The sequence below is a fragment of the Chiloscyllium plagiosum genome, unplaced genomic scaffold (genome assembly GCF_037043375.1).
Source record: "Chiloscyllium plagiosum isolate Xiang-an unplaced genomic scaffold, Cpla_swu_hap1 HiC_scaffold_46, whole genome shotgun sequence".
In the NCBI taxonomy this organism is placed as follows: Eukaryota; Metazoa; Chordata; class Chondrichthyes; order Orectolobiformes; family Hemiscylliidae; genus Chiloscyllium; species Chiloscyllium plagiosum.
In genome coordinates, this window is record NW_028270184.1 from 44,481,759 (window position 1) to 44,625,937 (window position 144,179).

Consider the following 144,179-nt stretch of genomic DNA (forward strand, 5'->3'; position numbering starts at 1 on the left):
GCGAGAAACAGATGGAGAATCAGTCAAAGAGAGAAAGGAAACAAAACAAGGAAACAAAATAAGGAAACAAACAGTCACGTGAACAGCGAGAAGGGGAGAGAGTAAATTCAGTGAAAGAAACTGAAGACAAAGAAAAGGATAACACATGGAAACAGAGTGAGAGAAACAGTGAGACACAAAGGACACAGGGAGCTGGGAGTGGAGTCACAGGGAGCTGGGGGTGAGCAATGAGAGGTGCTGGGGATGAGGACCGGAGAGAGCTGGGAATGAGTACTGGAGGGAACTAGAGGGACGCAGATGAGGATTTATTGTCACCTGTCCGAAGGTGTACAGGCAGATCATAGTAAGCAAGGATTTACAGAACAATGGCTGTAAAACATGTCTGAGAGGCATGTAGGTTACGCTGCACAAGGCGTGCGCTAGGCGAGATCAACTTGAACAAGATCAGCATTATTTGAAATTAGAGAGCCCATCCATCAGTCTCATAACAGACTGGAAGAACCTGTTCCTGAGCCGGCTGCTCCGTGTTTTCAATCATCTGTATCTTCTAGGCTGATGGAAGAGGTTGTAAGAGATCGATACTGGGTTGTGATGTGTCTTTGATAATGTTAGGACAAAGAACAAAGAGCGTTCCAACACAGCAGCAGCCTTTCGGCGTTTCAACCCTGCACTGATCCATTTCCTCTACCTAAACCAGTCGCCTCTTCTCTAAGGGTCTGTATCCCTTTGTTCTCTGCCCATTAATATATCTTTCCAGAAACAGCTTAAATGGATCATCACTGGTCACAGTTCTCCATTTTGAGATACTCACTTCCCCTAGTACTCTCTTCCTCCTCTTGCCTAGCCAGTTCTTTATATATGTAGCGAGCACACCTTGGACCCCATGCGACTTCACTTTCTCCATAAACCGGCCATGGCAAAGGTTATCGAATGCATTCCTGAAGTCCATTTACATGACACCAACAGTTCTTCCCTCATCAATCAACTTTGTCACTACCTCAAAGCATTCTACTCAGTTGGTAAGACATAACCTTCCCTGCACAAAACCATGTTGTCTATCACCGATAAGACCATTTTCATCCAAATGAGAATGGATCCTATTCCTCACTATCTTCTCCAGCAGCTTTTCTACCACTGACGTCAGGCTCACTGGTCTATATTTAACTGGATTATTCCTGCTACCCTTCTTGAACAGGGGGATTAACAATTCTCCAGTCCTCGGGACCTCAGCCATGTTCAAGGATGCTAAAAAAGATATCTGTCAAGACACCAGCAACTTCCTCACTCCCTTCCCTCAGTAACCTGGGATAGATGTTAACAAACTTTCTGCCGCAACGAGCCGTGTAAATTGAGTCAATGGTTGAGAGGTTGGAGTCCATCATAGCCTGGGCTGTGCACTCAACCTACTGTAGTTTCTTACGGTCCTGAGTACTGCAGTTGCCACAACAGGCCGTTATGCACCCGGACACTACTCTCTCAATGGTGCATTTATAGAAGTAGTGCATGCTGAATTTCTTGAGCCACCTGAGGAAGGAGAGGCATTGTTGAAGCCTCTTGACTGTCATACCTATGTGGGAACTCCAGGGTAGGTTGTCAGTTATCATCATGCCGAGCAATCTGATGCTCTGCATTCCCCCAACTGTTGGTGTAGATGGGGGCGTGTTCCTCTCCTTTCTTTCTGAAGTCAATGATCAGTCCTTTACTTTTACGGAATTTGAGAGAGGTCATTATCTTTGCACCATGCCACCAAGCACGCTATCTCCTGCCCCCTATCTCCTTTCTGTATTCAGACTCACCGTTGTTTGGTATCCCTCCTGCTTTGGTGATGTCTTCAGCGAACTTGCAGCTGGCTTTGTTTGGAATTTGGCAACACAGCCGTTTGTGTACAGGGAGTACAGACAGGGGCTGAACACGCATCCTTGGGATATTCATTGTTGAGTGTTATTGTGGCGGAGGTGCAGATGCCAAGCTACACAGATTGTTGTCTATGTGTCTGAAACCGGCGGATCCAGTTGCAGAGGGTGGAGCGGTGACTAAGGTCACGGAATTTTGAGATCAGTCTGGAAGAGTTAATGATGTTTAAGGTGGATCTGTCGTCAATGAGCAGGAGTCTGGTGTAGGTGTCCTTGTTGTCCAGATGTCCCCGGGATGAGTGCAGGGATCATCATATGGCATCCGTTCTGAACCTGTTAAATCAGTCGGCAAATGATAAGGGATCAGATCAGGCTGGGAGATTGGAGGGGATGTGAGCCATAACCAGCCTTTCAAATCACTTCGTGTTTATTGAGGTTAGAGCCTCTGGGCGGTAGTCATGAAGGCATTTTACATGTGCTTTCTCACTTACGAGGATGATGGTGATCTTCTCGAAGCAGGTTGGGACTTCGGCTTGGAAGAGGGAGAAGCTGAAGTTGTATGTGAATACCTCTGCCAGTTGGTCCTCATAGGATCTGAGTACACATCCGGGAACATCGTCCAGGTCAGACGCTTCCCTTGCCTTGACTCTCAGGAAGACTGATCATGTCTGCAGCGGTGACAGCGGGCACAGATACATCCGAGGCTGTCGGGGCAGGTTTCAGCCTGGCAATCACACATTCATTCATTATAGATATTATCTCCCCCACCACCCTCCGTTTTCATCAGTACACAGTGACATTGTTTGGTGTGAGCACCACACCGTTAGTTTACAGACAGAGTGTCATCAATAGACTAGGATTGTGCGCCATAATGAAGTAAACTCACAACAAAACGGCGCAGGATGTGCTTCTACTGAGAGACAGTGGTGCAGGGAGTGAAGACTTTTTAGGTGTAATTCCTGTCAAGCCACTGCTTCAACCTGAATGGAATCAAGCACCTTGAGTGTTGTGCCTTGTAGATGGTGGACAGTCCTTAGGGAGGCAGGAAATGTATTATACATGGACAAACTGGACAATGGACCTGAGGGCATTTTTGCTATGTTTGCAAATGATGCAGTGATGGTTTGGTGGGCAGATAATATTGAGGAAGTGGGGAGGTTGCAGAAAGACTTGGGCAGTTTCGGACTGTGGGAAAACACGTCGCTGATGGAACACAATATGGAATCCTCTGAGATTATGCACTTTAGTCGGCGGAATAGAGACAGACACTATGTTCGAACAGGATCCATGAAATCTGAAGCACAAAAGGATTTTGAAGCACTCGTCCTCTCTTATGGTTAATGTGCCGGTTCAGTTGGCAGTGACGAAAGCAAATGCAATGTGAGCATTCAGTTCAAGGAAGCAAGAATGCAAGAGAGGAGACATGCTGCTGAGAATGTAATGGGCTATCGTCAGACGGCATTTGGCATATTGTAAACTGCTTTGGACACTGTCTCTAGGGAAATATCTGCTGGTGTTGGAGGTGATCCATCCTGAGGATGACGGCTTCTCATACGAGCGGCAGTGTGTGTACTTGATGGAACTTAGAAGAATGGTGGGGTGGCGGGAGCGGGGAGCGTCTGATTGAAACTGATCGATTACTGCAAATATTGATACAGTCAGTGTGTAGAAGATATTTCCACTAGTCAGAGAGACAATGACAAACAGTACAGTTTCAGATTGAAGGGGTGGACTGAATGGCCTAAATATATTGCTATATCCCATGCTCTTTAGGTCATAGGGTCTATTAATCAGTGCAGAATTGTAAGTCTCTGACCTGCTCTTGTAACCCTTGTGTTTGTATGCTTTTTTGACTTCACGTTCTGGTCAATGGTAACCCCTGTGATATGGACGGTGTGGGAATTCAGTGTCAGCCAGTAGTCCATTAATCTGTTGAATATAAGCGCCTATCTGTGAGTCTCACCTGGCGGAAGAACATTTTCTCTACGATGATTGTCATTTTCAGTCTGGTATTTTCGAAGGATTGATCCTGTTACGCCAGTATTATTGATTTTAACAAAACAGATGCAATGTATCAAAGCTCTCAGCAACAATAAGTCATCGAATACTAAACACTCTTCTAATAACGGAAAAGTCTAAAATGTTCAATATTAGAAATATTGTTTTCCTGTTAATGTTCAAATGAGAGAAACTGTCCCATCGAGATGATCAATTTGGAACTAATTTTAAAAACTCCGTTTTGGATATGGGAATTTCTGGATAGGCCCAGCATTTCATGCCCGTCCATAGTTGCCCCCTTGAGAAGGTGGTGCTGAGCTATCTTCTCAAACTGCTGCAATCCACCTGCTGTGCGTTGACCCACTTGTGATTAAGGAGGGAATTCCAGGGTTTTGACCGAGCAACAGTGAAGTAATGGCAATACATTTCCAACCAGTACGTTGACTGGTTTGGAAGGGAATTTGAAAGTGTGGTGTTCCCAAAAGTCTACTGCCCTTGTCATTCTAGATGGAAGTGTTTGCGAGATTGCAAGGAGTTATCTGAGAGTCTTTAGGGAATTTCTGCATTGTGTCTAAGAGATAGTGCACACTGCTGCTCCTGAGCGAAAGTGGAGAAGGGAGTGAATGCTTCTGGATGTGATGCAAATCAAATCGGCTTCTTTGTCCTGGATGGTGTCAAGCTTCTTTAGTGTTGTTGGGGATGCACTCATTCAGGCAAGTGAGGATTATTCCATCTCATTCCTGACTTGTGCCTTGTAGATGGTGGACAGGCTTTGGGTGGTCAGGAGGTGAGTTACTCGCACAGTATTCCTAGCCTCCGATCTGCTCTTATATTTACGTGGCGAGTCCAGTTGAGTTTCTGGTCAATGATAACCCCAGTATATTTAGTTATAATAATGCTGCTGAAATTGTTTCTTATTGGTGATGGTCATTGTCTGGATTTGCGAATGTTAATTTCCACTTGCCAGCCCAATCCTGGATATCGTCCAGATCTTGTTGCATTTGGGCATGAACTACTTATGTGTCTGAGCATTTGTGAATGGGGCTGAACATTGTGCAGTCATTGTCGAATACCCCCACTTCCGACCTTATGATGGAAGGAAGGCCATTGTTGGAGCAACTGAAGATGTTTGGACCTAGGGCATTATCTTAAGGGACTACTGCAGAGATGTTCTGGACCTGAGATGACTTACCTGCAACAACAATAACCATCTTCCTACCTGTCAGGTATGACTCCAACAATGAAGTGTTGGCCTGCGATCCAATTTTAACTTGGGTTCCTTGATGTCACATTTGGCAGAATGCAACCTTGATGTCAAGGGCTGGAATTCAGTTCATTTTTCGTTGCTTGAACCAAGGCTGTGATGAGTGCAGGAGCTGAGTGGCCCTGGCAAAACCCAAACTGGGCGTCACTGAGCAGATTATTGCTGAACAGGTGCTGCTTGATAACACTGTTGATGACACATTCCATTACTTTACTGATGATGGATAATAGACTGATGTGGCGGTATTTGGATGGGCTGACCTTGTCCTGCGTTTGATGTATAGAACATACTTGAGCCGTTTTTCCCATTGTCTGTTTGTAACCGTACTGGAACAGCTTGGCTAGGGGAGTAGGAAGTGCTGGAGTACAAGTGCTGGACATGGCTAGAACAGGGACAGGATTGGCTGTTGCAGGTTCCGGGATTTAAATGTTTTAGTAGGTTTAGAGGTGGGGGTAAAAGAGGGGGAGGTGTGGCATTGCTTGTCAAAGATAGTATTACAGCGGTGGAAAGGACGATGGATGAGGACTTGCCATCTGAGGTAGTTTGGGCTGAGGTTAGGAATAGGAAAGGCGAGGTCACCCTGTTAGGAGTCTTTTACAGGCCTCCTAATAGTCCTAGAATCATTGAAGAAAGGATTGGGAAGGTGATTCAGGAGATGAGTGACAGTCATAGGGTGGTTGTTATGGGGGACTTTAACTTTCCTGATATTGATTGGGAAAGCTATAGCTCAAGTTCGTTAGATGGGTCAGTGTTTGTTCAATGTGTGCAGGAGAGTTTCCTGACACAATATGTAGACAGGCCAACAAGAGGTGAGGCCATACTGGATTTGGTTCTGGGTAACGAACCAGGCCAGGTGTTAGAATTAGAGGTAGGTGAGCACTTTGGGGATAGTGACCATAATTCGGTGATTTTTACACTCGTGATGGAGAGGGATAAGTGTGTACTACAGGGCAAGAATTATAGCTGGGGTAAGGGAAATTATGATGCGGTGAGGCATGACTTAGGATGTGTGGCTTGGAAAAGTAGACTCCAAGGCAAGAGTGTAAATGATATGTGGAACTTGTTCAAGGGGCAACTATTGAGTGTCCTTGATAATTATGTACCGGTCAGGCAGGTAGGAAAGGGTCGTGCGAGGGAGCCGTGGTTTAATAAGGAATTGGAATCCCTTGTTAAATGGAAGAGGGCGGCCTATCTCAAGATGAGACGTGAAGGTTCAATTGGGGCGATTGAGAGTTATAGGGTAGCCAGGAAGGACCTGAAGAGAGAGCTAAAAGCAGCAAGGAGGGGACATGAAAGGTCCTTAGTAGATAGGATTAGGGAAAACCCTAAGGCTTTCTATAGGTATGTTAGGAATAAAAGAATGACTAGGGTAGGAATAGGTCCAGTCAAGGATAGTAGGGGGAAGTTGCGTGTGGAGGCGGAAGAGATTGGGGAGACACTGAATGAATACTTTTCTTCAGTATTCACTCAGGAACAGGGCATTGTTGTCGATGAGAATACTGAGGCACAAATAAGTAGAATGGATGGCTTTGAGGTATGTAGAGAAGAGGTGTTGGAAATCCTGGAAAAGGTGAAAATAGATAAGTCCCCTGGGCCTGATGGCATTTATCCTAGGATTCTCTGGGAAGCAAGGGAGGAGATTGCAGAGCCATTGGCCTTGATTTTTATGTCCTCTTTGTCTACAGGAGTAGTCCCAGAAGACTGGAGGATAGCAAATGTGGTTCCCTTGTTCAAAAAGGGGAGTAGGGATAGCCCTAGTAACTATAGGCCGGTGAGTCTCACTTCTGTTGTGGGCAAAGTCTTAGAGAGAATTGTAAGGGATAGGATTTATGCACATCTAGATAGGAATAATGTGATCAAGGATAGTCAGCATGGTTTTGTGAAGGGCAAGTCGTGCCTCACAAACCTTATTGAATTCTTTGAAAAGGTGACGAAGGAGGTTGATGAGGGGAAAGCGGTAGATGTGGTATATATGGATTTTAGTAAGGCGTTTGATAAGGTTCCCCATGGTAGGCTACTGCAGAAAATACGGAGATATGGCATTGAGGGTGAGTTGGAGGTTTGGATTAGGAATTGGCTGGATGGAAGAAGACAGAGGGTAGTAGTTGATGGCAAAGTTTCTTCATGGAGTGCCGTCACTAGCGGTGTTCCGCAAGGATCTGTTTTGGGACCATTGCTGTTTGTCATTTTTATAAATGACCTGGAAGAGGGGTTAGAAGGTTGGGTGAGCAAGTTTGCGGATGACACGAAAGTCGGAGGAGTTGTTGACAGTGAGGAAGCATGTGGCAGGTTACAGCAGGATATAGAGAAGCTGCAGAGCTGGGCAGAAAGGTGGCAGATGGAATTCAATGTAGCTAAGTGCGAGGTGATTCACTTTGGGAAGAATAACAAAAAGATGGGGTACTGGGCTAATGGTCGGATACTTGGTAGTGTGGATGAGCAGAGGGATCTTGGTGTCCATGTACACAGATCTCTGAAAGTTGCCACCCAGGTAAATAGTGCGGTGAGGAAGGCATATGGCGTACTGGCTTTTATTGGTAGAGGAATTGAGTTCCGGAGTCCTGAGGTCATGATGCAGTTGTATAAGACTCTGGTACGGCCGCATCTGGAATATTGTGTGCAGTTTTGGTCGCCATACTATAGGAAGGATGTGGAGGCATTGGAACGGGTGCAGAGGAGGTTTACCAGGATGTTGCCTGGTATGGAAGGAAAATCGTATGAGGAAAGACTGAGGCACTTGGGGCTGTTTTCACTAGAGAAAAGAAGGTTTAGGGGTGACTTGATTGAGGTGTACAAGATGATTAGGGGGTTAGATAGGGTCGACAGTATGAACCTTTTCCCGCGTATTGAGTCGGGTATTACAAGGGGGCATAGCTTTAAATTAAGGGGGAGTAGATATAGGACTGATGTTAGGGGTAGATTCTTCACTCAGCGAGTCGTTAGTTCATGGAATGCCCTGCCAGTAACAGTGGTGGACTCTCCCTCTTTATGGGCATTTAAGAGGGCATTGGATAGGTATATGGAGGATAGTGGGTTAGTGTAGTTTAGGTGGGCTTGGATCGGCGCAACATCGAGGGCCCAAGGGCCTGTACTGCGCTGTATTCTTCTATGTTCTATGTTCTATGTTCTAAGTCTTCAGCACTATTGTTATCATGTAATCAGGGTCCATAGCCTTTGCAGTATCCTGTACCTTCAATTGTTTCTGGATATCAGTTAATCGAATTTGCTGAAGACTGCTATCTGTAATGATGGGGACCACGGGAGGAGGCCGAAATGGATCATCCACTCAAAACTTCTGACTGAATATTTCTGCGAAAGCTTCAGTTTTATCATTTGCCCTGATGTGCTCGGCTCTTCCATCATGAGGATAGGGATATTTGTGGAAACATCTACTCCAGTGAGTTGTTTAACTGTCCACCACCATTCACGATCGGATTAGCAAGACTGCAGAGCTTACATCTGAAGCATTAGTTTTGGGATATCTTAGATCTGTCTGTCCCTTGCTGTTTCTGTTATTTGGCACCCAGGTATATGTGTTTGGAAACCTCAGCAGATTAACATTTTATCTTCATGTATTCCAGTTTCTGCTCCTAGCATGCCCTCCTACACTCTCCATTGAACCAGAGTTGATCTTCTGGCTTGATGGAAATGATTGATTGGGTGATATTCTGGGCCATGACGTTACAGATTGTGCTTGAGTGCAGTTCTGCTGCTATTGATGGTCCACAGTGTCTTATGGATGCTCACTCTTGAGTTGCTAGATCTGTTCGAAGTCTGTTGTATTTAGCATGGTGGTAATGCCACACAAAGCAATAAAGTTAATTCTCAGTGCGACCGTGAGACTTTGTATCCACAGAGACAGTGTGGTAGTCACTTTTGCCGATACTGTCATGATCAGGTGCATTTGTAGTTTGTAGATTGGTAAGGATGAGGTCAGGTATGGTTTTTCTCCTCTCTTTCGTTCCCTCACGACCTTCTGCAGACCCAATCAAGTAGCTTTGTTCGTTAGGACTCGAACAGCGTGATCAGTAATCTGCTGCCAAACTATTCTTGGTTGTCGACTTTGAAATCCCCAGCCAGAATACATTTTGTGCCCTTGCCACAGTCAGTGGTTTAACATGGAGAAGTGCTGATTCAGCTGAGGAAGGACATGACGTGGTAATCAGTAAGATACTTCTTTGTCCATTTTCAATCTGAAACCATGGGACTTCACTGGGTCCGGAATCAAATTTAGGAACTCCCAGAGCAACTACCTCTCGACTGTATCGCACTGAGCTGCTCCCTCTGCTGGATCGGTCCTGCCTTTGGGACAGGGATGGTGATGGTGGTGTCTGGGTTATATCTGTAAGGTATGATTCTGTGAGTATGACTATGTCAGGCTGCTGTTTGACTAATCTGTAAGGCAGTTGTCCCAATGCTGGTACTAGCCCTCAGATGTTACTAAGGAAGACTGTGCAGTTTCTACAGTGATGTTTCTAATGTTAACTTTTCTGGTGCCAGATGGTCCATCGGTTTCATTTCTTTGACACTTTGTAGCGATTGTTACAACTGAATGACATGCTAGACGAATTCAGAGGGCGATTGAGAGTCAATGATATTGCTTTGGGTCTGGAGTCGCATGTCGGCCAGTCCAGGTGAGGATGCAAGATTCCTTCATTGAAGGATATCAGTGGACCAGATGGATTTTTCTGTCAACCGGAAATGATTTCATTCTCATCAGTAGATTCTTAATTCCAGGGATTAAAAAAAAATTGAATTGAATTCCCATCATCTGCAGTGGTGGAATTCGAACTCGTGTCCACAGAACAGGAGCGGATTTTCTGGATTGATAATCTAGCGATAATACCATGAGGCCTGCTTGGAACCACATGTTGTACTCAGCTGCCATTTCTTGTGTTGCGCTGCTTTTTTATTCATTGCTTACTTTATTTTGGAATCTCATCTTTCATTAAATACTGATTGAGATATACGGTCATGTATGTCCTCCCGAAGCTCAAATTTCATTCAGTCTGTTTTGTTTAACCAGACACTTCAAGGCAGCTGCACATCAGAGAAGAACAGGAAGTGATAACAGGTGATTGTGCACCGTACCTTTCACCGGACTAGCATGTCTGCCCAGGCACATATTTATTGTGGGTCAGAGAACCACAGAATTATTAAATCACAGATGGAGACCATTCAGACCATTTTGGGATTACAAGCTCACCAACTGTACAATTGGAGATAGAGAGAGTATGTGGAGATAGATGTGTGAGAGAAATAAACAGAGAAAAATAAAGTGAAGGGGGATAAACTGAAAGAGGATGGAAAGGGGAGTGACTGACGGAGCGGGAGAGGGAGAGATGTTAGATGAAGGTGACGTTAGATAGATCAGAAGACCGCATTAGGATTGATAAGTATGAATAGACAGAAGTTAGAAGTTTTATCTAGAATTTCCTCTGGACTGCAAGCCTTTTGTCTAGACGCCATACCCTGTGAGCACTATGATGATACTGGCTATCATCCCAGATCATTTATTTCTAATAATGCCACAGAGTTGTTTATTGACAGCTAAACAGAACCCATTAGGCCAATAGATTGGTTCCATGGAGAAAGCAGAGTTTTTAAATAGACTGTGCCAAGCGCAGCAGGAAATGATAACCACCCGATGATACTGTGTGAGAAGCTGGGCCAGAGAATCTTAGTGAGGGGGATCACTGACAGAGGGGAAATCATCATCACAGCTGTGGGTCAAATAATGATTGATAAAGTTTACACATCACTTCCATAGTTTTGTAATCCACATTTCAATTTTTATAGCTCAGTTTCAGGAGTGCATTTTAACAACCTTATCTCTTTATACTTTACATATATTGGTATGTACAGAAAATTATTTGTTCCTGTATTTTATATTGCGTAAAAGCATTTCATTCATATTGTCTCTGCTGATTCCTCATTTTAGATGTATCATTGAATCTGTTCTTCATATGAGTTATAAAGAGTGGTGACTGGGGAACATCACTGTCCCTCCACCCAGCCGAAACAGCCACTGCCCCACTCCTCTCCATTTTCTGTCTTTTCCCCAATGCCACAATCACAATGCAATTGAAGTCCATTAAATGACACTTCATCGCAGTTCCTTAACATCGATAACATCAACAACATGATCCACACCTGCCCTCTCTGATCCTGGAATAATAATCTGATTTGTGTTTGTCACGTACAATTCTCTGTTAACATATCCATGTAATTTGTTTGTTATAACCTACGTTTTCTGAGACACATTTTGCTATCAGATAATGGGTGATAGATGTTTTCTCAATGTTTTACTGATTTTGCAATGACTGATCTGTAGTTATAGGACTTATTTCTCCATTTATGAGCAGAGAAGCATGATTATGTGCAGTTAAACCTGTGGCATTACTTCCACATTCAAGGCAGACTGAATGATTACTCACAATCAATATGCCATCTCCAACATTCCTTCCTTCAGTCACACCCACATATCACATCCAGAATGCATAAATGTTCAAAGTTATTTTAAATTTTAATAAAATAGCATTGAATCCGAAGAGAGTTTCTCTCTTCTATCAATAAGGGAATTTTCAGTGTTTTATCCCATAGTATGAGCGGGAGCATGACCAAAAGCAGTAGCAGGGATCCGCAGCTCCAGAGAGAGGTGGAGGAGAGATAAGAATCTGAGAACAATGTACTGGAATGTTCCAACAATGGACAGGAGTTTATCCGATGGTCTTTACTGGCTTTCCCAGCCTTGGATATCATTAACATATGGGATTGAAGATGTACTGATAGTTATTCAAGCTGGTTATTATCCTACTCTTGCTATCGTTGGTGTTCCTAGTAAGTCACTCTGTCTTTCTAGTGAAATGGTCTGAACTGAATTGATGCTCATGATATGTAGATTTTGGAAAGGTGCAAGTCAATGTTTCAGTTCCCATCAAAAATTCCATTCCTCAGAAATTATAACTAGCAAATTATTATTTACAAATTACTCACCAATATGCGAGGATGAAACACACTGTTCTCGACCTCTTTTATTCATTTTCTCCTGCAAAGTTTACATCTCCATGTCCTCCCCACATACCACTCCTGTCCAGAACCACCATTATGACGTCCCAGTCTCCTCCTCAGCCTCAGTGCAACTCCTGAATAAAACATCCTTTGTGCATTTGTTAATTCCAGGTACATCTGTTTCAAGTCCCTTCTAACCACGTGTCCATTGCAAAATAATTGCACTTGAGGTGTTTAACGTGTTCTCTGCACAGAATCTGAAAGGTGAGAAGACAGTGTATGGCAGTCACGTCATTGGCTCATAATCTAGAGCCTCAGAATAATAATCTGTTGATATCGGCTTGCCTGATGTCGTTTCGAAAAGGCAGTGGGTCATCCTTCCCTGGTCAGGTATCTGTGTAACTGCAAACCCACAGCAATGTGTTTTATTTTTTACTGTCCTGTGGAACAGCTGAACCATAAACTTCGTTCAAGATCGGCATAACATGCTGACCTGACCAGGGCTGCACACATCCCGTGAGGGAAGAACAAAAGTGAAGGCAGCTCCCTTCCTTTGCCTATTCCCATAATCCAACAGCTGATTTCCATTCAGGTAGGCAGCCATTCACTGTTTTAGGTGTATTATTTGTGATTGAGTCTCTCCCAAGAGTGATTTCCATCTCGATAGGCAACTCTGTTGTTTACTTTTTTGATGCTGACTTACAGATGTAAGGATGTTTTAAATTCCATTTCAGTGGCAGTACATTGTAAATGAATGGTTTGCTGTGTCACACGAAAGAAACGGAGCCATCTAAGTGAGGGAAAGAGGTTACTGGGATCAAACCTGAGAGTGTTGTTGAGGCAGTATTTGGGGTAATGTGGACAGATTTTCTCTCTTTTATACGGAGTGATCTCCTTACCACAGAGAGAGTGAAAAGGAGTTTCACCAGATTAATCACTGGTACCATGAGGAGTGAGTGTAGATTGTTCTCTAGAGATGTAAGATAATAAGAGGTGATTGCATTGAACCCTGAGAGGAATGGACAATCACTCCTTATATTCTAACCAGACAATCAGGAGGTGATGAATTCTATTAGTGCCGTTTCACTCAGGATGCATGATTTTGGATAGTTCAAGTGCCTGGGAGAGCGTTACGCTTACCCACCCCAGCCCCCCCCTCCCCACGGTGATTGAGAGAGACAGAGAGGTGAGGTTTTGAAAAAAAACACTTTCATCACATTAGTACAGTTTAGTTGGTGTGTGATCCTGCACTGAATGTCATATTATCCACCAGCCCAACAACAGCCACAATATCATCATTCTAAAACAGTTAACTGTACCAACGGCTTCTGACCTTCATGCAGAACATGATTCCATCTTCTCAGAAATGCAAGGTGCAGCCTTGAGATTTGGACCATAAGACGATAAGACATAGGAGCATAAATTAGGCCAGTTTGCCCACTGAGTCTCTTCGCCATTTAATCACAGTTGATAGGTTTCTCAAACCTATTCTCCGATCTTATCCCCGTAAGACTTGATCACCGGATAATCAAAAACCTATCTATCTCCGTCTCAAATATACTGAATAACCTTTCCTCACAGCCTTCTGTGGCAATAAATTTTAAATATTCACCATTCTCTGGTTAAAGACGTTTCTCCTTATCACTCTTCAAAAAGGTGCTCCCTTTCATCTAAGGCTGTGCCCTCGGATTCTAGTCCAGTGGAAATATCTTATCAACATCCACTCTGTCCAGGTCGTTCAGTATTCTGTATGTTTCCATTACATTCCCTCTCATCCTTCGAAACTTATCAAGTATAGACCCAGAGCCCTCAAACATTCCTCATACGATAAGCTTTCCATTACTTCGACCATTCTCGTGAAAATATTCTGCACATGCTCCAGGGCCGCTACATATCCTTCTTGAGATATGGGGCTCAAAATTTCGCAGAATACTCCAAATATGGTCTGACTAGAGCCGTATACAATCTGTTTTACACTCAGGTCCTCTCGTATTAAACGCCATCAATAATAAATGCAATTGCCCTACTGACTACTGCCTCAGCCTGTAAGCTTACCTGGAGAGAACCCTGCACTAGAACTCCCAAGTTCCTTTGGAGTTCAGATTTCTGATTTTTTCCCAATTTAGAAAGTAGAGCATGCTTCTATTCTTCGCACGAAAGTGCATGACCTCATACTTTCCAACGTTGGAATGCATCTGCCAATCTCTTTACCTGCCCAAATCCTTCGTCAGCCTTTCTGCCTCCTCAATACGACCTGTCCATCTGCCTGTATTTGTATCGTCTGCAAACTTAGCCAGAGTTCCCTCAGTTCCATCATCCAGAATGTGAACGTAACAAGTGAAAAGATACGCTTCCAACACTGAGCCATGTGGAACATCACTTGTCAGCGGCTGTCATCCTGACGACCATTTTATTCCCACTCTCTGCTTTCTGCCGGATAGACAAGCTTATATTCATGCCACGAACTTGCCTCTAACACCACGGACCCTTATTATACTCAGTAATCTCCTCTTTGACACCTTGTCAAAGTCCTTCATGAAATCCAGGTGGATAATATCCATTGGCTGTGCCTAGTCAAGCCTGTTCATTTACTCTTAAAATAATTCCAACCGATTTGTCAGGCATGACCTTCCCTTGATGAAAACAATAGTGATCTTGCCCTATTTTACCAAAAACTTCGTAATATTCCAAAATCTCATCCTTCAGTATGGATTGCGGGATCTTCCCCACGACCGAGGTTCAGCTAGTCATTTTGAATTTTTGTTTTTGTCTTTTTCCTTGCTCCCTTGTTAAAATGGGGTGTCACGTACGTGGGTTTTCATTGCCCTGGGACCGATCCTTATTCTAATGATTCCTCAAAGATCACCGTTATCGCCCTCACTCCCTCTTCAGATTTCTTCCTTATATCTCTGCGATGTAGTGCATCCGGTCCAGGTTATTTAACCACCTGCAGGCCATTCAGTTTTTTTCTAGCACGCTCTCAATGGTGGTGACCATCATACTCAGCCCTGGCCTCTCACTCTCTGGAATGTTAAAGTATTACTCGTATCTTCCACCGTGAACCTAACGCAAAATTCAGTTCGTCGGCCTTTTTCTTTTTCAGCACTACTACCTCTGCAGTATCATTCCCCAACAGTCTGATGCCCACTTTTGCTTCTCTCTTGTACTTTATATATTGAAAGGAACTTTTGCAGTCTTCATTTATATTAGTGGCGAGTTTACCCCCATATTTAATAATCTCCCTCCTTATTTTATTTTGTTTGCCCTCTGTTCTATCTTTGTCAGCTTCCCAATCCTCCGGTTTCCCACTGCCCTTCGCGAACATTATGTGCTTTTGCTTTTGCTTTAACGTTATAGCTGACTTTCCTCGTCAGCTATGGTTGCCTCATCCTCCCTGTACAAGACTCTTTTTCCTCAGGATAAATCTCTGCTGTATCCTGAATTACTCCAAAAATCTCCTGCCATTGCTGTTGCACTGTCTTTCCTGCTGGGCCCCGCTCCCAGTCAATTCTACACAGCCCCTTTCTCATGCCTCTGCAATTGCCTTTATTCAGCTGTAATTCTGTTACTTCTGATTTTAACTTCTCCATCTTGAGTAAATGCAATCATATTATGATCACTGCCTCCTATGATTTCCTTCACATTAAGCTCCCCTCATCTAGTCTGCCTGCAAAAGCTGCTCCGAAATGCCATCTCATAGCCATTCCACAAATTCCTTTCCTGCAAATCACTGAAAACCTGAATTCCCAGTCCACCTGCACAATGAAATCCGAAATGATCGCTGTAACGTTGCCTTCCCTACAGATCTTTCTCGTTCCTGGTATATCTTGCACCCCATCTCCTGAGTGCTGTTTGGCGGCATGTGCATAACTCCAACTGCATTTCTTTCACCTTTTTGATTCCTCAATTCTACCGACACAGATTCTACACCATCTGACCTAACTTCATTTGCTTTTATTGATACAACTTCATTTCTTACTAATGAGACTAATCTCGCTCACCGCCCACCTGCCTATCTTTTCGACAGGATGAATATCCTGAAATATTCAGCTCTCAATCCTGATCCTCTTGCAGCGATGTAACTGTGATGCCCATCATGTCGTACCTGCCAATTTGTGTATGAGTCACAAGCGTATTTACCTTTTCCTTATACTGCATGCATTCCGATATAACAGTTCAGTCCTGTTTAACCGTCCCTCTCCTCATTGTCATTTGTTTGTCCAGCGGTTGGTACCTACACAGACCCAAGTTCTGCAGCCCAGATGACATAGCCCAAACCCAAGCACCATGTTGACAACACAACCTCAGGACTCGCAATCCTGGTCATAGAGAACAGTATCTATGCCTCTAACTATACTATCCCCAATTATCCATCATGAGGCAGCACGGTGACCCTGCAATGCTGCCTCACAGTGCTTGGGACTCGGGTTCAATTCCAATCTCTGGATTCTGTCTGTGCGGAGTTTGTACATTCTTCCCATGTCTGCAATGGGGGCATTAACTCCTTTCTCTCTCCACAATACGTCTCTGTGTTTGCTTCGGATTTCCACTATATACAGTATTTTTGCTTTTGTTTGATGGAGAAATGCAGCAAATGTGACAGGAATTTGTAAAAGCAGCCGTGGTTCGCGGTTTCCTCTGGGTGTTTAGGCATCTTGCCCGGCCACTTGTCTGAGTACAGTATCCCTGGATGCCCATTCAATCTCTTTCAGTCCCTCAGTCCATCGTCAGTACATGCAGCCTTTCCTTGTGCCACCCCTGGGACTCCCCACACCCTATCGTCTGGCACTGGATACTCCCTTCGCAGGACTGTGCACACAACGACAATGGGCACTTTCTCACCCGCTGGGGATGCTGGGTAAAGACCCTGCCATTGAAAGGAACAGAATAACTACAATCCAATTTAATAACAAAGCAGAGTAAACAGGCTGAATGACATCATCTTTTCGGACATTGTGTAGTCTTCTGTTATCCTCGTCTATTTGCAAATAGATGGTTCATATGTATAACTTGTCAAACAGGTTTGGTGGAGGTGATAGATCTGAGATCCTTTGGTCTTTGGACTGAGTCAGTGAACTCCACTTTCCTGGTGAATGAGGTCACACTGAAGTTTTTATTATCAAGTTTATTCACTTTAAAGGAAAGACCTTGCTGGAGTTGTGCTGAAAGGATATTTGAAATTTGGAGACATTAGAATATGTCACGTGCGAGTGAGGTTAGGAATAGGAAGGTGGCACAAACAAAGCGCTGGGTGAGTGGCAATACTTCTGATACGTGGATCATTGGGATTCCCGACTCGGTAGGATATACACAAGAAGGACGGGATGGACCTGATCTGGCAGCAATCTCTGATATGTGAATCATTGGGATTTCCGGGTCGGGAGGATCTACACAAGAAGGACGGGATGGACCTGACCTACCAGCAATCTCTGATATGTGAATCATTGGGATTCCCGGGTCGGGAGGGTGTACACAAGAAGGATGGGATGGATCTGACCTACCAGCAATCTCCGAGACGTGGATCATTGGGATTTCTGGCTCAGTAGGATATACACAAGAAGGACGGGACAGACCTGAACTGGCAGCAATCTCCTGGCAGGCAGATTTGCTATTATCCCTCAGGGGGGTTTAAACTAGTGTGTATCGCCCGTGGGGGAGAGGGGGCGGGAGGGAAGGGGTGTGGAAAACCACAGCAGTAGGTCCACAGATGCAGTGACTGAGGAGGATTTTGAGACGAATACCAGTACAGTTAAGACCAACAACAAACAGGCAGAGGGCACTGAACACACAGTGCGCCTGGCAGTCTGAAGTGTGCTGATTTTAATGTGAGGAGTCTGTTTGTTTGAACAGATGTTTCGAGGCCGCTGACTGTCAGAGAACAGGACGAGGTAATGGATGATTGTGCTCAGTGTCCTTCACTGGACCAGCTTGTCTCTCCAGGGACCTAGAGGCTGTACTGTGGGTCAGAGAACTTCAGAATTAATACAGCACAGAAGGAGGCCATTCAGCCCACCATGCGTCTCCCAGCTCTCCATCTTCACAACTTGAAAATAGATAGAATTATCGGAGATAGACTGGGAGGGAGAGAGAGAGAGAAATAAACAGAGAGAAAGAAAGTGAAGTGAGATAAACACAATGAAGAGAAAACGGCGCGAAAGAATGAGAGAGAGCAAGGGGTGTCAGACAAGTGTGAAGTTATCAGGAAACAGCTTGAGGAGAAATACACAGAAACTTTATTTAGAAACTTCCAGAGACTGTCAGCCCTTTGTCTGGTGCCATACCCTGTGAGCACTGTGCTGATACTGGCTATCATCCAAGATCATATATCGCCAATGCTATCACAGAGCTGGGTTGCTGACAGTTAAGAAAAATCCAAAAGAAGTATAGATTGGCTCCAGGAAGAAGGAGGATTAATTTAAAAATTCTAGGCCAACATAAACTTGTAGCCCCTCTAGACATTGTGTGAGAGACAGGGCTAGAGAATCTCAGTGAGGGGGATTAATGACAGAGGGGAAATCAGGGTCTCAGCTGTGGGTCAAATAATGATTGATAAAATTTGCACATCACTTCCATGGTTTTGTAATTCACGTTTCAATTCATATAGCTCAATAACGTGAGTGTATTTTAACAACCTTGTGTCTTTGTAGTTTTCATACATTGGTATGAACAGAAGAGATTTTTTTGTCCCTGTATTTTGTGTTGAATAAACACATTTTATGACTGAGGAAGAAAGGACCTGTTCCGATGGGACAGTCTTCATCTGAACCGTGACGGGACCAGAGCCCGACTGAATCCTAACCAGGGTTGTAGACAGAGCTTTAAACTGATGAGGGTGTGTGTGTGTGTGTGTGTGTGTGTGTGTGTGTGTGTGTGTGTGTGTGTGTGTGTGTGTGTGTGTGTGTGTGTGTGTGTGTGTGTGTGTGTGTGTGTGTGTGTGTGTGTGTGTGTGTGTGTGTGTGTGTGTGTGTGTGTGTCTGTGTGTGTGTGTGTGTGTGTGTGTGTGTGTTGGTAGAGTTATAGGGTTTAATTTGAAAAGCAGAATTCAAAGGTAGGTAAAAGTACAGAACTCAAGAGAAATTATTAAAACCTCCAGCACAAACACAAATAGGATAGAGTATCTGGAAATGTTTAACTTATCAAACTTCAAGCACATTGGACAACCGAATGGCACTGAGAGGAGGAACGGTTAATCCAGGACTAAAGGTGTTATATCTTAATGCATGCATATAAGCAATATGGTAAATGAGCTTGTGACGCAGATTGAAATTGGCAGTTATGAGGTGATGGGCATCACGGAGATGTGGTTGCAAGGGGATCAGGATATTCAAGGACATATATCCTATCGAAAACAGTCAGGTGGGCAGAGTGAGTGGATTTGTATTATTAGTTAGAAATGAAACTAAATCAATAATAAGAAAGGAAGTAGGGTCAGATGGTATAAAATCTGCGTGGGTAGAATTGAGGAACCACAAATATAAGACAGCCACAGTTGGAGTTTTGTACAATCCATCAAAGAGTAGTCAGGAGTTGGGGAACAAGATACACCAGGAGATAGAAAAGATGTGTAGGAAAGGCAAAGTACAGTGATCATGGGAGATTTCAATATGCAGAGGGACTGGGAAAATCAGGTAGTGGTTCACAAGTAAAGGAATTTCAGGAATGTCTACGAGATGGCCATTTGGAGCAGCTTGTGGTGGAGCCCACTCGGGAAAAGATGATACTGGACTTAATGAGGCAGGCTAGATAAACGAGCATAAGATGAAGGATAAGTTCGGAGGCAGTGATCAGAACATGTTTGAAGTTATTCTGCAATTCGAGAGAGAGAAGGCAGAATCAGAGGTACCAGAATTTCAGCTGAATAAAGGCAACTACAGAGGCATAAGGTAGAAGCTGGGTAGGATTGGCCGGGAGAGGGGTCGAGCAGGAAGGTCCGGGGAACAGGAGATACCAAGATTAAAACAGGAGACACTGCAGAGATTAATGCTGAGGAATGGAGGATTGGTACAGCGAGGATGAGGCAACTAGGGCTGATGAGGGAAGTCAGGGATTGCATACAAGCAAAAGAGCAAGCATACACTGTGGTGAAGGGCAGTGGGAAACTAGAGAATTGCGAAATTTACAATGACCAACAGAGGGCAAGAAAAAATAAATAAGGAGGGAGAAGATTAAATATACGGGAAAGCTAACCAATAATAAAGAGGAAACTAAGAGATTTGTTAAATATATAAAGTACGAAAGAGAAGTAAAAGTGAATATGGACAACTCGAAAATGATGCTGGAGTGACAGTAGTGGGAAACAAAGAAATGAATGAGGAACTTTGCATCAGTCTTCACGGTGGAAGACACGAGTACTTTCCCAAAAATTGAAGAGAGTGAGAGTGCAGAACTGAGTATGGTGGCCATCATACAGAATAACAGGTTAGAAACCGGAATGGCCTGAATGTGGGTAAATTACTTGGACCAGATAGACTACACCCTAGCCTTGTAAGGGAGATAGCTGAAGAGATAGTTCAAGTGTAACTAGTAATCTTTCACGAATGACTAAAATCAGAAAAGGGCCAAGAGGCTGGAAAATTGCTAACGTGACACCCGTTTAATAAGGGATTTGGGCAGAAGGTGGAAAATTACAGACTGATTAGCCTAATCTTTTTTGTGGGTAACATCCTGCAATCCATCGTGAAGGATGGGATTTCGGATACTTGGAGGTCGTTGGTAAAATAGGACAGAGTCAGCATGGTTTCATCAAGGGGAGGTCAGGCCTGACAAACCTGCTAGAATACATTGAGGGAGGAATGAGCAGATTAGATCAAGGAGAACAATAGATGTTATCCACCTGCACCTTAAGAATCCTTTCACAAGGAGCCACGCCGGAGCCTGTTGAGAATGTGGAAAAGTGCTAGCATGGATAGAAGCTTAGCTGTCTGACAGAAAGCAGAGAGTGGGGATAAAAGGGTCCTTTGAAGAGGGAAGCCAGGGACAAGTTGTGTTCCACAAGACTCAGTTTTAGGACCACATCTTTTCACTTCGTGCATACATGAAGGAACTGAAGGCATTTTGGATAAGTTTTCAAACAGTTCAAACACAGATGGAGGGATAGATAGCATTGAAGAGGTGTTTCGGCTGCAGGATGGTGCTCGAGCGCATCTCATCAATTTCCCACAACTCCATCCTTGAACCTCACCCTTCCAAATACAAAAAGGATAGAACCCATCTGGTCGTTGCCTCCCATCCCACCAACCTCAGGATACCATGCATCATCCTCTGCCATTTCCGCCACTAACAGTCACACACAACCGCCATAGATATACTTCCCTCCCCACCCCTACCAGCATTCTGCAGAGACCATTCCCTTCACAAAGCCCTTATTAGGTCCACGCCCCCCTCCCCTACCAAGCTACTTTCCACTCCTGGCACCTTCTCTTGCCACTGCAAGAAGTATTAAACCTATGCGAACACCTCCCTCCTCACATCCATCCAAGGCCCCAAAGGATCCTTCTATATCCGGCAGTGAACATCCTGTGCATCCAAACAACTCATCTACTCAGTCCACTGCTCGTGCTCTCCTCAACTCTGGGGAGACAGGACGTCAACTTGCAGAACGGTTCAGGGAATACTCTCAGACAGACACATCCAACAACTCCACTGCACTGTGGCTGAATACTTTAACTCCCCCTCCCACTCCGCCAAGGACATGCAAGTTTTTAGCCTCCTCCACTGCCAAAATACTAGCCACTAGACGTCTGGAGAAGAACGCATCATCTTCCGCCTTGGGACCCTCCAACCACACTGTATCAAGGGCATTTTCACCAGATTCCTCATCTTCCCTCCATCCACCTTATCCCAGATCTAAACCTCCAACTCAGCACCACGCTCTGTAACTGTCCTACCGTCCATCTTCCTTCTCATCTATCCACTCCACCTTCCATTCTGACCTATCACTATCACCACCCACCTTCATCTAGCTACCGCCTTCCAAGCTCCCTTCCTCCAAGCCCCAGCCCCTCCCATTTATCTCTCAGCTCCCTTCCACCCACACCCCTTATTCCTGAAGAAGGCTTGATGCCTGACACGTCGACTCTCCTGCTCCTTGGATGCCGCCTGACAGGCTGTGCCTTTCTGGCACCACGCTTTTTGACTCCGATTGCCAGTGTCTGCTATCCTCACTTTCTCCTACTGAAAGATTTGCACAGTTTTGGGGATTAAGCAAAGATGTGGCAGATGGAGTATCACGTGTGAGGTCATGCACTTTGCCTGGAAGAATGCAGACATGGACTATTTTCCAAATAGCGAGCAAATTCATAAGTCTGAAGTGCAAAAGTCCAGGAGTCTCGAAAGGTAAATATAAAAGGTGAATATGAAAGCTGGGATGTACTTCTGAGGCACTATAAGCTTTGGTCAGGCCACATTTGGACTATTGTGCCCCGTTTTGGATCCCATATCTCAGGAAGGATGTACTGGACCTGGAGCGTTTTCAGAGGAGATTCACGAGAATGGTCCCATGAATGAGAAGTTTAACATATGAAGAATATTTGAGGGCTCTGGGTCTATATTTGATAGAGATCAGAAGGATGTTATGAGATCGAATTGAAACTTACAAAATACTGAATGACCTTGACAGAGTGGATATTGGGAAGATATTTCCAATGGTAGGAGGGACTAAGACTCGAAGAGACAGAGTGAAGAGGAGACCTTTAGAACAGAAGTAAGGAGGATCCTCTTCAGCCAGAGAGTGGTGAATCTATGGAATTCACTGCCACAGAAGGCTGTCAAATCCAGGTTATTGATTACATTTAAGAGTGAGACAGAAAGGTTCTTGATTGTAAAGGGGATCAAAGGTTACAGGTAGAAAGCCGGAGAATGGAATTGAGAAGCTTAACGGCCATCATTGAATGGCGCAGCAGGCTCAATGGGCTGAAAGGCCAAATTTCTGCTCCAATGTCTTCTGGTCGCCTGCTTACTATTGGATCTCCTCATTCTCCTTTGGAGATGTATCCTCGAATTTGATCTTCATATGATTTATAAAGAGTAACATTTCAATACTAATGACTGGGAAATATTATGTTCCCTCCATCCAGTCTTAGCAGCCATGTCCCCAATTCTCTGTGTTTTCTATCTCCTCCCCAACATCATAATCACACTGCAATTGTAGTCCAGTGAATGGTACTTCATGACAGTTGATTGACATCGATAGCAGAAACAGTATGACCCTCACCTGCCCACTCTGATCCTCGAATAACTATCTGAATTGTGTGTCACATCATATTCTCCGTGAACATATCCATGCCATTTGTCTGTTATAACTCATGCTGTCTTAGACACATTTTCCTGTCAGATTATGGACTAGAAATGTTCTCTCCATATCTTAGTGACATTATAATCACAGATCAGTAGTTACAGACAGTATGTTTCTATTTATATATGGAAAACCTTGTTTATATTCTGATAATCCTATGACGTTACTCCCATATCCAAAGCAGACTGAATGATTACACCCCATCAATCTACCATCTCCAATAATCTTTCCCTCAGTGAACCCTAAATATCCCATGCCAATGTGTACGTTTTAAACGTTCTCTTGAATTTTAATAAAGTCGGTATTGAATTGAAAGGGTTTAACTGGAGCTGTTTGTTCAGTGACTGTGATTAATGCCAATCCCTGTGGATTCGAAAGAACCCAGTGGAGAGTTTCCATTGTTCATTCATAAATGGGCTCTGTTCAATGTGTTACCCCATAGTATGAGTGGGAGCATCACCGACAGCACAAACAGGGATCAGCAGCTGCAGAGAGCGAAGGAGCAAAAATCAGAATCTGAGAACATTAGACTGGAACGTTACAATAATGGTTCAGAATCTGTGGACCATGGATTGGAATGTTCCAACGGTGGATCAGAATCTGAGAACAACAGGCTGGAATGTTCCAATAATAGATCAAAACTTGAGAACATTCGACTGGCATGTGCCAACAATGGACAGGAGTTTATCTTTGGGTCTTCACTGGTTTTCTCGGCCTGGGATATTATTACCATTGCGGATCAAGTGTGTCCTTTCGATTATACAAGGTGGTTACTATCCCATCCTCGCTATAGTTGGTGTCCCTAGTAAGTCATTCTATATGTCTATTAAACCGGGTTGAAGTGAATTGCTGCTTATGATATGTAAAGTTTGGAAAAGTGGAAGTCATTGTTATCAGTTCCAAACAAAAATTCCTTTCCTCATAAATTATAACGATCAAAATACCATTTAAAAATTGCTCACCAATATGCGAGAAGGAACCAGACTGATCTCAAACTCCATAATCCTTTCTGTCTTCACAAATTTACATCTCCACTCACCAATCCTGTCCAATACTCCACCATGATATCCCAGTCTCGTCCTCAGTCTCAGCGCAACTTTCTGAATAATCCATGATTTGTGCCTTTGTTCAAACAGTTTCAAGTCCCTTCCAACCACATGTCCATTACAAAGTAATTGTTTTTGAGAATGTTTTGCTTGTTCTCTGCACATACACGAAGACAATTTATGGTGGCCAAGTCATTGAATCATAATCTAGAGCCGCAGATTGTTACTCTGTTGATATCTCATGAATAATTGGAGGAATTTAAAAGCAACCATCATGATTTATTATAAAGAGCCCACCAGCTTGATGCAAGTCCTTTAGGGAAGTCAATGTGACATCCTTCCATAGTCAGGTTTCTGTGTGACTTCTGCGATGAACATATGGTTGTACTGTACCTTTAAGAGAATTAAACGCAAGCAATAACTACCTGACTGCACCAAGTGTTCTGAAAAAAAAAGATAAAGTGTGACATTTGTTCGAATAAATTGATTAGCTGATGCCTGGAGACAAAAAACAAATTCAGTCAAACAGTTTAAATTATACCCCAAAATACCCACCTCTAATCAAGTTTGAATATACTATACTGACAATCTTAAAAGCCAATGACACAATCCAATGCTTTGGGGGGTAAAAGACCGTGGACAATTGAACAGTTAAGAGGAGAACTGGCAAGCTACCAGCATGTAAAGGTTGCATGAAAAATAGCTCTCTTAATGGTACCTTTATTGATCAGTAACTGGTGAAGCAGAATCCCCAAGAAGAAAAGAAGACAGGAATACGCAGAAGAACTGAAAGCTTTCTGGTTTTGAGATAAGAAGTTTTGAGTTGTAAATCTTAATTAAGAGACTTTTCGGACTAGTATTGTGGAGGGGGAAGTTCAAAGATAGGTTAGAGGAAGAAGTTGTAAATAATTGTTCGTTAATAATTCTTTATACTTTGTGAAATGAAGTTACTAATTTTTACTTTAAATAGTTCTTGTACTCTAGAATTTTCAGGGATTACTGCACGGGGTAAATCTTTTCACTGTTGCTGGTTTTAAATCAAGCAGGAGAATTGATCCCGTGTCGTAACACTGCAAACCCACAGCAATGTGTTTAACTCTTTGCTGTCCTGTAGAGCAGCTGAACCGGCCACTCAGTTCAAGATCCGTATAGGATGCTGCTCTGACCAGGGCTGCACACATCCCCTTAGAAAAGAACCAAAGGAAAGGTAGCTCCCTTCCTCTGCCCGTTTACCGTATTCCTACAGCTCATTTCCATTCAAGTAGGTGATCATCCCCTATTTTAGTGTACTCAATCTCATTGAAATTCTCCCTGAGCGTGATGCTCATCTCCATAGGTATCTCTGGTGCTGGCTTTATTGATGCTGACATACAGATGTAAGGAGCATCTAAATTCCACATCAGTCGTAGTGCATAGAGAAGGAATGGCTTTTTCCGCCACAAGAAAGAAACGGACGCAGCTAAGTGAGGGAAAAGAATTATTGTGATCAACTCTGGAGTGTTATTGAGGTATTATTTGGGGTATTGTGAACAGGCATTCTCTCCTTTATAAGGAGTAATCTCCTTGCGACAGAAAGAGTGCAATGGGTTTCACCGGACTCAACCCTGGGCTTAATGTACAATGATGAGTGAGTGAAGATTAATCTGTAGCACTGTGAGAGAATTAGAGGTGTTTGCATTGAACCTTGATGGGGATGCACAATCACTCATTATGTTCTAAAAGACGCTGATACGGTGATAAATTCAAAGTCTTGCTTTTCTTTACTCGGGCTAAAGGATTCTGGATAGTTTAAGTGCCTCACCCACCCTCACACCCCATTTCGATTGAGAGAGAGAGGTCCAGGCTTTTGAATAAACTCTCCTCACATTAATACAGTTCGTTTGGTGTGTGATGCTGCACTAAACGTCTTGTTATCCACAATCCCGACAGCAGCCACAATACCTTCATTATAAAAGAGTTAACTATTGCCACCAGTTTCTGACGTCCTCTGTGAACATGGGTCTGTCTTTTCGGAGAAGGAAGATGACTCCTTCAGACTTGGCACAAAACATCAGGCTTCCCTCCTCACTGCCAGAACATCACGTCAAAGTAGCACGCGTTCCACAAACAATGGAGCCATGAATGACATCATGGAGCCCTCTATCAGTGCAGTCTCTGTTTCATTGGTTTGTCATTTTGGAGCATCAAGGACACCCCACTATTCCTGTATAAGCGTCTTGAGGAGCTGAATGGCCTTCTCCTGGTCCCATGGAATAAGTTTAAGTGGCTGATTTGGAACAGCGTGTTGCTGTTCAACAGCTCGATGTGCTGGCCAGGCTCCTTTGCTTCCTGTGTAACAGGCAGGAGGATTGAATGGGCTGTCCCTCTTCTTGTTCAGTTGTTTCAATGAGCTGAATGGCTTTCACATATCCGTGTGTAACCTGCTGGAGATGCTGAATGAGCTCCTCTTTTAACTGTGGAAATGTACAGTGTCTGGCTGTGCTGTTACATAAATTAACAGCACAAACCTAACAGCTATCCAGTTCTTGCTGCACATGGACGCAGAGACTAGTTCAAGGGGTGAGGGGGGACAACATTTTCTGAACATTGTGTGATCATCAGTGACCAGCCCCACTTCTGATCTTATGGTGGGTGGGGCCGGGGGGTAGGGGGAAGCGTAGACATTGATGAAGCGGCTGAACGTATTTGTTCCGAGGTAGCTACTCTGAGGATCTCCTGCAGAGATGTCTCAGGACGGAGAGGATTGTCGGCCACCGAACACAAACATCTTTCTTTGTGCTCTGAAAGACCTCGGCCAGTGGGGAGGGTACACCTGATTCACATTAAACTCAAATACGTAGCTGGTCCCGATAAGATCCTCAGTCAAATGCTACCTAGATATCAGAGCAATTCACTCTTTCCTGAGCCCCTGTGTTCAGCACTTGTTCATATCAATAGGTGCCAGTGTATTGTAGGGTGTGATTTCTTCTCACAGAGGGTAATGTACATCAGGATTTATCTGGGGTAGAGAGCTAGGACAGCTAGATCACTGAGAATATTTAAAGAGGAGGTCGATGTATATTTGACCTGTCAGAGAGCTAAGGGATGTCATAAATAGGGCATTAAAGAGACGTTTAGGTCAACAGTAGATCAGCCATGATCACATATAATGGCTGGATTGTCCGAATTACCTACTCCTGTTTCTTATGTTCTCATATTCTGTCATTGGAAAGTCAGTGGTAGTAATTTTCCTGGACATTCATTCTATTATTGAGCGTTACAGTCAGAGAGAGACAAGTATTTCGTGCGACATCTCTGGGTGAGGTATGGGGACTGTATTCACAATGAATCTGGGTCTAGACCATGACCAACAAATGAAGCACTCTATAAAGAGACTGGAAGCGTATTGCAAACACAGCCTGGATTTCCAAATAACATTTTCCTACCCACACCAAACCATGTGTGACAATTTTGAGGGACTGAATGATATTCTGTGTTACTGTGGACCAAGAGCTTGGAGCAAGCGGCCTCTATCTGCTCCTTGCAATCGGTTTGAGAAGCTGAATTTAACATAGGAATATCCGACTGAGGAGCAGGAGCTGGTCATTAGATACTTTGTTATTGCCCCACCAGGCACTAAGATCATAGCTGATCTGATTGTGAACTCAGCACCACTTTTCTATCTGTATCCTATTTTCCCACATTCACTTCACTGTCAAATGTTGAACAAACACAACTTTAAATAAATGCAAACGCCCAGGCACCACACACTTCAGGGGAAGGAAATTCCCACTTGAACAGCACTTTGAGAATCTCTTGTTTGTGTTCCAACCAATGTTGGAGGATTATCGATGCCTTTTCCAGCCCTACTCGTACACTGTTTAAAACAAAATTTAAATGTAACAAGTTTTGAGATGTGGCCAATAATATACGTCTCAGACTGAGTCATTTTCCAGAAAAAAGTGACACACAGAAAATTGAACTCATAACCGATGGTAAAATGATAGAGCGTCCCAAATGTTGTTTTTCTTCCTTTGAAATTATTCTACTTACACAAGCTGCGTTTAATGGGGGTCACTTCCTGGAACCGTTGGGTTAGGCTGAATTCCCTTTGCTTCAGGCAGTGGAGAGATTCCAACAAAATCTCATCGGGAATCTTTCTCGAGTGGTAAAGCTGATTCAATAATTTTATGGTCTCACATTTTATCGTCAGGAGAAACAAAGTAAGAGGAAGGGATCAATCGTCTGCTGTTTCTCAGGCAGGGAACATTTTTCTCCCTCGCTATTTTGAACCATCCAATAATGTCAACTGAACATCAAACTGGACCATGTGCAATCTCCTTGAATATTCTCTGGAATGTCTGATAATGCAGGTGCATCATGCTGTTGTTGTACACAGTGCCTTTCATGAGCAAAAAATAGTCCCCGCTTTGTAATTTGATGACATGTTTATCTGCATCTGCGCATTTTTTTAAATTGCTGATGTCTTCATAAGTGTGTTAATATCAATACACCTTGTCCTCAAATTTTATTCACTAGCTTTAGTCTCCCTGACAAGAGAAAACATGTATCCAGCTGATAAACCTTTCTGAAAATCATGTACGGTTCAATTAGATTGCTCATCTGAGGTTGAGAGTGATAATACTCTATACCAAAAGGCCTTCATTCCAGTAATGAGTAAAGAGAAACATCTTTGAAAATCTTCTAAAGAGATTGTTTTCTTTAGGGGATCAAAATTGCACACAGTGTATCAGATGTGGCCTCTAGAATACCCTGTACTGATGCAGTAGACATTCATGATTAAACCGGATACCCTTAGCCATAAACAGTATCATTCCGTTTATCTTCCAAATTACTTGCTGCATCTGCAGACTAACTTCACATGAATTATGTACCAAGCACACAAAAACCATCTGTATCACAAGAGTTCTGCAATCTCCATTCAATTAAATTGTTTCCTGCGGTTCTATCCTTCCTACCAAATTAGACAACTCACGTTATGCTGAAGGTTTACTCGCTTACCTTCCCTGAGCATATCACATTGCACACTCACTACTTCCATTCGACGATATATTGAATGGCCATCTTGGTTTACGAGCTAAATGAGCTTCAAGCCAATCAGTCCCCTTCTTCCAGATCCTTGATACAGATTATTGATCATTGATACCCCCACAGTGATCTCTGAGGCACTAATCTAGTTACAGATTTGCAGCCTGAAAATAAACATTTATCCGTATTTCTTACTAGTGACAGCTTCCCTATATAATGGCCTCCTGTTGGTCTCTGTAATGTACTCAACGAGCTGAATTACTTCATTCTCTATTTTTCTATAACTCTATAGAGGGGTAGAATGATCTTCGCGATCCTGCGTGGCTGAATGGGGTAGTCCCCTACTCTGTAACAGCCTCTAGGTTGGATTGAGAGACCAACACATGGGGTAGGGGCAGCAGTCTATCTCTGTAATCACATCGAGGGTGGATTGAGGGAAGAATACATGGGTTAGGGACAGCAGTATATCTCTGTAACAGCATCGAGGGTGGATTGAGGGAACAACAGATGGGGGTAGTGGCAGCAGTATATCTCTGTAACAGCCTCGAGGGTGGATTGAGGAAAGAACACATGGGGTAGGGGCAGCAGTATATTTCTGTAACAGCTTCGAGGGGTGGATTGAGGAAAGAACACATGGGTAGGGGCAGCACTATATCTCTGTAACAGCCTCGAGGGTGGATTGATGGCACAACACATGGGGTAGGTGCATCAGTTGTCCATTCAACGGCACAAATCAGAATGCTCAAGGCTGGTCTGAGTGTGTCTGACCATCCGTCTCCTGTCTATTCCCAATAAACATTGACTCTTCTGTCCAGCAAAGATCAGTCCAGCTCACTCTTGAATCTCTTCAATAACCAAGTCTTCATTGCTCCCTGAGGATGAGGATACCACTGATAGCACAACACTAAAGGGAAAGGGACATCCTTATTTCATTTCAGGACCCGTTATTTTAAAACTGTGTTAACCTAACATCAAATCGCCACCTCGTTTCAGACATAAGGACAAAATAATTAGAAATAGACATAAACCATACAGCTCTCCAGAAATGTCCCACAGACATAAGGACAAAATAATTAGAAATAGACATAAACCATACAGCTCTCCAGAAATGTCCCACATTACCACTGACTCTTTGTAATCAAATATGTATCAAACCCAGCATCTGTTGCTGTCTCTGGAAGAGAATACATGGTAGCAAAACACCACACGAGCATTAAAAAAGGAACAGAATTAGACCATTCGGCCCATCGAGAATGATATGCCGTTCAATAATTTCTTATATGTTCTGCAACCAAATTCTCAACCCTTCTCCCTAGAATCCTTGATCCCCTTCTAAATACAAAAACTATTGATTTATGTCTTAATGACACTAGTGTCTGTGTCTCTGTGTGCATGCATGTGTGTGTGTCCATGTGCTTGTTATCTGAGTATTTGTGTGTCTATGTCTGAGAGTCTGTGTATCAGTGTATGTGTTTCTATTTGTTTTCGCGTCTAGTTGTGCGTGACTGTATATGCCTATGCGTGCCTCTACGTGTGTGCATGCCTATTTGCTTGTACATATTGTGTGTGATAATATACTGGGGTGTTTACCAATATTTATATGTATTTCTATGCCTGCACCCCTGTGAAATGAGGTATGTGTTTTTTTGGGAGTGAGAGAGCTGGCGCTGGAACTGACAGGGAGTTTAAATTGAGAATTGCCCTTCCCTGGCCATTGATGCTTAGTTGATTGGTGGAACGTGGATGGCTCTGAATCTCCACATGAGGTGTCCCGGTACTCTCTGGCTTGGGCAGGATCCTTCTACATGGTGGGGGGAGGGGGGGAGGGAACGAATTTCGGGCACTCCACCTCCCAGCTTGGCCCTTTCTGTCCTATTCCAGGAGAAAGGGTGGGAGGGAATGAGGTTTAGTGTGGGTGACTCTGCTTTTAGTGCTAGTAGGTGGGGGAGTGAAATGTGAGGTGTCCTCAGGGAGTCTGTCCACAGTGTTGTGTCCATGCAGCATTATTAGTGTGGTGGCGGAGGGGGGAGTATTGCGTCGGTGACAGAAGGTGTTGAATTCTATAGTGAGAGCGGTAGTGCTTGAGCCGTGTTTGAAGATGGAGCTTAAGCCTTGTTTCGGGGTAGGTGCTATAACAGATATACAGTGAGTGTGAGGGAGCAGAAAGAGTACGGTGACTCTTATCCTGGCAGAGCGGGGAGGGTATTTATGCTTGTCCTGTATTGCTGGATATTTCTTCAGATCATCTCAGCGTCAAGGTGAGCCTCCCTGAACATCTTTACCAAGTCTATCACTAATAACGCCACAGACCCTTTCCCTCAGATTCCACATAGTCCATTTGGGTGGATCTTACAAATAGCAAGGAGAAGCAAACATTGATCTGTTATATATCTAAACCAAAACTGGTCTGCAAATAGTTTGCATCATATGCTCTGGAAATTAGATATACAAGTGAAGCAATGGTTTAGTGTTGTTATCTCTGGACCCTTAAACCAGAGACTCAGGGAATGTTCTGGTACCTGGGTTCGAAACCTGCCATGGCAAATGGTGGAATTTGAATTCAGTAAGTATCGGGAATCAATGGTCTATGATAACCATGAATCCGTTGCCGATTGTTGGAAAAACTCATCTGGTTCGCTAATACCCTTTCGGGAAGGTAACTGCTATCTTTATCAGGTCTGGCCTGCGTGTGACTCCAGATCCACAGCAATGTTGTTGAATCTTAACTGTCCTCTGACATGGGCAACAAATGCTGATTACCCAGGAACGCCCTCGTTCTGTGAATGAGTAACAAATAATCGTGGATGCTGCAGTGATAATGGATGGTGTCAAGTACAATCTAAACTGCATTAACTAAGTGACTTCTAATGTTGTGAAAAAAAATCCAAATGCGTATCAGGTAGGTTGAAGAGTATGTCGTGAACCAAACTGGAGACCATGTTTGTTTGCATTTGGTGTTGTGTGGGCAGGGGGACTAATGACTAACCTTGCTCTGAAGCAGCTTTTGAGGAATAATGACATTAATATGTTGCATTTTACACGGTGTCTGCATACAATGTAGAATGTGTGAACATTCTGGTCTGACACCATGGAAGCCTGGAGACTAGAGGGTCAAGTTCGCTCCAGTGAATTGGGAAAGTACAATATAACATTCAGTGGGAGACAAGCAACGGTTGTTAGAGTCAGAGATCTCTACAGCACAGACACAGGCCCATCTACGCTAATCCCACTTCCCTGCCATTTCCCCGTATCCTTCTAATCCTTTCCTATCCGTGTATTTGTCAAAATGCCTTTTAAATGTTGTTAAAGTGCACACCTCAACCACTTTTATTGGTACGTCATTCCATATGCGTACCATCCTGTGTGTAAACAAAATGCTGCTCAGGTTCGCTTTTATTCTTTCCCCTCTCACTTTAACCAGATACCCTCTAGTCCGTGAGTTCCCAACACTGGGAAAAGAGACTGAGTGATTCCATGATCAGATACATTTATATGAGATTCCCCCTCAGTGTCATATACTCTAAAGTAAACAGTCCTAGCTTGTCCAACATCTCTCTTTCACTTAGACCATTGAATCCTTGGCAACAAACTTGTTAATTTCTTGTGCACTCTTTCTTGTGCACATTAACAACATTTAAAAGGCATTTTGATAAATACACGGATAGGAAAGGATTAGAAGGATACGGGGCAATGGCAGGGAAGTGGGATTAGCGTAGATGCACTCTTTCCAGTTTAATAACATCCTTCCTTTAGCAAAGTGAACAAAACTGAACATAACGCTACAAGTATGAGCTGAGCAGAGTCCTGTATATCTGCAACATGACTCCCTAACTTTAATATTCAGTGCCCTGCCTGATGAAGGCCAGTGTGCCAAAAGCCTTCTTAACTACCCTGTATACCCCTGAATCAACTTGCAGAGACCCGTGCACCTGAATTCCAGGGTCCCTCTGTTCCACTATACCTCTTAAGGCCCAACCATTCACCATGACATTCCGACCCTGATTTGACTTTCGAAAATGCAAGATCTCACATTTATCTATAATAAACTACATTTGCCAGTTCTCGTCCCATGTCCTCAGCTGATCAAAAACCTACTGCAATTTGTGATAACCTTCCTCATCATCCGCAATACCACATATTTTAGTGTCATCTACAATCTTACTAATCATGCCTTATACATTCTAATCGAGACCATTATGCATATAGCAAACAGTAATGGTCCCATCATCGACCCCTGAGGCACTCCACTCGTGACAGGCCTCCAGTCTGACAAGCATCCTTCCACTATTATCCTCTGCATCCCAAACGCAAGACAAAAATTTTGAATCCAATTTGCAAGTTCCCCCTCAATTCCAGGCGATCTAACCTCCCGATACTTACAGCATACCATGTGGAACGTTATTGAAGGCCTCACTGAAATCCGCATAAACTTCCTAAACCACCCTGCCTTCGTCAACGTTGTTAGCCACGATCTCCCATGCACAAAGCCTTGCTGACTGCTCCAAATCAAACCCTGTCTTTCCAAATGCATGTATATCTTCTCTCTCAGAATCGTCTCAAGTGACTTACTTACCACTAGATTTTAGGTTTATAGCCATTCTTGAGTAACGGCACAGAATTTGCCCTGTCCTCCGCGACCTCACCTGTGGCCAGCAATGAGGCAAAAATATCAGTCAGGTCCCTCCCAATTTCTTCTCTGTCCTCCTGACATGTTCTTAGAGTTATCTGGTCAAGACCAGGAGATTTATAGAAACATTGAAAAATACGTCTATTTCTTGAAGGTAAAAACATCAAGGAGTGAGAACGTGGCTTAACGATGGTTAACATAATAAACTAAAGATTATATTAATCATAGGAAGTGACATCAGAAGAATTTCAGACATTTTGGAAACCAGAGAATTCTCAGAAATTGACGATCCCGAATAGGAAGGCCATAAAACTGATGAGGAAATCAAAAAAAGAACATACATGCTAACAAACATGACCACGAAGACTGCACAAATCTACGATCTATATTTCAAAGCAAACAAAATAAAAGCAAGGTTAAATGTGGAAATTTGACATGGGAAAGGAGAGTTTATTGTGGAGAATAGGGAAATGGCCAAGAGAAAAACCAACTCTTATAATGTCAATTCCTATGATTGCATCTGTCTTCATGGTGCAAGATCCAGAAAATCTCTAAGAATACGAAGTGATAATATAGGGCTTGTGGCACTAAAGATAAAGTCAATTTATATCAGTAACAGATAGCTTTAAAGGTAGCTGGATTCAGCATTGCTAAGTTATAGAGTCGTAGAGCTGTACAGCATGGAAACAGACCCTTCAGTCCAACCCGTCCATGCCGACCAGATATCCCAACCTAATCTAGTTCCACCTTCGAGCACCAGGCCCGTATTCCTTCAAATCCTTCCAATTCATATACCCATCAAAATGCCTTTTAAATGTCGCAATTGTATCAGCCTCCACCACTTACTCTGGCAATTTATTCCATACCCGTACCAGCCTCTGTGCGAAAACGTTGCCCCGTAGGTCTCTTTTATATCATTCCCCTTTGAACCTAAACCTATGCCCTCTCGTTCTGGATTCCCCAACCCCAGCTGTCCGTTGCAACTGTCCACATCGATCTGGACCCAATATACCGACCACTGCAACGGACAGTTGGAAATGACAACCGGAAGCGGCAGATTCAAACCACTACAAATGCCGGAGGAAAGATCACAGAAGTGCTTCACAAGAGGCTCCCAAGCACTGAGGATGTCCCCTAGACAGGGGACAAAATGTCTGCAACACAAATTCCCAGCTCGGCGAACAGAACCACAACAACTAGCACTCGGAGCTACAAATCTTCTCGCAAACTTTTATTTCCCAAGTGTAGGTCAAGTTTTGCACTTTCTCTGGAAGGTACATCCACATACTGAATAAGAAATTTGTCTTGTACACACTTAACAAATTCCTCTCCATCTAAACCCTTAACAGTATGGCAGTCCCAGTCTATGTTTGAAAAGTTAAAATCCCCTACCATAACCACCCTATTATTCTTACAGATAGCTGAGATCTATTTACAAAAATGTTTCTCAATTTCCCTATTAGGGGATAGAAAATACAATTCCATTAATTTTATCATCCCTTTCTTATTTCTCAGTTCCACCCAAATAACTTCATTGGATGTATGACGAATATAATGTAATTCATATCAAAATGTCAGAAATAAATTAGCAGTAGAAGTATTAATTGCACTTAGTTTTATATTCCTGCACATTTTGTAGAGCCTGGAAGCCATTGCAGATAGAGGGAAGTTAGTAAACATGATTAAAGCATGGTAGATGAATGGTATAGATCCATGCATCTACAAAGGGATGAAGAGATAGTGTGGAGAACTTCAGACCTATTAATTTGTCATCTGGAGGGAAACTATTGGAATCTACCACATAGGATGTGATACTGGATTTTTAGAAATTAACAGCCACATTGGAGAGACACAGTATTCACTTCTGAAAGGGAAATCATGCTTGATAAACTTCAGAATTATTTGAAAGATACTTGGAGGACCATATCCATGCCGACCATATCTTCCAAGTTCATCTATTCCCATTTGTCAGCACTTGGCCTAGATCCTTCCTACCCCTCCTATTTATATATCCATCCAGATATCTTTTAAAATTTGGAATGGGATCAGCGTCCATCAATTCCTCTCACAGCTGTTTCCATACACGTAACAAACACTGCATGAAAAACTTGCCTCTTTGAATCTTTCCCCTCTCACCCTAAACCAATGTTCTCTAGTTCTCCTCAACTCCAGGGAAAAGACTTTGTCTAATTATCCCATGCATGCCCCTCATGATTTCCTAAACCGCTACTGGGTCACCCCTCAGCCTCCGCCGCTCCTGGGAAAGCAGCCCCAGCCCATTCAGCTTCTCCCTGTAGCTCAAATAGTCCAATCCTGGTAATATCGTTATAAATCTTTTCTGAATCCTTTCACGTTTCACATCTTTCCGACAGCAAGGAGACCAGAATTCTTACGATTGATTTATTTTCATTCTTACTAATAAGGCAATCGCTTCCCCCAAACAGCCCCTCCCCCATCTATCATTGAGATAGGATGTACATCATTGAATATTCAGCTGTCAATCCTGTTCCCCTTGTCGTCACGTCTCTGTGATGCTTACCACGTCATAATTGCCAATTTCAATCTGTGCCACAAACCCATTCACTGTATTCCTTATACGGCATGCATTCCGATGTAACCCTTTCAGTCATGTATAATCCGTCCCTCCTCTCAGTGTCATTTATTTGTCCAGTGTGCTTGAAGTTTGATTACTTACACTTTCAATCCATTCTGTCCTATTTTTGTCTGTGCTGGAGTTTTTAATAAACTCTCCTGAGTTCTGCACTATTACCTCCTATTTTAATTCGAGGTTTGTAATTTTCCCTATGGATGAAACCCTACCCCAAACCTAAAAAGTTTTTGAAAAATCTGTCCACAGCCCTAGTTATGTGATTTGTAAGGACTCTGGTCCCAGCATTCTTCAAATGAAAATAGTCCCATCAGAACAGGTCCCTTATTCCCCAGTAATAAAATGTTTTATTAAATACAAAATACAGGGACAAAATCACTTTTTGCAAATTCCTAAATAAGTACAAACTGATAAGATTGTTAAAATACATTCAGACATGGAGCTATATAAATAGAAATGTGAATTATAAAACCATGGAAATGCGGTGCAAACTTTATTAATCATTATTTGACTCACAGCTGAGATCCTGATTTCCCCTCTGTCAGTGATCTCCCTCACTGAGATTCTCTGGCCCAGTCTCTCGCACAGTGTCTCGTGGGTTCACCAGTTCCTGCTGCTGATGATACAGTTTGTTTCCATTAATCCACCTTCTCCCTGGAACCAATCTATTGGTCTATTTAATTATGTTTAACTGTAAGCTAATCAGCTCTGTGATGTTATTGGAGATAAATGATCTGGGATATCAGCCAGTATCAGCACAGTGCTCACAGGGTAAGGAACGAGACAAAAGGCTTTCATTCCAGGGGAATTTCTAACTAAAATTCCCATCTTCTGTCTACTTTCCTCATGCTGACTCCTGATCTATCCAACTTCACTCTCGTCTAACACCCGCTCCTCTCATTCAGTCTGCCGCTCCACTTTCTATCCACTATCTATTAGCTCCCTTCACATTATTTCATTCTGTTTCGTTCTCTCTCTCACACACACACTCTATCTCCAGACACACTCTCCTTTCAGATAGTGCAATTGGAGGGCTTATGGATATACAATGGGCGGAATGGCCTACATCTGTGCTGTATTAAATATGAAGTTCTCTGACCCACAATAAAGACTTTAGGAGCCTGGAGAGAAAGGCTGCTCCTCCGAAGGACACAGTGCACAATCAACCATTATCTCTTCCTGTTATCTGATATGCAGTTTCCTCGAAATAGATTTAAATTCGAGCAGTTGCGAGGACATTCATCAGATGATCTTGCAATCGTGATTTAATAAACAGTTCCCCCATGCAAAATGTGGGTTTGCCTGACATCAGCTCTTCCGAGTTAACATTCCCTCACTTCAGCCGGATGCTGATGTAATTTGACTTCCACCAATTTGGTAACTTCCACAAGATCCTGACTTATTCCATGGTGGGAGTTATCTTAATACTGAAGGAGTTGTGACTATTGTGGGGAAAATGCTGTCCCACTGAAAGGTCAGTCACTTGGACAAGCTCAATACATAATTCAATGTCCAGTATGGCCCCTCCTGTAGATAGAACTATCCACATACCGCTGCAAGTTACTTTCTTGGATGAGCTTAAAAATTCTCCCCGGTCTAAGCCTCTTGCTCTAACGACTCCCAGTCAATACTGGGGATGTTAATGTCACTCACTGTGGCAACTCTGTTTTTAATACACGTTTCCATAATCGGTCTCCATATTTGTTCCTCAATCTCTCATCGCTGTTGGATGGACTACAGTATAATCCTAAAACAGTGCTTGCATCCATCTTAGTTTTGAGCTCTATTCATTTTGCCTCAGTGGATGAGCCCCCAGTACTCCCTGTCTAAGTGCAAATGTAATATTCTCCCTGATTAGTAATGCAACTTCTCTCTTCCTTTACCTTCCCCTCTATCTCATCGAAAACAGTAAAATCCTGGAAAGTTGAGCAACCAGTCCTGTCCCTCACTCAATCAAGTCCCTACAATATTTGCAACATCGTAGTCCCATGTACAGATTCAGGCTCTAAACTCATCTGTTTGCCCAAAAGAATACTTACATTGAAATAAACACACTTCAAACCAACGCATCAGATACTGACCTGGTATCTGGTTTGACTTTCCCTGATGTAAATTCTCTGCTTCTATTTTCTGGTGACAGGTGATTACAAAAGACTATCAGTAAAGCTGAAAATATTGTAAACAGACAATTCCAGTTTCATCCTTTGCCACTTTAATCTGTACATTGCATCACACACTTACCGATTTTGCTAAAGTGCTGGATAATTATTTTACTTGAAACAATTGTCTCAAGGCACTCACTGCATATTCGGCAACTCTCTCCAGACCCTCTGAATGGACTGCTCTCTTTTCTCTCTCTCAATGAAATCTCTGATTTATTTACATTGTAGTTATATGTACTCCCCCAAGTTACAATTTCTTACGTGCCTGATTCCTCACATTAAACTAATCACACTTCAGGTTGCCAGTCCCATTGTATTCACTCCCCTCTATGTGTTTGTTATTGGTCTTAGCTGCACTGGTATAAGTCTCCAATTCCTCCTCAGTTACTGTATTGTGGACGTACTGCTCTAGTTCCGACTCCAAATCCCCCCCCGCCTCCCCGCAACCACACCAGTTTAAACACTCCTGAGTGACAATAGCAAATCTGCCTGTCAAGAGATTGCTGCCAGTTCAGGTCCATTCCTTACTTCTTGTGTACGCTCTAGCGACCCGGGAATTCCAATGATCAACATATCGGAAATTGCTGCAAGTTCAGGTCCATCTTGTCCTTCTTGTGTATTACCTACCGAGCCGGAACTCCCAATGATCCACATTTCGGAAGGGCTGCCTCCTCTACCAGTCCTTTGGTCATGTAGTTAATTTACTACCCTCCTTTTTCTAACCTCACTTGCACGTAGCAGTTCCTAGTCTCTCCAAAATTCAAATATACTTCAGCACAACTCTGGCAAGTCCTTTTAAAATCGATAGACTTGATAATAAAAACTTAAGGGTGACCTCATTAACCAGGAAAGTGGAGTCCACTGAAAGAGTCCAATGACCACAGGATCTGATATCTATAACCGCCACCAAACCTGTTTGATACATATACATATGTACCATCTATTTGCAGATGGACAGGGATAAACATTAGTTAGTCCAAAAGACCAGAAAGTGTCAGAGCAGATGAATGCAATTCAGTCTCTTTACTCTGATTTGCTGTTCAATAGGATTTTAGCTTTTCTGTTCCCTTCAATAGCAGAATCTGTAAGCAGCATCCCTAATGGGTCTGAAAGTGCCCAATGTCTTTGTGTGCATAGTCCTGCATAGGGAGTATCCATTGCAAAACTTGGGGAGCTGGGGAGTCCCAGGGGTGGCACAAGCAAAAGCTACATGCAGTCACGGATAGACTGAGGGACTGAGAGAGATGTAATGGTATCCAGGGACACTACACTCACGCAAGTGGCCGGGCAAGATTTCTAAACAGAAAGGGGAGCCAGAGCACCACAGTCGCTTTTACAACAAACCAATCGCATTTGCAGCATTTCTCAATTGAACAAAAGCAAAAAATACTGTTGATGGCAAAATCCAGAAACCTACACAGAGAACAAAAATAGTTAATTCTTCCGATGCAAACACGGGAAGATTGCACAAACCCCACAGATTGGAATTGAACCCAGGTCCCTGGCGCTCTGAGGCAGCCATGCTGTGCCACTGTGCCACCCAAAGATGTACAACATGCTTATTACATTTACATGCTTACTTTCATCAGTCAATTGACTGGAATACTCTCACTCAGTCCGTGTAAGGTTGGGAAATCTTTATATAGCAGCAGAGGATAATTAAAATAAACAATAAAGTTGTGAACTGAAACATGTAAGCTAGCTCGCTCTAGAAAAGGAGACTGCGGGTGTTTTGTTAAGATATATAAAAGGACCAGAGGCAAAAGTGAACGTTCGAGAACTAGAAAATGAGGCTGGCTATAGAGAAATGGAGAACAAAGAAATGGAGGATGAACTGAACAGGTTCTTTGCATCAATTCTCACAATTATAGACATCAGAAACATTCCGAACTTTCAAGAGAGTCAAGGGCGAAAGTTGAGTGTAGTGGTCGACGCTGAGGAGAACGTGCTGGGGAAGCTGCAATGTTTGAAGATTGATAAATTAAACAGGCTGGCAGGATAACAACCCAACTTTCTGAAGGAAATAGCGTAGGAGGTTGTGGAGGCACTGGTGGTGAATTGTCAGAAATAACTGTCGTCAGGGAGAGTCCCAGAGAACTGGAAAATGCACAATATAAAATCTGTGTGCAAGAAAAGACGGAAGGCAAAAGACAATAAATCATAGGCCAGTTAGCCTGACATTGGACATTAGTAGAGTTTAGAGTTCATTATTAACAATGTGATTGCAGATTAGTTGGAGGTGTATGGTAAAATAAGGCTGAGTCAGCATGGTTTCATCAAGGTGCGGTCCTGCGTTACATTTCGGTCAGAAATCTTTCAGAAGATAATGAGCAGGTTTGACCAGGGAGGTAGGTGATTTGATTCGCTAATAAGGATTCTGCTAAAAATCAATCTGCATTAAATTGAATTTTGTTAAGCCATTTGGATGTGAGCATAAGAGGTATAGTTTGCTGATGACACCAAAAGTTAGTGTACAGGGAAGATGGTTACCTGAGATTACAACAGGATCTTGATCAAATGAACCAATGAGGTGAGAAGTGGTAGATGGAGTTTAACTTAGATAAATGTGAGATGCTGCATTTTGGGAAAGCAAATCTTAGCAGGACATATCTAGTTAATGGTAGGGTCCCAGGGAGTATTGCTGAACAAAGGGACCTTGGAGTGCAGGTTCATATCTCCTTGAAAATGGAGTCACAGGTAGATAGGATAGTAAAGAAGGTGTTTGGTGTGCTTTCCTTTATTTGTCAGAGCATTAAGCATAGGAGTTGGGAGGTCATGTTGTGGTTGTACAGGACATTGGTGAGGCCACTGTTGGAATATTGCATGCAATTCTGGACTCCTTCCTATGGAAAGATGTTGTGAAACTTGAAATGATTCAGAAAAGATTTACAAGGATGTTGCCAGGGTTGGAGGATTTGAGCTATAAGGAGAGGTTGAATAGGTTCGGGCTGTTTTCCCTGGGGTATCGGAGACTGGGGAGTGACCTTATCAAGGTTTATACAATTATGAGGGGGATGGATTTGATAAATAGATAAAATAATTTCCCTGAGATGGGGAGTCCAGAACTAGAGGGCGTAGGTTTAGTGTGCGAGGGGAAAGAGATAAAAGAGACCTAAGGGGCAAAGTTTTCACACAGAGGGTGGTACGTGTATGGAATGAGCAGCCAGAGGAAGTGATGGAGGCTGGTACAACTCCAACATTTAAAAGTTATCTGGAAGTGTGATGAGGGACATGGGCTGGGTGCTGGCAAGTGCGACAAGATTCGGTTGGGATATCTGGTCAGCATGGATGAGTTGGACCGAAGGGTATGTTTCCATGTTGTACATCTCGATGACTCTGTAACTCTATTGTTTACAACTTGCATAAACATAGATAGAAAAACAGTCATTTTAAAAAAAAAAAATCAGAACTAGCTAAATAAAGTAAGGATGGCGTGTCGGGTGATGTGCTGTGTCTGCATCATGTGGGAGCTGGTAAATGCCGTTGTAGATCCTTGTGATAATGTCTGGAGGAAATGTTGGTTGCTGGAATAACTCCAGGTCAGAGTTGAATGGTTGGAGTCTGAGCTTCAAACATTGTGAGACATCAGGGAGGGAGAGAGTTGCCTGGATACTGTTTCAGGAGACAGTCAGGAAGGGAGAGAAACCAAAGGAGAAAATGCTGTAATTTCTCAACAGGTCTGGCAGCATCAGTAAGGAGGGAAAAAAGCTGACGTTTCGAGTCTAACTGACCCTTTCTCAAAGCTTAAAAAAGGGAGAAATAGAGAGATATTTATGCAAGGCTAAGCGTCATGGCTCCAGAAGCAAAGGTAGCAATACAGAGGTGATAATGACAGTGCATAGAAAGATCATAGGGAGATTAGGAGCTGTGGATGACCAAGGCTGAAGCCAGTATAATGTGATAAAATATGTGGGGGATGGGGGGATGAGTGAAGCAGAGGCAAAATGGAAAACAAGGGAGAAGGGTAGCAAAGGGAGAAGAGGAGAGGACAAAGGTGATGAGAGAGTGGGGTGCGAGAGGAAGAGAGACAATCAAGAAATAAAAGGTACAGAACAGTGAAAAAATTTTTTTAGAAGATGAAATAAAATTACGGAGGAGAATGAAGACAGAGGGGTGCAGATTGGATAATCATCTGAAGTTGTTGAATTCAATGTTGAGACCAGCAGGCTGCAACGTGCCTCGTCGGAAGATGAAATGCTGTTCCTCCAGTTTGCGTTGAGCTTCACTGGAACATTGCAGCAGGCCAACGATACACATGTAGGCATGGGAGCAGGATTGTGTGTTGAAGTGCCAAGCCGCAGGAAGGTCCGGGGCATACAGACTGAAGGTGCTCAGCAAAGCGATCACCCAGTCGGCGTTTTGTCTCTCCTATATAGAGGAGACCACATGGGGAGCAACGAATGCAATAGACCAAATTGAAAGAGGTACAAGTGTAACGCTGCTTAATCTGAAATGAGTGTTTGGGGCCTTGGATGGTGGGCATGGAAGAGGCAAAGGGGCAGGTGTTGCAACTTCTGCGATTGCATGGAAGGTGCCGTGTGTGATGGGAGAGGTGTTAGTTGTGATGGAGGAGTGGGATAGGTTGTCTCGGAGGGAATGATCTCTGTGGAATGCAGACGGGAAGGGAAGGGAAGATGTGTTTATTGGTGACGTCGTGTTCGATTTGGCGAAAATGCTGGAGGATTATTCTTTGCATGTGAAGGCTGGTGGGGTGAAAGGTGAGAACAAGAGGGACCCTATCTTGTTCTGGGAGGGGAGGGAGGGGGTGAGGGTCCTGGCGTGGGAGATGGACTGTCGATAGCCCTGTCAACAACTATAGGTGGGAAACCATGGTTGGAGCAGAAGGAGCACATATTAAGAGCAAATGTGGCAGAAGTGAAGGCGCTGAGAGAAAGGGTGAGAAGAGCTGTAGTCCAGCTAGCTGTGGGAATCAGTGGGCTTGTAATGTATATTAGTGGATAGACTATTGCCGGAAATGCTGACAGGAAGGTCACTGAAAGTAAGGCAAGTGTCGGAGATGGACCAGGTGAATGTGATGGAGGGATGGAAACTGAAAGCGAAGTCTATGATTTTTTTACAGGTCAGGACCAGAGCATGAAGCGACACCGAAATAGTCAACCGATAAAGCAGTTGTGGGAGGAGACCTGGGTAGGCCTGGAACAAGAAATGTTCCACATACCCCATTAAATGGCAGGCATAGCTAAGACCCATGCGGGTACCCATTGCTACACCTTTGATATGGAGAAAATGCGATGAGTTGAAGGAGAAGTTGTTGAGAGAGAGAACAATTTCAGCCAGGCGGAGGAGAGTGGTGTTGGATGGAAATTGTTCAGGCCTCTTTTCGAGAAAGAAGCGAAGAGCTTTCAAGGCATCTTTGTGTGGGATGGTGGTGTAAAGAGATTCCACATCCATGGTGAATAGAAGGTGGCTCGGGCATGCAAATTGAAAGCTATCAATGTGTCGCAGGGCATCAGAGGAATCCTGGATGTAGGAAGAAATAAGTTCAGTGGGGTAGGAGCATGCTGGCACAATGGACCTGCCGGGATTGTCCTTGTTGTGGATCCATGTAATCTTATATTTCCCATGACTGACCCACACATCCCTTGACACTATGGGCAAACTAGGCTGCCCAATCCACCCTATGCTGCTCATCTTTGGATTTTGGGAGGAAACTGGAGCACGGGGAAGACATCCACACAGACACGGTGAGAATAGTCAACCTCCACACAAAGAGTTGTGTGAGATTGGAACTGAAGTCAACTTCTTGGTGATGTGAGGCAGCAATATGAACCACATGTACACCATACTCTTCCGTTAGTTCTATTAGTTACCTGTGGCTGACTAAATAAGTCTGCCTGACTTTTTCCTATCACTGAATCTGACTCAGTGTGAGACCTTTATTACCGACCTTTTCACCAACCTGGCTACGTTTAAAATTTGGTGTGAGCAGTGGAGGAGTGGGACGAGAAAAGGAAACAGTGACACCCTGCAAACTCAGTCAGAACAGGAATCATGAGAAATTCAAACAGCGGGATTTCATTCAAGTGGGAATTCTCTTCCCAGAGGTTTGTGATGGATGATTCTTTATATTTAGGCGAGGCTGACTTCGCCTGACTTCGTCCAGGTGAATCATGGATAATGGTGCATGGCGACAAAGTGCAGCTAGGACCACAATGAGATGAGCCACGATCTTATTTACTGGTGGAGTAGTGTCAAAGGGCCGAATGGCCACCTTGTGTCCCTCAGTCCTGTGTTCTGATGTTCCATTCAGCCCTTCGAACCTGTTACACAGGGGCAGATCGAGGCCACTCCAATGGTTAGGTGTAGTTTCAGAAATGTGCTTGGAAAATCCAGTCCGGACAGGAAGTGACCCCACCCCCAATCCCTCTTTCCAGTCTTTCCCTCTCTGTAACTTCTGATCCAGATGGGATTCATGTCACAGACTCAGATTCACTGTGAATAAAGCCCCCATATCCTATCCAGGGTTAACTCAGACAAATCCTCTGCTCTCTGCAATGAATACACATTGCACAACACAACATCCAGGAAAACAAACAGTTACTTTTCAAAGGAATAACATGGGAACGTAAGAAATAGGATCAGGAGCAGGCTATTAGGCCCCTCAAGTCTGTCCTGTCATTCAATAGGAACATGGCTGAACTACTCCACAGCTCAACTCCACTTTCCTGCTAACCCCTTGTATCCTCAACTCGCTGTTGTGTCAAAAACCTATCCACCCCGTCTATAAATACATTCAGTGACCCAGCTTCCATAACTCTCTGGGTTAGGGAATTCCAGCCATTCACTACTTTCTGAAAGAAGACTTGTTTTGCATCTCAGTTTGAAATCGATATCAATTATTATGTATCTAGGTGCCCAGGTTCGAGACTCTGCCCTGGTGTGGAACCATATTCTCAACATCTACCATGTCAAGCCTCCTCTGTATCTTGAACATTTCAATAATATCACCCTCATTCATTTCAACCACAATGGTAATCATCTCACCATTTTAAATGTTCTCAATAATTCAACCCTTTCATCCCAGCAACCCGCTGAATGTACCAAACTAGTTATTTGCTGCATCAGCAAACTGACTTTATCTTTCAGACACAGGAACACGCCAATCACTTCACACTGTTCCTTTTCTGGGAGTCCTTTTCATTTCCTTTTTACAGACAGCTCTCAGACACGGAAAGAACAATATTGGGCAAGGGACTCAACTGCAACCACAGGGACGCCAAGACAGCAGACTTCCTCGCAGCACTAGAATGCACACTCAGAAACAATGGACTGACAGGAAGAGACACAACAAGCAGTGAGACAAAGTATCGTACCCCGATAACAAGGAAAAGACAAACACATAACCTCAACACCAAGGAGAGGGAACCACTAGAAGCACTAAGCAACGATAAGGACATAATCATGCTACCAGCAGACAAAGGCAGAATGACGGTCATCCTGGACAAAGCAGAGTACATCCAAAACGCGCAACAACTACTTGCAGGTACCAACACCTACCAAAAGAGTGAGTTTGACCCCAACCCACAGCTCACTAATAGGATAAACAACACACTGAGGAACCTACAAAAAAAACGGACTGATAACCAGGTTTGACCTGCAGAGAATGAAATCTGAAAGCAACAACATCCCCTGATTCTATGGACTACCTAAAGTGTACAAACTAGACATCCCACTCAGACCCATAGTATCACTACCAGGAACACCATCACACAAACTGGCTAAAGAACTACAACAGAAACTGAAACACCTGATCAGCGGATCCAGACACTCTTTTCAGTCAACACAGGAATTCCTGGACATCATCAGAAATACACACATAGACAAGGTAGAAACTATGGTCTCATTCGATGTAATGGCACTGTTCACCTCTATCGATAAAACCCTAGTCAGAGAAACAATAGCCAACCTGCTGAACAAACAGAACAGACAAGACGGGGAACCTATCAACAAAGACAGCAGACTCAAACTACTGGACCTGTGCCTCACAACACACTTCACATTCAACAACCAAATATATGAACAAATCAACGGCACACTCATGGTCTCACCCATCTCTGGGCTCATAGCAGAAGCGGGAATGCAAAGGTAAGAACAAACAGTCTTACCGCAAATTCAACCCAAACTCTGGGTCAGATATGTGGATGACACCTTTGTAATCATTAAAAACACAGAAATAGAGAATACACACCGGATCATCAACGCCACACCCACAGGAATCCGATTCACGAGAGAGGAAGAAAAGGGCAACCAACTCCCATTCCTTGACGTGATGGTACCGAGGACACCGAACGGAGAATTCACCACAAAGGTATACAGGAAAGCCACACACAGACCAAGTCCTGAACTACGAAAGCAACCACCCCAACACACACAAAATAAGTTGCATCAAGACACTATTTAAAAGGGCCACAACACACTGCAGCACACCAGAACTCCAAAAAGAGGAAGAAGAACACCTATACAATGTATTCGCAGAAAAACAGATATCCCCGCAATTTCATCAACACATGCCTAAGGGAAAAACAGCGGAATGAGGACATGCCACAACCCAAAGGACTAGCCACACTACCATACATTAAAAACATTTCTGAACTGACAGCCAGATTACTGCGACCACTAGGATTCATAGCAGCACACAAACCAACAGCCACTCTCAGACAACAACGCACCAGAACGAAGGACCCGATACCCAGCATGAGCAAAACCAATATAGTGTACAAAATTTCCTGAACAAACAATTTCCTGATTTCCTGAAGAGGGGCTCATGCCCGAAACGTCGACTCTCCTCTCCTTGGATGCTGCCTGACCTGCTGCGCTTTTCCAGCAACACATTTTCAGCTCTAATCTCCAGCATCTGCAGTCCTCACTGCCTCCTAGTGTACAAAATCCCATGCAAGGACTGCACAAAACACTACATAGGACAAACAGGAAGACAGCTAACGATCCACATCCATGAACACCAACTAGCCACGAAACGACATGACCAGATATCCTCAGCAGCCACACACTCAGATGACAAGCAACATGAATTCGACTGGGACAACACTAATTTATAAGCCAAGCCAAACAGAGAACAGCCAGGGAATTCCTAGAGGCATGGCACTCATCCACAGGTTCAATCAATAAGCACATAGACCTGGACACAATATACCGGTGACTGCAGCGGACAGCTGGAACTGACAACCGGAAGCGGCAGATTCAAACCACTGTCAATGCCGGAGGAGACATCACAGAAGCGCTTCACAGGAGGCTCCCAAGCACTGAGGATGTCACCTAGACAGGGGACGAAACGTCTGCAACACGAATTCCCAGCTCGGTGAACAGAACCACAACAACGAGCACCCGAGCATCAAATCTTCTCCCAAACTTTGAACACCTACGGTTATTTATTTTTCTCCATGTTACAATACTAAGAAAGCATGAAACTCTTACGAGCGCCAATAAGAAGGCAAACGACTGAATTGCTTTGTCTGAAGGGAGTGATGATCTCCACAGTGAAAATGTATCACTTTCCAGAGCTATATAATACCACATGGTCAACATTCTCCTTCATGATCTCCCTATGACCTTCTATAGTTATGTCCTCGTTATCTTGCACTCAATAGAGAGATGCCCTTTCCCCCATTCACAGCTTAATTTCAACCCTTTTTGCGTCATCCTCTCGTTCAACACTGCAAAAAGCCCGTTTTCCTTTTGCCACACACTCTTTTCCCTGTCACCCATCCCCCACCCTCGCCCACCCTCTGACGACCCCTTCTCCCGCCTCCAACACACACCATCCACCTGGACAACTCGTGCTGGTCTCTTACCTGCCCTCGATCACTTCATAGTCAACTGCCGCCGCGACATTGATCGCCTCAACCTGTCTACCCCTCTCATCCACTCCAACCTCTCACTCTCGCAACGTGCAGCCCTCCACTCCCTCAGCTCCAAGCCCAACCTCACTATCAAACCGGCAGACAAGGGAGGTGCGGTAGTTGTTTGGCACACCGATCTTTACATTGCTGAAGTTAAACGCCAGCTCGGAGATCCCTCGTCCTACGGCCCCCTTGACCATGACCCCACCTCCCACCACCAAACCTTCATCTCCCAGACCATCCATAACCTCATCACCTCAGGGGATTTCCATCCACCGCGTCCAACCTCATAGTCCCACAACCCCGCACCGCCCATTTCTACCTCCTGCCCAAAATCCACAAACCTGACTGCCCCATCTGAACCATTGTCTCAGCCTGCTCCTGCCCCCCACTTATGTTCAGGACACCACCCACGCCCTCCACCTCCTCCATGATTTTCGCTTTCCCTGCCCCCAACGCCTTATATTCACAATGGACATCCAGTCCCTATACACCTCCGTCCCCCATCAAGAAGGCCTCAAAGCCCTCCACTTCTTCCTTTCCCGCCGTACCAACCAGTACCCTTCCACTGTCACCCTCCTTCGACTGACTGAACTCGTCCTCACTCTGAACAACTTCTCTTTCCAATCCTCCCACTTCCTCCAAACCAAAGGAGTAGCCATGGGCTCACGCATGGGCCCCAGCTATGCCTGCCTCTTGGTCGGATGTGTGGAACAGTCCATCTTCCGCAGCTACACTTGCACCACTGCCCCCCTCCACACCTTTTCCTCCGCTACATCGATGACTGTATCGGCGCTACCTCGTGCTCTCACGAGGAAGTTGAACAGTTCATCCACTTTACTAACACCTTCCACCCCGACCTCAAATTTACCTGGACCGTCTCAGACTCCTCCCTCCCCTTTCTAGTCCTCTCCATTTCTATCTCGGACGACTGACTCAAAACGGACGTTTACTATAAACCGACTGATTCCCACAGCTACTTAGATTACACCTCCTCCCACCCTGCCTCCTGTAAAAATTCCATGCCATATTCCTAATTCTTTCGCCTCCGCCGCATCTGCTCCCAGGCGGATCAATTTGATTACCAAACAACCCAGACGGCCTCCTTCTTCAAAGGCGACAATTTCCCCTCTGACGCGCTTGACGATGCTCTCCACCACATTTCCTTCACTTCCCGCTCCTCCGCCCTGGAATCCCGCACCTCCAATCGCCACCAGGACAGATCCCACTGGTCCTCACCCACCACCCCACCAACCTCCAGATACATAGTATCATCCTTCATCATTTCCGCCACCCCCAAAACGCCACAACGAAGGATATATTTCCCTCCCTTCCCCTATCAGCGTTCCGGAAAGACCACTCCCTCGTCAGGTCCAGAACCCCCACCAATCCAACCTCCACTCCCGACACCTTCCCCTGCAACCGCAAGAAATGCAAACTTGCGCCTAAACCTTCCCCCTCACTTCCTTCCGAGGCCCCAAGGGATCCTTCAATATCCATCACAAATTCACCTGCACCTCCACACACATCATTTACTGCATCCGCTGCACCCAATGTGGCCTCCTCTACATTGGGGAGACAGGCCGCCTACTTGCGGAGCGTTTCAGAGAACACCTCTGGGACACTCGCACCAACCAACCCAACCACCCCGTGGATGAACACTTTTACACCCCTCCCACTCCGCCAAGGACATGCAGGTCCTTGGCCTCCTCCATCGCTAGACCATAGCAACACGACGCCTGGAGGAAGAACGCCTCATCCTACGCCTAGGAACCCTCCAACCACAAGGGATGAATGCGGATTTCTCCAGCTTCCTCATTTCCCCTCCCCCCACCTTTTCTCCGTCCCAACCCTCGGACTCAGCACTGCCTTCTTGATCTGAAATCCTCTTCCCGACCTCTACGCCTCCACCCCCTCTCTTGCCTATCACCCTCACCTTAAATTCCTTACACCTATCGCATTCCCAACGCCCCTCCCCCAAGTCCCTCCTCCCTAAATTTTATCTTAGTCTGCTTGGCACATCCTCCTCATTCCTGAAGAATGGCTGATGCCCGAAACGTCCATTCTCCTGCTCCTTTGATGCTGCCTGACCTGCTGCGCTTTTCCAGCAGCACATTTTTCAGCTCTGATCTCCAGCATCTGCAGTCCTCACTTTCACCCATCCCCCAAATCTGTGAAGGGATTAAAAAGTCCAATTTCCAATCCTTTTCAGTTGTGAAGAAGTGTCACATTGGACTGGAAACGCTAACTCTGTTTCACTGTCTCTGCAGATGCTGTCAGACCTGCTGAGTTTCTCCAGAAATGAATAGGCACAGCACAAATTTTCAATTAAACAAATAACTGTGGATATTGGAAATAAAGATGCAAATATTTCTGGAGAATCTGGGAGCTTTGTAGAAGGACCTGAAAGATTAATTCTGTTTTCACTCCACAAGATGCTGTCAGACCTGCGAAGTTTCTTCAACAATTTCTGTTTTTGAACAAGTTCCAAAGGCGTGTGAATATGTTAAATTATTTGAGTAATGTAACAAATTGGAGGCGTGACACCAGGGAGAGACCCTCAGCAGAATGTGAATATGAAAATGGAAGTGTTATCTCATCATAAACCAGGTTAGGTCACTGAGTACAGGGCTGATGGGGTGAATGGGTCTCGGTGTGAACTGGGGCGCAGTCAGTAGAATTGAATTGAAGATTTTGCAGGTCAGACTGGGCTATCATCTGATGCTGCAGACCACAGCAGCAGCAGAAGCAGTGTTGTATTCAAACACAATCTGTAACTTATTTTCCCTGGAATAATCCATCAGTCCACCATTACCATCAAGCTGATGTATGGTTCAGTGAAGAGTGTGGGTGAATATGCCAGGGTCAGAACCATGTGCACCTCTCCCTGATGACAGCCCATTAACGCTATGGTACTTGCCCACTTACTTTCTAACCAGCAGAACCAACATTTGATCAAGAGAGAGAAGTTATAGTAAAACGAACAGATCAGATCTAAATTCTGAGGTCCTGCCACATTCAGGCATAAATGTCGGTGGACCAGTAAACAACTTAGTGGCGGAGAGAACTCCAAAAATATCCCCATCCTAAGTAACGGAATATCCCTGTACATCAGTGTAAAAGACAAGGTTGTGGTATCTGCACCATCCTCGGCCAGAAGTGTTGATTCGATGATCCACCTCACCCTCACCATGTTGCCCACAGAATCACAGATGGGCAGTCTTCAACCAATTCAATTGCCTGCACTTGACATGGAGGAACAGCTGGACACAGAAGATCCAACAAAGGCAATGGGCCCTGATACCATTCCTGCAATAGGACTAAAGACTTGTGCTGCACAAAAAGCCGTGTTCCTGGGGAAGCTGTTCCATTCCAGCTCTAACTCTGGCATCTCCCTGGCAATGTGGAAAATTACTCAAATCTGTGCAGTTCCCAAACAGGAGAATAATTACAATCTGACCATTTGCCACGCCCTCAGTGCCATCACGATAGTCAAATTGGCGGGAGTTCTATTTGACAGAGCTGTCAAGCAGCACAGAAATAATCTGCTCAGTGTGGTTTACGATAGGTCCCCATGTTTAGATGGTGCTGTTGTCGAAATTTCACTGGATTACTAATCCAGACCAGGCTAATACTCTGGCAGCTAGTGGAAGTTAAAAACAGTTAATAACACATCGAGATGTAAAATCTGGTGTCACAATAGTGACCTTGAAGCCAATGTCGATTGTAAACATCAATTTCCTTCCCCAATGTACTTTCAGGAAGTGAATCTCCCGTGCTTTCCTCGTCTGGCCTAAAAGTGGCTCTAGACGCACAGACATGTGATAAACACTTCAATGCTCTCTGAAATGTCGAAGCAAGGCACTCAATTATCTCAAATTGCTCAGAGGTTTTAAACGATAAAACCAGATAGAACAACTGGCATCAAGTTTGGTTTTGGGAAAGAGAACCGATAAACACAGTCCTCTCGCCAGTCAGATGCTGCCTTCCTAACATTTGAGAGCTTGTGACAACAGTTGCAGAGCTTTTCTACAGACAGCACAGAAACATCGGGAAAGGAGTAGGCTATTAGGCACATTGAGCCTTTCCCTTTCTGATTCATAGAGAAAATATCCTCAATGCAGTTTCCCCACACAGCGTTCATATTCTTTAGTACGTTTAAACACCGGGAAATATAAAATAAGAACTGCTGTAGTACCTTCAAGTAATTTTGCTCCTTCGTTCAATATACAGGCAGTTCTCTGATAAATCCATGTTTATTAAACACGATTTGACTGCAACACAATTCGTGAATTGTGCAGCTTTTTTCATAACGCAAGCTCCTGTTCACTGTGACGTGATTCCATCTCTGGCACCAGCTGAACAGCAAAACCCAGCCTCACGATCCTCTGTCTCCAAAATGCACACTCAGTATGTTCAGCTAAAACGGGAAAGTAATCAGCACTGCAAGCCTTGAACCTGAGCCTGAAACTTTGAACTGTAGTCTAAATTTAGAAGGAACTTTATTTTAAACCAGGGGAAGAATCTTGGGGAGAACTGGAATCACGTGTCGGCATCACGTGGTCAGTCAGCCCCGCGCACTTTCTGGTGAAGAGCGTGGTGAAAGGTACACTGCTGTAGTTAGTGACGGTCGTGTGAAAGTGTTACGTTTACTATACTATTTCATTAAAGCATATGATTTAAAGATTTAATTAGACTGTGCTGGTGTGCGTGTTAGACTATCTTTAATTTTTGATTTTTACTGATATTTCGTGGGGTTCGCCTCATACGCTCTTTTTCCCATAGACCCCATTATTAATATTGCACGATTTTCTACAAGACTGTGTTACACAGTAACACAGCTACCGCGTTATTGCAGAACAACCTGTAATGATATCTGATCCTCTATCATCACACCATTCTCCTGCTTTCTCCCTATCCCTTCAGTACGTAGAAATCCTGATTTATATTCAGTGCCTTGACTTCCACAGCCTGATCTGGAAGAGAATTTCCCAGGTTCACCAGTCTCTGTGTGCAGGCTTTTATTGTCATCATAATGCAGAGTGGCCTGCCTTGTAGCTAATACTGTGGCTCTTTGTTTTAGACGTTCCAGCCAGGGGAATTATCTTTCTGCTTCCAAACGTTCTCACCCTGTCAGTGTTTCATATATTTTACTGAGATCTCCACTCATTTCTCCACACCTCATGGAATGCAGACCCAGTCGATCCAAACTCTGCTCCCATAACAAGCCTGAATCCCAGAGATCAGTCTGGTCATCCTTCACTGCTCTGCCTCAATGTTAGGTTTGTCCTTTATCAGGTACGGAGACCAAAACTACACACAACACTGCACAATGTTCGAGATGGGGTCTCACCAAGGCCCTGTACGCATGCAGTAAGACATGCTTACAGCTGGACGCCAATCTGTTTGAAATGAAGGCCAACACACCCTTTACCTTCCAAACTCTTTTCTGTTCCTGAAGAATTGCTTTCAGTGACTGGTGTACAGGGTGATCCTATCCTTTTCAGTGTTACAGCTCCCCACTTGTTGGGTTTGTGCACACTTGTCAGTATGCCAATGACATTCCCAGTATTGACTTCTGGTTTCAGAACTCACTGCCCTGCATGGACCTCAGAGGTCTGCACAGAAGGAAACAAAAATTCAGAAGAAGTTCCTTAATACATCAATATTTTTTCAACCAATCCCTGTTCAAATGGTAAGCTACTGTTCTGTTTTTCCTACCATAGTGTGCAATGTCACATCTACCCCTATTGCTCTCCATCTGTCACATATTTGCCCACTCACTCCACTTGTCTCAATCACCTTGGAGATTTTTTACATTCTCCTCACCCACTCACGATCCTACATGGCTTAGTGCCATCAGTAGACTTGGAAATTGATTCCCTCAACCAAAAGAGTGGTGAGTATTGCGAACAGCTGGGAGCCAAGACCCGATTCCTGCTATATCACCCAGGCCTTCCAATCGAAAAAAAACATTGTTGTATTCCTTCTCACTGCTTCTTGTCAGCTCTCCCATTCAAAAGTCAATATCCACATATTAGCCACAGTCCCATAAGATTAGAATTTGTATAGTAGCCTTGGGGCTTTACCTGTACTCTTCCTGAAAACCCAAACGCATTTCATTGATTGCTTCTCCATAATTTTGTAAGTCACTTTCTGAAATATGATTCCCATTTCATATAGCTATGTTGACTTTTTCTATGCCCATTAAATTAAGTCCCAATACTTTCTCTAAAACTGTTTATTTGCTACTTTCATTTCATTCCCTTTATCTCAACAGACTAAAATTTCCTAATATCAATGGGAAGGCTTCTTTTTCATTTTGTTTTCTCCTCTGAAGACACGACTTTAGCATTTATTCCATAGTTCGGCCATTTCCCTGTTCTCCATTGTCCTTTCTCTGGTTTCAGACTGTAAGGAAGTTGCACCTTTCCCCCCTTAATTTTGTCATTGACATACTTCTAGAAGTTTTTACAACTTCACTGTTGCAACCCTTGTTAATACACTCTTCAGAAACTCATCAATTCCTGTCTTAAGCTGCTAAATGATTAACCTTCCACAGACATACAATCACAGGGACATAGACTCTGTACTGTCAGAAAAACAGCAAGGTCTACATTAATCTCACTTCCCTACACGAGCCCATAGCCATGTATGTTATGACACTTCAAGTGCACGACAATGCACTTCTTAACGGTTGTGAGATTACCAATGACAACAGCCTTTTCAGGAAGTGCGTTCGAGAACCCAACACCCTTTGGAAAACCAACCCTCAAATCCTCACTAAAGCTGTAACCCTTCACTTTAAAATTGTGCTCCCTTGTTTGTGTCCCATTGACTAAAAGGAACAGCTGATGTCTATCCACCCTGTCCATGCCCCTTGTAATCTTATCCTTCTGAATCCAATCCCCTTCATCCTCTCTGCTCCAAAGTAAACAACCCGAGCTCATGTGCTCCATCCCAGGGAACATTCTTGTGAATCTCCTCTGCATCCCTCCAGTGCAATCACAATCTTGATGCAATGTGATTCCCAGAACTATACACAGTATTCCATCTTGGCTGAACCAAAGTTCTGCATAGCTATTTTAATCTGTGCCTCAATGAAAAAAGGCTATGTTTATGGTCCCCTATGCTTTCTCAACTAGTGCATCAATCTGTTTCGTCACATTCAAGGATGTGTGGAGAAGCACTCTCTGAGCTTCCGAGTGCGTTGTCATTCATCGAGTCCACTCCTATATGGTTCCTTCTTCAAAAGTGCATCACCTCATATTAATCAGGGTAACATTCCATTTGCCATTGATCCACCCATCTGAACATTCCATCTGCATCTTGCTGTAACATAAGACCTTCCTCCTCACTGCCAACCAACCGGCCAATCTTTTTGTCAAACGCAAACTAATTTATAACTCTCTTCCCACCCTCTCTTCCATATCCACAACGGCATCATCTATGATGACCACAAATAATAAGGTTAAAGATCACACACCACCAGATGATACTCCAACATGTTTATTCGGAGGCACTAGCTTTCGAAGCGCTGCTTCTTCATCAGATGGTTGTGCGCTTTGAAAGCTCGTGCCTCCGAATAAATGTGTTCGACCATAATGCAGTTTTCTGTGATTTTTAACTTTGTCTCCCCCAGTCCAACATCGGCACCTCCGAATCACAAATAATAAGGGACACAGCACTGATTTCTGTAGTTCACCATTGGATACTGGCCTCCAGTCACACAGTCAGCTTTCTACCACCACCCTCTGTCTCCTAACACTAAGTTGATTCGGATGTAACTTGGCAAGTCACTAACAGGTCCTACCTGTTGCCTGTTTATTCTGTTGCAATTGACATACGTGCAGGATTTCTGAGGATTCTCTCTAATCTTGCCCTTCCAGGAGGTTTCCATGCCCCTGCGTTTGTTAGTCCCCTCCGCGTGCATAACGTCCTCCTTACTGCGTTCTCCTCTCATTGGTTGAACCTGTAGAGAACACAAGCCGTGTTTCCTCATCCTGCAATCTCGCCATCTGAGGGACGAATCTGGAGAATGTCCATTGCAATTCCTCTGTGGGCAGTATATTCTTTCTCAGATTGCATCACCAAAACTGTACACAATATTCCAGGTACAGTCTCACCAAAATTCTGTGCTACTTCTTCAACATGTCCTTCCATCTCTACTCCGGCAAAACGAACTTTATGTTTTCACTTACATATACTCCTCCAAGTATCTTTCAAATAATTCTGAAGTTTATCAAGCATGATTTCCCTTTCAGAAGTGAATACTGTGTCTCTCCAATGTGGCTGTTAATTTCTAAAAATCCAGTATCACATCCTATGTGGTAGATTCCAATAGTTTCCCTCCAGATGACAAATTAATAGGTCTGAAGTTCTCCACACTATCTCTTCATCCCTTTGTAGATGCATGGATCTATACCATTCATCTACCATGCTTTAATCATGTTTACTAACTTCCCTTTATCTGCAATGGCTTCCAGGCTCTACAAAATGTGCAGGAATATAAAACTAAGTGCAATTAATACTTCTACTGCTAATTTATTTCTGACATTTTGATATGAATTACATTTTATTCGTCATACATCCAATGAAGTTATTTGGGTGGAACTGAGAAATAAGAAAGGGATGATAAAATTAACGGAATTGTATTTTCTATCCCCTAATAGTCAGAGAGAAATTGAGAAACATTTTTGTAAATAGATCTCAGCTATCTGTAAGAATAATAGGGTGGTTATGGTAGGGGATTTTAACTTTTCAAACATAGACTGGGACTGCCATACTGTTAAGGGTTTAGATGGAGAGGAATTTGTTAAGTGTGTACAAGACAAATTTCTTATTCAGTATGTGGATGTACCTTCTAGAGAAAGTGCAAAACTTGACCTACACTTGGGAAATAAAAGTTTGTGAGAAGATTTGTAGCTCCTAGTGCTAGTTGTGGGGTTCTGTTCGCCGAGCTGGGAATTTGTGTTGCAGACATTTTGTCCCCTGTCTAGGGGACATCCTCAGTGCTTGGGAGCCTCTTGTGAAGCACTTCTGTGATCTTTCCTCCGGCATTTGTAGTGGTTTGAATCTGCCGCTTCCGGTTGTCAGTTCCAACTGTCCGTTGCAGTGGTCGGTATATTGGGTCCAGATCGATGTGGACAGTTGCAACGGACAGCTGGAACAGACAACCGGAAGCGGCAGATTCAAACCACTACAAATGCCGGAGGAAAGATCACAGAAGCGCTTCACAGGAGGCTCCGAAGAACTGAGGATGTCACCTAGACAGGGAACGAAACGTCTGGAACACAAATTCCCAGCTCGGTGAACAGAACCACAACAACTTGGGAAATAAGGCAGGGCAGATGACTGAGGTATCAGTCAGAGAGCACTTTGAGGCCAGCGACCATAATTCTACTCGATTTAAAATAATGATTGAAAAGGATAGAGAAGATCTAAAAGCTAAGTTCTAAATTGGAGAAAGGCCAATTTTGACGGTATTCGGCAAAAACGTTTGAAAGCTGATTAGGAGCAGATGTTCGCAGGTGAAATGACGGCTAGAAAATTGGAACCTTCAGAAATGAGATAACAAGAAACGAGCGAAAGCATATTCCTGTTAGGGTGAAATGAAAGTCTGGTAGGTATGGGGAATGCTGGATTACTAAAGGAATTGAGAGTTGCTTTCGAAAAAGAAGGAAACATATATAAGTTATAGACAGGATATATCTAGTGAATAAATTTGAAGAGTATAAAGTAAGTCGGAATATTCTTAAGAGGGAAATCTGGAGGGAAGTTGGGGACATGAGATAACTTTGGCAAATAGAATTAAGGAGAATCCAAAGAGTTTTTACAAATACATTAAGGACAATAGGGTAACTAGAGAATGAATAGACAACCTCAAATATCAGCAAAGTGGCCTTTGTGTGGAGCCGCAGAAAATGGTGGAGATACTTAATGAGTATTTTGCATCAGTTTACACCGTGGAAAAGGATATGGAATATATAGACTGTAGAGAAATAGGTGGTGACATCTTGCACGATGGAGAAAGTGAGGGCTGCAGATGCTGGAGATCAGAGCTGAAAATGTGTTGCTGGAAAAGCGCAGCAGGTCAGGCAGCATCCAAGGAACAGCAGAATCGACGTTTCGGGCATAAGACCTTCTTCAAGACGCCCCTACCCCAGGGCTTTCCTGAAGAAGGGCTTATGCCCGAAACATCTTGCAGGATGTCATATTACAGAGGAGAAAGTGCTGGATGTCTTGAAACGCATAAAGGTGGATAAATCCCCAGGACCTGTTCAGGTGTACCCTAGAACTCTGTCTGAAGCTAGATAAGTGATTACTGGGCCTCTTGTTGAGATATCTGTATCATTGAAAGTCACAGGAGAGGTGCCGAAAGACTGGAGGTTACCTAACGTGGTGCCACTGTTTCAGAAGTGTGGTAAGGAAGAGCCAGGGAACTATAGACCAGTGAGCCTGACGTTGGTGGTGCGCACGTTATTGGAGGAAATCCTGAGGGACAGGATATACATAGGTTTCGTATGGCAAGGGCTGACTAGAGATAGTCAACATGGCTTTGTGCGTGGGAAATTGCATCTCACAAGCTTGATTGAATTTTTTAAGGAAGTAACAAAGAGGATTGATGAGGGCAGAGCAGTCGATGTGATCTTTTTGGACTTCGGTTTTCGCTCGACAAGGCTCCCAAAGGGAGATTGACGAGCAGGGTTAGATCTCACGGAATACAGGAAGAACCTACCATTTGGATATACACAACTGGCTCAAAGGTAGAAGACAGAGGGTGGTGGTGGAGGGTTGTTTTTCAGACTGGAGGCCTGTGACCATTCGAGTGACACAAGAATCGGTGCTGGGTCTTCTAATTTTCGTCATTTACATAAATGATTTGAATGCGAGCATAAGAGATACAGTTAGTAAGTTTGCAGATGATACCAAAATTCGAGTTGTCGTGGACAGCGAAGAGGGTTACATCAGATTACAACAGGATCTTGACCAGATGGACCAATAGGCTGAGAAGTGGCAGATGGAGTTTAATTCAGATAAATGCGAGGTGCTGCATTTTAGGAAAGCAAATCTTAGTAGGACTTTTACACTTAATGGTAAGATCCAAGGGAGTGTTGCTGAACAAGGAGACTTTGGAGTGCAGGTTCATAGCTCCTTGAAAATGGAGTCGCAGGTAGATAGGATAGTGAAGACGGCGTTTGGTATGCTTTCCTTTATTGATCTGACTATTGAGGACAGGAATTGGGAGGTCATGTTGCGGCTGTACAGGACATTGGTTATGCTACCGTTGGAATATTGCATGCAATTCTGGTTTCCTTCCTATCGGAAAGATGTTGTGAAACTTGAAAGCGTTCACAAAAGATTTACAAGGGTGTTGCCAGGGTTGGCGGATTTGATTTACAGGGAGAGGCTGAACAGGCTTGGGCTGTTTTCCCTGGAGCGCCGGAGATCGAGGTTCAAGAAATTATGAGGGGCATGGATAAGGTAAATAGGCAATGTCTTTTCCCTGGGGTTGGGGAGTCCAGAACGAGAGGGCATAGGTTTAGGTTCAAAGGGGAATGATATAAAAGAGACCTACGGGGCAACGTTTTCGCACAGAGGCTGGTACGGATATGGAATAAATTGCCAGAGTAAGTAGTGGAGGCTGATACAATTGCGACATTTAAAAGGCATTTTGATGGGTATATGAATTGGAAGGATTTGAAGGAATACGGGCCTGGTGCTCGAAGGTGGAACTAGATTAGGTTGGGATATCTGGTCGGCATGGACGGGTGGACTGAAGGGTCTGTTTCCATGCTGTACATCTCTATGACTCTATAACTTAGCAATGCTGAATCCAGCTACCTTTAAAGCTATCTGTTACTGATATAAATTGACTTTATCTTTAGTGCCACAAGCCCTATATTATCACTTCGTATTCTTAGAGATTTTCTGGATCTTGCACCATGAAGACAGATGCAATCATAGGAAGTGACATTAGAAGAGTTGGTTTTTCTCTTGGCCATTTCCCTATTCTCCACAATAAACTCTCCTTTCCCATGACAAATTTCCACATTTAACCTTGCTTTTATTTTGTTTGCTTTGAAATATAGATCGTAGATTTGTGCAGTCTTCGTGGTCATGTTTGTTAGCATGTATGTTCTTTTTTTGATTTCCTCATCAGTTTTATGGCCTTCCTATTCGGGATTGTCAATTTCTGAGAATTCTCTGGTTTCCAAAATGTCTGAAATTCTTCTGATGTCACTTCCTATGATTAATATAATCTTTAGTTTATTATGTTAACCATCGTTAAGCCACGTTCTCACTCCTTGATGTTTTTACCTTCAAGAAATAGACGTATTTTTCAATGTTTCTATAAATCTCCTGGTCTTGACCAGATAACTCTAAGAACATTTCAGGAGGACAGAGAAGAAATTGGGAGGGACCTGACTGATATTTTTGCCTCATTGCTGGCCACAGGTGAGGTCGCGGAGGACAGGGCAAATTCTGTGCCGTTACTCAAGAATGGCTATAAACCTAAAATCTAGTGGTAAGTAAGTCACTTGAGACGATTCTGAGAGAGAAGATATACATGCATTTGGAAAGACAGGGTTTGATTTGGAGCAGTCAGCAAGGCTTTGTGCATGGGAGATCGTGGCTAACAACGTTGACGAAGGCAGGGTGGTTTAGGTAGTTTATGCGGATTTCAGTAAGGCCTTCAATAACGTTCCACATGGCATGCTGTAAGTATCGGGAGGTTAGATCGCCTGGAATTGAGGGGGAACTTGCAAATTGGATTCAAAATTTTTGTCTTGCGTTTGGGATGCAGAGGATAATAGTGGAAGGATGCTTGTCAGACTGGAGGCCTGTCACGAGTGGAGTGCCTCAGGGGTCGATGATGGGACCATTACTGTTTGCTATATGCATACTGGTCTCGATTAGAATGTATAAGGCATGATTAGTAAGATTGTAGATGACACTAAAATATGTGGTATTGCGGATGATGAGGAAGGTTATCACAAATTGCAGTAGGTGTTTGATCAGCTGGGGACATGGGACGAGAACTGGCAAATGTAGTTTAATATAGATAAATGTGAGATCTTGCATTTTCGAAAGTCAAATCAGGGTCGGAATGTCATGGTGAATGGTTGGGCCTTAAGAGGTGTAGTGGAACAGAGGGACCCTGGAATTCAGGTGCACGGGTCTCTGCAAGTTGATTCAGGGGTATACAGGGTAGTTAAGAAGGCTTTTGGCACACTGGCCTTCATCAGGCAGGGCACTGAATATTAAAGTTAGGGAGTCATGTTGCAGTTATACAGGACTCTGCTCAGCTCATACTTGTAGCGTTATGTTCAGTTTTGTTCACTTTGCTACAGGAAGGATGTTATTAAACTGGAAAGAGTGCATCTACGCTAATCCCACTTCCCTGCCATTGCCCCGTATCCTTCTAATCCTTTCCTATCCGTGTATTTATCAAAATGCCTTTTAAATGTTGTTAATGTGCACAAGAAAGAGTGCACAAGAAATTAACAAGTTTGTTGCCAAGGATTCAATGGTCTGAGTGAAAGAGAGATGTTGGACAAGCTAGGACTGTTTACTTTAGAGTATATGACACTGAGGGGGAATCTCATATAAATGTATCTGATCATGGAATCACTCAGTCTCTTTTCCCAGTGTTGGGAACTCACGGACTAGAGGGTATCTGGTTAAAGTGAGAGGGGAAAGAATAAAAGCGAACCTGAGCAGCAATTTGTTCACACACAGGATGGTACGCATATGGAATGACGTACCAATAAAAGTGGTTGAGGTGTGCACATTAACAACATTTAAAAGGCATTTTGGCAAATACACGGATAGGAAAGGATTAGAAGGATACGGGGAAATGGCAGGGAAGTGGGATTAGCGTAGATGGGCTTGTGTCTGTGCTGTAGAGATCTCTGACTCTAACAACCGTTGCTTGTCTCCCACTGAATGTTATATTGTACTTTCCCAATTCACTGGAGCGAACTTGACCCTCTAGTCTCCAGGCTTCCATGGTGTCAGACCAGAATGTTCACACATTCTACATTGTATGCAGACACCGTGTAAAATGCAACATATTAATGTCATTATTCCTCAAAAGCTGCTTCAGAGCAAGGTTAGTCATTAGTCCTCCTGCCCACACAACACCAAATGCAAACAAACATGGTCTCCAGTTTGGTTCACGACATACTCTTCAACCTACCTGATACGCATTTGGATTTTTTTTCACAACATTAGAAGTCACTTAGTTAATGCAGTTTAGATGTAACTTGACACCATCCATTATCACTGCAGCATCCACGATTATTTGTTACTCATTCACAGAACGAGGGCGTTCCTGGGTAATCAGCATTTGTTGCCCATGTCAGAGGACAGTTAAGATTCAACAACATTGCTGTGGATCTGGAGTCACACGCAGGCCAGACCTGATAAAGATAGCAGTTACCTTCCCGAAAGGGTATTAGCGAACCAGATGAGTTTTTCCAACAATCGGCAACGGATTCATGGTTATCATAGACCCTTGTTTCCCGATACTTACTGAATTCAAATTCCACCATTTGCCATGGCAGGTTTCGAACCCAGGTACCAGAACATTCCCTGAGTCTCTGGTTTAAGGGTCCAGAGATAACAACACTAAACCATTGCTTCCACTTGTTTATCTAATTTCCAGAGCATATGATGCAAACTATTTGCAGACCAGTTTTGGTTTAGATATATAACAGATCAATGTTTGCTTCTCCTTGCTATTTGTAAGATCCACCCAAATGGACTATGTGGAATCTGAGGGAAAGGGTCTGTGGCGTTATTAGTGATAGACTTGGAAAAGACGTTCAGGGAGGCTCACCTTGACGCTGAGATGATCTGAAGAAATATCCAGCAATACAGGACAAGCATAAATACCCTCCCCGCTCTGCCAGGATAAGAGTCACCGTACTCTTTCTGCTCCCTCACACTCACTGTATATCTGTTATAGCACCTACCCCGAAACAAGGCTTAAGCTCCATCTTCAAACACGGCTCAAGCACTACCGCTCTCACTATAGAATTCAACACCTTCTGTCACCGACGCAATACTCCCCCCTCCCCCACCACACTAATAATGCTGCATGGACACAACACTGTGGACAGACTCCCTGAGGACACCTCACATTTCACTCCCCCACCTACTAGCACTAAAAGCAGAGTCACCCACTCTAAACCTCATTCCCTCCCACCCTTTCTCCTGGAATAGGACAGAAAGGGCCAAGCTGGGAGGTGGAGTGCCCGAAATTCGTTCCCTCCCCCCCTCCCCCCACCATGTAGAAGGATCCTTCCCCAGCCAGAGAGTACCGGGACACCTCATGTGGAGATTCAGAGCCATCCACGTTCCACCAATCAACTAAGCATCAATGGCCAGGGAAGGGCAATTCTCAATTTAAACTCCCTGTCAGTTCCAGCGCCAGCTCTCTCACTCCCAAAAAAACACATACCTCATTTCACAGGGGTGCAGGCATAGAAATACATATAAATATTGGTAAACACCCCAGTATATTATCACACACAATATGTACAAGCAAATAGGCATGCACACACGTAGAGGCACGCATAGGCATATAAAGTCACGCACAACTAGACGCGAAAACAAATAGAAACACATACACTGATACACAGACTGTCAGACATAGACACACAAATACTCAGATAACAAGCACATGGACACACACCCATGCATGCACACAGAGACACAGACACTAGTGTCATTAAGACATAAATCAATAGTTTTTGTATTTCTAAGGGGATCAAGGATTCTAGGGAGAAGGGTTGAGAATTTGGTTGCAGAACATATAAGAAATTATTGAACGGCATATCATTCTCGATGGGCCGAATGGCCTAATTCTGTTCCTTTTTTAATGCTCGTGTGGTGTTTTGCTACCATGTATTCTCTTCCAGAGACAGCAACAGATGCTGGGTTTGATACATATTTGATTACAAAGAGTCAGTGGTAATGTGGGACATTTCTGGAGGCTGTATGGTTTTTGTTTATTTCTAATTATTTTGTCCTTATGTCTGAAACGAGGTGGCTATTTGATGTTAGGTTAACACAGTTTTAAAATAACGGGTCCTGAAATGAAATAAGGATGTCCCTTTCCCTTTATTGTTGTGCTATCTGTGGTATCCTCATCCTCAGGGAGCAATGAAGACTTGGTTATTGAAGAGATTCAAGAGTGAGCTGGACTGATCTTTGCTGGACAGAAGAGTCAATGTTTATTGGGAATAGACAGGAGACGGATGGTCAGACACACTCAGACCAGCCTTGAGCATTCTGATTTGTGCCGTTCAATGGACAACTGATGTACCTACCCCATGTGTTGTGCCATCAATCCACCCTCGAAGCTGTTACAGAAATATACTGCTGCCCCTACCCCATGTGTTCTTTCCTCAATCCACCCTCGAGGCTGTTACAGAGAGATACTGCTGCCACTACCCCCATCTGTTGTTCCCTCAATCCACCCTCGATGCTGTTACAGAGATATACTGCTGTCCCTAACCCATGTATTATTCCCTCAATCCACCCTCGATGTGATTACAGAGATAGACCGCTGCCCCTACCCCATGTGTTGGTCTCTCAATCCAACCTAGAGGCTGTTACAGAGTAGGGGACTACCCCATTCAGCCACGCAGGATCACGAAGATCATTCTACCCCTCTGTAGAGTTATAGAAAAATAGAGAATGAAGTAATTCAGCTCGTTGAGTACATTACAGAGACCAACAGGAGGCCATTATATAGGGAAGCTGTCACTAGTAAGAAATACGGATAAATGTTTATTTTCAGGCTCCAAATCTGTAACTAGATTAGTGCCTCAGAGATCACTGTGGGGGTATCAATGATCAATAAACTGTATCAAGGATCTGGAAGAAGGGGACTGATTGGCTTGAAGCTCATTTAGCTCGTAAACCAAGATGGCCATTCAATATATCGTCGAATGGAAGTAGTGAGTGTGCAATGTGATATGCTCAGGGAAGGTAAGCGAGTAAACCTTCAGCATAACGTGAGTTGTCTAATTTGGTAGGAAGGATAGAACCGCAGGAAACAATTTAATTGAATGGAGATTGCAGAACTCTTCTGATACAGATGGTTTTTGTGTGCTTGGTACATGATTCATGTGAAGTTAGTCTGCAGATGCAGCAAGTAATTTGGAAGATAAACGGAATGATACTGTTTATGGCTAAGGGTATCCGGTTTAATCATGAATGGCTACTGCATCAGTACAGGGCATTCTAGAGGCCACATCTGATACACTGTGTGCAATTTTGATCCCCTAAAGAAAGCAATCTCTTCAGAAGATTTTCAAAGATGTTTCTCTTTACTCATTACTGGAATTAAGGCCTTTTGGTATGGAGTATTATCACTCTCAACCTCAGATGAGCAATCTAATTGAACCGTACATGATTTTCAGAAAGGTTTATCAGCTGGATACATGTTTTCTCTTGTCAGGGAGACTAAAGCGAGTGAATAAAATTTGAGGACAAGGTGTATTGATATTAACACACTTATGAAGACATCAGCAATTTAAAAAAATGCGCAGATGCAGATAAACATGTCATCAAATTACAAAGCGGGGACTATTTTTTGCTCATGAAAGGCACTGTGTACAATAACAGCAATGATGCACCTTCATTATCAGACATTCCAGAGAATATTCAAGGAGATTGCACATGGTCCAGTTTGATGTTCAGTTGACATTATTGGATGGTTCAAAATAGCGAGGGAGAAAAATGTTCCCTGCCTGAGAAACAGCAGACGATTGATCCCTTTCTCTTACTTTGTTTCTCCTGACGATAAAATGTGAGACCATAAAATTCTTGAATCATCTTTACCACTCGAGAAAGATTCCCGATGAGGTTTTGTTGGAATCTCTCCACTGCCTGAAGCAAAGGGAATTCAGCCTAACCCAACGGTTCCAGGAAGTCACCCCCATTAAAAGCAGCTTGTGTAAGTAGAATAATTTCAAAGGAAGAAAAACAACATTTGGGACGCTCTATCATTTTACCATCGGTTATGAGTTCAATTTTCTGTGTGTCACTTTTTTCTGGAAAATGACTCAGTCTGAGACGTATATTATTGGCCACATCTCAAAACTGGTTACATTTAGATTTTGTTTTAAACAGTGGACGAGTAGGGCTGGAAAAGGCATCGATAATCCTCCAACATTGGTTGGAACACAAACAAGAGATTCTCAAAGTGCTGTTCAAGTGGGAATTTCCTTCCCCTGAAGTGTGTGGTGCCTGGGTGTTTGCATTTATTTAAAGTTGTGTTTGTTCAACATTTGACAGTGAAGTGAATGTGGGAAAATAGGATACAGATAGAAAAGTGGTGCTGAGTTCACAATCAGATCAGCTATGATCTTAGTGCCTGGTGGGGCAATAACAAAGTATCTAATGACCAGCTCCTGCCCCTCAGTCGGATATTCCTATGTTAAATTCAGCTTCTCAAACCGACTGCAAGGAGCAGATGGAGGCCGCTTGCTCCAAGCTCTTGGTCCACAGTAACACAGAACATCATTCAGTCCCTCAAAATTGTCACACATGGTTTGGTGTGGGTAGGAAAATGTTATTTGGAAATCCAGGCTGGGTTTGAAATACGCTTCCAGTCTCTTTATAGAGTGCTTCATTTATTGGTCATGGTCTAGACCCAGATTCATTGTAAATACAGTCCCCATACCTCACCCAGAGATGTCGCACGAAATACTTGTCTCTCTCTGACTGTAACACTCAATAATAGAATGAATGTCCAGGAAAATTACTACCACTGACTTTCCAATGACAAAATATGAGAACATAAGAAACAGGAGTAGGTAATTCGGACAATCCAGCCATTATATGTGATCATGGCTGATCTACTGTTGACCTAAACGTCTCTTTAATGCCCTATTTATGACATCCCTTAGCTCTCTGACAGGTCAAATATACATCGACCTCCTCTTTAAATACGCTCAGTGATCTAGCTGTCCTAGCTCTCTACCCCAGATAAATCCTGATGTACATTACCCTCTGTGAGAAGAAATCACACCGTACAATACACTGGCACCTATTGATTTGAACAAGTGCTGAACACAGGGGCTCAGGAAAGAGTGAATTGCTCTGATATCTAGGTAGTATTTGACTGAGGATCTTATCGGGACCAGCTACGTATTTGAGTTTAATGTGAATCACGTGTACCCTCCCCACTGGCCGAGGTCTTTCAGAGCACAAAGAAAGATGTTTGTGTTCGGTGGCCGACAATCCTCTCCGTCCTGAGACATCTCTGCAGGAGATCCTCAGAGTAGCTACCTCGGAACAAATACGTTCAGCCGCTTCATCAATGTCTACGCTTCCCCCTACCCCCCCGGCCCCACCCACCATAAGATCAGAAGTGGGGCTGGTCACTGATGATCACACAATGTTCAGAACATTTTGTCCCCCCTCAGCTCTTGAACTAGTCTCTGCGTCCATGTGCAGCAAGAACTGGATAGCTGTTAGGTTTGTGCTGTTAATTTATGTAACAGCACAGCCAGACACTGCACATTTCCACAGTTAAAAGAGGAGCTCATTCAGCATCTCCAGCAGGTTACACACGGATATGTGAAAGCCATTCAGCCCATTGAAACAACTGAACAAGAAGAGGGACAGCCCATTCAATCCTCCTGCCTGTTACACAGGAAGCAAAGGAGTCTGGCCAGCACATCGAGCTGTTGAACAGGAACAATCTGCTCCAAATCAGCCACTTAAACTTATTCCATGGGACCAGGAGAAGGCCATTCAGCTCCTCAAGACGCTTCTACAGGAATAGTGGGGTGTCCTTGATGCTCCAAAATGACAAACCAATGAAACAGAGACTGCACTGATAGAGGGCTCCATGATGTCATTCATGGCTCCATTGTTTGTGGAACGCGTGCTACTTTGACGTGATGTTCTGGCAGTGAGGAGGGAAGCCTGATGTTTTGTGCCAAGTCTGAAGGAGTCATCTTCCTTCTCCGAAAAGACAGACCCATGTTCACAGAGGACGTCAGAAACTGGTGGCAATAGTTAACTCTTTTATAATGAGGTATTGTGGCTGCTGTCGGGATTGTGGATAACAAGACGTTTAGTGCAGCATCACACACCAAACGAACTGTATTAATGTGGGGAGAGTTTATTCAAAAGCCTGGACCTCTCTCTCTCAATCGAAATGGAGTGTGAGGGTGGGTGAGGCACTTAAACTATCCAGAATACTGTAGCCCGAGTAAAGAAAAACAAGACTTTGAATTTATCACCGTATCAGCGTCTTTTAGAACATAATGAGTGATTGTGCATCCCCATCAAGGTTCAATGCAAACACCTCTAATTCTCTCACAGTGATACAGATTAATCTTCACTCACTCATCATTGTACATTAAGCCCAGGGTTGAGTCCAGTGAAACCCATTGCACTCTTTCTGTCGCAAGGAGATGACTCCTTATAAAGGAGAGAATGCCTGTCCACAATACCCCAAATAATACCTCAATAACACTCCAGAGTTGATCACAATAATTCTTTTCCCTAACTTAGCTGCGTCCGTTTCTTTCTTGTGGCGGAAAAAGCCATTCCTTCTCTATGCACTACGACTGATGTGGAATTTAGATGTTCCTTACATCTGTATGTCAGCATCAATAAAGCCAGCACCAGAGATACCTATGGAGATGAGCATCACGCTCAGGGAGAATTTCAATGAGATTGAGTACACTAAAATAGGGGATGATCACCTACTTGAATAGAAATGAGCTGTAGGAATACGGGAAACGGGCAGAGGAAGGGAGCTACCTTTCCTTTGGTTCTTTTCTAAGGGGATGTGTGCAGCCCTGGTCAGAGCAGCATCCTATACGGATCTTGAACTGAGTGGCCGGTTCAGCTGCTCTACAGGACAGCAAAGAGTTAAACACATTGCTGTGGGTTTGCAGTGTTACGACACGGGATCAATCCTCCTGCTTGATTTAAAACCAGCAACAGTGAAAAGATTTACCCCGTGCAGTAATCCCTGAAAATTCTAGAGTCCAAGAACTATTTAAAGTAAAAAATAGTAACTTGATTTCATAAAGTATAAAGAATTATTAACGAACAATTATTTACAACTTCTTCCTCTAACCTATCTTTGAATTTCCCCCTCCACAATACTAGTCCGAAAAGTCTCTTAATTAAGATTTACAACTCAAAACTTCTTATCTCAAAACCAGAAAGCTTTCAGTTCTTCTGCGTATTCCTGTCTTCTTTTCTTCTTGGGGATTCTGCTTCACCAGTTACTGATCAATAAAGGTACCATTAAGAGAGCTATTTTTCATGCAACCTTTACATGCTGGTAGCTTGCCAGTTCTCCTCTTAACTGTTCAATTGTCCACGGTCTTTTACCCCCAAAGCATTGGATTGTGTCATTGGCTTTTAAGATTGTCAGTATAGTATATTCAAACTTGATTAGAGGTGGGTATTTTGGGGTATAATTTAAACAGTTTGACTGAATTGGTTTTTTGTCTCCAGGCATCAGCTAATCAATTTATTCGAACAAATGTCACACTTTATCTTTTTTTTTCAGAACACTTGGTGCAGTCAGGTAGTTATTGCTTGCGTTTAATTCTCTTAAAGGTACAGTACAACATATGTTCATCACAGAAGTCACACAGAAACCTGACTATGGAAGGATGTCACATTGACTTTCCTAAAGGACTTGCATCAAGCTGATGGGCTCTTCATAATAAACAATAATGGTTGCTTTTAAATTCCTCCAATTACTTCATGAGGTATCAACAGAGTAACAATCTGCGGCTCTAGGTTATGATTCAATGAGTTGGCCACCATAAATTGTCTTCGTGTATGTGCAGAGAACAAGCAAACATTCTCAAAAACAATTACTTTGTAATGGACATGTGGTTGGAAGGGACTTGAAACTGTTTGAACAAAGGCACAAATCATGGTTTATTCAGAAAGTTGCGCTGAGACTGAGGACGAGACTGGGATATCATGATGGAGTATTGGACAGGATTGGTGAGTGGAGATGTAAATCTGTGAAGACAGAAAGGATTATGGAGTTTGAGATCAGTCTGGTTCCTTCTCGCATATTGGTGAGCAATTTTTAAATGGTATTTTGATAGTTATAATTTATGAGGAAATGAATTTTTGTTTGGAACTGATAACAATGACTTCCACTTTTCCAAACTTTACATATCATAAGCAGCAATTCACTTCAACCCGGTTTAATAGACATATAGAATGACTTACTAGGAACACCAACTATAGCGAGGATGGGATAGTAACCACCTTGTATAATCCAAAGGACACACTTGATCCGCAATGGTAATAATATCCAAGGCCGAGAAAACCAGAGAAGACCCAAAGATAAACTCCTGTCCATTGTTGGCACATGCCAGTCGAATGTTCTCAAGTTTTGATCTATTATTGGAACATTCCAGCCTGTTGTTCTCAGATTCTGATCCACCGTTGGAACATTCCAATCCATGGTCCACAGATTCTGAACCATTATTGTAACGTTCCAGTCTAATGTTCTCAGATTCTGATTTTTGCTCCTTCGCTCTCTGCAGCTGCTGATCCCTGTTTGTGATGTCGGTGATGCTCCCACTCAAACTAAGGGATAACACATTGAACAGAGCCCATTTATCAAAGAACAATGGAAACTCTCCATTGGGTTATTTCGAATCCACAGAGATTGGCATGAATCACAGTCACTGAACAAACAGCTCCAGTTAAACCCTTTCAATTCAATACTGACTTTATTAAAATTCAAGAGAACGTTTAAAACGTACACATTTGGCATGGGATATTTAGGGGTCACTGAGGGAAAGATTATTGGAGATGGTAGATTGATGGGGTGTAATCATTCCGTCTGCTTTGGATATGGGAGTAACGTCATAGGATTATCAGAATATAAACAAGTTTTTCCATATATAAATAGAAACATACTGTCTGTAACTACTGGTCAGTGATTATAACGTCACTAAGATATGGAGAGAACATTTCTAGTCCATAATCTGACAGGAAAATGTGTCTAAGACAGCATGAGTTATAACAGACAAATGGCATGGATATGTTCACGGAGAATATGATGTGACACACAATTCAGATAGTTATTCGAGGATCAGAGTGGGCAGGTGAGGGTCATACTGTTTCTGCTATCGATGTCAATCAACTGTCATGAAGTACCATTCACTGGACTACAATTGCAGTATGATTATGATGTTGGGGAGGTGATAGAAAACACAGAGAATTGGGGACATGGCTGCTAAGACTGGATGGAGGGAACATAATATTTCCCAGTCATTAGTATTGAAATGTTACTCTTTATAAATCATATGAAGATCAAATTCGAGGATACATCTCCAAAGGAGAATGAGGAGATCCAATAGTAAGCAAGCGACCAGAAGACATTGGAGCAGAAATTTGGCCTTTCAGCCCATTGAGCCTGCTGCGTCATTCAATGATGGCTGTTAAGCTTCTCAATTCCATTCTCCGGCTTTCTATCTGTAACCTTTGATCCCCTTTACAATCAAGAACCTTTCTGTCTCACTCTTAAATGTATTCAATAACCTGGCTTTGACAGACTTCTGAGGCAGTGAATTCCATAGATTCACCACTCTCTGGCTGAAGAGGATCCTCCTTACTTCTGTTCTAAAGGTCTCCTCTTCACTCTGTCTCTTCGAGTCTTAGTCCCTCCTACCATTGGAAATATCTTCCCAATGTCCACTCTGTCAAGGTCATTCAGTATTTTGTAAATTTCAATTCGATCTCATAACATCCTTCTGATCTCTATCAAATATAGACCCAGAGCCCTCAAGTATTCTTCATATGTTAAACTTCTCATTCATGGGACTATTCTCGTGAATCTCCTCTGAAAACGCTCCAGGTCCAGTACATCCTTCCTGAGATATGGGATCCAAAACTGGGCACAATAGTCCAAATGTGGCCTGACCAAAGCTTATAGTGCCTCAGAAGTACATCCCAGCTTTTATATTGACCTTTTATATTTACCTTTCGAGACTTCTGGACTTTTGCACTTCAGACTTATGAATTTGCTCGCTATTTAGAAAATAGTCCATGTCTGCATTCTTCCAGGCAAAGTGCATGACCTCACACGTGATACTCCATCTGCCACATCTTTGCTCAATCCCCAAAACTGTGCAAATCTTTCAGTAGGAGAAAGTGAGGATAGCAGACACTGGCAATCGGAGTCAAAAAGCGTGGTGCCAGAAAGGCACAGCCTGTCAGGCGGCATCCAAGGAGCATGAGAGTCGACGTGTCAGGCATCAAGCCTTCTTCAGGAATAAGGGGTGTGGGTGGAAGGGAGCTGAGAGATAAATGGGAACGGCTGGGGCTTGGAGGAAGGGAGCTTGGAAGGCGGTAGCTAGATGAAGGTGGGTGGTGATAGTGATAGGTCAGAATGGAAGGTGGAGTGGATAGATGAGAAGGAAGATGGACGGTAGGACAGTTACAGAGCGTGGTGCCGAGTTTGAGGTTTAGATCTGGGATAAGGTGGATGGAGGGAAGATGAGGAATCTGGTGAAAATGCCCTTGATACAGTGTGGTTGGAGGGTCCCAATGCGTTCTTCTCCAGACGTCTAGTGGCTAGTATTTTGGCAGTGGAGGAGGCTAAAAACTTGCATGTCCTTGGCGGAGTGGGAGGGGGAGTTAAAGTATTCAGCCACAGTGCAGTGGAGTTGTTGGATGTGTCTGTCTGAGAGTATTCCCTGAACCGTTCTGCAAGTTGACGTCCTGTCTCCCCAGAGTTGAGGAGAGCACGAGCAGTGGACTGAGTAGATGAGTTGTTTGGATGCACAGGCTGTTCACTGCCGGATATAGAAGGATCCTTTGGGGCCTTGGATGGATGTGAGGAGGGAGGTGTTCGCATAGGTTTAATACCTCTTGCAGTGGTAAGAGAAGCTGCCAGGAGTGGAAGGTAGCTTGGTAGGGGAGGGGGGCGTGGACCTAATGAGGGTTTTGTGAAGGGAATGGTCTCTGCAGAATGCTGATAGGGGTGGGGAGGGAAGTATATCTATGGCGGTTGTGTGTGACTGTTAGTGGCGGAAATGGCAGAGGATGATGCATAGTATCCTGAGGTTGGTGGGATGGGAGGCAATGACCAGAGGGGTTCTATCCTTTTTGTATTTGGAAGGGTGAGGTTCAAGGGTGGAGTTGTGGGAAATTGATGAGATGCGCTCGAGCACCCTCCTGCAGTCAAAACACCTCTTCAATGCTATCTATCCCTCTATCTGTGTTTGAACTGTTTGAAAACTTATCCAAAATGCCTTCAGTTCCTTCATGTATGCACGAAGTGAAAAGATGTGGTCCTAAAACTGAGTCTTGTGGAACACAACTTGTCCCTGGCTGCCCTCTTCAAAGGACCCTTTTATCCCACTCTCTGCTTTCTGTCAGACAGCTAAGCTTGTATCCATGCTAGCACTTTTCCACATTCTCAACAGGCTCCGGCGTGGCTCCTTGTGAAAGGATTCTTAAGGTGCAGGTGGATAACATCTATTGTTCTCCTTGATCTAATCTGCTCATTCCTCCCTCAATGTATTCTAGCAGGTTTGTCAGGCCTGACCTCCCCTTGATGAAACCATGCTTACTCTGTCCTAATTTACCAACGACCTCCAAGTATCCGAAATCCCATCCTTCACGATGGATTGCAGGATGTTACCCACAAAAAAGATTAGGCTAATCAGTCTGTAATTTTCCACCTTCTGCCCAAATCCCTTATTAAACGGGTGTCACGTTAGCAATTTTCCAACCTCTTGGCCCTTTTCTGATTTTAGTCATTCGTGAAAGATTACTAGTTACGCTTGCACTATCTCTTCAGCGATCTCCCTTACAAGGCTAGGGTGTAGTCTATCTGGTCCAAGTAATTTACCCAAATTCAGGCCATTCCGGTTTCTAACCTGTTATTCTGTATGATGGCCATCATACTCAGCTCTGCACTCTCACTCTCTTCAATTTTTGGGAAAGTACTCGTGTCTTCCACCGTGAAGACTGATGCAAAGTTCCTCATTCATTTCTTTGTTTCCCACTACTGTCACTCCAGCATCATTTTCGAGTTGTCCATATTCACTTTTACTTCTCTTTCGTACTTTATATATTTAACAAATCTCTTAGTTTCCTCTTTATTATTGGTTAGCTTACCCGTATATTTAATCTTCTCCCTCCTTATTTATTTTTTCTTGCCCTCTGTTGGTCATTGTAAATTTCGCAATTCTCTAGTTTCCCACTGCCCTTCACCACAGTATATGCTTGCTCTTTTGCTTGTATGCAATCCCTGACTTCCCTCATCAGCCCTAGTTGCCTCATCCTCGCTGTACCAATCCTCTATTCCTCAGCATTAATCTCTGCAGTGTCTCCTGTTTTAATCTTGGTATCTCCTGACATTGCTGTTCCCGGACCTTCCTGCTCGACCCCTCTCCCGGCCAATCCTACCCAGCTTCTACCTTATGCCTCTGTAGTTGCCTTTATTCAGCTGAAATTCTGTTAACTCTGATTCTGCCTTCTCTCTCCCGAATTGCAGAATAACTTCAAACATGTTCTGATCACTGCCTCCGAACTTATCCTTCATCTTATGCTCGTTTACCTAGCCTGCCTCATTAAGTCCAGTATCATCTTTTCCTGAGTGGGCTCCACCTCAAGCTGCTCCAAAAAGCCATCTCGTAGACATTCCTGAAATTCCTTTACTTGTGAACCACTACCTGATTTTCCCAGTCCCTCTTCATATTGAAATCTCCCATGATCACTGTACTTTGCCTTTCCTACACATCTTTTCTATCTCCTGGTGTATCTTGTGCCCCAACTCCTGAGTACTCTTTGATGGATTGTACAAAACTCCAACTGTGGCTGTCTTATATTTGTGGTTCCTCAATTCTACCCACGCAGATTCTATACCATCTGACCCTACTTCCTTTCTTATTATTGATTTAGTTTCGTTTCTAACTAATAATACAAATCCACTCACTCTGCCCACCTGACTGTTTTCGATAGGATATATGTCCTTGAATATCCTGATCCCCTTGCAACCACATCTCCGTGATGCCCATCACCTCATAACTGCCAATTTCAATCTCCGTCACAAGCTCATTTACCATATTGCTTATATGCATGCATTCAGATATAAGACCTTTAGTCCTGTATTAACCGTTCCTCCTCTCAGTGCCATTCGTTTGTCCAGTGTGCTTGAAGTTTAATAAGTTAAACATTTCCAGATACTCTATCCTATTTGTGCTGGAGGTTTTAATAACTTGTCTTGAGTTCTGTACTTTTACCTACCTTTGAATTCTGCTTTTCAAATTAAACCCTATAACTGAACCAACACACACACACACACACACACACACACACACACACACACACACACACACACACACACACACACACACACACACACACACACACACACACACACACACACACACACACACACACACACACACACACACACACACACACACACACACACACCCTCATCAGTTTAAAGCTCTGTCTACAACCCTGGTTAGGATTCAGTCGGGCTCTGGTCCCGTCACGGTTCAGATGAAGACTGTCCCATCGGAACAGGTCCTTTCTTCCTCAGAAATAAAATGTGTTTATTCAACACAAAATACAGGGACAAAAAAAGCTCTTCTGTTCATACCAAAGTATGAAACCTACAAAGACACAAGGTTGTTAAAATACACTCACGTTATTGAGCTCTATGAATTGAAACGTGAATCACAAAACCATGGAAGTGATGTGCAAATTTTATCAATCATTATTTGACCCACAGCTGAGACCCTGATTTCCCCTCTGTCAGTAATCCCCCTCACTGAGATTCTCTAGCCCTGTCTCTCACACAATGTCTAGAGGGGCTACAAGTTTATGTTGGCCTAGATTTTTTAAATTAATCCTCCTTCTTCCTGGAGCCAATCTATACTTCTTTTGGATTTTTCTTAACTGTCAGCAACCCAGCTCTGTGATAGCATTGGCGATATATGATCGGGGATGATAGCCAGTATCAGCACAGTGCTCACAGGGTATGGCACCAGACAAAGGGCTGACAGTCTCTGGAAGTTTCTAAATAAAGTTTCTGTGTATTTCTCCTCAAGCTGTCTCCTGATAACTTCACACTTGTCTGACACCCCTTGCTCTCTCATTCTTTCGCGCCGTTTTCTCTTCATTGTGTTTATCTCACTTCACTTTCTTTCTCTCTGTTTATTTCTCTCTCTCTCTCTCTCCCTCCCAGTCTATCTCCGATCATTCTATCTCTTTTCAAAATGTGAAGATGGAGAGCTGGGAGACGCATGGTGGGCTGAATGGCCTCCTTCTGTGCTGTATTAATTCTGAAGTTCTCTGACCCACAGGACAGCCTCTAGGTCCCTGGAGAGACAAGCTGGTCCAGTGAAGGACACAGAGCACAATCATCCATTACCTCGTCCTGTTCTCTGACAGTCAGCGGCCTCGAAACATCTGTTCAAACAAACAGACTCCTCACATTAAAATCAGCACACTTCAGACTGCCAGGCGCACTGTGTGTTCAGTGCCCTCTGCCTGTTTGTTGTTGGTCTTAACTGTACTGGTATTAGTCTCAAACTCCTCCTCAGTCACTGCACCTGTGGACCTACTGCTGTGGTTTTCCACACCCCTTCCCTCCCGCCCCCTCTCCCCCACGGGCGATACACACTAGTTTAAACCCCCCTGAGGGATAATAGCAAATCTGCCTGCCAGGAGATTGCTGCCAGTTCAGGTCTGTCCCGTCCTTCTTGTGTATATCCTACTGAGCCAGAAATCCCAATGATCCACGTCTCGGAGATTGCTGGTAGGTCAGATCCATCCCATCCTTCTTGTGTACACCCTCCCGACCCGGGAATCCCAATGATTCACATATCAGAGATTGCTGGTAGGTCAGGTCCATCCCGTCCTTCTTGTGTAGATCCTCCCGACCCGGGAATCCCAATGATTCACATATCAGAGATTGCTGCCAGATCAGGTCCATCCCGTCCTTCTTGTGTATAGCCTACCGAGTCGGGAATCCCAATGATCCACTTATCAGAAGTATTGCCACTCACCCAGCGCTTTGTTTGTGCCACCTTCCTATGCCTAACCTCACTCGCACGTGACATATTCTAATGTCTCCAAATTTCAAATATCCTTTCAACACAACTCCAGCAAGGCCTTTCCTTTAAAGTGAATAAATTTGATAATAAAAACTTCAGTGTGACCTCATTCACCAGGAAAGTGGAGTTCACTGACTCAGTCCAAAGACCAAAGGATCTCATATCTATCACCTCCACCAAACCTGTTTGACAAGTTATACATATGAACCATCTATTTGCAAATAGACGAGGATAAACAGAAGACGACACAATGTCCGAGCAGATGATGTCATTCAGCCTGTTTACTCTGCTTTGTTATTAAATTGGATTGTAGTTATTCTGTTCCTTTCAATGGCAGGGTCTTTACCCAGCATCCCCAGCGGGTGAGAAAGTGCCCATTGTCGTTGTGTGCACAGTCCTGCGAAGGGAGTATCCAGTGCCAGACGATAGGGTGTGGGGAGTCCCAGGGGTGGCACAAGGAAAGGCTGCATGGACTGACGATGGACTGAGGGACTGAAAGAGATGGAATGGGCATCCAGGGATACTGTACTCAGACAAGTGGCCGGGCAAGAAGCCTAAACACCCAGAGGAAACCGCGAACCACGGCTGCTTTTACAAATTCCTGTCACATTTGCTGCATTTCTCCATCAAACAAAAGCAAAAATACTGTATATAGTGGAATCCGAAGCAAACACAGAGACGTATTATGGAGAGAGAAAGGAGTTAATGCCCCCATTGCAGACATGGGAAGAATGTACAAACTCCACACAGACAGAATCCAGAGATTGGAATTGAACCCGAGTCCCAAGCACTGTGAGGCAGCATTGCAGGGTCACCGTGCTGCCTCATGATGGATAATTGGGGATAGTATAGTTAGAGGCATAGATACTGTTCTCTATGACCAGGATTGCGAGTCCTGAGGTTGTGTTGTCTACATGGTGCTTGGGTTTGGGATATGTCATCTGGGCTGCAGAACTTGGGTCTGTGTAGGTACCAACCGCTGGACAAACAAATGACAATGAGGAGAGGGACGGTTAAACAGGACTGAACTGTTATATCGGAATGCATGCAGTATAAGGAAAAGGTAAATACGCTTGTGACTCATACACAAATTGGCAGGTACGACATGATGGGCATCACAGTTACATCGCTGCAAGAGGATCAGGATTGAGAGTTGAATATTTCAGGATATTCATCCTGTCGAAAAGATAGGCAGGTGGGCGGTGAGCGAGATTAGTCTCATTAGTAAGAAATGAAGTTGTATCAATAAAAGGAAATGAAGTTAGGTCAGATGGTGTAGAATCTGTGTCGGTAGAATTGAGGAATCAAAAAGGTGAAAAAAATGCAGTTGGAGTTATGCACATGCCGCCAAACAGCAGTCAGGAGATGGGGTGCAAGATATACCAGGAACTAGAAAGATCTGTAGGGAAGGCAACGTTACAGCGATCATTTCGGATTTCATTGTGCAGGTGGACTGGGAATTCAGGTTTTCAGTGATTTGCAGGAAAGGAATTTGTGGAATGGCTATGAGATGGTATTTCGGAGCAGCTTGTGCAGGCAGACTAGATGAGGGGAGCTTAATGTGAAGGAAATCATAGGAGGCAGTGATCATAATATGATTGCATTTACTCAAGATGGAGAAGTTAAAATCAGAAGTAACAGAATTACAGCTGAATAAAGGCAATTGCAGAGGCATGAGAAAGGGGCTGGGTAGCATTGACTGGGAGCGGGGCCCAGCAGGAAAGACAGTGCAACAGCAATGGCAGGAGATTTTTGGAGTAATTCAGGATACAGCAGAGATTTATCCTGAGGAAAAAGAGTCTTGTACAGGGAGGATGAGGCAACCATAGCTGATGAGGAAAGTCAGGTATAACGTTAAAGCAAAAGCAAAAGCACATAATGTTCGCGAAGGGCAGTGGGAAACCGGAGGATTGGGAAGCTGACAAAGATAGAACAGAGGGCAAACAAAATAAAATAAGGAGGGAGATTATTAAATATGGGGGTAAACTCGCCACTAATATAAATGAAGACTGCAAAAGTTCCTTTCAATGTATAAAGTACAAGAGAGAAGCAAAAGTGGGCATCAGACTGTTAGGGAATGATACTGCAGAGGTCGTAGTGCTGAAAAAGAAAAAGGCCGACGAACTGAATTTTGCGTTAGGTTCACGGTGGAAGATACGAGTAATACCTTAACATTGCAGAGAGTGAGAGGCCAGGGCTGAGTATGATGGTCACCACCATTGAGAGCGTGCTAGAAAAAAACTGAATGGCCTGCAGGTGGTTAAATAACCTGGACCGGATGCACTACATCGCACAGAGAAAACGAAGATAGCTGAAGAGGGAGTGAGGGCGACAATGGTGATCTTTGAGGAATCATTAGAATAAGGATCGGTCCCAGAGCAATGAAAACCCACGAACGTGACACCCCATTTTAACAAGGGAGCAAGGAAAAAGACAAAAACAAAAATTCAAAATGACTAGCTGAACCTCGGTCGTGGGGAAGATCCCGCAATCCATATTGAAGGATGAGATTTTGGAATATTACGAAGTTTTTGGTAAAATAGGGCAAGATCACTATTGTTTTCATCAAGGGAAGGTCATGCCTGACAAATCGGTTGGAATTATTTTAAGAGTAAATGAACAGGCTTGACTAGGCACAGCCAATGGATATTATCCACCTGGATTTCATGAAGGACTTTGACAAGGTGTCAAAGAGGAGATTACTGAGTATAATAAGGGTCCGTGGTGTTAGAGGCAAGTTCGTGGCATGAATATAAGCTTGTCTATCCGGCAGAAAGCAGAGAGTGGGAATAAAATGGTCGTCAGGATGACAGCCGCTGACAAGTAGTGTTCAACATGGCTCAGTGTTGGAAGCGTATCTTTTCACTTGTTACGTTCACATTCTGGATGATGGAACTGAGGGAACTCTGGCTAAGTTTGCAGACGATACAAATACAGGCAGATGGACAGGTCGTATTGAGGAGGCAGAAAGGCTGACGAAGGATTTGGGCAGGTGCAGAGATTGGCAGATGCATTCCAACGAGGTCATGCACTTTCGTGCGAAGAATAGAAGCATGCTCTACTTTCTAAATTGGGAAAAAATCAGAAATCTGAAGTCCAAAGGAACTTGGGAGTTCTAGTGCAGGGTTCTCTCCAGGTAAGCTTACAGGCTGAGGCAGTAGTCAGTAGGGCAATTGCATTTATTATTGATGGCGTTTAATACGAGAGGACCTGAGTGTAAAACAAGTTGTATACGGCTCTAGTCAGACCATATTTGGAGTATTGTGCGAAATCTTGAGCCCCATATCTCAAGAAGGATATGTAGCGGCCCTGGAGCATGTGCAGAATATTTTCACGAGAATGGTCGAAGTAATGGAAAGCTTATCGTATGAGGAATGTTTGAGGGCTCTGGGTCTATACTTGATAAGTTTCGAAGGATGAGAGGGAATGTAATGGAAACATACAGAATACTGAACGACCTGGACAGAGTGGATGTTGATAAGATATTTCCACTGGACTAGAATCAGAGGGCACAGCCTTAGATGAAAGGGAGCACCTTTTTGAACAGTGATAAGGATAAACGTCTTTAACCAGAGAATGGTGAATATTTAAAATTTATTGCCACAGAAGGCTGTGAGGAAAGGTTATTCAGTATATTTGAGACGGAGGTAGATAGGTTTTTGATTATCCGGTGATCAAGTCTTACGGGGATAAGATCGGAGAATAGGTTTGAGAAACCTATCAACTGTGATTAAATGGCGAAGAGACTCAGTGGGCTAACTGGCCTACTTTATGCTCCTATGTCTTATCGTCTTATGGTCCAAATCTCAAGGCTGCACCTTGCATTTCTGAGAAGATGGAATCATGTTCTGTATGAAGGTCAGAAGCCGTTGGTACAGTTAACTGTTTTAGAATGAAGATATTGTGGCTGTTGTTGGGCTGGTGGATAATATGACATTCAGTGCAGGATCACACACCAACTAAACTGTACTAATGTGATGAAAGTGTTTTTTTTCAAAACCTCACCTCTCTGTCTCTCTCAATCACCGTGGGGAGTGGGGGCTGGGGTGGGTAAGCGTAACGCTCTCCCAGGCACTTGAACTATCCAGAATCATGCATCCTGAGTGAAACGGCACTAATAGAATTCATCACCTCGTGATTGTCTGGTTAGAATATAAGGAGTGATTGTCCATTCCTCTCAGGGTTCAATGCAATCACCTCTTATTATCTTACATCTCTAGAGAACAATCTACACTCACTCCTCATGGTACCAGTGATTAATCTGGTGAAACTCCTTTTCACTCTCTCTGTGGTAAGGAGATCACTCCGTATATAAGAGAGAAAATCTGTCCACATTACCCCAAATACTGCCTCAACAACACTCTCAGGTTTGATCCCAGTAACCTCTTTCCCTCACTTAGATGGCTCCGTTTCTTTCGTGTGACACAGCAAACCATTCATTTACAATGTACTACCACTGATATGGAATTTAAAACATCCTTACATCTGTAAGTCAGCATCAAAAAAGTAAACAACAGAGTTGCCTATCGAGATGGAAATCACTCTTGGGAGAGACTCAATCACAAATAATACACCTAAAACAGTGAATGGCTGCCCACCTGAATGGAAATCAGCTGTTGGATTATGGGAATAGGCAAAGGAAGGGAGCTGCCTTCACTTTTGTTCTTCCCTCACGGGATGTGTGCAGCCCTGGTCAGGCCAGCATGTTATGCCGATCTTGAACTAAGTTTATGGACAGTAAAAAATAAAACACATTGCTGTGGGTTTGCAGTTACACAGATACCTGACCAGGGAAGGATGACCCACTGCCTTTTCGAAAGGACATCAGGCAAGCCGATATCAACAGATTATTATTCTGAGGCTCTAGATTATGAGCCAATGACGTGACTGCCATACACTGTCTTCCCACCTTTCAGATTCTGTGCAGAGAACACGTTAAACACCTCAAGTGCAATTATTTTGCAATGGACACGTGGTTAGAAGGGACTTGAAACAAATGTACCTGGACTTAACAAATGCACAAAGGATGTTTTATTCAGGAGTTGCATTGAGGCTGAGGATGAGACTGGAACGTCATAATGGTGGTTCTGGACAGGAGTGGTATGTGGGGAGGACATGGAGATGTAAACTTTGCAGGAGAAAATGAATAAAAGAGGTCGAGAACAGTGTGTTTCATCCTCGCATATTGGTGAGTAATTTGTAAATAATAATTTGCTAGTTATAATTTCTGAGGAATGGAATTTTTGATGGGAACTGAAACATTGACTTGCACCTTTCCAAAATCTACATATCATGAGCATCAATTCAGTTCAGACCATTTCACTAGAAAGACAGAGTGACTTACCAGGAACACCAACGATAGCAAGAGTAGGATAATAACCAGCTTGAATAACTATCAGTACATCTTCAATCCCATATGTTAATGATATCCAAGGCTGGGAAAGCCAGTAAAGACCATCGGATAAACTCCTGTCCATTGTTGGAACATTCCAGTACATTGTTCTCAGATTCTTATCTTTATCTCTCATCCACCTCTCTCTGGAGCTGCGGATCCCTGATACTGCTTTTGGTCATGCTCCCGCTCATACTATGGGATAAAACACTGAAAATTCCCTTATTGATAGAAGAGAGAAACTCTCTTCGGATTCAATGCTGTTTTATTAAAATTTAAAATAACTTTGAACATTTATGCATTCTGGATGTGATATGTGGGTGTGACTGAAGGAAGGAATGTTGGAGATGGCATATTGATTGTGAGTAATCATTCAGTCTGCCTTGGATGTGGAAGTAATGCCACAGGTTTAACTGCACATAATCATGCTTCTCTGCTCATAAATGGAGAAATAAATCCTGTAACTACAGATCAGTCATTGCAAAATCAGTAAAACATTGAGAAAACATCTATCATCCATTATCTGATAGCAAAATGTGTCTCAGAAAACGTAGGTTATAACAAACAAATTACATGGATATGTTAACAGAGAATTGTACGTGACAAACACAAATCAGATTATTATTCCAGGATCAGAGAGGGCAGGTGTGGATCATGTTGTTGATGTTATCGATGTTAAGGAACTGCGATGAAGTGTCATTTAATGGACTTCAATTGCATTGTGATTGTGGCATTGGGGAAAAGACAGAAAATGGAGAGGAGTGGGGCAGTGGCTGTTTAGACTGGGAGGAGGGACAGTGTTGTTCCCCAGTCACCAGCATTGGAAGGATACTCTTTATAACTCATATCAAGAACAGATTCAATGATACATCTAAAATGAGGAATCAGCAGAGACAATATGAATGAAATGCTTTTACGCAATATAAAATACAGGAACAAATAATTTTCTGTACATACCAATATATGTAAAGTATAAAGAGATAAGGTTGTTAAAATGCACTCCTGAAACTGAGCTATAAAAATTGAAATGTGGATTACAAAACTATGGATGTGATGTGTAAACTTTATCAATTATTATTTGACCCACAGCTGTGATGATGATTTCCCCTCTGTCAGTGATCCCCCTCACTAAGATTCTCTGGCCCAGCTTCTCACACAGTATCATCGGGTGGTTATCATTTCCTGCTGCGCTTGGCACAGTCTATTTAAAAACTCTGCTTTCTCCATGGAACCAATCTATTGGCCTAATGGGTTCTGTTTAGCTGTCAATAAACAACTCTGTGGCATTATTAGAAATAAATGATCTGGGATGATAGCCAGTATCATCATAGTGCTCACAGGGTATGGCGCCTAGACAAAAGGCTTGCAGTCCAGAGGAAATTCTAAATAAAACTTCTAACTTCTGTCTATTCATACTTATCAATCCTAATGCGGTCTTCTGATCTATCTAACGTCACCTTCATCTAACATCTCTCCCTCTCCCGCTCAGTCAGTCACTCCCCTTTCCATCCTCTTTCAGTTTATCCCCCTTCACTTTATTTTCCTCTGTTTATTTCTCTCACACATCTATCTCCACATACTCTCTCTATCTCCAATTGTACAGTTGGTGAGCTTGTAATCCCAAAATGGTCTGAATGGTCTCCATCTGTGATTTAATAATTCTGTGGTTCTCTGACCCACAATAAATATGTGCCTGGGCAGACATGCTGGTCCGGTGAAAGGTACGGTGCACAATCACCTGTTATCACTTCCTGTTCTTCTCTGATGTGCAGCTGCCTTGAAGTGTCTGGTTAAACAAAACATACTGAATGAAATTCGAGCTTCGGGAGGACATACATGACCATATATCTCAATCAGTATTTAATGAAAGATGGGATTCCAAAATAAAGTAAGCAATAATGAAAAAGCAGCGCAACACAAGAAATGGCAGCTGAGTACAACATGTGGTTCCAAGCAGGCCTCATGGTATTATCGCTAGATTATCAATCCAGAAAATCAGCTCCTGTTCTGTGGACACGAGTTCGAATTCCACCACTGCAGATGATGGGAATTCAATTCAATTTTTTTTTTAATCCCTGGAATTAAGAATCTACTGATGAGAATGAAATCATTTCCGGTTGACAGAAAAATCCATCTGGTCCACTGATATCCTTCAATGAAGGAATCTTGCATCCTCACCTGGACTGGCTGACATGCGACTCCAGACCCAAAGCAATATCATTGACTCTCAATCGCCCTCTGAATTCGTCTAGCATGTCAGTAAGTTGTACCAATCGCTACAAAGTGTCAAAGAAATGAAACCGATGGACCATCTGGCACCAGAAAAGTTAACATTAGAAACATCACTGTAGAAACTGCACAGTCTTCCTTAGTAACATCTGAGGGCTAGTACCAGCATTGGGACAACTGCCTTACAGATTAGTCAAACAGCAGCCTGACATAGTCATACTCACAGAATCATACCTTACAGATATAACCCAGACACCACCATCACCATCCCTGTCCCAAAGGCAGGACCGATCCAGCAGAGGGAGCAGCTCAGTGCGATACAGTCGAGAGGTAGTTGCTCTGGGAGTTCCTAAATTTGATTCCGGACCCAGTGAAGTCCCATGGCTTCAGATTGAAAATGGACAAAGAAGTATCTTACTGATTACCACGTCATGTCCTTCCTCAGCTGAATCAGCACTTCTCCATGTTAAACCACTGACTGTGGCAAGGGCACAAAATGTATTCTGGCTGGGGATTTCAAAGTCGACAACCAAGAGTAGTTTGGCAGCAGATTACTGATCACGCTGTTCGAGTCCTAACGAACAAAGCTACTTGATTGGGTCTGCAGAAGGTCGTGAGGGAACGAAAGAGAGGAGAAAAACCATACCTGACCTCATCCTTACCAATCTACAAACGACAGATGCACCTGATCATGACAGTATCGGTAAAAGTGACTACCACACTGTCTCTGTGGAGACAAAGTCTCACGGTCGCACTGAGAATTAACTTTATTGCTTTGTGTGGCATTACCACCATGCTAAATACAACAGACTTCGAACAGATCTAGCAACTCAAGAGTAAGCATCCATAAGACACTGTGGACCATCAATAGCAGCAGAACTGCACTCAAGCACAATCTGTAACGTCATGGCCCAGAATATCCCCCAATCAATCATTTCCATCAAGCCAGAAGATCAACTCTGGTTCAATGGAGAGTGTAGGAGGGCATGCCAGGAGCAGAAACTGGAATACATGAAGATAAAATGTTAATCTGCTGAGGTTTCCAAACACATATACCTGGGTGCCAAATAACAGAAACAGCAAGGGACAGACAGATCTAAGATATCCCAAAACTAATGCTTCAGATTTAAGCTCTGCAGTCTTGCTAATCCGATCGTGAATGGTGGTGGACAGTTAAACAACTCACTGGAGTAGATGTTTCCACAAATATCCCTATCCTCACTGATGGAAGAGCCGAGCACATCAGGGCAAATGATAAAACTTAAGCTTTCGCAGAAATATTCAGTCAGAAGTTTTGAGTGGATGATCCATTTCGGCCTCCTCCCGTGGTCCCCATCATTACAGATAGCAGTCTTCAGCAAATTCGATTAACTGATATCCAGAAACAATTGAAGGTACATGGTACTGCAAAGGCTATGGGCCCTGATTACATGATAACAATAGTGCTGAAGACTTGTACTCCAGCACTTCCTACTCCCCTAGCCAAGCTGTTCCAGTACGGTTACAAACAGGCAATGGGGAAAACGGCTCAAGTATGTTCCATACATCAAACGCAGGACAAAGTCAGCCCATCCAAATACCGCCACATCAGTCTATTATCCATCATCAGTAAAGTAATGGAATGTGTCATCAACAGTGTTATCAAGCAGCACCTGTTCAGCAATAATCTGCTCAGTGACGCCCAGTTTGGGTTTTGCCAGGGCCACTCAGCTCCTGAACTCATCACAGCCTTGGTTCAAGCAACGAAAAATGAACTGAATTCCAGCCCTTGACATCAAGGTTGCATTCTGCCAAATGTGACATCAAGGAACCCAAGTTAAAATTGGATCGCAGGCCAACACTTCATTGTTGGAGTCATACCTGACAGGTAGGAAGATGGTTATTGTTGTTGCAGGTAAGTCATCTCAGGTCCAGAACATCTCTGCAGTAGTCCCTTAAGATAATGCCCTAGGTCCAAACATCTTCATTTGCTCCAACAATGGCCTTCCTTCCATCATAAGTTCGGAAGTGGGGGTATTCGACAATGACTGCACAATGTTCAGCCCCATTCACAAATGCTCAGACACATAAGTAGTTCATGCCCAAATGCAACAAGATCTGGACGATATCCAGGATTGGGCTGGCAAGTGGAAATTAACATTCGCAAATCCAGACAATGACCATCACCAATAAGAAACAATTTCAGCAGCATTATTATAACTAAATATACTGGGGTTATCATTGACCAGAAACTCAACTGGACTCGCCACGTAAATATAAGAGCAGATCGGAGGCTAGGAATACTGTGCGAGTAACTCACCTCCTGACCACCCAAAGCCTGTCCACCATCTACAAGGCACAAGTCAGGAATGGGATGGAATAATCCTCACTTGCCTGAATGAGTGCATCCCCAACAACACTAAAGAAGCTTGACACCACCCAGGACAAAGAAGCCGATTTGATTTGCATCACATCCAGAAGCATTCACTCCCTTCTCCACTTTCGCTCAGGAGCAGCAGTGTGCACTATCTCTTAGACACATGCAGACATTCCCTACAGACTCTCAGACAACTCCTTGCAATCTCGCAAACACTTCCATCTAGAATGACAAGGGCAGTAGACTTTTGGGAACACCACACTTTCAAATTCCCTTCCAAACCAGTCAACGTACTGGTTGGAAATGTATTGCCATTACTTCACTGTTGCTCGGTCAAAACCCTGGAATTCCCTCCTTAATCACAAGTGGGTCAACGCACAGCAGGTGGATTGCAGCAGTTTGAGAAGATAGCTCAGCACCACCTTCTCAAGGGGGCAACTATGGACGGGCATGAAATGCTGGGCCTATCCAGAAATTCCCATATCCAAAACAGAGTTTTTAAAATTAGTTCCAAATTGATCATCTCGATGGGACAGTTTCTCTCATTTGAACATGAACAGGAAAACAATATTTCTAATATTGAACATTTTAGACTTTTCCGTTATTAGAAGAGTATTTAGTATTCGATGACTTATTGTTGCTGAGAGCTTTGATACATTGCATCTGTTTTGTTAAAACTGGCGTAACAGGATCAATCCTTCGAAAATACCAGACTGAAAATGACAATTATCGTAGAGAAAATGTTCTTCCGCCAGGTGAGACTCACAGATAGGCGCTTATATTCAACAGATTAATGGACTACTGGCTGACACTGAATTCCCACACCGTCCATATCACAGGGGTTACCATTGACCAGAACGTGAAGTCAAAAAAGCATACAAACACAAGGGTTACAAGAGCAGGTCAGAGACTTACAATTCTGCACTGATTAATAGACCCTATGACCTAAAGAGCATGGGATATAGCAATATATTTAGGCCATTCAGTCCACCCCTTCAATTTGAAACTGTACTGTTTGTCATTGTCTCTCTGACTAGTGGAAATATCTTCTACACACTGACTGTATCAATATTTGCAGTAATCGATCAGTTTCAATCAGACGCTCCCCGCTCCCGCCACCCCACTATTCTTCTAAGTTCCATCAAGTACACACACTGCCGCTCGTATGACAAGCCGTCATCCTCAGGATGGATCACCTCCAACACCAGCAGATATTTCCCTAGAGACAGTGTCCAAAGCAGTTTACAACATGCCAAATGCCGTCTGACTATAGCCCATTACATTCTCAGCAGCATGTCTCCTCTCTTGCATTCTTGCTTCCTTGAACTGAATGCTCACATTGCATTTGCTTTCGTCACTGCCAACTGAACCGGCACATTAACCATAAGAGAGGACGAGTGCTTCAAAATCCTTTTGTGCTTCAGATTTCATGGATCCTGTTCGAAAATAGTGTCTGTCTCTATTCCGCCGACTAAAGTGCATAATCTCAGAGGATTCCATATTGTGTTCCATCAGCTACGTGTTTTCCCACAGTCCGAAACTGCCCAAGTCTTTCTGCAACCTCCCCACTTCCTCAATATTATCTGCCCACCAAACCATCACTGCATCATCTGCAAACATAGCAAAAATGCCCTCAGGTCCATTGTCCAATTTGTCCATGTATAATACATTTCCTGCCTCCCTTAGGACTGTCCACCATCTACAAGGCACAACACTCAAGGTGCTTGATTCCATTCAGGTTGAAGCAGTGGCTTGACAGGAATTACACCTAAAAAGTCTTCACTCCCTGCACCACTGTCTCTCAGTCGAAGCACATCCTGCGCCGTTTTGTTGTGAGTTTACTTCATTATGGCGCACAATCCTAGTCTATTGATGACACTCTGTCTGTAAACTAACGGTGTGGTGCTCACACCAAACAATGTCACTGTGTATTGATGAAAACGGAGGGTGGTGGGGGAGATAATATCTATAATGAATGACTGTGTGACTGCCAGGTTGAAACCTGCCCCGACAGCCTCGGATGTATCTGTGCCCGCTGTCACCGCTGCAGACATGATCAGTCTTCCTGAGAGTCAAGGCAAGGGAAGCGACTGACTTGGACGATGTTCCCGGATGTGTACTCAGATCCTATGAGGACCAACTGGCAGAGGTATTCACATACAACTTCAGCTTCTCCCTCTTACAAGCCGAAGTCCCAACCTGCTTCGAGAAGATCACCATCATCCTCGTAAGTGAGAAAGCACATGTAAAATGCCTTCATGACTACCGCCCAGTGGCTCTAACCTCAATAAACACGAAGTGATTTGAAAGGCTGGTTATGGCTCACATCCCCTCCAGTCTCCCAGCCTGATCTGATCCCTTATCATTTGCCGACTGATGTAACAGGTTCAGAACGGATGCCATATGACGATCCCTGCACTCATCCCTGGGACATCTGGACAACAAGGACACCTACACCAGACTCCTGCTCATTGACGACAGATCCACCTTAAACATCATTAACTCTTCCAGACTGATCTCAAAATTCCGTGACCTTAGTCACCGCTCCACCCTCTGCAACTGGATCCCCCGGTTTCAGACACATAGACAACAATCTGTGGAGCTTGGCATCTGCACCTCCGCCACAATAACACTCAACAATGAATATCCCAAGGATGCGTGCTCAGCCCCTGTCTGTACTCCCTGTACACAAACGGCTGTGTTGCCAAATTCCAAACAAAGCCAGCTGCAAGTTCGCTGAAGACATCACCAAAGCAGGAGGGATACCAAACAACGGTGAGTCTGAATACAGAAAGGAGATAGGGGGCAGGAGATAGCGTGCTTGGTGGCATGGTGCAATGATAATGACCTCTCTCAAATTCCGTAAAAGTAAAGGACTGATCATTGACTTCAGAAAGAAAGGAGAGGAACACGCCCCCATCTACACCAACGGTTGGGGGAATGCAGAGCATCAGGTTGCTCGGCATGATGATAACTGACAACCTACCCTGGAGTTCCCACATAGGTATGACAGTCAAGAGGCTTCAACAATGCCTCTCCTTCCTCAGGTGGCTCAAGAAATTCAGCATGCACTACTTCTATAAATGCACCATTGAGAGAGTAGTGTCCGGGTGCATAACGGCCTGTTGTGGCAACTGCAGTACTCAGGACCGTAAGAAACTAAAGTGGGTTGAGTGCACAGCCCAGGCTATGATGGACCCCAACCTCTCAACCATTGACTCAATTTACACGGCTCATTGCTGCAGAAAGTTTGTTAACATCTATCCCAGATTACTGAGGGAAGGGAGTGAGGAAGTTGCTGGTGTCTTGACAGATATCTTTTTTAGCATCCTTAAACATGGCTGAGGTCCCGAGGACTGGAGAATTGTTAATCCCCGTGTTCAAGAAGGGTAGCAGGAATAATCCAGTTAAATATAGACCAGTGAGCCTGACGTCAGTGGTAGAAAAGCTGCTGGAGAAGATACTGAGGAATAGGATCCATTCTCATTTGGATGAAAATGGTCTTATCAGTGATAGACAACATGGTTTTGTGCAGGGAAGGTTATGTCTTACCAACTGAGTAGAATGCTTTGAGGTAGTGACAAAGTTGATTGATGAGGAAAGAACTGTTGGTGTCATGTAAATGGACTTCAGGAATGCATTCGATAACTTTTGCCATGGCCGGTTTATGGAGAAAGTGAAGTCGCATGGGGTTCAAGGTGTGCTCGCTACATATATAAAGAACTGGCTAGGCAAGAGGAGGAAGAGAGTACTAGGGGAAGTGAGTATCTCAAAATGGAGAACTGTGACCAGTGATGATCCATTTGAGCTGTTTCTGGAAAGATATATTAATGGGCAGAGAACAAAGGGATACAGACCCTAAGAGAATAGGCGACTGGTTTAGGTAGAGGAAATGGATCAGTGCAGGGTTGAAACGCCGAAAGGCTGCTGCTGTGTTGGAACGCTCTTTGTTCTTTGTTCTAACATTATCAAAGACACATCACAACCCAGTACCGATCTCTTACAACCTCTTCCATCAGCCTAGAAGATACAGATGATTGAAAACACGGAGCAGCCGGCTCAGGAACAGGTTCTTCCAGTCTGTTATGAGACTGATGGATGGGCTCTCTAATTTCAAATAATGCTGATCTTGTTCAAGTTGATCTCGCCGAGCGCACGCCTTGTGCAGCGTAACCTATAGGCCTCTCAGACATGTTTTACAGCCATTGTTCTGTAAATCCTTGCTTACTATGATCTGCCTGTACACCGTCGGACAGGTGACAATAAATCCTCATCTGCGTCCCTCTAGTTCCCTCCAGTACTCATTCCCAGCTCTCTCCGGTCCTCATCCCCAGCACCTCTCATTGCTCACCCCCAGCTCCCTGTGACTCCACTCCCAGCTCCCTGTGTCCTTTGTGTCTCACTGTTTCTCTCACTCTGTTTCCATGTGTTATCCTTTTCTTTGTCTTCTGTTTCTTTCACTGAATTTACTCTCTCCCCTTCTCGCTGTTCACGTGACTGTTTGTTCCCTTGTTTTGTTTCCTTGTTTTGTTTCCTTTCTCTCTTTGACTGATTCTCCATCTGTTTCTCGCACGGTGTTCTCTCTCTCCTTCTCTTTGTGTCTGTCTCTATTTCACTCGTTGTGATGATGTGGCGTCTCTATAAAATTGAAGCAGGTGATGGCTGATTGGTTCGATGTTGCCAACACAATTAACTCAACTGGGTTTTGCTATCATGGATATAGTTTACATTTACGGGTGAACTTTCAATTGTTGTCAAAACAGCAACCAGAACTTGGGTATCCAATTAACAGCCAATTGTTACATCTAACTATTTTGGAACTGCCCGTCTCCCAGTGCTCTGTATACTGGCAACTGAAAGCATTCTATTCGCGTGACATGGTAACTGCTGTGCCCAGGGCCATAAGAAACTACAGACGGTTGTGTCGCAGCCTAGACCATCACTGAAGACAGCGCTGAGAATGTGTTGCTGGAGAAGCGCAGCAGGTCAGGCAGCATCCGGGGAACAGTAGAATCGACGTTTCGGGCATAAGCCCGAAACGTCGATTATCCTGTTCCCTGGATGCTGCCTGACCTGCTGCGCTTCTCCAGCAACACATTTTCAGCTCTGATCTCCAGCATCTGCAGACCTCACTTTCTCCATCACTGAAGACAACCTTCCGTCCATTTACACTTCTAATTGTCGCCGAAAGGCTGATAACAAGAAAAGATCTCTCCGAAACTGGTAATGGTCTCTTACAACCTTTTCCAAAAGGGAGAAGATAGAGAGGCTTGAAAACATGGACCAGCATACTCAGGAACACCTTCTTCCCTACCGTAATTAGACTGACGAATTGACATCTCTAACTTTTCAAATAATACTAGTCTTGCTAATAGCGATCTTGCTTTGCACATCTCCTGTGCAGCTTTAGCCTTATATGCCTCACTCTGTTGAAGTACCCCATGAGTTGTATTTTCTTGTTTACTATCATGTTCCTGCCCTAATCACACAACAAAGCTTTCCATTGTACATTTGACTAAAATATATCAAATCAAATCATATCAAACACGTGGACTGCAGTGACTCACGGTCTTCTCAAGAGCAGCTAGAAAAGTGACATAATGCTGGCCCAGCCAGTGATACCCGTATACCATTAAGGAATATAAGAAGATGACCACACTCAGGGAAGACAGACAGGGAGATCAAAAAGCTTTAAGCATGCTCTTAGACATTTACTGGTTTCCCTCGCTATCTGAAATTACAGTGTTCCTTTCGTAAGCTGATATGGTGTAAAGTGAAGAAGTATTAATTTGCATCGGAAAAAAATCATCTTTCTTTGTAAAAGTGAAAATCCTTTTTGGATTTCTTTTGATTAGCGAAACCAGGTCCTAATGTAGGTCATTTGGAAAGGGAAGTGGCGAAAAGCGAACTTTTGAAAAGCAGGTGATACCTGTATTTACATGGGCATGATTTGTCAGGAAGATGGGAAAGGCGAAAAATAAATGAGGTGAATCTCACATTTGATTTCCATGCCAGCTGATCATCATTCTCTTTGTTTGCTCTTTTTGTTCTATCTCTCTCTTTCTCTATCGATTCAACTCAGTCCTCTTCCCCTGCAAAGTTGACTTCCCTGCCACCAACATTATTCACACTATTTCCCAACTAATTTAAGTTCTGAAAAGCACTTTCTGTTCTTTTCTTTGCTTTTTAAAAAATATAATTTCAGGTCAGTAACACACCCTCCACCCCGCCCAGAATAATCATCAGCACTGCTGATATCGATATGGTAGAAGTTCCCAATGGTTGAAATTATGATAAGGCTCAAGGAAAACCTCCTCTCCATTGTTGTAATGTTCAAGTCCATTATTCTCAGATTCAGATTGGTCCTCTCCATGTCTATGCAGGTGCTGATCTCTGTTACTGTCGGAGCTGTTGCACCTGCTACTACAGCGGGATAAAGCACTGACTGAACCCCTGACTAATAGGAGCGGGAAACCCTCCAGTGACACAATTACAATGCATAGAGACTGACATCAATCACAGTCACTGAGAAAACAGCTCCAGCTTTCAATACAGCACATTCAGTTCACAATTTTACTGAACTGGACAGAAAATTGACATCGCCAGCTATTGGTCACATCTCCCATCACCAATTTCTCTCCTGAAGTCAGTTGTGAGGGAGAATGATTTTTTTTTTCCGTGGTCTTGATGACTCTGCTCTGTTGTACGTTTGCAATGCTGTACCATCTCTCCCCAAATCCATCCAAACAACAAAAGAAACACAATCAGGATGTTTCTACTGTGTGGGTCTCTCCTCCACGGCAACAAACACCAGCCAACAGACTGTCACTGGACACAGTTGCCCTGAACATAGGCAGAAAGTGTGGACATCTCTGAATGTTCCTCTCACTACTCCAATAAGGCAAAGTTGGAACTTCCACACAGAATATGATTCGGTATTTTTTAAAAATATAAATTACCAAACATCCGAATGCAGTTTTATTAGGTGTAAAGCAGTACTTTTACACATTTTGGCCTCAGTCCAAAATCAAACGTGATAAGCACAATGAACTTATTCATTAAGACTTATGAATTAATGAGTCAGATTCGAATGAATATGACATTGGCTGGGAGATAGGGCGGAATGGGGGAAATGGTTGTGGAGACGGCATACAGTACAATGATATTTCCCAGTCATCATCGCTCTTTCTGACAGAGAGAATTAAATATAATGCACAAGAAGGAGATGCAATGCCGAGTGTGAACTAAACAGGATAATTTTAAATGTGATAAAGTGAACTAATACTTGTATGCACATTACTTAATCGAGTATAGAGATTGAGTAGGATCAAAGGAACTGAAACATTAACTTTGATTTCTCTTCACAGATACTGCCAGGCCTGCCGAGCTTTCCTTCCAATTCCTGTTTTTGTTTGAGATTGATCGTATTGTTCATATATGGTAGGATACTTACAATTAAAAGCAGGCACTAATAACAAAATAAGAAGGTCTGTGGGGACAATACAGAATAACAGTAGAGATACAGTTCATTCTAAGCTGGAAGAGACAATGAGTTGAGTTTCCTCCACTTTTGCTGTGATAATTCTGTGATTTGCATTGAAAGATTATGGAGGGGGGAGACAAACTTGTTCAATGAAGGACACAGAGTGTTCCATCATCAAAAATAGAATATTATTATTTCATGAAGCGCAGTTGCCTCTAAAAGGTCTTTTCAAACAAAGTGGGTTTACTGAGATTTACAGGATATTCAGAACAATGTCTTTTTTTCTCTTTGAATCTTAAAGAAACAGATTTCGGCTGTAATGCACGTGTCACAGTCACACCAACTGTAACAGGAAAGGACGACAGTGTGCAAATCCAACCAAGGTCAACATATAGACCTGTCAAGAAACATGAAATAAATTGATATGGAAACATGAGTCTCCCAGTCCTCTGCATATTTGGCTATGCCGTCCATCATAGTAAGTAATCTAATCTAATCTAATCTAAACTTTGCAGAGGAACGTAGATACATTGAGTGAGTGGATAGAGATCTGACAGATGTAATACAACGTTAATAAGCCAGTGGTCATACATTATTGTAGGAAAATCAGTAAAAAAAGAATGTCACTTGAATGGGAAATGAAGGTGTAGCATGCTATCATGCAGCTACCTGGGTGCCCTTGACGTCTAGTTGACGCTAATTCAGTCAACGTTTTTCAAGCTAAGGTAAACGTATTTATGAAAAATAAAATAATTAAGGGCTTCGCCGAGAGTGCGAGTATGTGGGCCTGAGTCCAAGAAAAAGGTCAGCCATTATATTGTTGAATGAAAGATTAGGCATGAAGGCCTGGGCAGCATACTCCTGCACCTAGTTCTCATGTTCTGTTATGTTCTTATGTTCCAAATCACAATAAACCAAACCAGAGTAACCTGAGCTGCGAGAAGTGACCACGCCCCTTTCAAATTGCAAGTTTCTTTTTGAAAAAGCTTGAATGACTTCAACCTGAAAGGTTATCAGTTAACTACAATCAAAGTTCCATTAAGAAAAACTTCCATGCCCAGGTTTTTCGGATTGTGTCTCATTTACGACACTGATAAAAAGCCAAGAAGTCTTTTATCTTGTTAAAAGGGCAGCATTGTCACACCCTTTTTGCTCTCCTGATTTTCCTCTTGAGTGTACTCCTACATTCCGTCTGCTCTTCAATTGATTCACTTGATCCCACTTGCCGAGACCTAACAAGCAAATTCTACATTGTTTTCTTGACCAGAACGGCAATATCCCCCGTCACGTACTGGAAACCACTTCTGCGAGCATTACCCTTCATACTAAGAGGAACAAGTTGTCCGTGAATGCTCGTTGTCTCACTTTTGAAAGAATGTTACATATCAGCCACTCATTTACCCGGAAACAGCTTTCTCCAATCACCTTTTGAAAGTTCCTGCTTAATACTGTCCTAATTATCCTTGTACCAAGGTATAACGTTTAGTTGTCCACCTGGCCTATTCGTTTCCAGAAGTGTTCTCAAACTAATACAATTACGGTCACTGGTCCGATAGTTCTCTCCCTCTCACAGCTCAGCCATCTGCCCTGTCGTCCTCCCAAGAGGGAACAACGTAGAGGTCTACTTCAGATGATCCATGGTCATATTTAATTAGGTTATTGGCTTGAGCGTGTGAATGTTTGCATGTGACTAAGTATTTGTTGTGTTAGTATGCATTTGTTTTTGTGTTTTCCTCTGTCTTTGTGTGTGTGTTTTTATTGTATTAATTTGCATCTGTATCTCTGAGCATTCGGAATTCTGTCGTTTTGAGAGTGAATTCATTGAAACGGGAATAAAAATGCCCCATTTCACTCTTTTCCCCTCTCAGTCTGTCTCACGCACTCCTGTTTAATGGCATGTTAAACCAGGCTCTGATGGCCGCTCCATTCCAAACAGCAGCTTTGTTTGGAAAAGGCATCAAACACAGTAACTGTCTCACATTTGAATTAAATTAGTTTGGTTGCCTGTGCAATCTGATGAGTGTAGTGAAACGTTTCTGATGTCCTCAGTTATTGCACCATGTTACGTCTAAGGTTTAGGCAGCGCTGAACTTCACTTCTTGGCATTGCTGTCTCACAGCGCTGAGGAACCCGTTTTGATTACACCCTCGGGCGATTGTCCGTGTGGTGTTTGCGCATTCTCCCCATGTCTGTGTGGCCGTCCTCGAGGTGCCCCAGTTTCTCCCGAAATTCAAGATGTGCAGTGCAGGTCAATTCGTCATGCTAAGTTGCTCATAAACTTCAGGAATGTGTAGGGGATGTGCATCAATCCGGTAAATATTTAGAACTCATTCTCATTATAATTTTGAAGAGCACATCAAAACCCATTAAAAGTAAGAAAAATTGAAACGAAATCCATCTCAATCCTTTGTATAGTGCTCCACTCAGTAAGGTATGGAAAAAGACTCTAGTGCTGCGGTCTGCACAGCTCCCATACTGGACAGATATCTCGGCCGGGTTTATAGATCATTGCAAATTGTGTGGTCAATACAGTGTTCGCCTCTGAGCAGGTTGCTTAATTGGACAGAACAGAGCATGGTCTACACAGTGCTTCTGGCTGAGTAGATACCTTCTTTGGGTTTATGGTGTTTGGGTTGGTCCTGTGCGGCGAACTGAGAATGTGATAAGGCAATCCATTTCTGCTAATACGGAAATGTCTATTTTATTCTTGTGATTGGAGCACCCGTCTCCCTCCATTGACGTTACAGTGTGACCATGCACAGTACATCACGTTGGTAAATACCCACTGTGCCATCGTCTTCGGGTCTCCACGACAAAAGGAAGAATGGCATTTCGGATAACGGCCTTGATAAACGGTCCAATACACACTGCCCCTCACATTTCCCCACCACCAACTAACTACATGAAATATCCTGTGTGCACTGACAGCAATTATGCCAGTGGGAACATTAAGGAAAGTGATCATCAGGCAGATGGAACAACACATCTGGTGCCCGAACGCGTCAGAGTTAACCTTCCAGTAAACACTCTGTTATAAAGTCCCGTAGATTTTTCCGTTAGAAAATATTCACTCTTTTATTTTTCCTGAAAAAATCACAGGTTCACAATGAACTACGTTATATTCCATCTGCAAAATTGCTATTGCTTATCGAATTACTGACTCTCCACGTCCTGCTGACAACTCCGTTTCCTGGTTATCGGAGCGTCTCTGATGTATTTAATTAGAACGCATTTCTTCCATTTATCAAAATCATTGTGAAAGTTTGGATGTGGACCCAGCACTGATCACTGCGTCACTGTAGTTGTTAATGTGCGTTAAACTCATGGAGAGTAAATTGTCCATTTAATCGTGTCTTGCGATTCTGTAACTAACCCTCCTATGTACAGCTTTGAAAGTCTAAATGTTTCTTTACATTCCCTATGTGACAGACATGAGGGGTTAAATAATCTGCTCGAATTGCTGAGTAACAGCCTCGAATGGCTGAATGGCATTATTCTGTTGCTGTTTAAAACTCTTGGTTTGGCTGAATGGTCTGCTTCAGTGTAGGTGTAGTTGTGAGTGGTGCCGAACGTTTTGAAACCAACGTTTTGAAACAGCCCACCTCTGACTTTATTATGGAGACAAGGACATTGATTTTGCAGCTGGTAGCCCACAGTGCCTCATGAATGCCGAGTGTCCAGTTGCTCGGTCCTTTGGAGGTATGTCCAACTTGGCAAGATAACAGAGTAGGCGGTATCTTCAATATGAGGCTGAGAAATTCACAGCGCCAGGTCTATGTGTTGGCTGCTCCTACAGATATTGTTTTGGTCAGATCAATTTGTGAAAAGTAGTTTGGTGAGAATGTTTTCCTCTTGTTGGCTCATCCATCAGTTCCCACACTCTGGCTGCTATGTGTTTAAGTCCTTGCTCTACTCAATCATTGGTGAGATTTTGGAGACACTCTTGGTGATCAACATTGAAGTCCCAGACCCACAGTACGCTCTGTGTCATTGCCACAATCAGCGCTTCTTCTGATTTATTTTAAACATCAACAGTGACATATTGGTCAACAAAAGCTGGTGTGGAGGACAATGGATGTCCATCCTCAGGATATTTCCGAGAACTGCTACCATGAGATTTCTCGAGTTCTGGAATCAATTTTCAGCAAATCCAAGATAACTGAGACCCTGAATGCGGACCACGGTACACCCAGTGGTGGGTCTGCCCTATCAGTGGTACAGCTTCTGCCCAGGGATCGTGATGGAGATTCATGAAACACTGCCTATCAGTATTGATTCTGTGAGTATGAGAATTTCATCCTTTTTACTGATTGGTCATTATGAGGAATAAAGGGAACAATGAAGCAGGGACTATTGGGTTAAAAAGCTGAACGAAAGGTCGTATATCAAAATTTGTGTTGTATCCTTAAAATAGATCAAGTAATCCACTTCATACTTTGAGGGGAAATTCATATGATTTAATGGCATTAGCGAGACCTGATTGCAGGATGACTGTTATTGGAAAACGAACATCGAAAACATTTCATATTTTGGAGTATTATACAAACAACTTAAAGGAGGTGGGGGAGATCTCGGAATAAGGGATGGCGTCTGCATGATTGTAAAAAAGGATTTTTCATCAAATGATCGAGATATTGTCTTCACCGTTTAGCTTTTGTAGCAATGTGCCTGTTGAGTTTTGGGAGAGATTCCCACCGTGAAGGTGAGTGAGTCTCAGTAAACTGAATAGGCAGAAAGGCGTTTGTGATGTGGATCTTCATGACACTATTACCTTCTGGATCTGAAATTCCACAGAATTCCACAGCTGGCATTCCCCTGAACACTTTGTAACAGGCATTCTTTGGAAGATTCTATCACTGACATTGTCCAGAACATTTTATACCCGACGTTCCGCGGAACATTCTGCAACTGACATACACCAGAACATTATATTACCGACATTCTACAGAGCATTCTGCAACCGACATTTTCTGAAATAATCTATAAATGATTTTCCCAGAACATTCAATAACTGACATTCTCTGAAAAACTCTGTCACCAACATTTTCCAAAACATCCTCTAACTGACATTCCCAGGAATACTCTTTCACTGACAGTATTGATGAACGTCAGTGATTTGAACAATAGAAAAGATCCCGAGGGGAGATATCCTTTTGCAAATGAAAGCAGGTACAGTTCGGGCATTTAAAGAGGTGAATACATTTTCCCTGCGTGTACATATCTACACGACAGAGAATCGATCACAATTTAGTCTAAAAGACAGAAATGTCTAATGTGCGGTTGTCTTTAATGAACTGGGTGAGAATCCTTCAGATGGCAAATTTTTCCCCCTCCGTAATTAAACTCTCGAGTGATCAGGTATGTGGGAATGTTCGAGAAAGCATCTTTTTTATATGAATGTGTCTCCGTGTGCTTGGGGAGTGAAGGTTTCTTGCGGTTAATGACACAATTTTGTCATTAAGTCAGAACTTCCAATTTGTTGTTTCAGGTCCATTTATTTTAATAAATTTCTGAACGCAGTGACATTTTCGAAAATGTCACTGGGTCATCAAACAACGGATAATGTGTCTCCAGGCTGATGTATAATTTGTTTGTTTTCCATCCTCACAGTTAACATAGTGACGATCTATGTCCTCCTTTCTAAAGATTGTGGATTGTCTCCGTGTGTCAACCGTTACCTGGGTGCCATGGCAGTGGAAGATCTACTGGTCATTATTCTTGACTTGATATTGAGACACATTCCTGTTGTTTATTATGAACAGTTTTATTTCATGTATTACATCCCCGTGTGTAATATCCACGCTGTCCTGCTTTATGCAGCCATTGACTGTTCTGTTTGGTTCACCGTCAGTTTCACCTTTGATCGATTTATAGCTATTTGTTGCCAGAAGCTGAAAACTAAATATTGCAGTGAAAAAACGGCGGCTGTGGCACTCGGAACAGTGACTGTACTGAGCTGTTTGAAGAACATTTTCTGGTATTTTATGTTCACAGCTAAGTATTGGCTGGAGAACGCCCCCTGGTTTTGTGATGTAATAAAAGATGTCCGTTACTCCCGAGTCTGGATCGCAATCGAGTTCCTCCACCACATTGTAACCCCAGCTATCCCATTTCTTCTGATATTGCTGCTCAATGTTTTCACCGTCAGACACATTTTGGTGACCAGCAGAGCCCGCAGGCGACTCCGAACTCACAATAATGCGAACGCTCATTGTGATTCAGAAATGAGAAATCGGCAAAAATCTGTCATTTTACTGTTTGTGATCTCGGCCAATTTCATCCTGTTGTGGTCAACGTTAATGGTGTATTCCATATGGCATCGGATGGATCATATTGGGTTTAAGTCTATATTTCTACATACCTTTGTGCAGGAATTGGGCTTCATACTGCAGCTCCTCAGTTGCTGCACAAACACCGTGATTTATGCTGTCACCCAGAAAAAATTCAGAAAGCAGCTAAAGACTGTATTGAAATACCCCTTTGTCCAAATTCAAAAATAAGTTAGATTCAAAAATAATCAATGCATTAAGGCCTTTCTCGATTGAGTTCATTGTTTCAGCAATGAAACAGCCCGTCACTGTGGTAACCGATTGGGGATCGTGCTGTTTTGTGAAATCTTACCCCAAAGGGAGTTATAGAGTCACATTTCAAAGCTTCTCACAACTCAGGGGTCAGTGCTAAAAGCAGCATCCCAGTATCTGTATTGATCACCTTCAATTTATAAACAATAAACTTGTTAAATGGAAAGTTCCAAGTAGCAGAGTGAACGACATTGTTATTTCTGCTTGTATTGAAGAAGCTGAGCTGGAGAGAGACTGACTCACCCCCAGGTCCTGGAATTTAGGGAATGAAAGGGTACTGGGTCCGAACTCAGGTAATAGATTTAAGTCACTCTATCCTTACTTTATCTCTGGCTCACTCAGTTCGATCTGGCCTTCGGCAGAATTTAACACACTCGCTTTGTTGCTTTCTATCCATATCTCCTTCCAACGCTCACACTGCCCCTATGTCTTTCTGTCTCTCTCTCTCTTCTATTTCCGTTAACACACTCAATTTCACTGCTTCCTTCGCCATTCTCGTTCACCGTCTCTCTCGGATTTGCACTCTCTATCTCCCAATATCCCTCTTTTCAACCCCCCTTCTTCGAAAACTCCCACACCTTCCATTGCAATGAAACAGAGACAGAGATTGATGGCGCTCTGGATCATTGGTCGTTGATAGTGCAACAAAGGGAGTGTTTTGGAGGATCAGTCCGTTGCTTGGGTAAAAGTCTGGGGATGGGGACAATGCCAATCACAGGGGACACAGTGGGTGTGAGGACACTGAACGTTACTTGGGGTAAATGTCTGAATGGCACCATAGGCTGTGGCCAGGGTAAAACATTGGGGTTGGGACAATAGGGCATTGTGTGGGGATGAGATCGAAGGTCATTAATAGCGGATTCACTAAGGACGGGTTTACAGGCCCGTTTTCAGGGTAGTGAGTGTGAGAGGAAGTGAGCTTGACGGAGGCGCAGTGAGCAGGTTGGTGCGTGTGATGGTGGAGTAGTAGTGTTGGAAGTGAGAGTAACGTTGGGTGAGTGAGAGGCCGAGTGGGTAAGACGGTAAAGGTGTGTGCAGTAGAGTTAGCACGAAGTGGCAGCGTTTGTGGGAAAGTGAGCCTGAGGGTGGAAGAGTGTCCAAGGAGAGAGACTGTGCTGTAGTTTGTGGAAGAGTCAGCATGATGGTGGGAGAGTGAGCTAGACAGTGGCAGAGAGTGTTGGGGATGAGCATCACAGTGAGGGATTGTGCAGAGGAGTGAGCGGGATGGTCGGAAGTGAGCGGGGAGTGTGTGTGATCTTAGGGAAATGAGAGAGGAGTGATTGTAACAGTGTTGGAGTGTGCGGGGAAGTGAGCATGATGATGGGGGATTGTGTGGGTGCATTTGCATGATGTTGAGGATGTGAAGGGAGAATGAGTGTAACGGTGTGGGAGAAAGTGCGGAAGTGTGCTGAATGTGGGTGATTATGCGGGACAGTGAGCATAATGGTGGGAAAGTGAGCGGTGGTGTGAGATTCGCAGAGCGGTGAGTGTGATGGTGGAGGATTGACAGTGGAAGTATGTCTATATTTGTGGGAGTGAGGGGAGAACTGAGTATGATAGAGGGAGAGTGTGCGAGTTAGTTCGCAAAATGGTGAGGGATTGTGCACTGGAATGATGAGACGGAGGGTAGTCTGCGGATGAGTGGAGATGTGTGTGGAGAAATGGTGATGTACTGTACAAATAATGTTGGTGTAATGGTGGGTGAGTGTGCAGTGGTGTGGGCGTGACAGTGGGAGTCTGTGCAGGTTAGTTAGTCGACAGTGGGGGAGTGAGACAGTGACATTCAGCGAAAGTGCAAGGGAGTGAGCATCAAGGTGGGTGACTGTGCGGGGAGTGATTCTGACGGTCTGGGAGTGAAGAAAGGAGTAAATACGGCAGTGCTGACAGCAGGATGGTAGAAGTATGTGCGAGTGAGTGAGCGAGATGGTGGAGGATTGCTTAGGACAGTCAGCATGATGATAGAGTGTGCCATGATGTGAGCTTGACGGTGGAGGAGTGTGCGGGGGACTGTGCACGACGCTGTAGTAGAGTGTGGAGTGAGAATGACGACGGGAGAGTGTACATGGGAGTGTATTTGATGGAATGGGAGCATGTGAGGCAGTTGCCATGTTATTGAGGTGTTTTTCGTGGAGTGAGGATGATAGTGGGGGCTTGTGCAGGGGAGTGTGGGCAACAGTGGGGGACTCTGTGAGGAAGTTTGTGTGACTGTTGAGTTGTGTGCGTGGAGTGAGCGTGCCAGTGAGTTAGTTTGCGGAGAGAGTCGGTATGGTGATAATGGAGCCGGCATGTAGTGAGATTGACGCCGGGGGAGTGAGCAGCGAGTTGGTATGAGGGTGTGCAAGTGTACAGGGGAGTAATCCTGATGGGCGGTTGTGTGCACGGAGGGTGAGCGTGACGATGGCGAAGAGTGCAGCAGCATGAGCTTGACAGTGGGGTGAGTGAAGGGCAATGAGTGTGAATGAGAGTGTGTGTGCAGATGTGTGAGTTTCTGGGAGGGGTATATCAAGAGAGGGTGAGTGTGACGGTAGGGGAGTGTGATACTAGTGGCATGACGGAGGGGTAGTATGAGGGGGAGTCAGCGGGACATTGGGGAATGTGCGGTGATTGAGAATGATGGTAGTGGTGTGTATGGATGTGAAAAACAGTGTGAAAGTGTGCAGGGAAGTGAACCTGATTTTGGAGATGTTTGTGTGGGAGAAATGGTGATATTGGGGCCGTGGGCCAGAGAGTGAGTGTGATGGAGGAGAGTGTGCAGGGGAGTGTGCGTGATAGTGCGGGAGTAAGGCTGTTGGCAGGGGAGCATGAGGGGTATTTGGATTGATGGTGTGAAAGTGAATGGGCGAATGAGTGTACTGGGGAAAGTGAGCAGAGTAGATTGCGTGAAGGTGAGTGAGGGTTCCAGAGAATAAGCATGATGGTGGAGTAATTAGTGGAGGAGTGTGCATGATCAAGGGGGAGTGAGCGGGGCAGTGACCATGACTGTTGGAGTCGGAGCAGGGGAGTGTGTGTGATGTTAGTGGAGTAACTGGGGGAGGGTATATATTCATGGGGTACTTAGCGAAGGAGTGAGCATGACTATGGTAGAGTGCGCTGAGCAGTAATCATGGAGGTCGGGGAGTCAGTGATGGAGTGAGAGTGACGGTGACAGGTGCAGAGACAGTGAGTGTGAGGGTCAAGACGTGTGCGGGGGAGTGAGCGTGATGGAGCGACAGTGTGTGCAGAAGTGAGTGTGATGGTGGGGTAGTGTTCGGGAGAGTGACTGTGAGAGTTGGTGAGTGTTCAGTTAAATTAACGAGACCGTGGGAGAGCGAATGTGGGAGTGAACGTGACGGTGAATGAATGTGCGGTACAGTATGGATGGTGGTGTGATAAGGGAGTCAGAAAGACGTTAAGTGTGTTTGCAAGTGAGTGGTTTTGTTGGTATGCTAGTGTGTGGAGAAGTGAGTGTGATGGTTAGAGAGTGTGCAGGTTAGTTAGCATGAAGTGAGCGTTAGTGCTGGGGAGTGAGCATGACCGTGTTGTCCTGTGCATGGCAATAGAGTGTCGGTGTCTTCCTGTGCATGGAGTGAAGCTTACAGTAGGGGATTGTGTTGGGGAAAGAGGATCAGGGTGTTGGAGATTATAGCAAGCGTGCATGACAATGTGGAAGTGTGCACAGGAGTGACTGTGGTGGTGGTGGGCTGTGCAGCAGATGTGCCGTGAAATTCTGTTGAGTGCGGGTGAGTGAGTGTGATGGTTGGGGATGTGCATGAAGAGTGAGTATGATGGTGGGTCATTGCGTGGGAAAGTGTGCATGAAAGAGAGAGAGCATGCGGGGAAGTGAGCATGAGGGTGCTTGTTTGGGTGAGTAAGTGTGACATAAGTTCGGTTATCAGTGGACCGAAAGTGGCAGTGGGGAAGTGTGCGCAGGTCTGAGCTTCACAGTGGCTGAGAACACAGTGAAGTGAGGGTGCTGGTGGAGATGTGTGTGGAGGAATGAGCATGATAGTGGGGTAGAGTGCTGGGAACAAAGTGCAAAAGTGGGGAATGTGCAGAGATAGTCAGTGTGATCGTGGTGGAGTGTGTGTGGGAGTGACAGTGAAAATAGAGGAGTGTATTGTGACTGTGCATGATGGTGTCGAAGTGTGCAGGAGAGTGAGCCGGATAGTGCTGGAATGTACAACGGAGTTAATGTGAGAAGATTGGAATGGACAGGGGATTGAATGTGGGAGAGAATGTGGCATTAGGGACGTGTGCAGGCGAGTGAGCAAAACTGGATGACATAGTGTTGGGGAATGAACGTGACGGTGGTCGAGAGTGCAGGGAAGTAAGTGTGATGGTGTCACAGTGCGGACGAGCGAGTGTGATAGTGGCAGATTATGTGGTGGATTGAGACTTTAGATGTGAGAATGTACAGGGGATTGAGTTCGATGGGATGGCAGTTTGTGGCTGAGTGAGTGTGATAGATCATAGAACAAAACAGCACAGGAGTGTTTATTTGGCTCTCGATGCTTCTCCAAAATGTGACACTAATCTGAAGCCTATCCAAATGACAGTCTTCCATGTTTGTCCAATGACTCCTTAAATGCCCTTACATTTGGCGTTTCCACTATTGTTGCAGGCAGGCTGTTTCTCGTCCCTACTATTCTCTGTAAAAAAAAGACTTTCCTCTGATATCTATGCTCCGTCTATCACACCTCAGTTTAACGCTATGTACACTTGAGCTAGTTACCACCATCTGAGGAAAACGGTTCTCACTGCCCACCCTATTTAACTCTCTGATTATCGTATATGTCTCAGTTAAACCACCTCGCATCTTTCTTTACTCTAATGAATGCAGGGTCAAGACCCTCAAGTCCCTCAGTTCTTCCTCGTATGACTTTCCCTCCATACCAGGCAATATCCGAGTAAATCTGCTCCGAACCTTTCCCAAAGCTTCCACACCCTTCCCATAATGCGGTGACCAGATACTACAACTGAAGCTTCACCAGAGTTTTGTGCAGCTGCCGCATGACCTCAGGCTGCAATCCCTCTTCTAATAAAAGGTAACACACCAGAGGCATCTTAACAAAGTTAGCAACCTGGGTAAATACTTTCAGGGATCTCTGTACATGGATACCGATATCTCTACTCATCTGCACGACCAAGAATCAGACCGTTAGCCCTGTGTTTTGCTTTCTTGCAACTCCTTACAAAGTGAATTACGTCACACTTTTCAGAATTAAACTCCATTTATCACCTCTCAGCCCACCTCGGCGGTTTATCTCTGTCCCTCTGTGACTTACAACATCCTTCAGCACTATCCACAACTCTGCCGACCTCAGTGTCATCCGCAATTTTACTCACTCATCCTTCTCCACCCTCATCCAGGTTATGTATAAAAAAGACAAACAGCAGTGGGCCCAAAACAGATCCTTGCGGTACATCATTCAAAACTAAATCTTCAGGATGAAAAATTCCCATCAACCACCACAATCTGTCTTCTGTCAGCTATCCAATTTCTGATTTTAACCGCTGAGTCATCCTCAATCCGATAACTCAGAATTTTGTGCAACAGCCTACAGTGGGGAGCATTATCAAACGCCTTACTGAAATCCATATGTAACTCAGAAATCGCTTTCCCTCATCCAGCTGTTTGCTCACCTTCTCAAAGATCTGCACAAGGTTTGTGAGGCACAAACTACCCTTCACAAAGCAGTGTTAACTATCACTAATCATTCTTATTTCTTGGTTGATGATTTTAATCCTATATCTGGTAACCTGCTCCGACACATTATCCAGAACCGAAGTAAGGCTCACTGGTCTACAATTACCAGGGTTGACTCTACTCCCTTTTACAGAACAAGGGATCAACATTTGCTATACTCCACTCATCTGGCACTATTTCTGAAGACAATGACGACATAAATAACAAAGCCAACCGCTCTACAATCCGCTCCCTCGGTTCCCAGACAATCCCAGGTAAATCCCATTCCGCCAGGGGACTTACCAACTTTCACACTTTCTTGAATTGCTAAGACCTCCTCCTTGTGATCCACAATCTCATTTGGTCTAGTAGCCGGTATCCCAGAGTTTTACATGACACGATCGTCTTTCTTCCAATGGGAATACTGACAAAAAATATTCTTTGATGCGATGGCTGTGTGTGAGGGAGTGTGCATATTGGTTCTAGAGCGAGTTTGACAATGAGTAATGTGCAGCCGCGTGTGCGTGGTGGTGGGGGAGTGTGCGGTCGAGTTAGATTGACAGTGTGCGAGTCTGTGCGGGAGGGATATGGCGGCGAGAGAATGTGCAGGAGCTGAGTGTGACGATAGGGAAGTAAGTGGGGAGTGAGTGTGATGCTGGGGCAGTGTGCAGGGGAGTTAGTGTGTTGCTGTGCGTGTGTCTGGGAGAGTGTGCGTGACGGTGTGCAGTTATACTCAGAGTAGAGAGGACGATAGTGGGTGATTATAAAGGGCAAAGAGCATAATATTTTGGGAGTGTGTGTGGGACTGTGCGTAACGGCGTGGAAGTTGAGGGGCATTGATCTTGATGGTAGGGGTGTGTGTGGCAGTTTGAGTATGACGGTACCAGAGTGTATGGCACAAATAGCATGATTTTGGGAGAATGTGTCGGCCAGTGAGCGGAATGCTGGCGGAGAGGGCAGAAGAATGAGCGTGACGGTGGGCATCTGTACGGTGGAGTGACCAGGGTAGTATGGGTGTTGGTGTGAAGTCAGTGAGCTTGTGAGGGAGTGAGTTAGGAGTGTGCACTATCATTGATGAGTGAGCGGGGAAATGAACCTGGCATCTAGGTCTCTTTGTGGAGTGAGCATAATGATGGGGGAGTAGGCAGGCATGTGTGTGTGATGGTGGACGAGTGACCAGTGCAGTGTGCATGAGTGATGGAGAGATTAGGGCAGTAAGCGCGATTGGGGGGGGGGGTGCCTAAGCAAGTGAGTGTGACGTTGGGGGTGTGCGAGGACGGGTGAGCGTGATGGTGTGCAAATGTGCAGGGAAGTGAACTGGGTTGTGGGGGGATGGATGGAGGAGTGATTGTGATAGAAGAGTAATGAGCGGGGAGTGAGCAGGTTAGTACGGGTGTTGGCGTGAAGTCAGTGATATTGAGAGAGAGTGACTTAGGAGTGTGCACTATCATTTATGAGTGATCAGGGAAGTAAACCTGGCAGTGTGTGATGGTGTGGGAGCGTGCGGGGTATTGAGTGAGACAGTGTGGGAGTATGCATGTGATGACAATGATGGTGTGGTCGTTTGCAGGTGGCATTACTTTAACGGTGGGGGAGTGTGCAGAGGAGTGAACGTGACGTGGAATGAGTGTGCCTCGATTGATAATAAAGTCTTCCGAATGTACGGGAAGTGTGATGAGGTGGGGTTGTTTGTGGACGATGGAGTGTGTTAATGTGATAGTGTACGGGAAGGAGAAAATGACGGTGGGGAGTATGAGGGAATGAACGGGAGAATGTGTGTGGGAGAGAGAGAGAGACAGGGGGATTATACAGCATGTGAGGGAATGGGAGTGATGCTGGTCGAATGTGCAGCAGAGTCTTTGAAATGTTGCTGAGTTGTGAGGGGGACTGGGCGTGACAATGGAGAATGTGTCCAGAATGTTAAATGTGACGGTTATTGGGGATGCCAGTGAGTGAGCGTGATGGTGGCAGATTTTGCGTGGTCGTGAGCATTGTACTGCTCTGTGTATGAGGGAATGTGTTTGAAAATTGAGGAGTGTGCAGGAGACGGAGTGGGATGGCAGTGGAGTGTGCAGTGCGCTGAACGTGATAGTGGGAGAGTGAGCAGGGTAGTGTATGGGTGAATGTGCATGAGAGTGGGGGAGGTTGCTGTGTTCAAATTGGGGGTTGAGAGTGATGGTGAGGGAAGTAGACAGGGCGCAGAGTATGATCCTTGGACAGAATGAGTAGGAGATGGAATAACGGTGGGAAGTGTGTTGGAAAGTGAGTGTGGTAGTGCACAACCATGTGGGAGAGTGAGTGGGATGATGCAGGGTTGTTCGGGGGAATTATCGTCACGGTGGGAGTGTGTGAGCGAGATGGAGTGTGATGATGAGTGAGTGTGCTGCAGAGGGAGTACAATGGTGTCGGAATTGCAGTGGTGCTGGAAAAGCACAGCAGGTCAGGCAGCATCCGAGGAGCAGGAAAATCGATGTTTCGTGCATTCATTATTCGAGTATTCGTTATAAGCTCACAAGAAGTAAACACAATATTCTCGTACTTCCATGATCTGTGGAATGCAGGCAATACCAATAATAACGAGAGATAGATGTACTGTTATGTTTAAGTAACTTAACACTGGTTTCCACATAAAATCAACACACTTGTTCTCCGTGTTGAAAGTAGAATATCTGTTCCTGTCTGAGGCTCTGCCGCGGAGGTGAATAAATTAGCATATAGTCTTTTTGAAACATCATTATCAAAACCAACAGTCACAAAAATGAATCAAATAAATAAGTCTTTTTCCCAACCTGTCTCGAGTACTTATTAGACTCCCACTTACAGATGATTGATTCAATACAATGATACATCTCGGTGAGAGTGAGCAGATTGCACTAATGGATGCGATTACAATGGCAAACAAAGTGAAAGCCATTCAATTCATTAAGGAAATGTGCTAACTCTAACCGTGACGTACGTTTCCACTGAATGCAACATTTATAAGTCTGAGTATGTGGAATGACCAATGGCTCTATATTTCTCTCGAACGTCTGCACATGCGATTGGCTTCTTTCTCAGAGCACTGCGTGTTAACAGCTTCTCAGCACAATTCTTTACTAAATCTCAGAAGTTTAATGGGATTTCTGCACTTTTCCTTTGGAAAGTATCTGGTCAGACTGAAAAAGCAGGTGTTTTAAGCTGACAGAACCACAGGAAAATCTCCGTCACATACAAGGACCCGGTCTGTATCTCCTCGTTTTCAAGTTAATATAAGTTGTAGTGAAGTTAGTGAATCTCTTCACACACGCAAAAGTCATTAGCAACGATTCAGCATTGGCAAAATTCTCGCGTGTCATCACATGCGACAAGGAAACCATCTATCTCACATGTGATCAGTTTTGTAACGAACCTCTACGGAAAAACTCCCCACGACCACAGAATTAAAGAATTGTATCCAACTGTTAGGTGACCTTTTTTCAATAGGTTAATCCAATTTATACATTAGATTGGATTATCTACAGTGTGGAAACAGGTCCTTCGGCCCAACAAGTCCACACCGCCCCTCCGAAGAGAAACCCACACAATCCCCTAGCCTATATTAACCCCTAACTAACGCACCTCACACTGTGGGCAATTGAGCATGGCCAATTCACCTGACCTGCACATCTTTGAGCACCCGGAGGAAACCCACGCAGATACAGGGAGAACGTGCAAAATCCACACAAACAGGCGTGAATTGAACCCAGGACTCTATGAGGCAGCAGTGCTAACCATTGAGCCATCAGTTAGTTCCACTTATTTGGTCATTCACCAACCAACATTTTTTTTGTTTTAATCTTCTAATCATTCCCATTATAAAATATATTGCAAAATGTTTGTACACACATCTCGTATCAGTTAATTACAAATTCTTTTATCAATCACATTCTGCATGTGACTACTATATATCAATAAAGATGATTATTTTTCTTTTTGCGTTATATCTTAATTCTCAATTCTTTCTGAAACATCGTTACCGCACATGCCTTCAACTTTAGTTTTGTAGAGAGAAAAAAATCAGTTGACCAACCAAATAACCACAAATTTTTATCATGAAATTATCCAATTAAATAATATAGCGACATTAGTCACATTTGCTTTTATTTTCCTGAATCATGGCCTCGAAAAATGAATCAATGCTCCAGGACAGAGAGGATAGTCGAAGAACAATAAAGTGGGCGTCTAGAAAGATACAGAAATGAGAGTTGCGTGAGAAACGAGTTTAGTGTTAGTAAATAAGTCTGTTCACATTGGAATATTTGGAAAGTTGTCTCACGTAAATGCAGTTTGATCCCAAAATTCTGCGGTACATAGAGACCAGAGTGCCCTAAAACTTTAAGTATGGAATGTTGCTATTTCGAAGAAACAATTAATTAGGAATGGAAACAGAACGCTACTTATTGAAGGGAAATGCAACTGAGAGGGATATGGATTTATTTCTATATCATGCAACATCAGGCATCGTGCGTAATCCAACGTGATCAAAGGAGAAATCAGCAAAAGAGAATTACAGCTCAGGAAGAGATCTTTCATCCTTTCAAGCATGTCCTGATCATCTTCCTTAGTTAAACTAAAAAGTAAACCTTTTGTCCTTATATAATCTGTATCCCTTTATTACTTCCCTACTTATATTAATGCATAGATGCCTCTTAAAAGTCCCCACATAGGCGACATTTTCATGCACCACCTCTTCTGGTATTGTGTTCCAGGCTAGTACCACTCTCTGTATGGAAATCCTCCATCACATATCTCCCTTAAACTTCCAGCATCTTACCTTAAACCTGTGCCCCCTTACAATTGAAACTTCAACCCTGGGGAAAAGCTTCTGACTATCCATTCTGTCTATACCTCCCATAATTTTGGAGACATCAGGTCTTGTTTCAGCCAGTACCTTCCGACTGGAAACAATCCTAAACTTTTTAACTTCCCTCATAGTCTGAACCCTTAAGAACGGGCAACGTTCCGCTGCTTGTGTGACAATCAAAACTGTAAAAAACTATTCCAAATGTGGCCGAACAAGTGTTTTATATAGCTGTGAAATGGTTTGGAAACTCTTGCAAACAATTCTCTGACTGATGAAAGCAAGTATGCCACATGCCTTCTTCATCAGCATTGCCACCTCTTTTGCTACTTTCAGTGAACTATGGACATGCACGCCCAGATCCGTCTGAATATAAACGTTCCGACCAGTTTTAACACTTATACTATATTTCACACGTAAATTTGATTCTCCAAAATACATCACCTATCTTTTTCCTCTCTTAAACTCCATCTGCCATTTCTGTGCCCAAGCCGTCAATCTATCTTCATCATGTTTTATCACTACACAATCGTTTGCCAAATCAGCACCTTCACCAATCATTGTGTCATCTGAAAAACTACTAATTATGTCACCAATATTTTCCTCTACATCATTAAAAGATCTGTCAAACTACAGACAATCAAAAACTGATCTATGTGGATCGTCACCAGCTATCATTCTCAATTCTGAAAAACAGTTTTTCATCTCTACCCTGTTTCTACTCTGAGCAACATAGGAGGAGAAAGTGGTTGGACTGGGCCGGACAAAATTAAAAATCACATTGCTACAGATTACAGTCTAACAGATCTTACGTTTCCATTCCACAGCCACCTGATGAAAGAGCAGCGCTACAAAAGCTAATGCTTCCAACTAAACCTGTTGGACTAGAAACAGGCGTTATTTTTTTTTTAAATTGTATGACCAAGTAGGCTTTTTATCCATCAAGCCAGCCCACATCGAACAACATGTGAATTTATATTTTTGTAACAATCTGCCATGTGGGACTTTATCAACTGGCTTACTGAAGTACATATTGACTTCATCCAAACCAAGCCCCCACCGTAAATCAATTGGAATGCAATAGACAATAGACAATAGGTGCAGGTGTAGGCCATTCTACCCTTCGAGCCTGCACCACCATTCAATATGTTCATGGCTGATCATCCTTAATCAGTATCCTGTACCTTGTTTCCACAATCCTTGAGAACTCTTTCCAACTCTTTCTTAAATGAATTCAGAGACTGGGCCTCCACTGCCTTCTGGGGCAGAGCATTCCACACAGCCACCACTCTCTGGGTGAAGAAGTTTCTCCTCATCTAAGTCCTAAATGGTCTACCCCGTATCTTTAACTGTGTCCTCTGGTTCGGCACTCACCCATCAGCGGAAACATGTTTCCTGCCTCCCGGGTGTCCAATCTTTTAATAATCTTATATGCCTCAATCAGATCCCCTCTCAGTCTTCTAAACTCAACGGTATACAAGCCCAGTCGCTCCAGTCTTTCAGTGTAAGATAATCCCGCTATTCCAGGAGTTGACCTCGTGAAGCTACGCTGTACTCCCTCAATAGCCAGAATGTTTTTCCTCAAATTTGGAGACCAGAACTGCACACAGTACTCCAGGTGTGGTCTCACCAGGGCACAGTACAGCTGCAGAAGAACCTCTTTGCTTCTATACTCAATCCCTCTTGTGATGAAGGCCAGCATGCTATTAGCCTTCTTCACTACCTGCTGTACCTGCATGCTTATCTTCATTTACTGGTGTACAAGAACATCCAGTTCTCTCTGTTTTGCCCCTTTACCTAAATTGATTCCATTTAGGTAGTAATCTGCCTTCCTGTTCTTGCCACCAAAGTGGATAACCATACAGTTATCCACATTAAACTGCATCTGCCATGCATCTGGCCACTCACCTAATTTGTCCAGGTCACCGTGTCATCTTCTAATATCCTCATCACATTTCACCCTGCCACCCAGCTTAGTATCATCAGCAAACTTGCTTATATTATTACTAATATCATCTTCTATATCATTAACATATATTGTAAAAAGCTGCAGTCCCAGTACTGAACCCTGCGGTACCCCACCGGTCACTGCCTGCCATTCCAAAATGGAGCTGTTTATCACTACTCTTTGCTTTCTGTCAGCCAACCAATTTTCAATCCAAGTCAGTACTTTTCCCCCAATACAATGCACCCTAATTTTGCTCAATAACCTCCTATGTGGGACTTTATCAAAGGCTTTCTGAAAGTCCAGGTACACTACATCTACAGGATCTCCCTTATCCATCTTCAGATTTACATCCTCAAAAAATTCCAGAAGATTAGTCAAGCATGATTTCCCCTTCATAAATCCATGCTGACTCTGACCAATCATGTTACTACTATACAGATGTGTTGTAATTTCATCCTTTATAATAGACTCCAGCATCTTTCCCACCACTGAGGTCAGACTAAGTGGTCTATAATTTCCTGCTTTCTCTATCCCACCTTTCTTAAAATGTGGTACGACATTAGCAACCCTCCAATCCGCATGAACTGATTCCGAATCTATCGAACTCTGGAAAATAATTACCAATGCATCCACGATTTCTCAAGCCACCTCCTTCAGTACCCTGGGATGTAGACCATCAGGCCCCGGGGACTTATCAACCTTCAGAACTAACAGTTTCTCCAACACCAATTCCTGGCAAATATAAATTCCCTTAAGTTCAGGTCCTTCAGCCACTGTTACCTCAGGGAGATTGCTTGTGTCTTCCCCAGTGAACACAGCTCTGAAGTACCAATTCAATTATTCTGCCATTTCTTTGTTCCCCGTAATATATTCCCCTGTTTCTGTCTTCAAGGGCCCAATTTTAGTCTTAACCATTTTTTTGCCTTTCACATGCGTCTGACAATGGTAAATTTGGTACACTGCTCTCGATGTGTGGAACTCGAATTGTGCATTAACACAATGGGACATGTATGTTAGTGCCGCATATCCCCTTTTCATAACTATGCTTGCAGTACTTCTATGAACGTGAAAATTCGGAGGAGTAGTCGCAGTATTCACCATCCTTACAATGGCCAGTTCATAAATGTCCTGCACTGATGGGACATTTCAGCTGCGCAGTTCGGAAGAAAAAGAAATGTGTGTTATGCTCTCTCTCTCTCTCACTCTTTCTGTCTGATAGAAGTATGTATAAGTCTGCCCTCACTCATGTTCTGATTCGAACACTTGCTTACACAGAAGAAATCAGATCCCAGAGTAATTACTGGCTTGATGGTCCATAACCTTTGTCTTTGCTTTTTAGTTACAAGTTGATCAATGATTGACAAGAGGCTTCGACTGTAGTATGTAGAAAAGACAAACGTCAATTGCACTGGAATTTAAGCAACATTCACATCAATCCAGAAATGGCCAGAGGTCCGTTAAGTGTTCAACACATTACCGTGAGTCTTGTATTAAATGTAGCGTCTGTTAGGTAACCACGGCAAATTCTCTGTCCACGCTACATCAGTTAGTCGTCAGGCATTTTTTTGGCCACAATCAACATTTTTCCCATAACTGCCGTTGCGTTTGCTTTTTGTTTTAAATTCAGAAAATTTTCAGTAAGGTTACGCCGTGAAAGAGTCGAGTTCAACCGAAAAATAGACTCCTTCTGTTCCGTTCAGAATTCCTTGAAATCGGCTCTTCAGCGATCTCCAAACATATTAGCTTCAAGTAATGTCGAAAGGACAGTACTATCAGCAGAAACCCGAGAACCAAGAACAGTATTTTCCACGTCTTCTCAAGTGCTCCTCAGAAAGGCAATGTGATGATGGGTTCAGGGCTGCGTTTTACATCAATTCATGAATCATTTCAAAGTTTTTAATTTAACATTCAGTGAACTGCTTCTGGTCATGTAAGAAAAATGAGTTGTTGATATCAATATTAGCACACATCAATGAATAAATGTGACTCCGAAGGTATTGGTCCAATAACAACAATGAAAACGTCTTGTACAGAAATTAACACATGAAGTGTGGAAAGAATCCATTATTTTTCTGACAGTTTTATCGGATGGCGAGGATTGGGGACATTTGTTACGTGAAATAAATGTTTGATCTTCCGAAGTGCTAAACGTGAAACAAAAAAAAACTCAGCGTTCGTTCATTTTGTACATTGTTCAACCACTATTCCGCAGATCGGCTATGTATGCATTTTCAACCACACCGCATCCCCATCCATGGTCGATCCCCACATTCCCCAACATTGAAAGTGATGATTGGATTTGTTGCTTTTGGGTCTTCAGGAAGCAGATTCTACGACTGAGCAGAGCATGGGAAGGCAATTGCCAACTGGTATTTTCGCTGGATGTTTCATCCAGAAACACAGGCAATTTCCTTGGGGTGGGAGGCGGGGCAGAGTTCGTAACCTGATATGGTAGATGGTGTAATTTAACTTCAATAAAAATTCAGACTGAAGCGTTTAGTGATGATCACCATCCCAGTACCAGTTAACATGGAGAATGACACATCCAATTTCAGGAATATCTGCTCACCTGGTCTGGTTGGCATGTGACTCCAGATCGACAGCGATGTGCTAGAAATGAATCAAAACTTAACTGCAAAATTGTCACCATCTTCCTCCGATTCATTTTGAACAATTATGTCTCGGTGTGTTTCTTGTAATTATTGAACTTCAAGGCCGAGATGCTCTTCCAATCCTAACTTCAGAAGACATGGCGAAAACTGCCGCTTCCCGTTCTTCAGCTATCAGCGCGCATCAAAAAATCAGATTTCTAGTTCATTACCACATGTTAGTGTAGGCTTATTGTGGCCAAATTAGATAGAAGTTTTCTTAATTTAAAGGAGAGACACCAGTTCATAATATTAACGCATTCTGAGACGTTCTGAGGGTAAAACGTCCTCGGAAAATAGTCGGCATATCATTCTCTAATTGTCTCTCAAGTCTCTCTCGCCACGCCTTTCACTTCAGCTCTACTTCAGCTCTGATTGTTTTAATTTTCTGCCCCCACTCTCTTCGTTTGTCTTTCCGTATCTTTGAACACTCTCCTCAAGTGTTCCCACCACTAATCCCTTTACCCCATCCTCGAATTTCATCTCTCATCCGAGTAAGCCCGTCAATCACATCCACCCCATAAAGAATGACTTCATCCCATGAGTCATAATGGACAACAACTTAATCATCTCAAGTTCTGTGGAGGCCGAAGGTAATTTACTCAAAACTCGGAGATTTCTTCATAATTCTACACAACCGTCTGAGATCCCAAACTAAACTTGTCAAACCATCTCTGACCAGAAGGTATACGCTGAAATTATCTGAGATACGGATACAATATTCTCGAATCCTTTGGGTCCACGGCGTTGTCGGCTCAAACCTTCGAAGATCCTGGGTAATCGTCTGACTACACGAGATATCCAGAAAATATATCTGCCTTCTCTGGAACACAAGGCAAATCTTCTGTAAACCTCCGGGACTGGGCGCAAATACGATTGGATGCAATGAGACCTGAAGCATACCTCTACAGTCACCTGGGACAACCGTAAAATAATTTCAGATCTTTTGGAGCATGAGTCGAATTCTCTGAAAACCCTATACGAGCACAAGTTAATCCTGCTTAAAGCTTTCGGACATCTGATTAATTATCTCGAATCCACCGAGACTCCAAGTATATTCACTCGTGACCACCAAGCCCCTGATAGTCCACTCTAACTCTTTGGGACATCAGCCAAAACGTATCGAATACTCTGGGACACGGCATAAACTACTCAAATCTTTTGAGAACCCAGGTGAATGCTCTTGCACACGCTGGGTTCCCAGTTATCGTTTCGAGTCATTGATGGCCAGACCAAACGTCTGGAATCGTTTGATGTCCTAGTATAAATATTTCTAATACGTTGAGAAACTAGTTAATCATTTCCAGCGCTGAGAGTCTCCAGCCAAATGCTCTCACATCCGTCCAGCCACCCTATCTTCGTTCCACAGAGAGATGTCCGTCCAAGACTCTCTCGTGAGCTTCACGTCCCCCCACCAACCCATTCTTCACACCAAGCACCTTCCCTTGCCGCCGAAAGAACTGTAAAGTTTCGGCCCACACCTCCGCCCACATCTCTGACAAAGACCCCAAAGGATAATTTGACATCAGGCAGACATGAACCTTCACATTACCCAGCTTCATCTATAGTGTCTGTTGTTCTCACCGTGGGCCTTTCTACATTGTGGAGACAGGACGCTAACTCATCGAATGTTTCAGGGAATATCTATAGTACATACTCACCAAGCAACCTCACCGCCTTGTGGCCGACGACGTCAACTTCTTCCTCATTCCCTCACGGTCATGTATAACTGGGCCTCATCAAAAGCCCAAATCCAAGCCACCTAATAATTGCAGGAAGAACGCCTCAGCTTCCACCTTGCGAAATTTCAAACATACGGCATCAAAACTGACTTCACTAGTTTCCAATCCTCCCTCCCTCCAACTCATTCCAAGTCCAACATTGCAACACAGCACAGCCTCCTTGATCTCTCCTATCTCTACATTTTCCTTCCCACCTATCTACTCCACCCGCCCCGGCAAACTATCGCAAACAAACCCAACTGCTTCTACCTATCACGTTGACAGCGACCTTGCCCACGTCCTCCCGTTTAACTGTCAGCTTCCTCCTCCAACTCCGCCACTATTCTTGATAAAACCTTTCACCCGCAACTCTCCAGATTTTCGGTTGCTCCCTAACCTGATATGCTTTTCCAGCGCCAACCTTTTCGATTCTGACTCTCCAACATATGCAGTCCTCACTTATCTTTATGCTGTCGCATCAAAGGCCGAATGTTCTTTTTCCCCGGAATGCCCTTCTTCAAAACGCTGCAGCCCTTCCTTCTGCTCGATCATGTTCTCTTCCAGACTAGTCAGCAACAGTTCACAGGTACTGATCTGATTAATGGTCAAAGATGCACTGACTGGTTAAGCGCATTGTCATACTCCAGCGTCTAAAAGAATGTAGAAACAGTCAAGTTCCAGACCGGGCCTCAAAACTATGTATTTTTATTTTAGTTTCTTCTATGAAACAGCCAACTACACATCGACCAAAATCCACTGTTCAGCTCCCAGACTTATATGATACATGAATTAAAAAAAGACAAAAGGATTTACTGCAGTGCGCTGACTGGAACGAACTTTAACCAGCAGCACAGATTTAGTGTGTCTGTCACTACTCACTGGAGTTAAAACAATCAAAATTGTAATGATCTCATTGAAACATACTGCAATCCTAATGGGCGAGAGAGTTAAAATGTTGAAAGGATGCTTACACTTATGGGAGCGTCAAGGGCAGTTATCATAGTTTCAGAACAAATGGGATCAAATCAAAACAGAGATGAGGAGGAATTTATTTTCAGAGTTGGAAGCCCTTGGTACCAAGCTGCAGGACCATATTTCAGGCAGATATCGACAAATTGTTGATCAATAGGAGAACCAAAGGTCAGAAGAAAAATACTTAGAACTAGATACAAGGGTGAACACTCAGCCACGATCCTAATGAACAGAAGAGCAGGATGGACCAGAGCCGTATGTTCGACATAAAGATGATTTTATGCATTGGTAGATATTTCGGAGAGATTGAGTGTTGGGCATGCTGGAAGATGTGATACGTATGGGGAGGCTTGTTGAGAAAGGTGGTGGTGACAGCAATAGAGAAGGTTTGAGACACTTGACTTCCCGATGAGAATTGGATGTGTTATCAGGAGAGAAGTGGTTAACAGGTAAACGGAGGATATGATGGTCTCAAAGCAGTCACACTGATAGTGAAGTGGAGAGCAATTGAATGTTTTTACGCAAATAGGGAGGACTGTTGGTATTTGATGAGGCGACACAGATCGGGACTGTTGGGGGCATTGGGTGAGATTACACTGATAGAAATAGTTTCAGAGACTGTACAATGACAAGAAATAAGAAGGGTTGCAATGTTAAGAGCAGGTTTCAGCACGTTGGAGGATATGGGAATGAAAATGGTTGCACAAATAGCGATGGCTGAATTGGGCAAAACGGGAAAGGAGGTTATTTGATCAGACTGCTGTAAACTGTGGTTAACTGAAACCGTGGAAAATGATTCTGCGAATTTGGCGGTCACCCCGTATAATCACAGAATCTGTACTCAGACTTGTTAGTGCTTGTTCGAGTGTGAATTTATCATGGTTGCACATATGGGGAGGATTAATGGCAAGCAGAATTGACCGTGATGGGAATGAATTCCGTGGCTGCATGACACGACTGAAATGACGAGCGGTGTGTCAACATGATCGCGTAGACAGGCAGGAAAGTTTCTGCAGTTGAACCAGCTCACCATGATAGGAGGAACTCCAGTCACTTGTGAGTCAGACTAGACCGGAATGTCAGATGTCCTTCACTGAAGGATGCGAATGAATCAGATGAGTTCTTCCTACTGATCAATAATGCATTTATTGTTGCCCCACCGATGTTGTGCATAACTGCAACATGATATCCACCTCCTATTCTCAACAGTCTGAACAATGAAGGCCAGGGTCCCAAATGCCTGCTAAACCACCATGTGTACGCGGACATCACACTCAAATAACTGTTTACCTGACTCCTAAATCTCTGTTTAATAACACTACCCAGGACCCTAACATGAATTGTACAAGTGCCGATCTAGTTTGTCTTACTAAAATGCAAACCCTCACATTTATCTAATTAAGATTAGATTAGATTACTTTACAATGTGGAAACAGGCCCTTCGGCCCAACAAGTCCACACCGACCCGCTGAAGCGCAACCCACCCATACCCCTACATTTACCCCTTACCTAACACTACGGACAATTTAACATGGCCAATTCACCTGACCTGCACATCTTTGGACTGTGGGAGGAAACCGGAGCACCCGGAGGAAACCCACGCAGACACGGGGAGAATGTGCAAACTCCACACAGTCAGTCGCCTGAGGCGGGAATTGAACCCGGGTCTCTGGCGCTGCGAGGCAGCAGTGCTAACCACTGTGCCACCGTGCCGCCCACTAATTAAACTCCATCTGCTATTCATCAACCCATTATCTCGGCAGTACTGTTACTCCTGTTATATTCACCATTTTCACTGCCTGCGAAAGTACTATTTTTCTCATCACTCACAAACTTACTTACAATGAAACCAAGATTCTCATTCAAATCATTTGACAAAATTGCAAACACTGGATCCACGACATTGCTGGTCACATGACTCCAGTCAGAAACGAAAAACATCTCCTACCACTCTCTGCCTCATACCATTAAGTAATTTTTTAACCAGCTGAATAGATCTTCCTGACTCCCACAAAATTTTATGTTGATTTGAAATGATTACCCAATCTACAATAAGGAACCTTGTTAAACGCTTTTCTGTAATTCCGTTGACTGCTCTGCCTTCATCTATCTCTTGACAACATCCTTGAAGAATCAATCGTTTTTGTGTGACTCGATTTTCCACTCTCAAAGCCATGTTGACTATCTCTAACTGACCCTCCCTTTCCTAATGGACGTTAGCGCCTTTTTCTTAGCACCTCCGACAACGATTAACCCATTATTCGTCTGACTGATCTGTAGTTTCCTGGCTTCTCCCTGCAGCCCTTATGTGAGAAAACAACGTCTGTCGACCTCCAGCCTCTGGTACCTCACTTAATTGATAATTAATAGCTTTGATGGGGGCCTTGCAATCTCTTCCCTAGCTTCCCACAATATCCTGGGTTGCACCTGATGGGCTGCTGACGATCGACCTACCTTTATTCTTCTTAAGATTCCAACACCTTCTCTTCTCCGTTGTGGATTCTTTCCAAGACAGAACTATTTATTTCCCCAAGTTCCCGAATTTTCATATCTTTCTCCACAGTACATACTGACAGGAAATCATCGTTTAATATCTCACCCATCTGCTTTGGTTTCAACATGAACGTCCTCATTGATCTTTAAAATAATTCATGCTCTCTCCCGAGTGACTCTTTCGTTCTTATTGAAACTTGTGCAAAGTGTTCTGATTATTTAAAGATCCATATCTCACTACAACAATTGCCCTGTGTCACCCTTATCTCTTCTGCCAATTATATTCATACCAAGAAATAAAATCAAAGAGGCTCAAAAACAAACTTTCTTTCATGAAGTGCGTCGCACATTGTCTCTCAGGATCCCGTGATTATTTATGATTAGAAACTTTACAATACACTGCTGCACGTTCCCGATATACTGTCAGGATAATATCGTTTGGTTTCAGATTGACTGCACAAAGAGTTTTAGCATTTCTTGCTCGTGAATGCGAAAAAGGTAGCTTACTGGGTCAGGTTATGGAGACGGCAAATCAAAATGCTGACATTTAATACAAAGTGACTGGAGAGTAAAAATAGTGAGGTCTCTGCAATCTGCGCAAGATCCGAATCAGAAAAAAAAAGGAATATAACGAAAAGTATAAGTGCCAGAAGGACAGGTGTTCTTGCATTGACGGCAGGCGAGAGAAGTTTCACTGGGCTCGTCTTGAGAATATAGGGATATTGTAAACAGAAGCGATGAAGTCGATTTAGCTGGATGTCATTGGAGTTTCGAAGTATGAGAAAGAAATTGAATGAAACATCCCAAGATTCTGAGGTGTTTGGACAGCGTAGGTGCTATGAATTTAGAAACTAAAATATTACAGCACTTCAGTAGACACACCATGGTTGTGCCGAACATAATGTTAATCATAACTAATAACATCTGCCTGAACATGTTTCATCTTCCTCTATTCTCTGTCTGTTCATATACCACTTAAAAACTGTGTTCACATTTCCACTTGTACAACTTCCCTTTGCAACTTACACTCTACGTAAAAATAACACTTGGCTCACACATCTCATTTAAATATTCTGCATCTTACCCTGATCCGAAGCACCTTATTAAAAAAAAATATTTAAAACCTGCACACTGGAAAAAATTATTTCGACAATCCATATTATCCTTGACCCTTCTAAGTTTCCATATACGTACCTACTCGCCCCTTAGGCTCTGACACTCTCGCAAGGAAATTCAAGTTTGCTCCATCTCACCTTCTTGTGAACACACTCTCAAAGTAATCCTCGTCATCTGTCTTTGCACCCTGAACAAATACTCCACGTCATTCCTGTAGTGCAGAAATGAGATTTACACACAGTACTCCAAATGTGGCCAAACCAAAGTTTGTACAGTTGCAACGTGACAGGCAAACGTCTGTACTCATTCCTGCGAGTGATGGAGGCAATCATGCTTTGTTTCCCCCTTCACCCACTTGTATTGTCACTGTCCGGCAGATATGGAAGTGCACCAAGACCCCTCTGTACATGATTGTCCTTCCATATCTGAAGTTTCTTCTTACATTTGACCTTATAAAATGCATTATATCAGACCTGTCCAGAATAAACTAAATTTACCATCTCTCCGCCCACCTTTCCATGTGCTCTGTATCCCAATACGAGCGTTTATGTCCTTACTCGTTATCCACAGCTTCACGGTTTTTCATGTCTTCTGCAATAAATATTTTTGACACTTCCAATGGTTTCCCTTGTACGAAAACTTCGAAACCTGGGGACATAGCATCGGAACAAGGGGTCACGCATTAAAAATGGAGATGAGGATGAATCTCTTCACTCAGAGGGGAGTGAATCTCTGGAATTCCTTACTACAAAGAGCGGTCGAGGCTGAGTTATTAAGTATAATTAAGGCAAAGATGGTCGAGGTTTAATCAATCAGAGAAACAATGATAATCTGGAAAAGGAACACCAGGAAATTGAAGTTGGGGATGATCAGATCAGCTATGATCACATTGAATAGCAAAAATACAGAACGGGCCAATTGGCCGAATTCCACTCCAAAGTTTCATGGTCTTCACTTAGTCAGTTTGAAACTCAATAAAGAAAACTCAATTATGGTACTCTGCCCAGAAGGCTTCTTCCCAATGAGTTTATTAGATATTGATCATGGCACAACATTTGATGTAAAATTAGACATTCTATTTATGGTTCCTTCTCATGTTATAAGAGAAAACCATCTCGTATACAATCCAGGATTCCATCGATTACACTCCTGACATTCATAAGTTCTGGTATCGAGATATAGACTACTGTCACATATAATTACTGTACTGTCCTTGTTCAAAGTGCATTCAAGTTCCTGATTGTATACATATTTACATTCCCATGATTGATGCTCATAAAAATATTCCTGCTAACGATTGCTGCCACTTGCTTGTTCTTAGTCCCACCCAAATAGATTCCAACTTTTGATCTGCAGATACACATGGCTGTCTCACTAGATTAGTCTCATTCTTAATTCACAACCTGTTAGTTTTTTGTCTGTCCTTCTTAGACCCCAACAACCTTCAATGTTCACTTCCCAACTACGGCTAATCTGCAGCCACATCTCTGTCATAACAGGTCTATCATATCTGTTCACCTCAGTTAATACTTTTATTCCAATTGCCTCTGTCAATTGCAGAGAGTCTTATAGAGATAGTGGAGTGATTAAACAGACAGATTGACGTTCCAGAGTTAGGGAGGCTTACAGGTGCTCGAGGACATCAGAGTTAAACAGAGGTATATGTCGTCAATAATGTTAGAGGGTGGAAGGATTTTAGGAATTGGAGAAATTTACAGAGATCGAGGGAGATGGATTCGATACAAGAGTGTTGGATATGGATGGATGTCAGGGAAGGTACATAGAATGAGTGGCACAGACGGAAAGGTTTTCAGGGAGAAAAGCGTTGCATACACCACAGAAACTAACAGAGATATATAAGGTTGTCGCGACTGAAGACATTTACAGCTGTTAGAAAACTTATAAATTCTGGAGTTTGTATACATAAAAAGACTATGGAGTCTACCAGGATTCCTGGTTTGGAGACATTTATACAGAAACGGACCATTGCATAGATTGAAATTAGTTACTCTGGTAGGGTGGATTGTCGGGACGGGTGAGGTTTATTTAGTTAAGTATCAAAAATTTGGAGAAAAAGAAGGAGTTTATAGATGTATATGGAGAGTGAATGAGCTGGCTTTGAACGTTTGTCCTATAGGAACTGAAGAGTCACAATGATTGGGGTTGCTGCAACAGATCAGGAGTTCGGCAGGGATTTGATGGGACTACCAAACTCGGGAAGAATTTCTGGGCACCATCGATTGCTGTCAAGTCTGATGGAGATTACCAAGAAAGGGAGGACTTTCTGGAAGGAGGGGATTATGGAGGCATTGAAGGGGTTGGTGCAGCTCGGGACGGCTCAAGGGACTGAAATTTTTCACAGACAAGGGACGCAGTAGTGGCTGGAGAAGATCACCCAGGTCGGGACAATGTAGGGATTAAAGACAATATTCCAGACCTCGATGACTGTCCTGGTAGCAGACGCTAACAGGGATAGACATGACTGTCGGCATTTTAGGCATAAAGATAGTTTGCATCAACTGGGGAAGTTCAGGTATTAACGTGTCAGGGATTAACGTGTTAGAGATAGGGATCTTCTTATGGACGTGGTGGATACAAACAGAAAACGATTTATAGGAACTGGCGTATATTACAAAGATCACTAAGACAACATGGGCGAGGATTGAAGACCCGGGTATCCTGGGATGTGACATTGAGGACTGGTACAGCAGAGGCAAAAGCAGGACCCTCACAAGATGACCAACACCTAATGAAGCCGAGAACTTCTCTGTTCCTTGTCCAGCACACTGTGTTCGTCATGTCTTGTGGGTCTGAATATCGAGCTTCTCCCTGGGCTATGATCTTACCGGTTGCAGGATTTACAGACGGTTCCAAATATCACTTTCCATCTCTCTGGCTGACAAACCATCTTCAATGAGGTGAGGGATGAAACCGGAGTTAGGTATTCTTCTAAGTCAGGATTCTCCTGATCAACTACAAGCGTCAGAGAAATGGGCAGACTCAGAGGATAGGCTGCTGCCGTGAAAGTTACACATGTGTAATCAAATTGAGCCCACCAGATTGCTTGGAAAGCCTAGTTTCAATCCCTGTGCTGTGCTGCTGTATCTCCTTGGCGTGAGGAGTTCTGTTGACACAGGATCTCAGGCCTGCGACAAGCACAAGAGGACCGTGCAGAGGCAGCGATTAGACCCATACAGTGTGGCATAAGACAGGGAATGCTACTAAATTCTGCAAGAACGATACAAACTATCTTCTGGAAGATTTTAGGATCAAACAATGGTGTCAGAAATGGTTTTGAGTCAGTGGGCATTGTTACCAGATTTCCGGGAGAGTGAGCTATTATACTGGGATGGGATCCTATGATCCCGTGTTCGTAGCAGTCTCTTGGTCACTCATATGACCAGGATTATACAGTATGATTTAAGACACAGATGAGGGGTGACAGGACGTAGGTGAATGGCAAGACCCAAGTCCAAAGAGAAAGGTTAAAATATTGGATTACCTTTGGGATGTGGCTAAGGACAACCAGAAAGAAACAAGAAGGCACAGACATGAACAAAAATTGTACATCAGCAAATAAGTTTGTGACAGGAAATTGTGATTAAAAAATAAATTACTGGTTCTTTACTTCAATGCACTTTGAATTTGCAATGGGATATATGCACTTGTAACTTAGGATTTCGATCTGATCGTTAAAATTTGTGAAGAGAAATACTGTTAATTGATATTCACATCTACAAAACATTGTGGAAAGCCAGGCAGAATGAGAAACTGGATGGGGTATTCTCGTAGTTAGGGATACCAATGCGATGATCAAGAAAATATAGTGTCTCAGATTATGAATGAGTACGAATCCAAATTCTTGGGAATGAGGGCCAGAAAAGTAAAGTTCAAGGACAGCATTCAGTCCCGCTAACAGTATTACATTGTTAGGTACCGCATAATACAGGCAGTTATTAGAATTTGTGATAATTATTAGGAAATGCAATCTTCATATTTCATCATGTCATTGGCGGTGGATCACAGACGAGGGTGAAACTCTCCTACACTTAGGGTGAGTCTGTAGGTGGCTGTGCAAATTGATGTCACTTCCACAGACTCTGTTATACATGGGACAGCGGCTGGCCGTGATAAGGGGGGAGGTGGAGCGCTGTTGTAAGAGTGCGCCCCTCGAGCAGTTTCTTCCTGTATTTCCGCTTTTCCCGACGGCAAGTCCCAAGTTGCTCCACGCCGTCCCAATGCTCCTCCTTCACTTTCGACAGTCTCAGCCCAGTAGTGCGCAAGTGTCTGTGGGAATGTTTCACCACTACACTGAAACATTGAAGGTGATCCTGAGACAATTCCTCTGCCATCTGGGGCTCACCTCCAATCAGGAAGTACAGCACCAGCTTGGGGAGTCTCGTGTTGGTCAAGGGGACGACGTACCCATCTCTTTGCTGCCGACCAAGGGGGTTTGGGTCGTTGCCTCAATGCTGGGGATGTTGGCCTGGTCGAGGACGCTCGTCTTCGGTTTGTCTTCACTGAAGAATCACAAGACTTTGTACAGGCAGCGAAGATGAGACAGGTCCAGGACCTTGAGGTATCTCTTTCAGAGCAATATGCGAGGGTGGGAACCACAATGGCTCTGGAAACCATGGACTTGATGCTGGAACTGACGTTGTTGTCCTGGAACACCTTTCACATCAGATGACCGAAGGTTGTGCTAGCATACTGGAAGCAGTGGTGGATCTCTTCATTAACATCTATCTTATTCGACAGGACGCATTCTACATATTGGATGGTCCAAGGCCTTCTCATCAATCTTGTTGATCAGGGGTTCTCTCCGCAATGCAGGGCCAATTTGTTGGAGTACCTTTTTCTTGTGGACGATTAGGGTACGATCCACGCTCGCATGTGTTCCTGCAAAGACACTGAAAATGCTCTAGTGAACACTCTTTGAGGTTGGACACACAGAAACACCATCCACGTACTGCAGATTGATGACACTGGTTGGCCTGAATTTGTTTTTGGTTTGAAGGTGGATAAAGATTTATTAATTTCCTGCTTGTTCTGAAGGTTAACGCCACTCCAGATGAGAGATTGTTGGCGCTGAGGTGAAACATTGCAGCGAGGTAAATCGGGAACAGTGCTGGGGTAATGAGACAGCCCTGTCTGGCGTCGGTCGGAACGGGGAACGAATCCGTGGGGAGCCATTTGTCATTACCACAAATAAATTTCTTCGTGAAACAGGCAGAGTGTAGTGACACACTTCTTGCTTTAGCTCAATAATCCTTCCTGGGTGTGACGGTATCAAATGACTTTCTAATTTCGAAGACGGCCATGTACACGAGGAGGGTCTGTTATTTGCATTTCTCCTGCAGCTGTTGCACGGTGAAACTCATGTCCATTACCCCACTCCTTGGCCTGAAGCCGCATTGCAATTTCATGAGGAGATCCTCGGCTACAGCGGGAAGATCGTTGAGAAGGAGCTTTGAGTTGACTCTTCCAATACATGACAATAGGGAGATTCCTCTTCAACTGTCACAGTTGGACTTGTCCCTTTCTGAAGATACTTATCACGGTGACTTGTTGGAGCTCTCCTGGGATTCCCTCCACCTTCCAGGTAAGATAAACAATAACGTGTAGCTGGACTAGGATCTCAGTGCCTCCTCACTCGAATGCCTCAGCCGGACTCCCGTCTGCTACAATGCCTTGAGCTGGTGGATTGCCTTCTCGACTTGGTGGGGGGCTCGGGCATTACTGAGCCTACGGTGTGTAATGTATATGGTCAACAACGCTCGGATAGATTACAGAGATATTTTTGAGGAGGCCTCTGAAGTGTGTTTTTTGTTGGTTTCCTTTTCTTTCGTAAAGGTCACTCCATCCTTGGCTGGCAGTTGTCTGGGCCCTTGGGCGTTTGGGGGATAAAATGGAATTTAAATGCATTATCACGTTTAACGGTGACCACTCCAAGCATACACAGAAATCTGAAATTCAAACGAAGCAAATTACATTAGTATGAGAGGAGTACTGTCCAAGATAACAAAGAAAACAGACTACAATGCTATAATGTAACGCCAAAATATTCAATAAAAGAACATTCCATTCACACGGACAAAACTTCAGCAAGAAGGGCCAATCAGTGACTCACTCAGGATTTTAACGATTATATCAGATTATAACAATCTTCAAATACAGTCACTAAAAAATCTAGCAATTCTAAAGACAGAGTGTTTCAGAAACTGACAAAAGGCTATCAAAATGCTGAAGCAGATTTTAAAGCAAGAGCAAGGTTTCTCATAGCAAGAAGAGTGTTGTAGGAAGTTGAAAGGTTGTTTGTCCTTAATGAGATGATAAAGCATCCTTGAAGGTGCTGGCAGTGAGTCAGACATATGAAGTGTGATAAGGGACTGAACGACATTATAAAGCCAGTATGAACTGTTGGGGCAGGAGGAGTTCCTAGATTTACAGAGGGAAATATATCCCAAAGTTGGTTCAATAGATCTCGACGGTTATGGAGCCTAGGAAGACTTAAACATACAGAGTATGCTGTGGAGTCCAGTTCAGGTCATAAAGGTAACAAGTGTCAATCGGGATTGAGGGGATATTCACACCAGCGCATTCTCTCTCTCTCTGTCTCTCTCTGACACATCCACAGGCAACCAAACACTCACATTTGTTTCAGTAGTGTGTGGAAATGTTATCGAAAACTCCATTAAATAACAGGTGAGCACTGAGTAAAAAGGCACCTCGACTCAGCAGATTATTTTGCTCTCTGTCCACGGATGCTGCCTGAACCGATGTGATGTCCAGCATTCGATGTTTACTCCACAAACTAAAGACCCACTGACCACACATGTGGATCACTTACAAGTTATTTGGTAACAACCACCACCTTGCACAACGTAGAGTCCACAGGATAAGATCATAAGACCTCGTGGGAGAAATTGGCCATTCAGCCCGTTGAAACTTATCTGCCATTCAATTATGGTTGAAAGTTTTTTAACCGCATTCTTCAGCTTGGTCCCCATCATGCTTGATCCCCTTGACAATCAAGAACTTATCTCCCTCAGTCTTAAATATACTTCGTGATCTGGACTTCACTGCTTTCTTTAGCAATGCATTCCATAGATTCACTTCTCCATCACTGAAGAGGTTTGCGGTATCTCCGTTGTAAAAGGTGTTCCCTTCACTCGAAGCTCTGCCCAGTCTCACATACAAATACAAACATCTTCCCAACATCCACTCTGTCCGGGCCATTCAGTATTCTGTATGTTTCAATTAGATACCCCGTCATCCTTCTAACCTCCATCGATTATAGACCTATCGTCCTCAAATGTTCTTCAAATGTTAAGCATTTCATTCCTCGGACCATTGCTGTGAACCTCCAATGAAAACACTGCCAGGCACACTGCCATCCTTCTTGCAATATGTGGCCCAAAAAGGCGCTCAATACACCAAAGGTGGTCTGACCAGAGACTTGAATAGCTTCAGAAGTACATCCCTTCTTTTATGTTCAAGTCCAATAAAAATAAATATTAAAATTGCATTTGCATTCCTAACTACGGACTCAACCTGTGCGTTTACCATGAGAGAATCCCACACTAGAACGGACAAATCTCTGTGTACTTCAGACTCACAATCTTTATATCCATTTAGAAAATATTACATGACTCTTTTCCAAACAAGGTGCATGACCTCACAGAATAAATTAAAAGTCGCGTCAGATCATTGACTATTTGGGATTCACAAGTTTTGTCAGAGCGCCTCCACACTGAAATATGTATTGTTAGTTAATTTTAAATGTAAGATCGATAAAAATAACCAACAGTGTATTCTCAACATTTGAAACAAAAGCACAATCGATATAGAAATAACCAGGTCTGCAGCGTCTGCACAGCAGGTAGGTTCTTCAGAAATGAAATAAACTGGCAGAGGGACACGCACCGTATCCAAGGATAAAACTCAGCTACCCAGGAAGAAATTACTGTGTGAAATCAGTAACTGCGGGAATAAACCATCTGGGTAACGTAACTGACCAGATTCCATAAACTGAAGCACAGCTCGTCAGAAAGAAATGACCAACGCGCATAGCATAAAAACAAGTTCGCCACACGGAACCGACTACAATCCAGAGACTAATACCCAGTTCACAACTAGTAACCACATACGCGACTGGACAAATTCAGCCCCTGTCACAGAGAACCTATCCCTTGCAGTCCACAGAATAACACTTTCATCCCTACTTTGAATGGAGCGTTAGCCATCCACAGAGCTATAAAAAAGCCAATCTCCAACCAGACAACTAACCAAAGTACAATACAATAAAACAAGTTCACTGCGCTTTAAACACACACAAACCTAACTAATCGAGATAGTGTAATCAACAACTCCCGAAACCAAATTGGAGGGATGGACTCTATGATGACTTTATGTATTGGCTCGATAACGTTGGCACCTCTGTAATGTCCCTGCAGATTTATTCTTTACTTCATTTCCATTAGCTGCCAAGCTATAGACTACATCTGGTATTATCACTGTTTCCCCTTTTGTTCAATAACTGTAAGCAATTTGTTTCTGTCCTTGGAACTTTGAATTCATCAACCATAATCACACCTGTGTTGTTATTATTAATCAATTTGCAAACTCTTTGTTATTATCTCTCTTTGCAACCAGGAATATGTAGCACCCTGCTTTGCCATTCCTTGAGGCAGCTGTCTGTTTTCACAGCTTCAGAATTCCATTTCTCAATCTGTACCAATATCTGGTTAGTGTTCTTTACTGTAGTCCATGCATTCACACACATGCACTGTTGCAAGTATTGAGACATCGTTTCTTTCTTTCTTTCTTTCTTATTCCAGCGACAACGTTGACTTGCCGTTCTAAGCTCGTGATCTCCTCTGTCGTTCCATTTTTGATTATGATAGTCTTGCCAAGTTAGGTCAAGCACCACTCCCCCATAGCACGAGCAATACACCCACTCAATTTTAGCTGTGTTCATGTGCTACACCATCAACTTTATATAATTTCCACCTTGCTCACGATCAAGCTCTATTTTCTAGAATTCTAAAGCTTGTTCTCCCGTACTCTGTTTCATCATACTTTAGTCTCCCTTCACTTCCCTTTACTGTCCTTCCTTGCATGTGGCACTTGGAGTATTGTGCAGATTACTGCTTTGGAAATCCTGTATGCTGACGTTCTCCATAGCTCCCGAAGTTCCGAGCAAAGAACACTTCACCCTTCCCAAATGAAGCATTGCTAACAATGTGGATCACGACCTGCCGCTGTTCATCCTCCCCCAGGAAAAAAAAAGCTTCTGCAGCCTCTTTGTGACATGCTTGACACCACCATCGTGAACTTACGTGGAGATTTCAGTCATCATCAACATTTTCTCCTCATTAATTAATCTCCTGTGACTATTGCTCCTCATTCATTCTCCCTGCTTTCCTGTACAGTCAGCCTGCTTGTGGTGCTGCAAACATAGCTGTGATTGCACATCCCTGAGGAGTCAGCACCACTGAGCTGTCAGCTTCCAAACTGGAATACCGATTTTGTGATTGAGACCCTGAGCTTTTCCTGTATTCCCGCAGTCTTTCTCTTGGACTGACTGTTTGCCCATTCTCTTCATTCTTTAAGGCCGTTATGGCTGCAGTGTGAATCCCCTCTCTGTATGTGCTAGCTATCTAATTCTCAGCATCACAGGTGTACCACAGAGTATCCAGTAACTGTCTAATCTGCATTTTCGAGGCAGACAGGGCCGATTACTTCTCAAAACTACGAACCACATCTTGCATTTGTCCAATCTGTGCTCCCATATCTTAACTTCGAATATACTTCGTCCGAATTATTTAACACATTAGTCCAAAATAAACATGAGGGAAATCAGCTTGGGTGATGTTTGGCATATGTTGTTTACATGGACTTTAGCAAGGTCTTTGAGAAGGTGCTACAAATTGGGTCGCTATGTATCACGGGATCCAGGGAGAGCTAGCAAATTGGACACAAACGTAGCTTGACAGTGGAAGGCTGACAGTGATGGTAGAGGTCTGCTTTTCAGTCTGGTGGCCAATGAGTAACGGTATGTCACAGGGATCAGTGCTGGTCCGCTGCTATTTTACATATCAATGATCTGCATGAGAATTCAGGAGATATGTTTCGGAATGTTTCAAATGACACTGCGATTAGTCGTATAATGGAAATTGAAGGCGGTTTTCTAGAAACGCAGCGAGATCTTGATGAACTGGGCCAATGGTTGAGGAATGGTGGATTTAATTTCTTTTGAATAATTGCAACGCATTGCGTTTTGGAGAAGCAAGCGAAGGTAGAAGTTCCACAGTCATTGGTAGGGCCTGGGGAGTGTTAGATAACAGAGAGATTTCCGGTGCAAGTTTTTAATCTTCTTGAAAATGGACTGACAATTGGACGGGTTGATGAAGAAGCTTTTCTTCATGCTAGCTTTTATCGGTCAGAACATTGCATATAGGAAATTGGACATCATATTGCAGCTGGTGAGGCTAAAATTCGAGTGAAGTGTGCAATGCTGTTCTTCTAACTATGGAAAGAATATTATAATTTGAGAAAGAGTGCAGCAACGATTTATGTGGACAGTGGTTGGAGTGGAAGGTTGGTGTCATAGGGAGAAGGTCGATAGGATGATACTCTTTTCCCTAGATCGTAGGAGGTTGAGCGATGACTTATCATCAGTGTATAAAATCAGGACAGGCAGCGATACGGAGGATAATGGACAACTGTTCCCCATGGTAGGGATGTCTAAAACGAAAAGGTATATGTTGAATGTCGGGTGTGGGGAGGAAACAGAGAGAAATTAAAGGGCCAAGAGTGGTATTTGTTCACATCGAAGGTGGTGGAATGGGCTGGCATTGGTATTGATGGAAGTTAATATAATTTTGATATTTAAGGAACGTTTAGACAACAACATTTTTGGATAGCTACAGAGAGATAAGAACCAATCCCAGGCAAATATGACCAGTCTAATATATGAAAAAGTCGTCAACATATACAAGTAGGGCTCAATGGCCTGTTTTCATGCTGTAGATCTTCATGTCTTTTTGACTCATTCGTTTACCCGCCTGTGGGTTACTGGGATTATTAGAACATAGAATAGTACAGCAGAGTGCCCTTCTGCCCACAATATTGTGCTTAGCATTTAACTTAACCAAAGTTCAATTTAACCTACACACCAATCAAATTAATACCGTTAATGGGCTTGTCCAACAGTCGTTTAAATGTGCCTAATGTCCCTGACTCAACGACCACAGCTGGCAGTGCATTCCATGTATCCCCCACTCTCTACGTGAAGATTGCAAATCTGACATCTCCACTATACTTCCTCCAATCACCATGCAATTTCCACCCCGTGTAACAGCCATGTCTGCCATGGTGAAAAGACTCTGCCCATCTATCTCATTTCATTTATGGAAAAGTATGCCTGCAGATACTGGCGATCAGAGTCAGAGGTGAGGTACTGGAAAGCACAGCCTGTCAGGCAACATCTGAGTAGCAGGAAAGTCGACTTTTCGAGCATAAGCATACTCCTGATGACGACCTTATGCGAAACGTCGCCGTGATGCTCTTGGGGATGCTGCATGACCGACTGTGCTTTTCCAGCATATTAAGTTTTGCTTCTCATTAGCTTCTACACCTCAATCAATTCATCTCTCTTCCTTATGTTCTCGAAAGTGAGAAAAGCCTCAGCTCACTCACCGTCGCTTCATAAGACAAGCACTCCAATACGGACAGCATCCAGGTATATTTCCTCTGGACCATCTTGAAAGCATCTACAACTTTCCCATAATGAACCGATCAGAACTGGACACAATATTCCACATGTCGTCTTTCTAGTACTTGAAAAATCTGCAGCAAAAACTACGCGGCTCCGAAGCTCAATCTCCCTGTCAATGAAAGGCAAAATGCTATCCGCCTTTTTAGCAACCCTCGCAAGTTGTCTGACAACTTTGATATATCTATGTGCATTGTCCCCAAGATACCGCTTATCCTCCACACTGACAAGAATCCGATCTTTAGCCTTGTGAGCATTCAAATTCTAACTTGCAAAATGAATCACTTCGCATTAATCCTGTTTGAAATCCACCTGTCACTTCTCACCTGGCTATGCCCAACAGTATCGACAACACCATGGACTATTGTGTCATCGGCCAAACTTCTCATCCACCCTTGTAATTATTTATCCAATTCCTTTAAATTAACTACAAATAACAGAGGCCCAAGAATAAATCACTGTATGACACCGCTATTCACTGACATCCCAGAAGTATGCTTTCAAATCACTACTGCTCATTCTCTGCTTTCTCCTCGCCAATTCTGTATCCAGATAATCAAATCACCCTGCATTCCATACCTCATAATTATCTGAATAACCCTACCACGGAGAACCTTCTGAAATGCTTTACTGAAATCCATATGCACTACGTCCACTGCTCGACCTTCATCAACATTTCTCATCACATCGTCAAAGCACTCAATAAGGGTTGTGAGGCATGACCTGCCCCGAGGGAAGCAATGTTGACTACCTTTACTTCAACCGTGTCTTTCCAAATAGTCATAAATCCTGTCTTTCAGAATCCTTTCCAGAATGATGCTTACCACTGTCATTTCCAGATATTGCTTTATTCAATTTCTTGAACAGAGGAGTAACAATTACTTCCTCCAATCTACTGGTACTACTCCCGTGGAAAGTGATTGAAGATCATCACCAGAGACTCAGCAATCTCATTTCTCACTTCTTCTGTCAACCTTCGATATATCTGCTCCGGCATTGGTGACTGATCTATCTTGATACTTTTCTATAATTCCAGCACATTCGCTTTCTTAATATGAATCTGTTTAAACCTATTCACCTGGTCCACAGTGATCACATAACCAACAAGGCCCCTCTCTCTTGTGAATACTGAAACAAATATATCATTTATGGTCGCCCCTACAACTTAGGACTTGAGCCATAAGCTTGCTTCACGATCCCCGATCGGCCCAACGACTTTCTGACTTTTCTCTTATTCCTCACGTAGGAGAACAACACCTTTGCGTTTTCTGTAATCCTTCCCACCGAGACTTTTTCATGTCCACTCCTAGTTTCCCTCAGGCCATTTCGAGTTCTTTCTTAACTAACCTGCAATCTCTATAATAATGCGAGATCCTTGCTTTCTCAACCTTAAGTACGCTTCATTCTTTCTCTTGACTTGACGTTACTCTTCTCTTACTATCCCAGTTTCCTTCACCTTACCATTCCTTGCCTGTCTGAGTGGGACGACATTATCCTTTCGTCGCAACAAGTGCTCCTTAAACTGCCTCCACATTTCAGTTGTGCATTTCCCGTAGGACAATTATTCCCAATTTTTACACCACAGCTCCCTCCGAATACCTTCATAGTTTTCCCTCCCCAATTGATTACCTTGGCACAAGTTAGAAAATTCTGAGGTATTATCTACCATTATGCTTTTTAAGAAATCTACCACCTCCTGTTCAATAATACTAACTCTTTTGAAAACATCACTAATTATTTTCCCATGTTTCCATCTTTCTCCACAGTAAATACCGACGTAAAATCTTTGCTTAGGTTCTCACTCATCAGCAGTGGTGCATAGCCAACACAAACAACTTCGTTGAACTTTAAGTGGCCCTATTTTCTGCCGAGTGGTTCTTTTGGTCGGATTGACATGTGTGAAACTGATTTGGAATTTCAAAAATCAAATCCCTCTACCGCCACTTTCTTCAATTCTGCCATGTATCGGACACACTATCAAGTAAGATGCAGCGTGCTCATCAAAAATATTTCACTTTTATAAAATCATATATCTCGCATTATTTCAAAGAACCCCGTTACTGTTCATTGTCATATCCTTTATAATACACTCCAGCACGATCCCTATTTACTGTCAGGCAAATACTGTTTTTTTTTCAGATTGACGGCACATAAAGTTCTGGGAAGCCTTGTGTATTAATCTGGAGGTGGTGGCTTAAAGCGTCAGTGGGTAATTGACAATGAAAATCAAATGCTGGCAATTATTGCAAATGGAGTGTATGTCGAAATGCAGAGGTGCTGCATTGGCTAGATATGAATCATGCCACATTTAGAATAATATGAACAGTATGCCAGCCCAAAAGACAGGTATTCATGGAGGCTGGCCAGCGACGGCTAATTAGTTTGATCTTGAGAATGGAGGGATTTTCTAATGGAAAGAGTTTTAGGAGATTGAGGTCGGACTCATTGGGTTTTCGAAGAATGAGAGAGAAATTGAATGAAATATCCAAAATTCTGAGGAAGTTTGAAAGGGTATGTGCTGAGAAGTTAGGAAATCGAACAGTACAGCACAGCATAGGCCTTTTGGCCGACCATGGCTGCGTCGACCATGATGTTATTTTGAACTATTATCATCTGTCTGCACATGATCCACATCCCTCCATTCAATGCCTGTTCACGTGCCTATCTAAATGCTTATTGAAAAAAAGCATTGCTAATATTTCTGATTTGACCACCTCCTTGGGCAACGTCCATAAACATTCATTTCTCACCTTCAACTTGTGCTCCCGAGTTTTTATGTTATATACCTAGAGCTGGTCGCCCCTCTGTCTCTGACACTCTTGTAAAAATATGAAGTCGGTCGAACCTCTCCTTACAGCCTATACATTGTCGACCAGCCAACATTTAAGACCTGGTACACACGCTTTCCAAAGCCTCCACTTGCCGTGGAGTGGCAATGAGAGCTGCACACAGTACTCCCAATGTTGCAGAACTAAAGTTTGTGCAGTTAGAGCGTAACGAGCAAACTTTATACTCAGTTCCAAGACTGTGTTCCTCTTTTCAGGGAGCTAAGTATTTGCCCGCAAGATCCCTCTGTATATCAATGATCCTCAGAGTCCAGCCGTGTACAGTATAGCTTCCTCTTGCATTTCATCTCCCAAAATAAATCACTTCACATTTGTCGAGAATAAATTCAATTTGCCATTTCTCCGCCCATCTGTCCATAGAACATAGAATATAGAACATTACAGCACAGTACAGGCCCTTCGGCCCTCGATGTTGCAACGCCTTGTCATGATAATCTGAAGCCTATCCCTCCTACATTATTCCATGTACTTCCATATGCCTGTCTATTGACGGCTTAAATGCACTTCAACTCGGCGAATCTACTTCCGTTGCAGGCAAAGCATTCAATACCCTTTCTACTCTCTGAGTAAAAAAAAACGTCTGACACCTGTCTTATAGCTATCCCCCCTCACTTTAAAGTTATTAAAGTTGATAGCCATACTTTTGCGTCCTTCGCTACTCTTCCTCACTATCCACAGCACCAACAATTATCCCTATTCACTACACGCCTTTCACAATGTCATCTGAAACCCCAAGAGTATATTCCAAGTGCCGTACGCATCATTAACTCTGTGAGCCGCTCTCACCCAGCCTGGTGTTATGTCCCACATAGAAGGAGCATGAGGTTTCACAACTCCTCGCCTGCAGGTCCCAGTGCACTCAACTCTGACCCAGTTGTTGAGATGCCATTGGACAGGTGTTTACACTGTTACAGAACAGCCACAAATACGCCATCTCTTTTGCATTCACATGATGACTATTCTAACAAGCAAAGTAATTCTGCACTCAGATTCCCTGGGAAGAAAATCCCCTGTATGATAGTCTGCACAGAATGACAGAATCCACGAAAGCCCACAGCATTACGAGAGTCAGTGAGAAAAGTTTCATTTACTCCACTTGCAGAACATTTCCTGCATCTCACAAAACGTCACTTAACATTAGTGAAAAATGATATTCCAAACGAAGGTTTTTTGAGGTGAGCTCTGGTCAATCATGCAGATCTCGAGGTTAGCAGATGCACGGAGAGTGTTTTCTACCAGAGCAGCACAAGTTCAGTATCAGGCACACAGACAGAATGGGCAAAAAGATTCACATCTGAGCTCACAACTCCCACGGTGGGAATCTGAAACTGTGTTCACCCGTTCTAGTTAAGATCTCCAGAATCAGCTCAGCAAAAGTTTAGGCTTGTGCATTTACAGTTACAGACATTTTTTCTGTTAAATCCCATGGTCCAATCCCATGCTCCGGTTTCCTCCCGCAGTCCAAAGATGTGCAGGTCAGGTGAATTGGCCATGATAAATTGCCCGTAGTGTTCGGTAAGGGGTAAATGTAGGGGTATGGGTGGGTTGCGCTTCGGCGGGGTGGTGTGGACTTGTTGGGCCGAAGGGCCTGTTTCCACACTGTAAGTAATCTAATCTAATCAACGTCCTTTTGGATACACTTTCCTTCCTACATTTCTACCATCCACCGTGATCTGCAGCGCTTCCTACGTCTGTAAAGTGTCCCGGACTCTACAACCCTTCCGATCACAGCAATGTTTCCCAGATGTACACTGGATGATGGTGGATATTACAGAGATAGGGAGTGATATCAGGGCGGCTGCGTTGTACATACATTATAAGGTCTCACTGGCAAAACTACGCTCCAGTAATTGTGACGGTTCATTATAATGAAGAAAAAAGCGGTTTCAGAGGGAGGGAGGATTGCAGGGACATAATAACTTTTACACTTTGGGAATATTGTAGGGACTAAAGAATTTACTGTTTTGGGGAGGTTTCAAGCATTGGAGGATTTCAGATAAACATGGAGGGATTGCCATGACAGGAAGAAGATTCAGGAACGTGAAATGTATGGGTATTAACAAGGTTGCACAAAGGGAAAGAGTTTTCGTGAACGAAGGAGTTTACAGGGTCAAGAATGGATTGATCTGGAGCAGACGACCAAGATTTAGAAGGTTTTCTGGACTGAACTCCCAAACCTCAGTGGGAGATTGAGAAGGAAATATGGGGGGAGACCTCAAAAATCTACAAAATGCCAGTGTTGTTCTTATGGAATCCCTACGCTGCAGAAACAGCCAATTTGGCCCAACAAGCCTGCATTTGCCCTCAGCAAAGTAACACCCCTCGACACAGCTCCCGAATTAATGCATTAACCTACATATTCCTGAACACTACGGCAATTTAAAATGATCAACTCTTATAACCTGCACAAGGTTGGACTGTTGGAGGGAGCCAGCACTCCCGGACGCAACCCGAACTGACAAGGGAAGAACACGTAAGTTTCATGCAGGTAGTCGTCCCAGGTTGGAATCGGACATGGGTCTCTGACATTACACTACAGTTGTCCAAACGACTGGCTCACCTTGCCATCAGGTGGAAGATATCCTAACTTTTCCAACCTTGATAGGGACGGCCGTCATGTTAACTGCTTGAATGAGAGGAATTTGCTCTGTGTGTTCGAGAAAAAATTATCACTCAATACACAGATGGCCCGACTGGATAAAGGGGCAAACATGGTCTGGCAGGTAACTGAGGTGTTAGTGGGGAAGCACTTTCGCAAAGTGACCACAATTCTATAATTTTGAAATTAACTAGTGAAACTCTCAGGGCTAGTCCACAAGTTAAAGTGGTAAATTGGGGCAAAACCAGTTTTGACGGTAATACGCTGGAACTGTTAAAAGATGATTGGGGAATCTGCTTGCTGAGAAAGTTAAGTCTGGCATGCGAGAATATTTTAAGTGTGAGATAAAGTGAGAGGTCACGTTAATGTGAAGGTCAATGCTGATACAAGTTCGAAACAGTGGCTGACTACTGAAGCTCTGGTGAAGAAATAGAGGGCACATGTCAGATATAGATAGCTGGATCACGTGAATCTCTCGAGGAACATTTGCTGTAGGAATTCACTTAAAATGGAGATCAGAAATCCAAAAGAAATGGGACATGAGATAGGTTTGGCAAATAAGGTAACGTGGTATCCAAAGATATTCGGGAGAATTTAGCAGTCTTAATGATCAATGACACCATCGCTGTGTGGAACAGTCGATGGGTAAAATCCTGAATAAATATTTCAATTCAGAACTTAGTGTGGAGAATGTCTGGGATGTCAGGAAAACAAGCAATGATAGATTAATCCACTTCCGGAATATTGCATACAGTTCTGGTCACCTTGCTACTGGAAAGATATTGTAAATCTTAGAAGGGATTGGCATGTTGCCAGTGTGGAGGGCTTTAGATATATGTAGATGTTGAATAACTGAAACTATTTTCCATCAAGGTCGGAGTCTGAGGATTTTCTTCACAAAGCTTTGTAAAATCATAATGGTCTTGGAGAGAATAACTGGAATGCACAGGTTTATGTGAAGGGTAAGATTTAAAAGGGACCAAAGTAGCAACCTTTTCTCATCGATGGCGGTGCATGTATGGGTTGAGCTGAGAGATGAAGTTGCGGAGATTGATGAAATTATATTTTGCTGGCCTATGAATAGGTACCTGTATTGGAGGGATACTGGCAAAATGCTGCCAAATGGATCTAGCTTTAAGGTCAGCATGGATGATTTGCACTGAAGGGTCTGTTTCTGTGCTGTGCAAAGAGATAATCACTGTACAGAAGAGGAGCTGCCGGAGGTTTTGAAAGAAAAGGTAACTAAATCCCCGGGACCAGTCCACGTCTATCTCAGAACAATGTGGGAAATTTGGGACGAAATTGCAGCAGTAATTGCACCATTGAGAGTTTTTCCTTTTGTGCTACAAGACGTGAGGGTGGCAGAGCGGACAGTGAAGGAGATTTTTTTTTAATTACAGAGCAATCTTGATGAAGTGGGTGAATGGGCTGAAAAACGGCAGATGTCGTTCGATCTGAATAAATGTGAGGTAACACACTTTGGTGCAACAAACAAGGGTAGGGCTTATACAATCAATGGTTACGCGTTTTGGAGTTTTCGGGACATTTGTGACCTCCAGGACCAGTTACATATGATTTTGAAGTTTGCATCATATGCAAACACAGTGGTAAAAAAGCGCTTGGCACACTTGCCTTCATGACTCAGATCTTTGAGTAGAAGCGTTATGAAGTCATGTTGTTGTTGCCCAGGGCATTGTTGAGGCCTCTAATATAATAGCGACAAGATAACCTGGAAGGATTTTACGAGATCGGAGAGAGTTCAGATGAGATTTACCTAGATGCTGCTGGATATGGAAGATTTGAGTTAGAAAAAAACACATGCTGGATAGACTGCAACTTTGTTCACTCGAGCCTTGAGATGGACAGACGAAGTCATAGAAATATATAATGCCGTCATTTGTAAATTGTTTCACACAGGATGTTTAGCATGTGGAGTGAACTTCCAGAGGAAGAGTGCACGTTACAGTTACATGTAAAACGGTACAGTTACATGTAAAAGTAATTTGCATAAACAAAAGAATAGGAAAGGTTTGGATGGATTTTGGCTCGGAACCGACAGGTGGGACAACTTTATTTTTAGATTATGGTCGGCATCGAACAAAGGGTCAGTTATATCGCTGTATGACTCTGTGAGCATGAATATCATGCCGTGTCATTACTTAAGGAAAGCTGCGAGGGAAAGCCAGAGAACAGCAGACGAAAGGGCCAGACATCAGCGTCAGTTAGGAAACTATTCTGAGAGGTAGCATTTACATGCATTTGGAAATATAAGGACTGATTACAGATACTCAGTAGGATTTTGTGCGTGTGAAATCATGTCTAAAACTTTGACTGAATTTAATGAAGATGTGAAGAGGAATATGCAAGTCAAAGCAATAGAAGTCGTTTCTGTCTTCAGCAAGGCCTTGGACAGGGTTTACCATGATACAGTTAGATCACATGGGGTCAGGGGCCACGAGGGAACTGGGTACAAAACTGGGTTGACAGTTGGAGGCAGAGGCTCACTCTTCGGTGGTGGGCCTGCTTTCACCTCTGTTGTACTGTTGCTCACTAAGACAGCTGACGCCTGGATTGATAACTGTTAACTTTCGTTGCTGTGTTAGTACAACACTTAAAGTGGGGGTTGTGATTAAGCCTGATGTGTTTCTGTACTGTGCTCACCCTCAAATAATGCATCTATGTCATGTCTTGTCAGATGCTGTTTGGAGTCCTCTCGTTGCTCTCTACTCTGTTCACTGTGAGTGTTCTTACCCCACATCAGGATTTATTGAACGCTCCAGAGCTCCCTACACTTTGATTCTTTGCCTGACCTACCATCTTCAATGAATGATGGACAAGAAACCCAGCATATGGGAGATCTATTGAGTCACACAATTCCTGATATCCTACAGGAGTTAGAAAAATAGAGTGAATCACAAAGTAAACTGATGTTATGAGGTTTACATATGTTGAATGTTACTGAGTCCCACAGTGGTGTCGAAAATCCCTATTTCCATCTTTGACCCGTGTTGCCTCATCCCGTCGAAGTGGAGAATTCTGTTAGCTCAGGCTCTGAAGCAGCTGCACAATGTGCTGACAGACGCATAGAGAGTGAGGGATGCCATATGGAGAGGCAATGAGTGATGTCAGTCGTGTGCAGGAAGATTTCAGGATCGAACAGTTTTATAGAATGAAGGGGTGTTGAATCATGATGCACGGGCATCTGTACTCAGGTATGGGTCACTTGCTAGCAGGCAAACTGATAGCTGAGTGCTGTTATCATGAGTCAAGTTATCTGAAAAGCTTGTCTAAAGTGCAGGCGACCCTGATTCAAACCGCACCAATGTTAACACTTGAATTAAACAATTCTTGAAAAATATGCAATTAACAGTTTATAAATTGCAGTTACATCATTACAGTTGTTATCTAAAATCCAGCTGTTACTTTTATGCCTTTGTACAAGTGCATCTTCCAACGTCACCTGGTGTGGACGTCATGTTGTGACTCCAGAACCGCAGCGATATGGTTGATTCTCAAGTGCATTCTGAAAAGAATTAAAAAGCTGTTCATTTCAAGAACAACTAGGGGTGGGCAATGACTGCTGATGATTCAGAGACACCCATATCCTGGACGTATCAGTGTCCTGGTCAATTATATTTACAGCTTTACGGCAGGGC

The 144,179-nt window shown here is 43.5% G+C and overlaps 1 protein-coding gene across 1 annotated transcript; it reads left to right on the forward strand.

Annotated features, from left to right (window-relative positions):
- The first annotated feature begins 24,091 nt into the window (after positions 1–24,091).
- LOC148136333 (putative G protein-coupled receptor 139) lies at positions 24,092–101,836 on the forward strand. The gene is made up of 2 exons (XM_087983780.1): positions 24,092–24,224; positions 100,947–101,836. The coding sequence occupies exons 1-2, from the start codon at positions 24,092–24,094 to the stop codon at positions 101,834–101,836; spliced, it is 1,023 nt and encodes a 340-aa protein (XP_087839906.1).
- Positions 101,837–144,179: the final 42,343 nt, after the last annotated feature.

Coding starts and splice junctions, on each gene's coding strand:
- LOC148136333 (XM_087983780.1), top strand. CDS start 24,092: ATGGACAGGAGTTTATCTTTGGGTCTTCACTGGTTTTCTCGGCCTGGG. Junction 24,225..100,946: donor CGCTATAGTTGGTGTCCCTA/GTAAGTCATTCT, acceptor CCATCCTCACAG/TTAACATAGTGACGATCTAT.